General features: G+C 40.2%; 21 protein-coding genes and 1 pseudogene across 21 annotated transcripts; 15 read left to right on the forward strand and 7 right to left on the reverse strand.

The window, feature by feature from the left end:
• Window positions 1-4,467: 4,467 nt before the first annotated feature.
• LOC128714954 (myosin-13) lies at window positions 4,468-5,342 on the forward strand. Its single transcript, XM_053809836.1, has 4 exons — window positions 4,468-4,540; window positions 4,610-4,909; window positions 4,997-5,133; window positions 5,199-5,342. Exons 1-4 carry the CDS (start codon window positions 4,468-4,470, stop codon window positions 5,340-5,342), a joined length of 654 nt encoding a protein of 217 aa, XP_053665811.1.
• A 5,740-nt stretch (window positions 5,343-11,082) lies between these two features.
• Window positions 11,083-11,953, forward strand: LOC128711372 (pupal cuticle protein Edg-84A-like). Its single transcript, XM_053806242.1, has 2 exons — window positions 11,083-11,094; window positions 11,228-11,953. Exons 1-2 carry the CDS (start codon window positions 11,083-11,085, stop codon window positions 11,951-11,953), a joined length of 738 nt encoding a protein of 245 aa, XP_053662217.1.
• Window positions 11,954-13,901: 1,948 nt separating this feature from the next.
• Window positions 13,902-14,503, reverse strand: LOC128711374 (larval cuticle protein A3A-like). The gene is made up of 2 exons (XM_053806244.1): window positions 14,492-14,503; window positions 13,902-14,432 (listed from the first exon to the last, which is right to left on the reverse strand). Exons 1-2 carry the CDS (start codon window positions 14,501-14,503, stop codon window positions 13,902-13,904), a joined length of 543 nt encoding a protein of 180 aa, XP_053662219.1.
• A 3,606-nt stretch (window positions 14,504-18,109) lies between these two features.
• On the reverse strand, window positions 18,110-18,750 carry LOC128711373 (larval cuticle protein A2B-like; annotated as a pseudogene).
• Window positions 18,751-21,744: 2,994 nt separating this feature from the next.
• Window positions 21,745-22,215, reverse strand: LOC128711375 (larval cuticle protein A2B-like). Its single transcript, XM_053806245.1, has 2 exons — window positions 22,204-22,215; window positions 21,745-22,140 (listed from the first exon to the last, which is right to left on the reverse strand). The coding sequence occupies exons 1-2, from the start codon at window positions 22,213-22,215 to the stop codon at window positions 21,745-21,747; spliced, it is 408 nt and encodes a 135-aa protein (XP_053662220.1).
• A 938-nt stretch (window positions 22,216-23,153) lies between these two features.
• Window positions 23,154-23,624, forward strand: LOC128711376 (larval cuticle protein A2B-like). Its single transcript, XM_053806246.1, has 2 exons — window positions 23,154-23,165; window positions 23,229-23,624. Exons 1-2 carry the CDS (start codon window positions 23,154-23,156, stop codon window positions 23,622-23,624), a joined length of 408 nt encoding a protein of 135 aa, XP_053662221.1.
• A 4,229-nt stretch (window positions 23,625-27,853) lies between these two features.
• LOC128711382 (larval cuticle protein A2B-like) lies at window positions 27,854-28,323 on the forward strand. Its single transcript, XM_053806251.1, has 2 exons — window positions 27,854-27,865; window positions 27,934-28,323. Exons 1-2 carry the CDS (start codon window positions 27,854-27,856, stop codon window positions 28,321-28,323), a joined length of 402 nt encoding a protein of 133 aa, XP_053662226.1.
• Window positions 28,324-31,003: 2,680 nt separating this feature from the next.
• Window positions 31,004-31,467, forward strand: LOC128711377 (larval cuticle protein A2B-like). The gene is made up of 2 exons (XM_053806247.1): window positions 31,004-31,015; window positions 31,078-31,467. The coding sequence occupies exons 1-2, from the start codon at window positions 31,004-31,006 to the stop codon at window positions 31,465-31,467; spliced, it is 402 nt and encodes a 133-aa protein (XP_053662222.1).
• A 9,197-nt stretch (window positions 31,468-40,664) lies between these two features.
• LOC128711379 (larval cuticle protein A2B-like) lies at window positions 40,665-41,128 on the forward strand. The gene is made up of 2 exons (XM_053806249.1): window positions 40,665-40,676; window positions 40,739-41,128. The coding sequence occupies exons 1-2, from the start codon at window positions 40,665-40,667 to the stop codon at window positions 41,126-41,128; spliced, it is 402 nt and encodes a 133-aa protein (XP_053662224.1).
• A 1,936-nt stretch (window positions 41,129-43,064) lies between these two features.
• On the forward strand, window positions 43,065-43,522 carry LOC128712574 (larval cuticle protein A2B-like). Its single transcript, XM_053807466.1, has 2 exons — window positions 43,065-43,070; window positions 43,133-43,522. Exons 1-2 carry the CDS (start codon window positions 43,065-43,067, stop codon window positions 43,520-43,522), a joined length of 396 nt encoding a protein of 131 aa, XP_053663441.1.
• Window positions 43,523-45,089: 1,567 nt separating this feature from the next.
• LOC128711381 (larval cuticle protein A2B-like) lies at window positions 45,090-45,553 on the forward strand. Its single transcript, XM_053806250.1, has 2 exons — window positions 45,090-45,101; window positions 45,164-45,553. The coding sequence occupies exons 1-2, from the start codon at window positions 45,090-45,092 to the stop codon at window positions 45,551-45,553; spliced, it is 402 nt and encodes a 133-aa protein (XP_053662225.1).
• Window positions 45,554-49,076: 3,523 nt separating this feature from the next.
• Window positions 49,077-49,541, forward strand: LOC128711378 (larval cuticle protein A2B-like). Its single transcript, XM_053806248.1, has 2 exons — window positions 49,077-49,088; window positions 49,152-49,541. Exons 1-2 carry the CDS (start codon window positions 49,077-49,079, stop codon window positions 49,539-49,541), a joined length of 402 nt encoding a protein of 133 aa, XP_053662223.1.
• Window positions 49,542-51,531: 1,990 nt separating this feature from the next.
• Window positions 51,532-51,989, forward strand: LOC128711383 (larval cuticle protein A2B-like). The gene is made up of 2 exons (XM_053806252.1): window positions 51,532-51,543; window positions 51,606-51,989. The coding sequence occupies exons 1-2, from the start codon at window positions 51,532-51,534 to the stop codon at window positions 51,987-51,989; spliced, it is 396 nt and encodes a 131-aa protein (XP_053662227.1).
• A 2,018-nt stretch (window positions 51,990-54,007) lies between these two features.
• On the forward strand, window positions 54,008-54,471 carry LOC128712575 (larval cuticle protein A2B-like). The gene is made up of 2 exons (XM_053807467.1): window positions 54,008-54,019; window positions 54,082-54,471. The coding sequence occupies exons 1-2, from the start codon at window positions 54,008-54,010 to the stop codon at window positions 54,469-54,471; spliced, it is 402 nt and encodes a 133-aa protein (XP_053663442.1).
• A 3,527-nt stretch (window positions 54,472-57,998) lies between these two features.
• LOC128711371 (trichohyalin-like) lies at window positions 57,999-59,129 on the forward strand. Its single transcript, XM_053806241.1, has 2 exons — window positions 57,999-58,010; window positions 58,086-59,129. The coding sequence occupies exons 1-2, from the start codon at window positions 57,999-58,001 to the stop codon at window positions 59,127-59,129; spliced, it is 1,056 nt and encodes a 351-aa protein (XP_053662216.1).
• A 213-nt stretch (window positions 59,130-59,342) lies between these two features.
• On the forward strand, window positions 59,343-61,045 carry LOC128712576 (larval cuticle protein A2B-like). The gene is made up of 2 exons (XM_053807468.1): window positions 59,343-59,363; window positions 60,416-61,045. The coding sequence occupies exons 1-2, from the start codon at window positions 59,343-59,345 to the stop codon at window positions 61,043-61,045; spliced, it is 651 nt and encodes a 216-aa protein (XP_053663443.1).
• A 1,892-nt stretch (window positions 61,046-62,937) lies between these two features.
• Window positions 62,938-63,647, forward strand: LOC128712577 (cuticle protein 8-like). The gene is made up of 2 exons (XM_053807469.1): window positions 62,938-62,949; window positions 63,078-63,647. Exons 1-2 carry the CDS (start codon window positions 62,938-62,940, stop codon window positions 63,645-63,647), a joined length of 582 nt encoding a protein of 193 aa, XP_053663444.1.
• A 2,359-nt stretch (window positions 63,648-66,006) lies between these two features.
• On the reverse strand, window positions 66,007-70,174 carry LOC128712579 (histidine-rich protein PFHRP-II-like). The gene is made up of 4 exons (XM_053807470.1): window positions 70,163-70,174; window positions 69,426-70,091; window positions 66,783-66,872; window positions 66,007-66,711 (listed from the first exon to the last, which is right to left on the reverse strand). The coding sequence occupies exons 1-4, from the start codon at window positions 70,172-70,174 to the stop codon at window positions 66,007-66,009; spliced, it is 1,473 nt and encodes a 490-aa protein (XP_053663445.1).
• Window positions 67,602-68,739, forward strand: LOC128711384 (uncharacterized). The gene is made up of 4 exons (XM_053806254.1): window positions 67,602-67,853; window positions 67,926-68,161; window positions 68,277-68,474; window positions 68,541-68,739. Exons 1-4 carry the CDS (start codon window positions 67,614-67,616, stop codon window positions 68,737-68,739), a joined length of 873 nt encoding a protein of 290 aa, XP_053662229.1. The 5' UTR covers window positions 67,602-67,613.
• A 5,278-nt stretch (window positions 70,175-75,452) lies between the features above and the next one.
• LOC128712580 (histidine-rich protein PFHRP-II-like) lies at window positions 75,453-82,298 on the reverse strand. Its single transcript, XM_053807471.1, has 4 exons — window positions 82,287-82,298; window positions 81,569-82,215; window positions 76,229-76,292; window positions 75,453-76,157 (listed from the first exon to the last, which is right to left on the reverse strand). The coding sequence occupies exons 1-4, from the start codon at window positions 82,296-82,298 to the stop codon at window positions 75,453-75,455; spliced, it is 1,428 nt and encodes a 475-aa protein (XP_053663446.1).
• Window positions 82,299-87,249: 4,951 nt separating this feature from the next.
• LOC128712581 (histidine-rich protein PFHRP-II-like) lies at window positions 87,250-94,087 on the reverse strand. Its single transcript, XM_053807472.1, has 4 exons — window positions 94,076-94,087; window positions 93,359-94,005; window positions 88,026-88,089; window positions 87,250-87,954 (listed from the first exon to the last, which is right to left on the reverse strand). The coding sequence occupies exons 1-4, from the start codon at window positions 94,085-94,087 to the stop codon at window positions 87,250-87,252; spliced, it is 1,428 nt and encodes a 475-aa protein (XP_053663447.1).
• A 1,211-nt stretch (window positions 94,088-95,298) lies between these two features.
• On the reverse strand, window positions 95,299-99,652 carry LOC128711370 (probable serine/threonine-protein kinase fhkE). The gene is made up of 7 exons (XM_053806240.1): window positions 99,497-99,652; window positions 99,052-99,386; window positions 97,374-97,545; window positions 95,970-97,282; window positions 95,633-95,893; window positions 95,434-95,543; window positions 95,299-95,375 (listed from the first exon to the last, which is right to left on the reverse strand). The coding sequence occupies exons 1-7, from the start codon at window positions 99,650-99,652 to the stop codon at window positions 95,299-95,301; spliced, it is 2,424 nt and encodes an 807-aa protein (XP_053662215.1).
• Between the last annotated feature and the right edge of the window lie 3,753 nt (window positions 99,653-103,405).

Genomic DNA, 103,405 nt, shown 5'->3' on the forward strand with positions numbered 1-103,405 from the left:
GTCGCGTTAAGATTGCCTAACCAAATATGCTGGCTATTCTGGGTCCATCGATAAAGTCTCTAACATATTAGCGCCGTTAAGCATCGCTGCCTAGCCACAATAGGTTCGATAGTTTAGTGCTTTAGCAGCTGTCGAAAACGGCAGAAAGATTCGGGTTCTATCTTAGCTACGCTTTTAACAGTTTGTCATTAAGATGAGTATCGGGGGCTTTTCAAAGTGCAAAAATGTCCGAACAAAAAGGTTTGACAAGGGTATGTTTTTAACGAAACTCATGACCACGATAGATGTCAAAGATCATTCGTTTGCTCATTTCCATGTAACTCTTACCACAATACTCCGAGCAATTGTATATTCTCTAGGAGGAAATGTAGGTCACGGTTTAGGTTTTTGTTTTCACTATACCACCACTTCGAAATGACCGGCCGAAAGGCAAACTGTTGCCAAAAGAAAATTCTGTTTTAGAAATATGTTTTGGGTGGCGTAGCGGACAACGCTACATTGAGTACTATTTGCAAAAGCCCCAATAGTGCATTGTTGAACGATTGAACCAGGTAATATAATGGGTTTTGAGGAAATGTATGCAAATGTTTGTGACTCTGTGTTAAATAAGTTGCTTTTACCATAAAAAACTTAAAGCCGGCTCGGTTATAAAAACAATTTAAATTAGAATACCATTGGTACGGGATTGCAAACACTTACTGTAACCGTGGTAGTCTTGAATATTGGCTCACGTAATCAGCGGTGATGCTATCACCATCACTCGCTCCTGGTTTTGTTATTCAGTAGCTAAGCTAATATTCCACTTATTTCACTTCAATTCAATTTGTAGCACAAAACACATTTTCGCTATCCAATCCGAATACGGTGGCTGTTTTTGGGATCCATGTAAAACCTCACTATTGTACAAAATTTCACAATTTGTTTTGCTCTTTAAGATTCCTCCCAACTAGAAAAAATGTACTTCTGCAATTTCTTTCAGTTTTTTAGAGACCACACTTGAGCATTTCCGCACATAATCTATGAATATCCTTGCAGTAAAACGTACATTTCACTGATGTCGGAGTGGAACCAACCCTAGACGGCCATTTTTAGTGGCAAAATATCTAGCATTGTTTTGACGAGCAGCGTAGAGACAGAACACGGACACCGGACTGACGAAAACTAGCTCTGTTTTCCGTGCACTGTTACGCCAGTCTGAGTGCGTGTTGGTGTGTGACATAACGATACTACATACTTTCGTCACCCACACCAACGCGCAATCAGTCGTGTCCTGTGAGGGAAACCGTTTGGGGAAACGGATAGCGCAAGGTTGTCACCGTTATTTTTCACTTTTTTGCAGTTATACTACTTCTTGTGCTTGATACAAAACTTAATTTTTGTATGCATCACTAGTGCTGTGTATCCTTTTTCATAAGAATGCGAAGGATCATTTCAACACGTGCCACTTGTCATTGTGAGCAGGATGGCAGGTGGTATGTTTATGTTGGGCTGCGCATGTGCTGTAGCAGTTTTTATATGGAGATTACTTACACCCTTACACCTTGTTGACAACTTATTGGCTTTGAATAAAGGATACGGCATTTGTCAGGTTTGGATTTAATTTTTCATAATTGGTTGAAGCAACCGAAACAAAACAATTGTCATATAAAGTCAATTGTCCCTTGTTTTAATTTTAACGATACCTGTGTTTGCTCCATCATAACAACTCGGAAGCATTTTACAGTCGTACATAAAATTAACAAACTCTTAATAACTACTTTACTAACATAAAGTAGAGTAGAGAGCAGACAAACAATAGCTATTTAGTTAGTTATTGGGTCATTAAAAATAATGAAACAAATACGTATGTTTTGAAAAAGAAAAAAGAACACCAGTATACTACAATGACAAAGTTAAAGATATTTTTGTACATTACTTTTTATTATTATAATAAATACTTTTTATAAAATTTCATTGTAAATCTTGAAATAATCGTAGACATATCAATTATGGATGTGTTTCGTAATGTGGAAATAAGTTTTCGATCCCGTTATACGACATATAAATGATGTTTTAGAGAAACTTGAGGAACGCAGATTTCTGTGGAACGCATTATTCGCGAGTCTCGGGTATCCACTGTATGACTCAAGCTTAATGTAGCATGATTACAGAAAATCCATGCGAAACGTAATCAACCGTAAGGTGCACATGACCATCAAAGTGTGGAATTGTATCCACGTGTGCGACATTTGTGAAATATTTCAACCAGTACTTCTTCTACCTGACCCTAGGTGGCGTTGTAGTGAAAAACAACGAAATAGCTCTTAGGGCTCAATCAATTATTACGCAACGGGGGGTTTAACTTCTTGTTACGCAACATATAATAAGATTTAACATTCCCGCTTCATAGTGTATGTAAAATTATCTTATTTTAAGGACTTTTATACTAATTCCATGTTTACTATCTACTTGTTGATGTTTAAAGGTTTACCCATTGATACCTTCTGAAGTCCACTCAATTCGCGTTTTTGGATTCAAGAGGGTGGATACAGTTTACATCCTAAGACACATAACAAGCATCGTCGACTCATAAAAAAGCATTGAGCTTGAAAAGCGCTAAACAGTCTCAGAAACGTCTTCCGCTTAAGTAAATGCAGTATTAATTTTAAAATCTACTGGCATATAACCAAATTTATGATGATGCATACAACCCATCCGCTTTAAAAAAAACTTCAGTCTTTATCATACATCTGTTCATTACTCAATATCATTTAGTTCTCAAACGATCATTCTTGGAACAATCAATTTGCGATAACTAGAACATGCGGCATGATGATCGGTGCTTGCATGGCCGTGTTCGAAGCCAGCATACCAGCTAAAATAGATGATTTCAATGGTGCTGTAGCGTTCACGCTACTAGTGCTAGAGAAACAAGAAAATGAAAACGGATCATCTCCGGGTACTTGAGATATGCTCATTCGAGCTCCAAAAAATTGTATAAAAGAATAAAAAAAAATTAGTTTTAACATTAGAAGGTTTTGGCAAGTCTAAGTGATAAGATCTTCAACACGACACAATAAAAGAAATATCTCCACTTAAGTGCTGAGTTCCAGTGAGTGTTAAATGACATAAATGGAGTCACTAAAACTACTTTACCAAAAAATGTAATTATACAATTGTTTAGTTTTTTTAGAATCTTCAAATTTGTGTTTATCAAAAAACCGGTTTGTTACAAATGTGAATAATGAGAAATAATGAGAATAATGAGAATGAACAGAAGACAACCACTCAAAAGAATAGCTGCCAGTGCTGATAGTTCTGATAAATATTTTATGCATGAATTTTTGTTCCTAGTACGCTTTATCGATTTCGCTAGATACTAGGTAATATAAGCAAACGAGCTTCTTTAGCTTTTGTTAGGTGGACGATGGGAAATGTTTCTATGTTTAGGATCTGTGGTAATCGAGGACTTGGACTTGGACAAAGAGTCTTCCGAAAATTGTTATCTTCATCCAGAATTTGGCCTTGGTGTAGTTTACCTTATATTGATGAAATATACGGACTCTCTGAACACGAACATTGTTAATGAAGTATCGTATGCAGTATACTTGCTGTATAGATTGAAGAAGGTAGAGTAGACTAGAGTAGACTAGAGTAGAGTAGAGCGTGATAGTTGATTTGTCGTACTGGTGAAAACCAGTACACCGTTTTGCTTGACTTACGTTAGTCTTATAGGATTATGGAGCGATTTTTATTATCTAGTTATCGATTTATCAACATTGAAATAAATTATAAGCATTAGATTACCAAATAAATCGGTGACAATTTCGAGACGAGCACAGCTGTGAGCGTACAGCGTTGATACAGCTGTTTTTAATTAAACACAACTCATTATTTGGGGGGTTCTGGAGGTGTATTCGTAGTGGCGCTGCCCTACGACAGGACCGGTTCAAAATCCCATCTGAACCAATCCCCGAAAGCAAGGACTGACAGCTAGGCTACGTAGTAAAACAATTTTAATTTCTTGTTGCCGATATGGTAGGCATACCTAGTAGGCGTTACGAAGGAAGAAGAAGTCTTCATTATCGCTGACGTTTAGAATTTCGTGTTCAAGCAACCTTAGTATAAAGAAGAACGAAGAAATTTTGAAGAGAAAGGTGGACAAATATGACACATTTGATGACGATGATAATTCACAGACAAACATTGTTAGTGGCGTTGAGAAGAGCTCTTGTGCTGTTTGGAAAGTTATTTCAATTGCTCTTACCGAGCTGAATAAAATCTATTGGCGGACTGGATTTGTCTCGCAGGGCCTCGCTTGCCGACCCCTGATCTAACGTGTACATCCCCCAGTCGCTCTCCAGGCGATATAATCTTATCAGTAAATCTTATGCTTTGAGCCGATAATTTGATAACCGGTTTTAGCGTACCTTCAGGGCCGTGCGGTCTTTATTCATAGACGGTTGAAACAGTTGATAGTGACGAGTCATGGACAAATACGAGGAGAACATTTTACGGCTAAACAAAAAAATTCGTGATTTAATTACTCAACTAGACAGTTGTGGGTGCAACAAGCTTCTAGTCTCTTAAAGTACAGTGCAATACAATACCAATGCTGGTTTTATTTCAGCGGATACAAAAAATCGCAAACTACAACAAGAGAACAGTGTGCTAGTGGAGGATGTTGCCAACTTCCGTGTACAATATGCAATGGCCGAGGAGGGACGCCTGCGATGCAAGACGGTGCTAGAAAAGGAAATCATTAGAAACGCGGAGCAGTACGAGGCGCATGCTTTACTCAAGAAACGTTACAATGATCTTATACACGAGTACATTGTGCAAAACCAGAAACTGAAATCCTACGAGCAGAGCGCGAAAGAAGCGAAACAATCGAGAGCGAAGAGGAAACAGGTTCCAGTGGAAATTATCGGTAAGTATCAGGGCAGTGGTAACAGAAAATCGTACAACCACGTGGAAATTTAGTAAAGATCATGTGCCTCAATTGCTCCATTCATAGGTAATCTCTCTGACATAGGAAAACCCAAAGCCTTGGAGGACAAAGTCGCTACTCTCGAACATAGGTGCGGTGCTTTGGAAAAGGAACTCTACAAAGCCTATGACACAATTGATGATTTAGAGTTCGAGTTAGAATCGGTAAAGGCAAATGTGCTATTTTCAACATTTTTACTGAAAAGTCTAATGAAGGCACTTTCTTCTAGATTGACCATCTTGAAACAACTAACGCACGGTTGGAGCGCCAAGTGAAAAAATTGAATGCTCAGTTGGATTTATGCCGTTGCGAACCACTGACACCTGTCAGCGCTAACATTGTAACCTCATCCTTGAATCAAGCTACATTGTAAGCTACTTTATTTAAACATACAATCTGAGGGCGTACTAATCATTATCCAGCTTGAGTTTTATATCACTCATCAAATTTTTATTGTATTTCTGTTTCTACTAAAAGCTTTCCATTTGAGAGTGCACAAGCCACCCAACAAACCACAACAGACGAAGGATCTGAGGTAAGCAAAGCCTTCCTTTGACACCCATTGAATACTCCATTCGCCAATTCGACTCTACCGAGCTCCGGATTCTACGCCCATACGGGTCGAACCACGAACATTTTACAATGCCTACGGCAATCACAATCGCCCTGAAGAAGGACATCTAAAATATGGCCCCGATCAATTCATTAACTAGCTCCGAATGGTCAACCACCAGACTGACTTCGTCTCCTTAGGTTACGCTGGACTCATTCGCTTGCAATTCTTCCCGGCCAATTTTCTTAGACCATATTTCGGCGTACATTGCCATATTTCGGCAATCCGACATCCTTGCTGTTTCGCTCGCCCGCGATCCCTTGAAAGTAAATGCTAGTCTACCGGCGCTTTATCGGCACTTAAACGAATTGTTCCCATTTTTAACTGCGAACTATATGTATGTGTAAAAAAAAAAATCCTTACCCCCTGCCACACAGGTCGCCACGGGTGTCCGAACCGAACCTAAGTGAGCCCGTAAGTGAGAGCTTTTCAAGGTTGAACGCAACTGAAGAAATGTCCGACAGGGCAAAGAAAGGGGTCGCAAAAATTGAGGCTGATTTTAAAAGCGAACGAAACCGTCCACGTATGCCATGCTTCATTCGTTGGACTTTTCGACCTAATGAAAAAAAAAACTATTTAAAAAAAACTACACAGTCACAATCTTCTACTGACAGATAGGTGCTCCCGGAGAGTGAATAGTTCGCAAAATGACTTCGCCACCGAGGTCGCCAGAACGATCATACCCCTGGACCAGGTTACGGCAAAGGCAAACGGTAACACAATCACAGACATTCGTTCGAACCACGCACAACTATTTTCTTGATTGCAAAGTTTACTAACTGGTTAGCATGGGAACCAAATGAAAATTGCCATGAATCCTATTTTTCGGCCTTAAATTCTACAAATCATCAATTATCATAATTTTGCTACAGTAGAAGAATTATCATCGTACACACAAAATGCACACCGATTGCATAAAAATAACGCTAGTGGAGCTATACTCCATTCCAAACACTTTTCAAACCACCACCTTTTCATTCGGTGGTATATTCTGCGAGACAGGTAAATGAACCAATTACTAGAAGATCACCAATAATCATTCAACTTCGACGTGCTTTCGCTCGTACTCCGCTAGGACTACGTACTCTGCAGACTGCTACCATGCATGTGGGTGACTGGTGACCTCTTTCACAAACTGCGCCTTCCATTTGCCCGCGAGGGTACCTTAACAACAAAGCTGATCAAATCTCGTAGATTGCGGTTCCATTTTTCACGGTCGAGGACTCGATCGAATATCGTGCTGCTTTTGCTGTTACATCATTCGGCCACCGATGCTGGAGCAACTTGGCATTTAGCAATATGTTGCTGATCCTATATGTTTGGAGATTAGTTTTGTGTGTTTGCTCTTATTTTTATAACGAACAATAAATGTAATAACCGCAATTTAAGCTAAGCTGTCCGAAAGTAGTAAATAACTATTATAATATCGATTGTATATCACGCTATAAGGACATTTTTTGTTCGCAGAGTAGGCGTACAATGTGGCAATATTGAACCAACACAAATTATTTTTCACATAATTTGTTTAATTGTTTATTAAAAAATATTTCCCATCTGCCACGCATAATCAAAAAAGCTGCTGAGTTGAGAGTAGAATCGGACAAATAAAAAGAGCGAATTTAAAGTAGTTCGCCTACGTGGTTGTAGTTTTCCCTACCTAGCATCCAGGGATCGGCTAATTTATCGGTAACACTTGCCACTGATACCCTCGTTTCTTTATTCAACTCGTGCTTCATTTTAAATAGTAAAGCACAGTCGTTACAAAAGTTACAAAAATAATCGATTGAATTTATACCGATGATAATACCAAAAGTCTACATGGAATTAATGCATACAATAGAACAGAAAGTATCTTAAACATTCCGATTATAAGAAGTCTCCACAAGTGCTGCACGTAAAGCCGGCAAGTCGTTTCGGGTTGAAATAGCGAGCGCAAAGTCAAGTTCACGGTTTCCTGCCCATCAAATCTTCTTCACACGACGCTTTTTCAGTTTGCCTTTAATCTCCATTCATTCATGAAACGGTAGTAGTCGAACTGGTTTGCACGAAAATAACCATATAGCGAACGGTGCCGAAAAGAATGACATTTTATTAAACTTTATTTAATTTTATTGTGCACTTTAGTGTGTATTAATACCGAAAAAAACCTGTGGTAAAGTACACTTCAACGGTGTGAGTAGCAAATGTTTCCCATCCACATAATAGTATGTTTTCCGTATTTTAGTTGTTCGATGTTAAATGTAGTTGGTACGATATACAGTTCTTCCATGATTAAAATATTATGCCTTCAAGGTTTAACAAGTTTATCTTACATGTGAAGTATAATCTATTCTAAACCTTACCTGATCTATCCTAGCAGAGAGGGTGGAAAAAGGAGGGTGGATGAAAGAGATTGAACAGCAAACAATGGAAGATCTCAATGGCACACTGCCATGCGTCGTGTAGGAAACACTAGACGTACGAAGGGAGCAAGAGAGAATATTCAGCGGAATTAAGAGGAGCAAAACAGGACCAAGCAAACGTCATAAAAGGGGCAGAAATCAAAATAGGCGATTGGGTGAGACAGGGCAGTCAGTAGGGGCAGTAAAGTCTTGGGCAACACGCTAAAGTACACCGAGGATGATCCCTTCTGATTTTGGAGTCAATATGAAAGTCTCTAATCACGGAAATGTAATTGACTTGAAGTTACGCTAAGGTGCAGGAACGTATAATGGGCGAGTGGAAAGGATAACCAGGATAACATTAGATTTAATCGAGTGAGAATTTTACTATTACACTATTAGGAAAAAAGATCAATGATGATTTGCAGACAAAATATTCATTTGTCAACGAAACAGAATAAACTAAAATGGATACACGAAGCAGCAATTCCTGAGATAATATTCTGATAACTGCCTTTGTTTGTAAAAATAATCCGTGTACTTATATTTTCGGTTGACAACATGCTCAGTATATCATACTTTCCATATAGCCAACAACATCACTACCCAGCAGTAGCTACTAAAGAATGGCACAGTACTGCAAATTTGTTTGTCAGTTAAGGAAAATACAGTTTCAATCCCAAATAAATCCTAAAATGGCATCGCTACCTTACAATGACTGCATCCGAAAATCACTATTTGGAACAGGGCGTACGAAAAATAATTTTCGCATGTCAACGAAGAGAAAAAGAAACCACGGTACATGTTACATCAGTGTCAGGCTCTTCGTAAATTATGAATGAACGAAATAAGACATTAAATCAAGGTCGATCTGTTGATGAGATGTTGAATAAGATCTTCGACGGTGGTGTGCAAAAATCGGTCTCCAACCGTGAGTTTAACTCGGTTGAACGAACTTTCGTACATGATCATAGATCGCAGATTGATCATTGCGATCATTTGGGTCGGTTTGCATCGCTTACGATTGCATCGCACCGTTATAAACGCCGTGTCGCGAGATGTCAATCAACCATCGTTGCATGCGACACGGAGCACCACGGATGTAGGGGTAGGAATAGGTAAAGATTGAAAAATTTAAAGAACGTATTTCCCGCTCTCCTTTTCGATCGAACCATTCACAAATATCGCTGTGGCGGTTCCGTTGCATAATGCCAACAACGCGAGCTGCCATCGGTTGACCCTTTTCCAACGACCACCTATGATCGATGGATGAATCAATATAACGGTATGATCGTCTGTTTACTTAACATACATGTCATAACCAAGCTGCGTTTGGACCTGAAAGAAATCTGATGATTTGTAAGAGCAAGGTGATCGTAAGAAAAGTATTTACTGATTGATAGATATAAAATATTCAAGGTGTACCATTATCAGTATCCAGAATGCATACAACGCACACTACTTTACTTATTTTATTACTCATTACTTTTAAAATTTACGATCTTAACACATTCGAGTAAAATGTAGAAAAAGCTAAATGAGAAAAGCTATTGAATTTTTCAAGTCACGCGGTTATAGTATCAAACTCATAGACAGTAATGCATGTAAATTGCGTTGTCCGTGTTATTCAGTATGCTCATATTTCTTGCTTCAAAAACACACTACGTTAGATTGGATTATCTGCTTCATGAAGGCGCACCTCACAATCAAAAATAATTGAGACATTGTGCTTTCTGATGAATGAATACAACTAACATGATTTATTGAGTGATTCATGTTTTTTTACCCTTGGTTAACCAGCTGCACTTACAGATTATGAATATAAAACTTATTTTATTTGCTAAAAAATTCCCACCAATATTGTTGATATATGATGCCCCAGGCTATCTCTATATGACCTCTAAGAAATCCCAACTTACCTTCAAGATGTACCTATAAACTAAGGAATGCTCTGTTAAAGGATTTTGGGTGTAGGTTTGCTAGAAATGGGTTTCATTGGGCTTAGCTTCAAGCGATCGTACCTTAAGCAAGCACATATGTGTCCTTCTGGGCTTGACACGGAATTCCGCCCATCGATCCATCTTCCATCGATCGTTCACTAATTGATAAATGTTCCAATTCGAGCTTCATGTGTCGAAATACCTACCTGCCTGGACGGCATTACTAACCTGCCAGGGTGTGGGTCCTTGCGGGAAGATTAATTAGAACACGTGTAGATGTAAAACCACATTCAGCGCACGCTGGTCGTGTCAGCCCTAATCTCAAAGGGTGTCATAGGGTAGTAGAAAAGGTTCATACATCACGTGAACTTGAACTATGTATGCTTCGTCAACGGTTACATGACGGAGGTACTCATTAATTATCTTCTGCTAACCATCAGTTGACCCTCAGTTATGGGTTGAATGTTTGAAACCGCTTTGGTCTAATATAAACACCTTGCCGTAGGCAACGGGCAGTGTATTGCATTTCCATCGGGGTAATGTTCAAAAACTATACCCAATGCTCACAAAATTGAAACATTCGACGGAATTCTTCGTCCCTCTCTCCATGGCTTTGACCCCCAAAACGTTTCCCCAGCGATATGCGTGTCATATGGATCATTGTCCCTACCTCTCCGTACATGCCATTGGCAGCGGATGCTAATCCGGAGTAGAGAGGCGCTTTGAGCCCCGTAGCAGCAAAAAAGGTGTGGTTAACGCCCGGAATAATGATCTCATCGGCTGGCTTAAGTCCCCTTCCCCTTGTTAGTGGTGCGGGTTCACCTGCTAGCATGTATGGTCCCAACCATCCGAGCTTCTGACCCAAGGGGTTAGAGTGAACGAGACAGGCCATCTGGGTAGCCGCGGTATTGTGACACATTTTACCAAAAATTAGTGCAACCCCCGGCGAGATTCAGGCGGATCAGTTTGAAGTCTGCAGGGCTTTTTTGCCTTGCCTCGGATGACGGGTTGGTTCCGTAGGTCCCTTGAACTAATCTGTAGCAGTTTGCTGAAATCAGTATATAAAGTGAATGTTGACCTGGGAAATAGCACAGTTTACCAAAGCCATCCAGTCAGCAAAGATCGGTGTCTAGTGTTTCGACGTGTCCTGAAAGCATACTAGCTAGTTCGTCAGCCGTGATGGCTTTCAAAGTGCGTATATCATACAAAGTGATACCATTATATAGTGCATTGTGAATAATTGCAAGCGATGTTACTATTATAGCGCACCGCTGGATTTGACAGTTACTAACGAACTCGTTTCCTTGTTGTCCACTTTCTTTAGTACGTCGCTTTGTTCGCTCTTATCGCTGTGGCCAGCGCCCAGCATTACCAGCAGTACCAGCAGCCCCAATACCATCACCAGCCAGAATACCACCATTATCAGCCACAGCCACAGCACGTGGTTTACAAGCAGCCTGCTCTGCTTAAGACTGTTCAGCCTGCACTTGTCAAGACCGTCCAGCCCGCTTTGGTCAAGACGCTGAAACATGTCGAATATCCTGATGCTCCGGCCGAGTACCAGTTTGCGTACGATGTTCATGATGACCACACCGGAGATGTCAAGAGCCAGCAGGAGGAACGTCACGGTGATGTCGTCAAGGGACAGTACACCCTGATCGATGCTGATGGTTATCGTCGCATCGTGGACTACACTGCCGATGATCACAACGGATTCAATGCGGTCGTCCGCCGTGAACCTGTAGAGGGCCACAAGGTGGTGAAGACCTTTACTCCGGTTGCCAAGGTTGTTGCACCAGTCGCTAAGGTATACGCTGCTCCAGCAGTCACGAAAGTGTTCGCTCCCCAGCCAGTGCACTATCAGCACCAACCCGTCCAGCAATATTATCATGCTCCGGCTCCCGCTAAGGTGTACGCTCCGGTCGCTAAAGTAGCGCTGCCGGCCGTCGCTAAGGTTTCTGTCCCAGTTGCCAAGGTGGCATATGCTCCCCATCACGAAGCCGTTAACCACGTCCAGTTTCACGGACCGTCGAGCAACTATAACTACTAAGCGGTCTCCATGCTGTCACATACGACTGTGATGGATGTCCGCAAAAGATTTGGATTATGATGAAACAAACGATGGAATGGCAACTGTGTTAACTAATTGTAAATATGAGTGTAAATAAGGTGCCTACAAATGTGAGAACGATGGCGCTGTAATAAATAACGAAATACAACTGACGTGTGTTTGAAGTTGAAACTTACTTGCAGATGATTCCATTATTCTCCTTCGGTAAACGAACTCCCTGTCGTAATGTTGGTTTTATCTCTCAAAGAAGCGACAGGGTGGTGTAATGGTAGCAGAATCGGTCTTCACACGAAAGGACCGGCCCAAAATTCCACCCGGATCGATCCACAGTAGCAAGGACTTACAATCTTCGTGGCTACGTGGCAAATTAAGTCTAGTAAGAAATAGCAGGCAAACCTAGTAACTCGTTACGCCGAGAAGAAAAAGAATCTCTGCAATAAATATGTTTTTCGTGATTAAAATTCTTTCTAGAATCAAAAATAAGTAGCCTAATGCCATCTGGGAAAATGCGTAGCAAGACATTCAGAATTACAATTTCAAATTAAAACTTTGGCTGAAACTAGGTGCTTGTTTCAGCATAACGTTTCCTGTAAGTCCTAGATTAACAATGAAATTGAGATAGATTCAAAGAACATTACACAAATTCCTGCGACATGTATATCCACTTCTTGCCCTAACGATGTACTTGGTCATGCTTACCACAACTGGCATTCTAGGTTTAATTTATCACGTAGCAGGAAATTGAATTCTTGATATTGATAATTAAGATTCAATATTTTTTCGAATTGTAAATATATTTTAGTGCCCTAACGATCTTGAATAACTGGATTCACTTGGTCGTCTACAACGCCCCTGTGGCTCATTTATGATTACGTCTCACTTACTCATCATCCTTCAACCCTATGTAACTTTGTAATTGTGCCTTTCATACTGTCCTAGTTTACTCTTCACTTTCCTTAGTAAGTAAAAGTAAGTCCTTAGTTAGTAAATAAAGAATAGATAAACATTACTTGTTAGGCAGATAACTTAGTAAATAAATAAATAGTTAAGCTGTGATACGAATAATAACCAAATCTTTCCTTTAGATGTAGACAGTCAGCAACCACCTTAAGTTGCGTTTAGAGTTTAAACAAACGTAGAGTTTAAAACGTTTTAGAGAGTTTAAACAAACATCAACTTGTTTGACATGTTCTATTAGCGTGTTGTTTATATCAGCAAAATGTAAAATTCAATTACTTCCTTAGTAAACGAATAATCCTTAAGAAATTAAAATTCATCAAATTTTGTTTTCCTCCTTTTCCGGACTTAGCGGCTTAGTATATTACCCCTTTATCAATCAAAACCTAAGAATTTCGCCCTTTTGGTTTCAGGAATGAACGTTTAAACCACACCGACGCTTGCTTACAGTGTCTTGTAGCCGAAGTGTGTTTTCTTTTTTTTTTCTTTTCTGTTGCACACAATCATTGCATCGAAATACGAACATCAATTATCAATCTATACTCGCTCAACCGGACGGAGATCTTAAACAAATTAAAGATTAAGAAAAAAATTAAATTAAAAGTTTTTCAATCTTTCATTTAAGCTCCGGAAAACTTTCCACAATGAATTACGTTTAGAATTCCCAAATCGTGTTCATTTGGTTGTTATAATAGTTCTCTTTTAACGGTGCAGCTGCCTCGCCAGATGATCTACTTTTCAACAAGCATTACGAGCAACGTTAACCGAATGTACGCGTGAAGCATTCCGCTATTTTTTCAGAAAGTATTACAGTGTATACATTTGTTTCATTTTTATTTACATTGTATTCGTATTACAATTGAACTAGCATGAATGGAAGATGAAGCAGCATGACATGAAAGGTGAAAATAGACAGAGATTCGATTTAGATTACTCCGTTGAAGCGTTGTCTGATCGATCTCATAGCCGCTTAGTAGTGCTGGTCGTAGTGAGGCTGATGGCTGTAGTGAACCTGAGGAGCGATAACTTTAGTGATCGGAGCGCTGTACACCTTGGCGACGGGCAGAGGGGCAATCACTTTGGCAACTGGAGCGATGGTCTTGACGATCTTGTGTCCCTCAAGGGGTTCACGGCGGACGACGGCGTTGAATCCGTTGTGCTCATCGGCAGTGTAGTCAACGACACGACGATGTCCATCGGCATCGATCAGAGTGTACTGTCCCTTGACATCATCACCGTGGCGTTCCTCCTGCTGGCTCTTGATATCTCCGGTATGTTCATCATGCACGGAGTATTGGAACTGGTACTCAGCCGGGGCTTCTGGGTATTCAACATGCTTAACGGTCTTGACAAGAGCGGGCTGGACGGTCTTGATAAGAGTAGGCTGGATGGTCTTAACAACGGCCGGTTCATGATGGTACTGATGGTACTGTGGCTGATAATGGTGTGGGTCGTAGTGCTGAGCGCTGGCCACAGCCAGGAATGCTACGACTGCCAGAAACTGAAAAAAATAACTCAATAGTACATTTCAAAACATCCCATCCAACTGACTGTTCTTACTTTAAATGCCATTTTCTGTTATTGGTGATTGAGAAGTCTCGTTGCTACTCTGCACGACTGTGTCCTACTGAAGGCTTTGAATGAACTGATGCTGATTTGATGCAAAAATTCGCTATTTATATCCGATGCGATCGAGTCCCCCAAATTGTTGAACTATCAACCCCTAGTGATCGGTTGCAGGTCGTGCGTTTTCAGTAGTGTTCCACTGCGTATTCTTGCCAGTTTGCCACTTCCAATCCTCCACATCGCTGCAATATTCGCCGGTTGCTATTTTTTGCCATCATTGATTATCTTTCGAAGTTTTTTGGCTACCCTTCCTACAATCTGTTCGGTCAGATAGTTCGTTTTGGGCAGTACATGCAAAATATGAGTTTTGTTATTTTTCCCCGCCTGCCCTCTGTCATCTGTTCGCGAAATCGCTCACGCATAACGCTTGCGGGCATGATTCAGATATTGCAAAAATCTATCTCCCTACCATATTGAAAGCCACCAAGTTGTAGGGTCAGTGCTGTAAAGCGGGTAGACGAGTCGGTAAATTCTATTTAGTATGTCACTCTGTTCAGCCTCACAGTCCCCCAGTTGACCAGCATAATGTGTCAGACTTACAATCAGCGAATGGAGAAGCATTTAATTATGTACTTTATAAGTCCATATTTCGAACATACTCCATTACATCCTCCACGGTGACGACAATGTTTTAAGATTTCTGATGCAATTTTCATAACATACAATAAAAGAAATGCAAGTTTTTTCTTCAATTCAAAATTTTGGAATCGTCTATGGTGTGATGTTAAACGGCATCCTATATCAATTTGCTCTAAGGCTACCAACAAATGATGAAATATTTATCTATCGCATTACACTAGGGTTGCGTGCATAATGATTTCAAATCTATCTCCCATGGAGCATGAAAAATGCCTCCGGTACAAAACCAATGCCTGAAGAAGCTTTGGGTTAAGGTTTTATTCAATTTTGGCAGCAGTGTGCCTGAAGGTAACTTAGTCGTGCACACCATGACCTTAACATTCGAACCTTACCTCAATTTCCCACGGAATCAGTTTGTCAAAACTCGCCCGTTTACACGAAAGGGTTGTGTTATGATGATCCTCCGGTGGTTAGTTAATGGTGAAACAATTTGGCACCGACTAAAGCGATTGCAGCGACACATTCTGTCTTACAAAACCGGCAATAGATGTAGAGTCGAATCTAATTTGTTTAAACTTAATGCACCTGTCCTTATCTTGAAACATATTAGGGATGACTAAAATAAACCAGGCTTCTTAACAATTGTGAAAATCTAAACTTCTTTACATATAAGGATTTCAAAACGAATTTGGAAGCTTAGTGTAATTTGCTTTATGAAAAATAAAATATTATAATATTAAATATTTGTTTTGACCACAAGTCATTAAAAGACGATTTATCAACATTTCAATTTGATTCCAATAATTTGATAATTACATCAATTATAACAGAAAAAAAATTTAATGTGAATTATTCTTATAGTTTCTGTGATTGTACTGATTTTTGGTGATTTTTAATAGTGGTTCTGTTCTTTTTCTATTTACTTGTTTTAAATTACTTTCTTAATTATCTTGTTATGAGAGCTACCTGTTAACAGAGTTGCTCTTCCACGCGACAGGAACGATAAGATAACCTGTTCGGATATTACCTTCGTACATTAGACTGATTTTCTAGCTATATGGTAAAATTCAGTCTAATATACTAATTATGGGAGGCATGATCTATTTTTGGGGGCATGAGGATGTTTATTATGAGTATTTTCTTGCAACAAAAACTGTAAACATACGATAACAAATATGAAGAGTAATTCTACCCATTACAGCTTTCAATAATCATCTGACCGTATAGTATTTACTGGTAAAAAATAGGACTATTCCATTCCATTCCATGTTACGGGTTTATGCCAAAATTTAAAAAAATGTAGCGATTTTTTTAACATGATTTCAATTCAATATAGGAAGGTTTCGCAAAAGTGCATACTATTTATTGATCACGGCAATACGGCCTGACCGATCTACATGAATAAAAATCATCAAAAGAAACGACAGTATTGTAAGTTATAACTTACAAGAATTAAACGTGTTTCAGATCAGTGACCTTCGCGTAATGTGCGTTAAACGCGTAATTTCCAGGAACATACTGGTAAGGGCCACTCCCATCCATAATACGTGTAACGACTGATCGTACTCTCTCTGAGAAGGTAGACCCAGACATTGACGTGTTCCCTTTTATATCGTCCATGGTTATACTGCCGTTTTCACTTTCATTCCATTGACACACATATTTCTCACAAGCCAGCAGCTCAGTCAATGCTCAGACAACCGTTGTTCCTGTTACCCCAATCTGTACCCACTATCCTTAGCCATATGCTGAGTCGCTGCTCCGAAATAAAAACTTGTTCCCCAGCTGCCGGCATCTCATGATCTCGTTGGAACAATTTTGGATCAAGAGTATCGTGTTTCGATTATATAACACCATCATTCGACTACTTTCAAGGTTGCCTTTCAGCTTGTCCGAACTGTGCACAAGACCCAGAAGAGTTCGCTTGCCAACCACTACCTGGAGGCGATCGCGATCTTTTCCCCTTCCGAGGGTATGCACTTGAGAAAGAGAATGAACGAGAACGCGCTCCTCACGCATGCACTCCTTCAGTGGAATCTGCAGATGCGAAAAGAAAAGTCCCAATTCTTGACTAGCAAGGGAGACAAGGTGATCGCCACAAATCGGCCTCCCCAAATCTGGGGACTCGTATGTGACCTGGGGCCTGTTTTCGGTCATCCCTTCTCTTTTATGTTGAACCACCTCGTCGATAATAATTGGGGGCTAGTCCACGCACTACAAAGCGATGGCAAGCAACCGTCCAACAAAGTAGTTCGGGTGTGATCCGACACTGTACGAACCCTTTCGACGACAGCAAACCCGAACTCACGACTTGGGGTTCGAAGGCGTTATACTTTTACCGAAATTTCAATCGTCAGTGGCCTACGGGCAAGAAACCCCCATTTTGAGAGTGCCACATGTTTTCTTTCGTTTTTGTTTCATTTTTGGCAACAATCTGTGATCCGTGGAAACCTGTTCACTCGCGGTTTCGAGGTTATTTTTTTCTCTTCTTTATATCGTTTGAAATAGAGTATGCTCGACAAGTTCACCACTTGACACGGTCACTTTCTTTGGAGGTATGTGTTTTTGCCTGATCTTCCTATCCAAGCAACACAACAGACATGAATGGCTGCATCTTTCGTTACGGGAGTCATCAATGTTGATGTCAGCTGCAATTACTAGCTCTTTTACCATACTCAACATGCAAATGTACTTACGTGATGATGTGCAGTAAAATGCGTTTCTTGTTTACATGTGTCGAGCAGAACATGATCGTGATTTGTGCGATTTACATTCCCACTGATGTAAAATGTACGCATGGAAAAAATAGTACAGGCATTGTGTACTTATGTTGCTGTGTCATTGTACTGAAGCTTATTTTTACTGTGATAAGTATTCTAAATGCAAATAAGAGCAGTTTTTGAACATGGAAACTTGTTATGCTAAATTTATTGAAAAAGTACTGACACTATACGAACATGGTAATAATCATGCTTAGTAATGATAGGCAAGGCTTGGTGCAGAGAAGCTTACAGTAGCTACATGTGCCGGAGCGACAACCTTGGTAACAGGGACAGCATATTTGGCAACAGGTACGGCAACCTTGTAGGTAGGAGCCACATAGTGGGCAACCGGTACGGCTACTTTGGCAACCGGAACCACAGTCTTTACCAGCTTGTGTCCCGTCAGTGGCTCACGGCGAACGACAGCATTGAATCCGTTATGCTCATCAGCGGTGTAGTCAACAACTCGACGGTGTCCATCCGCATCGACCAGGGTATACTGCCCCTTGACATCATCACCATGGCGTTCCTCTTGCTGGCTCTTGATATCTCCGGTGTGTTCATCATGCACGGAATACGAGAACTGATATTCGGCAGGAGCTTCCAGCTCAACTTTCTTAACCAGGGTTGGGAGTAGAACGGCATTGGCAACGCCCAGGACGGCCAGAATAGCGAAGTGCTAAGTAAAGAACATGTTTACAATATTGATTTAATTCCTTTATTGAAATTATTAATCAATACTTACTTTGAAAGCCATGTCGGTGAGTGCTGCTGGGAATTGACTGTGCCTTGTAACGAAGCTGTTGCTAACTGATGTAGTTCCGCTAGTAGATACTGCTTTTTATAGTTCATTTTCTAACAAATATTACTAAACCATCCTACCACAAAGTTCCTACAAGTCAGGTTTACATCAAGTTCAACTACTTCTGTGGTAAAACCTGCATCTTACGCATGTCGACGTGACAGTGGCATACATTAAACACTAAAAATCAAGCACCAAAAACCGGTGGCAGAAGAAACGGTTCATGCTTAGTCGCAGGTATTTGCTGTAATCGCACCATAAAATCAACTCAATTTCATCCTAAATCTCTCGCCGTAACGTGAACCAGTTCTGGGTCTACGGCACCTCCATCCAGCTCCTGACAGCACCATCCAAATTACGCTGCATTTCAACTACCAAATAATACGCCTCCCAGTCGTGCATCGAGCGAGATGTAACTGAAATCTAGCTGACAACTAAACAACCTTGCATTAGCGGCCACACTTACCCGCAAAAGACAACTTGCACCTACGCAAAGGACGCAGCGGCAACGCACACCGAAAACTCGTTTTCCAAACGGTTCTTCTGTTACTGTCAATATACCGAAAAAAGTATGCTTGAAACGGGGCCAGAGGTGTAACCGACCGTGTATATATTTTTTCCCCTTTTTTTTCTTTAACTCTTCTACTTTATGTCTCCCGCGCACGAAATACTGTCACCTGTGCTATTACTTATTAATTTGTCACCTGGCGGCACATGCCTTATTTGAGCTGCGCAAATAATCCTATTACCGCGTGTCTCGTATGTACTATATTTCACATTCGCTATTGCAATGATTATGTAAGGCACAATCAAAGAGACATTGGTATCATCAGCACTCCGCATTTATTACATCGCCCATTCTGACGTCCAAAGACGTGCCAATTTTGTGCAGATAATGTTAGGTCTTGAGCGGATGTAAAGGACAGCGATTCTTGTCAGAATGGCCAAAGTAATTGTATGATATTAGAGAAAAAAAAACATCGACTTGCTAATGAAGCAATCAAAAGTGCGACAGTGAAATGCAACTGGCTTCATTAACACAATTTCTCAAGAAAATATGACATTGAAGTAAGGAAAAAATATTTTTGGCCATGGCTCTTGGTTTCTTTATGACAGTAATGCCACACAGCACAAGATCGAATGCACTGTTCATCAGTCGGTTAAGAGTCACAGGCCCGGAGACCATAGAAATGACCGGATTTAACGATTTCTTGTTATGTACTATATGATTGTTAAATTATGATAAATTTAATGTTTATAAATCATTCGCGCGAAGTTCTCATAAAAATATCACTGTCAGTTTTAATTTAGCCAATTCCTTATGAATAGTTCACCTTATTTAGCCGAGTGTTGTCGATTAGAGCTGATTACATTTTTTAATTCATTTATTAATATTCAAATTTCAACAAAATGTAATATAATCATTAATGTTGATACTGCCCGTCAAAATGGATAAATACAAATTAATAAATATTAAAGTCAATTCAATTTGTGTATTATATATTATATTTATTTATTTTATTTATTTATTCCATGATGACGGCGTTTGCAGAATTATCAACAAAGTGTTGAGTTTTTACAAATATTTCAAATTTTAAAAGGCATTTCCTCCTTGCGAATTGCCTTATCCCATACTCGGTTGGATTGGTTGTTGGTGTATGGTGGATGTTGGTTTTGTGTCGTTTTGGGTTTTGTGCTATTGTTGTTGTTTGTTTTGTTTGTCCTATTGTTTTGTGTGATGGTCTAGGGCCGGTGATGTTATTGTAGTTATTGTTGTGGTTGTGGAGCTATTGCTTGTGGTGTGGCTGATGTGCTATTGCGTCAACAAACCAACCAACAAACCAACATGATCAACAAACCAACCATGTCTAACACCTTTAACACTCGGTTTTATTAGCCAAACATTTAGCACTCGGTTTTATTAGCCAAACATAACGAATAAAAAATACTGCACGAAGAAAATTTACTGTATAAATCACAACGCTTTTTTTCAACTCCGCCAACAACTTTCAACAACGCCAATATTTCGTCCAACGTCAAGAACGAGAACGAACGGTTCAAATCGTAGTTAAAAACATAATTTTAAATGAATGTAATTGAACAGAAAACTAGTTTTCTTCGTTCATTATCAAAAGACGATCAGCAAAACGTAAGTGATTCTCAAAGATTTGTAAAAATTAATTGAAGAAAAATGTATTGTTGGTGTGGTGCTTTAAAGATTGGTAATATTTATTGTAATCAAGCATGAAAACTGTAGATGATTTTGTAATAAACTTAAGTGCTGACCTCATGAAGATACACTACAGTTCGAATAAATCTCCGCTGCAACGTCAGTATATTAGATTTGTTCTTTACTGTTTTAATAACGATTTATTTTTAATAACTGTAAGTATTATTGTAAATATGTGTTTGTGTTTTTCTTGTGCTTATGCAATGTTGCAGTTCGAATGCTCTCTCTTCTTGGCGTAACTACCGGGGTAACTTGGCGTAAAAAAAAAGATCATGGCAGGCCTCGACCACTTTAGGTTGTTGTGCCGATAAAGAATAATGAAGAACACTTTATTTCACCACGTAGGCGGATTGGCAGTCCGTATTACGGGGGATTGGTCCGGATGGCATTGTGTACCGATCCTGTCATGGGAAAACCAGCGCCGCTACCAATAATCCACCCTAATGTTCGAATACCACATTGTTTGAATTACAGCTACAGTTTGATAATTTTGTTCATACATTAGTAAATTGTGCATCACGACATTTTTGAAAATACAATTAAATCTATGAACTCTGCTTAGAAATTGCGAGTATGTTTATGACTATTAAAATCGTTACTCTGGCAAGTCCTTACTTGATCCTTATCATAAATAAAATCCAAATTTCTACTGCTGGTTGGAACTTTATTCCATTTTACTTCATCGGTATACTTTCGGAGCACTAAAAGCTGAACTTCGTTTGTAAAGCACATAACACCAATTATTAAACTTAATTTTCACAGTATATTTCTGTAAGTGTTCAACTAATTAAGCAATAATAACAAATGCGATATCTTAGTAATGGTAGGACGGATACGCAACCTTCGCGACCGGGAGAGCGACCTTGGCGATCGGGGCGGCGTATACCTTGGCAACTGGAGCAATGACCTTGGCGATCGGGATGGCGGTCTTCACAGGTTCACGACGAACGACAGCATTGAATCCGTTGTGCTCATCGGCGGTGTATTCGACCACTCGGCGGTATCCATCAGCGTCGATCAGCGTGTACTGTCCGACAACGTTATCACCGTGACGTTCTTCGTGCTGGCTTTTGATATCTCCGGTATGGTCATCGTGCACGGAGTACTCGAAATGGTATTCGGCAAGAGTGTCCGGGTATTCGATGTGTTTAACGGCTACAGGAAGCACAGCAGCGCTGGCAGCGGCCACCAAAGCAAACAGCATGCAGTACTAGTGAACATGGAGCGAATGGTTAAATACTTTGTTACGCTATACTTTGCGTGGGACACTTACTTTGAAAGCCATTTTTGATGAAAATTGTCTTCTATGATGGTTTACTGATTGCAAGGAGTATCAGTCTGCGAATGATGGTGACCATTTCGAATGTAAGATCTTTTATACAACATTTTGAATAAACCAAAAACATCTATTTACTTCACGTACAAACTGCCTATGAGCTTTCACCGATATCAAACATAAACAGCCAATTCCTATCTGGTCAAGCCAAGTCAGTATCCTTGATCAGATACTCTAAATAAACCGCATACATAATCTAGTCATAAAATAAAATGTATGCGCATACTCGCCAGTTTACCAAGTACATACTACTTCCGAAGTAGATGTTTTAGTTTTGATTTGAAGAAACTACAGGTACCACCGACGTTTTGCCCCCGTTTCGTATGTTCTGAAGTGAAAAAATAACAAAAAATGAAAGAAAAAAAAACGATTCGAGCACTAATTTCGATCTGCTACCACATAGGGGCAAGCACCAGGGACACAACGGATATATGAATGAAAAGGAATAGTCAAAATGGTGACCTGTCTGGTTTGTCTGGTGTCATGTACACACCTTTCCACATCACGTGCCTTTGCTACAGAAATCGTGCTCGCAAGAGGTAGTAGCACATTTCCACCCGAATCAATTGAGATAGGCGTGGTAAAATCTGCAAAGAGGAAGAGAACATAACCACGATTCTGGTGTGTCTTTGAATGTATGGAAGGTTGAATATAAGTTACAGATAAAACTGTAGCACCTTCGATGTAGGCTTCGGTGGGGAAGGTTTATATTAAATTTGCGATCAAATTTTACATATCTTGTGGGAGGTCTTTCTGCAATCTAAATTGTAAGGAATAACTTTAAATTACATAGAACATGTCGGGGGATCGAGTATAAATACATCGGCATGGGTCAGTTCCAAGTATCAGTTATCTTTCAGCATTGCGATAGTTCAGATTCAGCAAAAATGGCTTTCAAAGTAAGTGTCCCACGCAAAGTATAGCGTAACAAAGTACTTAACCATTCGCTCCATGTTCACTAGTACTGCATGCTGTTTGCTTTGGTGGCCGCTGCCAGCGCTGCTGTGCTTCCTGTAGCCGTTAAACACATCGAATACCCGGACACTCCTGCCGAATACCATTTCGAGTACTCCGTGCACGATGACCATACCGGAGATATCAAAAGCCAGCACGAAGAACGTCACGGTGATAACGTTGTCGGACAGTACACGCTGATCGACGCTGATGGATACCGCCGAGTGGTCGAATACACCGCCGATGAGCACAACGGATTCAATGCTGTCGTTCGTCGCGAACCTGTGAAGACCGCCATCCCGATCGCCAAGGTCATTGCTCCAGTTGCCAAGGTATACGCCGCCCCGATCGCCAAGGTCGCTCTCCCGGTTGCGAAGGTTGCGTACCCGACTTACCACTATTAAGTTATTGGTTTGAAACTTTCCTAGCTAGCTAAATAAATTGTATCTTTCTGTACATATATTCTCTAACCATGCAGAAATATGTTTAAAAATAAACAAACACTACAAAACAAAACTTTCTTACTCGCTTTGATCAGTTCATTTCGAATTTAGCGAATTTATGCAACAGATTTAGTTTGAAAGGTTTGAAGGTTTTAAAATATCCAAAGATTGGTTCGACGAAAAGCGAATTATGTTACTTAAATTTTAAGCCATGTGCTTACACAAGTGCTTCTGCGGCGCGTAATTAAAATTCTTTAAACAGGTGCCCAATTTGAAGATAAGGAGGCATTCGAAAGAAATTATTTAAATGTCGGAACAGTCATTTAATATTATACTTAGTAATACATAAATCAGCATATAAAGAATGTGTCAACGTTTCTTTTACAACTTTTGTCAGTATGAAAAAAAACCATTGATAAATACTGTAGGTTATAATAACAGTTAACAACTAACAACTTAATTATTGTAAGTTTTTTTTTATTGTGAAGGAATAAGATCACAGATTTTGTTTCATTATGACGTTCAAAGACCGTCATTTTCTTACGTTTTTATTACCAACTACCCCAATTATCATAAATTCTCAACATTATTGATGGATGTTCTATACTTGTTTTCTATAAGTGTTATATACTTTCCTCGAAGAAGTATTGTTAGTTATACATCCTCGATTTGCTTTTGTACGTGGTCTTTAATTAAATAATTCAATACACGGATCATTTTTGTATTTTTTCAACCTATTGTATAGCTTGTACTGTGTCCAGGTGTAAGTCCAGGTCTCTTAGTGTTTAAGATATTTTATAAATGTATTTTTATGTTGCCAGATGACATTAAATAAACAAAACAAATCACAAATCAATTTCGATAAATGTTCCGTATAGTTACCAATCAATGTAGTTATAATAAAACAAATTTGACTTATATTGTATATATTATATATTATTATATTATATATACACATAGTATTGTAGCCAGTACTTTCTACAGTAGCATGATCTACAAGAAATTTTATCCAAGATTTTCGATTACATAGTTTGACATTCGAGCCCATTGTAAAGCTCGTTTCTTTAAAAAAAAGTTATGTGTGCACGGGTGCATTTTAATTGCTTAAAAAAATTAATTTTAAAAACAAAGGATACAACGCTACAACAATAATTACAACGTGTTTTTGGTTGAACGTATGGTTTAGTGGTATCGTATTAAGAATTCAACTATCGTTCTCCTATATTATTATGAAATGTCGATTCTTTATATACACGAAACTGTGATATGCAAATAGTGATAGTTTGTTTGACAACTATGTGCAATAGTCTTGTTATCGATGTTTTTGATAGATTGGAAATGCTAAATGTTTTGTCCACAATTGTTAACATTTTCGAATATCTGTTTTATAACATCTACGATAAAATGCGTATCCTAAATATTTAAAATAATTGACCAACAGTTGACAGGCTACAATCATGCTGATCCGATCGAAGTCAGATTTAAACCCAGCTTTAAAATTTGAACTAGTTTGCAATATTGCCAAATGGAAAGACATGCCTTGCCAGCATCAATAGTATTTTTTTGCAACCATTGGCAACCTTATTTGACATTACCCAACTTGAAATTATTATCCATATGCTATTATGTCTTTCAATACGTCCTCTCAGTGGCACGATAAATGTTACTTCTTGCGCTATGTTGTCGATTTAATAACCCTTTGCAGTGGTATCTTTCACAATGTCTCTGTTGCACAGAGTATAAATATAAAACTGCATCGCATATGTTTTGTCATTTCTTTGAGAATGATCGATAAGAGCACTTGTTACTTGTCACTGTTTTTAATTATATGTCGTTTTTTGACAAACTCAAAAATATATTCAAAAAGTATGAAATTGTTGATATTATGTGTCTTCCAAAATTCGGTTATAATATTCGGCTTTTTTGGGATACAACTCCAAACTATTCAAGCTAGCACACTAACCGGTACGTCAATATGCTCCCAATCGTCCGATACTCCCGATTACGCATTTGATTACTCCGTCAATAGCCGTGAAACTAATGACATAAAATCACATGAGGAAAAGAGAGTTGGAAATGCAGTCTTTGGAAAATACTCTGTCCTGGATCCAGATGGCTACATACGAACCGTGATGTATACAGCAGATGAAAACAAAGGATTCGAAGCCAAAGTGTCCCGAAAATTGGAACAAAAAACGATATTAAATCACCACCCGAATGATAGATCACAACCAAATAAGAAAACGGGTTGGTTAGGCGGACGTCGAAGAATATTTCGACATTTTAATTCTAAAAAGCAGTACGGATTTTTAAGATGCATTTTCGGTCGTTATAATGCATAAGTGTTGTTAAAATTACATGATAGTGCAATTGTTAATCATAATTGTGTGCTAATTTCCCTAATAAACTATTACAACTTTTTTCAAGATTCGACGAATGCTATCATTGGTTAATTTACTGCAGTTTGTTCCTGCTCTACTGTAAGACTCCCTTTTTCTTCTTTTACAAATGCAACATCTCAATGAAACATAAGGTATGTGTTGCATAATGTAAATTACTCACCACCATATTAAATTTATTGAATTCATTCAAATCAACGTTTCAGTCCCGTTACCACTATTTGTGCAAACCACTCATGAACAAGAAACTACAATGTTGTAATTACTTCCGATACATAATCTCTATTGTGCGATGAATGTGGCAAAACTGTTGTAGTACTGTTTTCCGTTTCACAGTTGCGATGGGAACACTGCAAACATAGCTGATCATGTACATCCCTTCCAATAAAAAACTGCCTCCCGATTGCCATTTACGTGTTGCCACTGCTCGTTACTTATCACTTTCAACCGGTTGTGGCTGATGATCTTCACATTGAAACCAGTTTAAATGTGAATTTGCTACCGCTGCAAAAACGAGCATCTCTACCATCATCGCGTTATATTTCCTGATCTGCTACCAGTTCCAGCGAAACCGGCCTCCAAACTCCTTTTCGATCGAACGAATGTAATATTGGTACAGTTTTATGACCGATGGTTGCCTAATTGAAGTTGAAGAAGCATGCATAGATAAAGTTTTGCCATCAGATAGAAAAAGATAGACACTCCGTTTATGGTCAATGAGAGGTGTTTTGCTTCTTAGGCAACGAGCTTTCTTAAATGAAAGTGAAAAGCTTGACCGAGGAGGATTCAATCACTAGTATAAATAGCATCACAGGAAATCGAGCCACACTCAGTGAATGGTAGATATCCGGAAAACTCGTGTTCGTACAACCGCGGTAGCTCTAATATTCATCATGTTCCCGAAGGTAAAAAAAAGTAATACGAGTGTATCATGATTGTGTAAAACAATAGATTCGCTTTATGTACAGATTTTAGGAATTTTTGGTCTATTGGCTTTCGTTTGCGGTCAAAACCACTACGGGGCACACAGCGATGTACAACACGATGTAGCGCATTACCATCATGACGAAGAGCATCACGGACCGGCGCACTACGAATATCATTACGACGTCCATGATGATCACACTGGTGATGTGCATGGCCAGCATGAAGCGCGGAAGGATGACTCCACCCATGGGGAATACTACCTAATCGATGCCGATGGTCATAAGCGCACTGTTAAGTATCACGTTGAAGGGAAGAGTGGATTTATTGCAGAAGTTCATCGGGAACCGATCAAGGGTTTCCACGACGCTCCAGCGCATCATAATTTCCATCATAAGTTTGAAGAAAAATATTAAAAATCGTGTTTGAGGTAATTGTAACATAGTAAACAATAAAAACAACAAAGCGTAACAATCGGAGTCTTGTATTATTCAGTACTACACACGTACTTGAATATAGTCAATACCATGGATATTGAGCAAATCGCCAAACACATAATATTGCAAAATTATCAATGAAACATCTATGAAGATATAACAAAAAAAATGCTAAAACGCCCACATGCCTTTCACTTCAACTAGAGCAGTCTGGTTCAACCGGTTCGAAACGTTGAGCAAACCAAACTCGACATGACTGACAACACACTGTCGATTTTAGGTGGTTTTCTTTCCTAGCTCTTTTCGTAGAACATACCCTAACCAACCAGTGCATTTCACTTTGCTATATAAAGTCAGATCAGCCGTTGTTTTTAATATCAGAAAGCATTCGTTCGCAATCCTCACAACATTACATAAAATATCCTGAAAAATGTATTCCAAGGTATAATCCTGAAGAGAACTTCTGCTTTTAGGATATGTTTACATTAATCTCATATCTTTTGCTCATAGATCATCGTTGTTCTCGCTCTGCTTGCTGCCGTCAGTGCTCAATCTCACTATGGCCATCAGGAACACCATCAGCCTCAGCACTATCACCATGAAGAAGAGCATCACGGACCAGTACACTATGAGTACCACTACGATATCCATGATGACCACCATGGCGATGTCCACGGACAGAAGGAGGCCCGCAAGGACGACTCCACCCAGGGCGAGTACTATCTGATCGATGCCGATGGTCACAAGCGTACCGTTACGTACCATGTTGAGGGTAAGAGCGGATTCATTGCTGAGGTTCACCGGGAACCGATCAAGGGATACCAAGCACCTCAGCCTCAGCATCACCACCAGCCACAATACTATCATCAGGCTCCTGCTCACCAAAACTATCATCACTAGATCATTTCATAGCTTTAAGATTTTAAATTGTAGTTCTGTAATAAAAATGTAATGAATCCCGAAATGTATATGGTCTTTAATTTTAACAATGTTTTAATTTGAACGATATTTTCCTTTTTCGTCGATATAAAATTATTAGGCAATCCATGTGTTTCCGCTAAAATTTAGTGCTAAATTTTAAACGATTGGTTTTACATTTGATGCATAAACACGGTTATTACATACCATCATTTATAGCATTAATTCTTATGTCATCAAATCGCTTCAATTTCCATAGATTTTTCAATTTTCTCAATGCTAACACCACACGACTGCAACACCCTCCGCGTGTTCTTCATTTTTTTACAAACCGATGTAGAATTCTCATGTCGTGAATCTTTGTTGGAAATAAAAACATAAACGACTGTACAATTCACCTGTATTTTTTATAATTATTCATACCGTAAAGATTTTGACGGCCTCATATAAAACGATATGTCATAGCATAATTTTAACTAACATTATAGTTACTCGAACAGTTACACTAACCCACATATAGCAAACCCCTGAAAGAAATACAGGGTTTTACACTTTAGTTTTGACTGGCAGCACACATTTTTGATTGCAAGCACCAGATTTTTGAACGGGAGCATTTAATTTCATCAGCCCGATTCTTGACAGCTTTTCGGCCGCATGTTTATAACCCCCCATGTGAAAGATAGGTTTGAGTTTGAAGCAGTTATGCAGAAGTTATGCAGAGATGAATTTGGGCATAATACTTCAAATACGTAACCCAATTCATGTCCCATGTCCCATGTCCCAATACAAATCTTCTCATAATTTATTAAATATATTTTACACAGCTAAAAAAAACAAACAATATTGCATATAAACAAGTGCTTTAAACTCAAACCAATCTTTCACAATGATAGTTGAAATACAAACTATCAAACTGCTTTTACTATGAATAACTTCTGTTACTTTCTTTATTTGTTATTAGTAACAACTAAGTTGCGTAAGTAGTAAGTAGTGTACCATTCCCATATAGCAGTAAGTATGCAGTCTAAGTTAGTATACGGTATATAAGAACATACATACACATGTGTACACTTGTACTGGACTACATGCAATTGAGTTTTCAAACTGTACTAGGTGTGTACTATTTTAGTATACGTGTACAATTCTAGTAACTGTATACTATTTTAGTATTGGTATACTATTTTAGTATTCCCCCATTTGCTAGGCTTGTACTATTTTAAGCAAAGTAAACATTCTTGCATATCCGCGTGAATTCAACACCACCAGTACTGAACGAAAAGATCAACAACTTCCGTTATTATTGACCTGAAAATAATAGGCAATTTTAATGAGGTCATTTCATTTAACATTGTTTAACAAATAGAATAAAAACCGCAATATAAAACTGACTATATATAAGAATGCCTCAGCTCATAACCGGCAGAACCGTTTGGACCGTCTGATATTACTCAACCAAACCTTACGTCTTCTCATTACAAGAGCTTTGAGCGTCTCCCTACCCAAGGTAAGGCCTCAATGTCTCCAACGGAAGTAACGGAAACCTCTTCCAGATTCCTAACGATCTCTTGGATGATTGATGCAATATAGAAGTTTTGTGCCACAGAGTCTAACAACCACACTCGGAAAGTATAATCTCGTGTGTACTCGATACGTTAACATTAATGGTACTCAAATGTACAATGAAGTAGTAAGGGATCTTGGTGATCGTTGATATATTACACATTTGATGTTGATACCATCCCCAAGCGGTAGTTTGAATGCATTGATTTTATAGAACTGATAATAGAAAACTGTCATTGTTGATCTTATTTGCAACATATATGCAATGCTATAGCATATTTAATCTACAGTTTTTCTTCTTTTGATTAATTGGGAGCAATAGAACTAATTCACCTCGGCCCTGTCTTGCCTGGTTTGCTATCTTCAACATGTCCTTATAACATGTACAACAAAAACCTTATATATATGCATATGAGAACGCCAGTCTTATTTCTATGGTTGTTAGTTACATATTTGTTTTTTTGCTAGTTGCAATTAGTTAGCCTATTCATCTATAAAATACATTTTTCTATTAAAATGTTAAGACAATTTATTTTTTTAGACAAACTAATTAAATTTGCTATATTATTTGTGAACTGTAGGCTTTACAAGACATTCTTGAAAAACGGAAGTTTAATTCACATCCAACACGATACTAAGCATGACTTTTACTTAATTTTACTAAGCAATACTGATTATCCCGCGCCGATCAAATCACTGGATCAATTAATATTCACTACATAAATAGTTTAATATTTCAAAGCAGATTTTTTTTCAATTATTGAGTAGCCTTGATCATGAATAATTTCCGTTACGTAATTTAACCTACCACAAAATATGTCCCGTCATTTTAAAACCTTTTTTTTCTTTCACCCTCATGTCCTTTCACTTCAACTAGAGCAGTCTGGTTCAACCGGTTGGAACATTTGGCAAACCGTGATCGCTATGGCTGACAACATACTGTCGATTTTCGGCGGTTTTGCTTACTTTTTTCCTTTCCCCAACAATTCCCTGATGTGGTTAGTGCATTTCACTTTGCTATATAAAGTAAAACTGTCCGCATTTTTGGCATCAGAAACCATTCGTTCGCAATCCTCACAACAGCTCACAAATATCCTACAAAATGTATTCCAAGGTACAAAAACAAAGGAGCTTTGTCTGTTGGATATGTTTCCACTAATCTCGTATCTTTTGCAGATCATCGTTGTTCTCGCTCTGGTTGCTGCCGTCAGTGCTCAATCCCACTATGGCCACCAGGAACACTATCAGCCTCAGCACTATCACCATGAAGAAGAGCATCACGGACCAGTACACTATGAGTACCACTACGATATCCATGATGACCACACTGGCGATGTCCACGGACAGAAGGAGGCCCGTAAGGACGACTCCACCCAGGGCGAGTACTATCTGATCGATGCCGATGGCCACAAGCGTACCGTTACGTACCACGTTGAGGGTAAGAGCGGATTCATTGCTGAGGTTCACCGAGAACCGATCAAGGGATACCAGGCACCTCAGCCTCAGCATCATCACCAGCCACAATACCATCATCAGGCTCCTGCTCACCAAAACTATCACCACTAAACATTCCATAGAAGCATAATAAAATTCTACTTAGTTCAAATTTTAACTCGACAGTATCACTTCGTCATATGTAACAGTTTGAATTAAGCCCAGGTACTGGTGGTTTCGATCGATGTGGATTCTTGCCGACGGGGACTTGGTCACCGAACAATGCTCCAGCATAGATCTGAACTAAACAGAAAATAGACTAAACTAAACTAAATAGACTAAATAAACTAATATACTAAATAGACTTAACAGAAAAAGGCTTTATACAACAGGCATCGGCGAAGTCACAGGCCAGACGTTTCAGTACGCCAAGAGTCCTCGCCAGTATGCCAGTCCTCCTAGACTCCTAGGCTCGACTAGAACCTGGACAAGGGAATAAAGTTGCACAAAAGGGGTACGGGGACGAGTCAAAAATAGATTGAAAAACACAGTCGGAAGGAGAGCATATTAGATAGAAGATTTTTAAGCCGTCAGGAAAACAGAGAAAATAATCAGGAGATAGAACAGTACAAACATAATTGACGAACAGAACAAATAACAGGGGATATAAGATACTTCCTTGAGGTATGCCTGGACCAGAAGGAAAGGAAGAAGAAACGGAATCTTTGAACGAGATTCTATAACAACGATTACACAGGAAAGAACGGAACCAGGGAAGTACGGAGGTATAGATGCCAAAAGCAGGATAACTTGCAAATGAGAAGTGAGTGGAGGATACGATTAAAGGCAGATTTGTAATTGGTATGATATACAGCAATTTGGTGACAGTTGGGAGTTGGGATGAATGATAGGAGATAAAACACATAAGGTTAGTGGCGTGGATCTTTTGGGCATGAATCCATGTTGTTGCGGAATAATGGAAGTACGAATAACATTAAGAAGATAGTAATGTAGAGTTGATTCCAAAATGTTGGCTAATGCACATAGAATGGAAATGCCTCGAAAATTATCGACTGATGACTTATTCCCTTTTTATGAATAAGTTTTGTTAAGAAGAGGAACAAACGTTACACAACATTTTTTCAGTACATATGCGGTAATTCCATCTTGACCAGGTTTAGAACAGTTGTAGGACAGCGAGCTTAGGGCACTAAATACGGATTAAGCAGTAATTGAGCTTAATCGAGCAGTAGCTCGGAAGACCAACCGGAGTATGAACATACTCCGATGATGAGGTTGAAGACAGGTCGCCCAGTGGCTGAGAAAAATTGTTGTTGAAATGCTCTGCGAAGAAGGAACAGAGGCATTATCTGCAGTTGAAAACCAAAGGTCCTAACGGTAATATTTTTATTTTATTTATTTATTTATTTCAAGTATTACGGTCTGTTGCCGTATTGTCGAGCGGGGTCTCGACTGGGGTTTACAAACATTTAACTTATTGGTAGGCATTTCCTTCTACCAAACTGCCTTATCCCGGGCACACTCGGTTTTTAGAGTTTTTCTTTATGTTGGTCGGGGTCCAGTCCAGTCGATTGTTGATGTATCTTTGGGGTCTTGTCTGAAGTCGTCTCTCCTTTCGTGCTTGTTATACCTCTATGCGCTACGTGCAGCACTACTTACATAATACAAACAAACGATACAACATTTACTACATGGAAGACCAAGGAGAAGGAAAGGTAGACATTTACACATTTAAGCCGTATTCTCTAGCGAATCTATAAATAATTTTCATGTACGGCAGGTCTCTTGACGCCAGAATGTCCCTTATTGGAACATTTGGTTTTCTGTTATTTGCCGCAACAACCGTCAGTAGCGAGCTTCTGGCATCGGCGAAGTCTTTACAAGACCATAGTAGATGGTCTATATCGTGATGGCCTTTCTCGCAAACGCAAACCTTCGTTGGTGCCAGGTTTATACGCTGAACGTGAGCGTTCAAAGCAAAATGATTAGACATGAGTCTTGACATCATGCGGATGAAAGCTCTACCTTCAGAGAGCCCGTCAAACCAGGGTCGTAAGGAAATTTTTGGTGAAACCGAGTAATAAAACCTCCCGAGATCATCTGTATCCCATAGATTCTGCCAACGGGCTAGACAGAATTCCTGAGGCGAATGGGTATATTCATGAACGAGGATTGGTCTATCATAGAGGTCACCTTCAGTAGCACCTCTTTTTGCCAATTTATCCGCTTTCTCATTGCCAGTGATGCCTGAATGAGAAGGAATCCATACAAGCGAAATACGATACGCTTTATCAAACAAGGAGCTTAGGACTTCTAGAATTTTTTGTACAAAATAGTCTGGGCTCTTAACAGACTTCACTGTTTTGAGTGCTTCAACAGCGCTGAGGCTGTCTGTGAAGATAAAATACTCATCTGGCGGTCTGGCACTAATAAGCAGTAGTGCAAAAAATATTGCTGCTAGCTCAGCAATATAAATTGAGCACGGTTGCCTCAATTTGTGAAAAACCTCCGTGGTTGTGTTAAAAACACCGAAACCAGTACCATTCTCTGAGGATGAACCATCAGTAAAATACTGTTTATGATTGTCTATATAACCATACTTGTCCACAAAGATGCTGGGAATTTTCATCCAGCGAAGACTATCCGGGACAGCCCTAGTTTCCTCTGTCATTGAGGAATCGATGTTTAAAAGGGAACTGTAGGTCTCTGGAAGCGCGACACGATTAGATGTTGTTAAAGCGCTAGGATGTGCCTGTAATGAAACAAAATCATGGTATAAATCCATGATTTTGCTTTTGGATTGTGTCTCTAGTAACGATTTGAAATTCTGTATCACCAAAGGATTTGATACGGAAAAACGGATAAGAAGTCGGAGCGAAAGGTACAAAAACCGTAGTTTTAGGGGCATCACGCCGGACATCACTTCCAAGGACATGTTATGAGTTGATTTCATACTGCCCATGGTGATTCTCAAGCTTCGGTACTGGATTCTTTCTAATGTTATTAGATGCGTTTTAGACGCCCAGTGGAAACATATACTTCCATATTCCAAAACGGATCGTATTGTGGTTTTATATAAACGTAACACATCAGTTGGATGTGCTCCCCACCAGAAACCAGTAATTGTTCTTAAGAAATTGATTCTTCTCGTGCACTTTTGTACTAAATATCGTATGTGCTTATTCCAATTAAGCCGGGAATTGAACCAAACCCCTAGGTATCTAAAATCTTCGGCAATGTCTATCTTTTTATCATAGAGAAAAATAGTGATATCCGGTTTATATAATTTTTTCTCTCTGTTTTTCGCAGTATCGCTAAAGAAGGAAAAGGTAACCATTTTAGTTTTATCTGCAGAAAATTCGATACCTAGGTTATGAGACCATACTGACAAATTGTTAAGCGTGGTTTGTAAGCAATCTTGGATTTCATCGGCGTCCCTGCTTGCGATTGATAAAACGCCGTCATCCGCTAGTTGCCTTAGACTACAATTGGGTGTAAGACACGAGTCTATGTCACTTACGTAGAAATTGTATAACAGGGGGCTCAAACAGGACCCTTGTGCTAGTCCGTGAAAACTGGTCCGCCTCAGTTGAACGTGACCGTTATCAAAATTCATTGCCTTTTCCGATATTAAGTTGAATAACACGTTATTTAATTTTGGGCTTATTCCAGCATTTTCTAATTTATGACACAGTATGTGAGGAGAGACTGAGTCAAAAGCCCCCTGTATATCTAAGAATACGGAACTCATATTCTGTTTTCGTGCATGTGCCAGTTCAATTTCCGTAACTAGCAACGCTAAGCAGTCGTTCGTACCTTTGCCTTTACGAAAACCATATTGGGTACTTGAGAGGAGGTTGTTTGTTTCTAACCACTTCTCTAAACGCAGAAGAATAATCTTTTCGAAGGGCTTTCGAAGACATGAGAGCAAAGCTATTGGTCGATATGACCGATGATCTGATGCCGGTTTGCCCGGTTTCAAGATGGTTACCACTTTTACTTCCCTCCACTCTGGCGGAATGATATTGTGTTCAAGCAACCTATTGTAGAGACTCAATAGATACTTCTTTGCCATGTCCGGTAGATTCAGGATCAATTTATTATTGATTCGATCTACACCTGGTGCAGAGTTTCTGCAAGATAGGAGGGCCAGCGATAGTTCAACCATGGTGAATGATGTGTCCAATTCAGGAACAGTTCCAAGCGAATTTTGTTCGAACTTATCCGCAGGGACGAAGTCAGGGCAGAATTTGTGAGCAAATTTCTCAAGCCAATCACCAGAAAAATGTTCGTCCTCATCTTCTACGTTACAGTTTCGCATCCTTTTAGCCGTTTTCCATAGCAAACTAAGCGAACAGGAAGGATTAAGGTTATTAACAAATTTACGCCAATATCCACGTTTTTTCGCTTTTAACAAGTTTTTGCATGTTTTCTCAAGACCTCTATATTTTTCATAAAGATGTCTAGAGCCCATGCTTCTATATTCTAAAAATGCCTTCCTTTTTGCTTTAAAGGCTGCTTGACAATCCTTGTCCCACCAAGGAGTGGGAGGTTTTTTATAAGTCCTTGCTTGGTGGGTGCTCCTTGTTTGGGCCTCAAGGGCGCACTCGTTTATACACGAAGCGAGATTTTGGTACTCCTCTAAGGGAGATAAATTGTGGTCTACAAGTGATAGCGAAGCAGCCACTAGTTCGCTGTATCTCTTCCAGTCGATGTTTCGTGCCAAGTCACATTTAGCAGAAAACGTGTTCATTCGGTGAATGCCTTTGGTGATCGTGATCAAAATTGGTAGATGATCACTGCCAATAGAATCTTGTATAACCTTCCATTTTAAATTGTTGTTAAAGGCTAATGACGATGTACATAGAGACAAATCCAGAGCACTTGGTCGTGTCATAGGCGTTGATATCCTAGTTGGCTCTCCAGAGTTTAATATTTTTAGGTCCAAATCGTCGCAAAACTGTTGAATAATTGGTGCTCGGACATCATCTTTGTCTCCACCCCAAACAATACCATGAGAGTTGAAGTCCCCTAGTATTAGAAAAGGTTCAGGCAAAACCGAAGCAAGATTTTCAAGATCCTTTTTTTGATCTTTTCCATCATTCTTTGTTCATCCCTGGCTATCGGCGGGATATATATTGATGCAATGGAAATTTCAAGACCGCCTATGTTTGCCTTAATTGCGACGTTTTCCACGATGTCCTGTTCAGGGGTTGTTATTCGGGAGAAGGTGTGACTCCTTTTTATCCCAATTAACACTCCTCCACCCCTTGAAAGGCGATCTTGACGGATTAGATTATATCCCGGGAAGGTTATATTTATATCGGATGATAGCCAGGTTTCACAGAGGGTAAAAATATCACAATTGTTTTCACCGACTAGGATTTTGAAAAGGTCTAATTTACCAAGAAAACTTCTACAGTTTCATTGGAGTAAGTTGGCCATTTTTGACTATTCATCCAATCGTACCATCATACTCAAGTTTGGCCATTGAGACAACCATTGTTTCAGTAAATCTTTCAAAAACGGCAGCGCACAAGTCACTAAACCATTCAACGGTGCCGGAAGCTTAAGCGTTTCCAACAAAGCTACAAGTATCTCTGTAAGAGATGGCATGTGGTGCTGGGTGTAATCTCGGGGTTCATCAGAAAAAGCCAAATTTGATCTAGTATCATTAGATCTACGATGTTTTGGCTTTTGGGGATTGGTTTGAATTCTGGGCTCTGGGGATTGGTTTTGCAAAGGGAGGGTCTTACATTGGGTAGCAAGTGTGGATGATGCTAGTTTCTGTGATTTATTTTTTTGCGTAGTTTTTCCCAGTAGCTTTCGAGAAAGGCCTCTCCTTGTACGGTAAATTTTCCTGTTCACTCGCAAAGGAGCCCTTATTGAAGAGGGCCCTGCTATGGAGGAATTTACTGCTTCCATGTCCGTAAGGGCCTGAAATTGGTTGATGTCTGTCCCTTTAAGGGCATCAGCATAAGAGCCCCTTGTTCTTTCATTAATTGTCTTTTTTTGTTCTTTGCTTATCAGTTTGTATACTGGGCACAAGGATACTTCATGCCAAGACTCCTTGCAGTGAGGACATCTCTGCTCTGGAGCTTGACAATCAACCGCCTAACGGTAATATATTAGGGAGTTTTTGTAGAGTTTTTAACATAGCACCAGAACGATTTAGGATCGGAATGGATTTGGGATAGAAGTTGACCCATGTAAAGAGAATATCTTACCCGATTTTAAATGTGGTATACTGAGGCAGCATACTTAAAAATCGAGCGATAAAACCTGAGCGAGTCGAAGATTGCAAAGATCCCGAGTTCTGTCAGAACGCAAGGATCTGAGAGTTGTATCAGCCGAAGGAGGAAGGTTATGGGATCGGGAAATGGAACAGCACAGAAGGAAGGTAATTAATATAACATTCGTGAACTTGTCTACCGTTTCATCCCCGGAGTTGGAATTATCTACGAATGTCCAGTCGGTGTTGGAGATAATTTTATTAAGTTTCCCATAGTCTAGCTTTCGGAAGTTAAATCCGCGTTTCTGAACCTTTTTGGTATGCGAACGTGCTGGAACTCGAATACAAAGCTCAACGGAAGGGTTGTAGCTATTCTGAACATATGTTACCTCAATGATTTCTTTACATCTCAATCTCCATTTCAGTATTTGTTTTCAATGATGATCAATTAAACACCATTTGTATTTATGTTTGTCTTTTCTCTACTATACTTCTGTAAATTCCTTTTTTGTGGAAAAGTTCTCACGTTTAACTTTCATTTTTTTTTCAAACATTGGACAAGGTAAAACTAAGAAAAACATGAATTAAACCAGCTCATGCCAGCATAAAACTGAGTAAAAATAATATTACATACTATATTTAATCATCCTATATCTACACCTAAATATGCATGTATCATATAGTTAAGGAACGAAAAGCTCAACAGGTAGCAGCCATATCGTGGCAAGGACTAACATTAAAAACATTAAATTTGTACTTCCACTCATCACAAAAGCATTTAAATTTTACAGACGACTCTACCCACTTGTCTGAAAGTCTGTACTCTTTGACTAGTACTTGAAGATGATAGGCAGATATCCTCCAGTCTCATAAAAATCGCCTAAATGTTACATAACTCTAATTCTATCGAAATGCAAGGAAACTATATGCAACGGTAGTTTAATTTTTCTGTGTACGGCAATATTATTTCTAGACAGGTTAAACCTGAGAATTGCATTTTATATTTTAATTGCTAAGTGCAAATAAAGAAAGACGCGTTTAAGTTAGTATATCGCCCAATACTTTTATTTCAAAGATAACTCATTTTCTTCATTTTGACGTAACGACCTTCTACTGCATACATGCCATTTCTCATTTACTAAACATAATTTTACCACGTAGTCGGATAGTCAGATCGTGCTGCGTCGAAACGGTTCAAATGGTACTTTGTAGCGGCCCTATAATGTAGACCAAGCTCCGCTACTAAATAGAACACCAGGTTTTTTTTTTTTTTTTTTTTTTGTTAGAACGGCCTGGCCGTATCGACTTATTTTACCACGTAGCCGGATAGTCAGTCCTTGCTACGGCGGATTGGTCCACATGGGATTTTGGTCCGGTCCGTTCGTGTGAAGACCGGCGCCGCTACCATCATGCCACCGGTCCGCCCCTGGAACACCAGGTTGTCAGCTTTAAAATTCTACGTAAATGCGTATCTACGATCTTCAGGGATGCAGTGGATGCAAGCGACAATATATTTTGGATTATAGATTAACGAGGCAACCAGGTTAATGGTGGCACTAAATATATTTAACTTACGCTGGGGTGACGTTCAGATAAGTCAAAGTTTGACCAATATTGGGTCACAAAGTCAGCACCGACAACAGCATTGATGTTGAAATACGAGCCAGGGTGCTGACTTCCAACAATCTTGTGATGTTCTACAATCTGTGAAACTTATCTACTACGAACAACTGTCGCGACGTACGAAGCTGAAAAGATATAGAACTTATACAGTTCCAACATTTATTTATTTTATTAGAGTTTCAACGGCTCTTTACTATATTATCAGACACCTATTCACCTAGTCTAGTCTGGCTCCCATTTGAGGCTTTAGTACTGTCCTTAAAGGCTTTTTCCTCAACAGCCTAAATATGGCACAAAAAAACATTCTTTTTAATGGACAACACAACGAACCACTAAGGAAGGGAACGAAAGAGAACACGTTAGAATAAGGATGGGATTCAAAGGAGTAGACCGTTGTCTCTGGCGAAAAGAAGGATAAGCCTCATGTATTTCAAGTCCTTACAAGCCAAAACATCTCGAATCAGGTGTACCCGTGATCCATTACATGGAATTCGAACCCACAGCCACATACTTTTGTCTCTGGCAGTTTAATATGCTAAAGATGTGCATCCAATGCAAAATGATTCGAAATGAGTAGGTGGATTATCATCAACCGAATGAACGCACGATCTACAGGGAGCCCACTGAACCAAAGCGGCAGAGACACATGCAAAGAGACCGAGAAAAGGAACCGCCCGAGTTCACCACCTTCCACATGCTCTGCCATCAATCATGAGTGGTTTAGAAGATTCCTGTAGCAGATGAAAACCACGAAACGGTTGTAGTGCCTGATAAGTAAATAAGTAATAAATGATTCATGTGTATACAGTCGTTTACGAGGGAATGGCGTAAAGGCCATTCGAGATCTTAATACAAACCGTGTATTATTGAACATTGTTTAATTTCTTTTTTATTTCATTGACATATTAAACTTTTACATAACATAACAACTTTTTGATTAGATCTTTAGTGTGATTCGTCTTCACGCTCAAAAAATAAAGACTTTAAATACCAAAGTGCTCTAAACTAGCAAATTTATTATTGTTGTGTCTACGTTTTCTACATTAATGGATATTTTATCTTTAAAAATGGTTTACATAAATCATATGGCAAAAAAAAAATCATAATAACGCCACTTGAAACCTTGACCATGAAAAATTTACGTTCAGTATTTCAACTTTCTATCGATTCAGTATAATTGTTATCACAACAATTTTCATGTGGAACGAAAACCTTTCACTTCACGTAGAGCAGTCTGGTTCAACCGGTTGGAACATTTGGCAAACCGTGATCGCTATGGCCGCCAACATACTGTCGATTTTCGGCTGTTTTGCTTACTTTTTTCCTTTCCCCAACACTTCCCTGATGTGGTTAGTGCATTTCAATGTGCTATATAAAGTAAAACTCTCCGCATTTTTGGCATCAGAAACCATTCGTTCGCAATCCTCACAACAGCTCACAAATATCCTACAAGATGTATTCCAAGGTACAAAAACAAAGGAGCTTTGTCTGTTGGATATGTTTCCACTAATCTCGTATCTTTTGCAGATCATCGTTGTTCTCGCTCTGGTTGCTGCCGTTAGTGCCCAATCTCACTATGGCCACCAGGAATACCATCAGCCTCAGCACTATCACCATGAAGAAGAGCACCACGGACCAGTACACTATGAGTACCACTACGATATCCATGATGACCACCATGGCGATGTCCACGGACAGAAGGAGGCCCGCAAGGACGACTCCACTCACGGCGAGTACTATCTGATCGATGCCGATGGCCACAAGCGCACTGTCACGTACCATGTTGAGGGTAAGAGCGGATTCATTGCTGAGGTTCACCGGGAACCGATCAAGGGATACCAGGCACCTCAGCCTCAGCATCACCACCAGCCACAATACCATCATGAGGCTCCCGTGCACCAAAACTATCATCATTAGAGCGAAATTCTTCATATAGGGCTGATATTCAAAATAGTTCAAGGAAGGGTCATAATTATTATTGATTATGTTAATAAAACAATTATGGGATATTGAAACTGTTTGGTAATCTATCTGTTAAATTTTAAGTAGTTTGTAGTAAGAAAGGATTTACATTCGGGCTATCAAATAATAATCAACCAGATTCTAATTATTAATAGCAAGTGGTTCATTGTGACTGAATGATATGCGATACATAATTCTAGGAATATATTGTTTGCATGTCACTCTCAAACTCAATGCTTGTTCCATCCATCCTTCCCAATCACCTCAATACTCCTTGCTTGCTCTCCTTTTTGGAGACCTACACTTTTTACATCTGTTTCGAACCTGACGCCCATACAATTCTGTCTTTTTTTGGACTGTTGCAAAGTTATTGCATTACGGACAATAATCACAATTACGGAAAACTGGTGTTCTATTACATCAATAAATAATTCAGTAATCAATTAACATCAAACATTTTGTTATTCCTGTAGTCGCATTCTTTGCCTAATATAGTTTGTTGTTGTTGTGATCTATATGTATAAGAATGTAATTTATATTGCGGTGAGTTACAATCATTCCGCGTTAGTCCATGAAGTACGTAATACTTGTATTTTCTTTGTGTTGATTCGATCCAATTTGATTGAGTTTTCTAATATGACGTTCTGACTAAAGCGCGGTACTAAGGTTTATTACACTACGCATGATTGAATTTTCTGGTAATTTCGTGAATAAGTACAGGAGCTGCATCGTTGAATGACCTCGTTATAATACTGCGTACTTGATTTGATTTGCATATTTATCTTACTTTAATGTCTTGTATCGTCTAGACATTTCGTACTTGTAGGATCATATCGTCAAGAGTGTAATTAGTGAACAAGACAAAAAAAAATTACCCCTATTACGATTACAACAAATGTTGAACGAAAATTGAAATTTGAACAAATTTGAACTAACATGTAGATCCCTTGTGATATTTACAGATGCATCCATTTATATTTCGTCTAGCTACATTCAAAAACAATAGACACATCGTTCATAGGATTTGTAATGATTCAAAATTACTCCCTTGGGACACGGTTATTGCATGCATAGAAAAAAAACTCGTCCAAGTTTTGCTCCGTATACTTAAATAACAATTTACAATGACATACACTGACCTGATACTTGCTGGGAATCCCCTATGTGATCTGTACAAACACAATACAAGCGTAGGTTGCTGTCCAAGAAAATTGATGATCTATTATAAATTCGCTATAATTTGTGGATAACGGCTGATTAGATAAATCCCGTTAAAAGACGCTTTTAGTATTCTATCAAACAGCAATATTTCCAGTACTTTGAAATCGGAGAAGAGGGTTCAAATTTATTCATCCTGTAATATGTGAGAATGAGTTTAGCTTAAAAACCTATTCATAGGTTACACATATAGTGTAAAAAACCTTGATAAGTTTGATAAGTTTCAAATGATAATCGATCTAGTAAGTTCGAAGTAGTGTAATGATCATCATAGGACAAAACCTTCCTTTATGAAGTTGAACAAACTATAGTTCAAAGAACACATGCTGATGAGATAACAAGAACATTGCTGTATAGATATTACAGATTGTTGACCGAGGGCTATGAACTTATGTAATCATTAAGGCCGCCGATACTGTTCCTTTCACCTCAATTAGAGCAGTCTAGTCAAACTGGTAGGCATCAGTTTGGCAGTATTGAATTATACGAATCGTGACTTTCAAGCCCATTTTTTATAGTAATTTCATGTGATACTTTTTGTGCCATTTTCTCCTTTCACAATGAAACGCTTTGGTATATAAAGGAATACGCGACGTTTGCTGGTGGCAGAGAACAAAGATTTTTCGAAACAAAAGTAGCATACCTCTAATAATCGGAAACATTTTCCATAATGATGAAGGTTTGAAAACAATACGAAAAAAACATATTCGAAGTAAACATTAATAATGTACATTTTTCTAGATTTGTGCTTTTCTCGCTCTGGTTGCTGCCGTCAGTGCACAATCTCACTATGGCCACCAGGAATACCATCAGCCTCAGCACTATCACCACGAAGAAGAGCATCACGGACCAGTACACTATGAGTACCACTACGATATCCATGATGACCACACTGGCGATGTCCACGGACAGAAGGAGGCCCGTAAGGACGACTCCACTCATGGCGAGTACTATCTGATCGATGCCGATGGCCACAAGCGCACCGTCATGTACCACGTTGAGGGTAAGAGCGGATTCATTGCTGAGGTTCACCGGGAACCGATCAAGGGATACCAGGCACCCCAGCCTCAGCATCATCACCAGCCACAATACCATCATCAGGCACCAGCCCACCAAAACTATCATCACTAGATCATTTCATAGCTTTAAGATTTTAAATTGTAGTTCTGTAATAAAAATGTAATGAATCCAGAAATGTATATGGTCTTCAATTTTAACAATGTTTTAATTTGAACGATATTTTCCTTTTTCGTCGATATAAAATTATTAGGCAATCCATGTGTTTCCGCTAAAATTTAGTGCTAAATTTTAAACGATTGGTTTTACATTTGATGCATAAACACGGTTATTACATACCATCATTTATAGCATTAATTCTTATGTCATCAAATCGCTTCGATTTCCATAGATTTTTCAATTTTCTCAGTGCTAACACCACACGACTGCAACACCCTCCGCGTGTTCTTCATTTTTTTACAAACCGATGTAGAATTCTCATGTCGTGAATCTTTGTTGGAAATAAAAACATAAACGACTGTACAATTCACCTATATCTTGTTCTTGTACATTTGACATCGTGTACATTTGACTACAAAATTTTGAAATTTAGTCTAATGTATTATATGTATATATTCTAATATGAAGCCTATGTAGTGGTGCGTATCGAGAATTGCATTAAATTAAAATTAAAAACTGTAAACACTTGTATTTAATCACTGATTCAGAAACTTATAGTCGCGAATTACCATCTATTATATCTAATCTATATTAATAACATTTGATGTTGATACTATCCTCAAGTGATAGTTTGAATGCATTGATTTTATTGAACTGTTAATATAAAACTGTCATTATTGAATAGCAATATAGCTATACCAATTGGTATAGCATATTGAATCTACAGTTTTTCTTCTTTTAATTAATTGAAAGCAATAGAACTAATTCACCTCGGCCTGTTTTATCTGGCTGGCCATCTTCAACATGTAAGTACCCTATAAGTATGCATATGAGAACGCCAGTCTTATTTATATGGTTGTTAGTTACAGATTTGTTTTTTTGCTAGTTGCAGTTAGTTAGCCTATACATCTATAAAATACATTTTTCTATTAAAATGTTTAGACAATTTGTTTTTTTAGACAAACTAATTAAATTTGCTATATTATTTGTGAGCTGTAGGCTTTACAAGACATTCTTGAAAAACGGAAGTTTAATTCACATCCAACACAATACTAAGCATGACTTTTACTTAATTTTACTAAGCAATACTGAATATCCTGCGCCGATCAAACCACTGGATCAATTAATATTCACTACATGAATAGTTTAATATTTCAAAGCAGATTTTTTTTTTCAATTATTGAGTAACCTTGATCATGAATAATTTCCGTTACGTAATTTAACCTACCACAAAATATGTCCCATCATGTTAAAACCTTTTTTTTCTTTCACCCTCATGTCCTTTCACTTCAACTAGAGCAGTCTGGTTCAACCGGTTGGAACATTTGGCAAACCGTGATCGCTATGGCTGACAACATACTGTCGATTTTCGGCGGTTTTGCTTACTTCTTTCTTTTCCCCAACACTTCCCTGATGTGGTTAGTGCATTTCACTTTGCTATATAAAGTAAAACTGTCCGCATTTTTGGCATCAGAAACCATTCGTTCGCAATCCTCACAACAGTTCACAAATATCCCATAAAATGTATTCCAAGGTACAATAACAAAGGAGCTTTGTCTGTTGGATATGTTTCCACTAATCTCGTATCTTTTGCAGATCATCGTTGTTCTCTCTCTGGTTGCTGCGGTTAGTGCCCAATCCCACTATGGCCACCAGGAACACCATCAGCCTCAGCACTATCACCACGAAGAAGAGCATCACGGACCAGTACACTATGAGTACCACTACGATATCCATGATGACCACACTGGCGATGTCCACGGACAGAAGGAGGCCCGTAAGGACGACTCCACCCAGGGCGAGTACTATCTGATCGATGCCGATGGCCACAAGCGTACCGTCACCTACCATGTTGAAGGTAAGAGCGGATTCATTGCTGAGGTTCACCGAGAACCGATCAAGGGATACCAGGCACCTCAGCCTCAGCATCACCACCAGCCACAATACCATCATCAGGCCCCAGCCCACCAAAACTATCATCACTAGATAATTTTGTTAAACCTGTACAAACAATTTAGTCAATATCATCAAATCAAAACACTCTTGTTATAATTTGTTTGCCCTTAAGAATAAATTGAGATATTTTAAAAGCTAAAATAAAATTTGTGTTAATGCATTTTTTATATAAATGAATCTGGTAATAATAATACGTTAAGAATCTCATATATAATTATTTAAATTGAAGTCTATAAAATAGCAGCACAAAAACTTACAAGAACACATGAATACAAGAACAATTTATATTTTAATAGAATGTTTTAAATGAAAAGTTATTAATTTTAACATGAAATATTTGAGGAAAGTGAAATCTTACTTTAATTTTCACATCTTTCGCCAAATGTGCATAACCGTATAGCCTGCTACATTTATTGTAGTGATCACTCTATCGACTTGCATCAGTTACGCTACTCATGTAATGCACGTTAAGTTATGCTATTTTTTAATCTATTTGAAACCGAACAGCATTAAGGCGCGGCTAAGCGAGCAAAAAACAAATGGAGTTTTATGAGTAGCCAGCGTATTCTTAAAACGTTAATTTATTTTTTATTTTGATGTTAAGAAATAATGTCAAAGTCACTAAGGCATTAGAGGCTTGTGCTATATATGTGGAAGCTATACTATTGTCCTCAATGCCATTCTTTTAATAATTGATATTATACGATTTTACCGTATCCGATATCACAAAATTTGTGTTCATGATTAAGGGAGCCAAAGGCGCGTCTTTTAGCTCTCCTTCTTCTTTATGCGCACAATAAGCTCAGAAGGTCTAAGCCAGCCATTTCTGGCTTTCTTTAACTTTACGGTTAGCTCCAGCTACGGTTAGCTGGAGCGTGGAGTCCTGCGTACGGAAAATTGGTTCGAAGGGGACTTTGGACTGATCCTGTCATGTGCAGACCAGCGCCGCTACCAATACACCGCCGGGTCGCTCTACTGGCTCTACTTATCCTTTTTCCTGTAACATGGGCATCCCAACGGTAGCTATAATGATGTTAGACCCTGCCTCATCCCTAAAACAACCGTAAACCGTTGTAGTGCTCTATACTAACGCAACGTGGATAAAATCGTTTTGATCCCGTTTACCACATTGCGTATCTGTTCAGTTCACTTACTATTATCATAGTAAGTTTTCCCAAACACACAAAGACAAGAAAAGATTGCTTCAATCCTGAATAAGTGTGTAATTGTACAAAAAGCGACATTCTACAAAGTATTGACTATAATGTAAGTTACCACAAATATTATATGATCGCACCGTTAACGCAAAAATCAAAACCCTCGACACTGATCCCGCAAAATTCCTTTTCAATCGCTCGGAAGAATGCACTGCCCACCACAAACATTGGGGTGGATACAAAACAACATTGAATCATCGAATAGACGCGGCACCAATTGAAAATAATACTACCACCGATCCATCAAACGATACGTTTTTTTATTATGATCAATGGACCCGCTGTGGTCAGTGTTGTTCTGAATAGAATTGAAATCATGTCTCGTATAGGAAAGAGTCACAGCTTTTCCAGAATACCAACCCCAAAACAACAATTGATTGAAACTGTCGCAATACAGGCTAAACTTGGCGATCTTCACGTGGCAATTGCTTCTGTGTAAGACCCTCCGATAGCTAGTAATGAAAATGGTAAAAAATCTTAAAAGTGCAAAGAGGATCTTGGGAATTTTACAACGGACTTGCCTGGGTCACTTTTAATCCTAGGAGATTTTAACTCCCATGGAATCGAATGGGGGAGCGATAAGGATGACATCCGCACTCCCATCATCCGAGGTTTCTGTGGCAGGTTTTCGGTTTCTATTCTCAACTCAGGAGGAGCAACTATGTCTATTTTCCTAAATATACAGAGGGCGTTTGACTCAGTTTCTCCTCACAAACTAAGCCAAAAACGGCAAACTGCTGGGCTGGGACCAAAATTGAATAACTTCTTATTTAATCTTTTGTCGGAAAAAGCCATGAACTTTAACAATGGTCACGTTCAATTGAAACTAACCAGCTACCATGGACTTGCACAAGGATCCTGTCTGAGCCCCCTGCTATATAATTTTTATGTGAGTTTAATAGATTCTTGTCTGGCACCCAACTGCAACATTAGACGATTGGTATGTCGAGTGGTCCGATAACCTTGGTATCAAGTTTTCTCCAACGAAAATGGAAATGGTAGTCTTTTCTCCTTTTAGCGACACCGAAAAAAAACAGGGAAGACGGACTATGTGAACTTAACATTGATGTCTTTATGTATGGGAAAAAGATATCAATCACCAACAATTTTCGATACCTGTGCTGTCCGATAGGTTGTCCAGTTTGTATCTATTTTGTTGCAGCCCAGAGACGATCAACGAGCTAAGCCCGATCCACGTGCAACATGAATGCAATCGGAACCATACCATACTACCCTAAAACAATAGGACGACTGTCAAAATCAATTATAGCTCATCTATAACCCCTATAATTCCAATAATCGTGATTACAGTGAAGAATACGGTGCATAATCTTCATGTAATCTGCAACCGTTTGCAGTATGTTTTGTATGTGTTTTTAGAATAAAAATTTTGTACTTTTGTATAAAAATGTATTTGTTTAATGGGTTCTGCAATGAAAAACGAGAACACAACTCGAAATTACTCGAAATTGAGCAAATTTGTGTTTCCAGTGCTGCCGAATTGGAAGGCAACCTAGAGAACTGTGTCAATGTCAGCACGTGTATGTATGTGCATTGTGCATTCGATATTGCTTTTGGGGCAAGAAAATTGGCATCGATTTGGATTTTGGAACAAGAAAATTGGCCACGGCCACGAGAAAATATGACCACTGATTTTTATTAATAATAAAATTCCTGCTGCGGAGGCTTATTAACACAAATAAAAGCATACGATACAAATTGCATGTAAACACCCATTTTTGCATCGCAAGTAGAGCAAAAACTTTCGGTTAAAAGATTAAACGTTAAAAATTATGTGTATTTATAATTTACGCATAATCGGTAAGATTATACAGTGTCTAAACACACGATTAGACATGATGAAGAGTAGCATGAATTATTGTTTTTCAAATAAAGAAGTAATGATGGATTTTATCTCAATGCTCACTGAATAATTAAAAGCTAAATTTTTTTTAAACCTATTGGACCTAAATCCTAAATCTTATGATTGTTTTCTAGAAATTTTACTTTCAAAATAATAAGTTCATAATAACGATTTGCTTTAAATTGCATTATTTGCATGAAATATCTAAATGATAGTAAGTAATATTTTCCCTATCCGTTCATTCTGTACAAATAAATGTCCTTTCACTTCAACTAGAGCAGTCTGGTTCAACCGGTTGGAACATTTGGCAAACCGTGTCGATTTTTTGCCATATTTCTTACGCCCATGTCCAATGCTTTCCTGGTACAATCAGTGCATTTCACTTTGCTATATAAATTAAGTCCAGCACAATTTAATGCATCAGAAACCATTCGTTCGCAATCCTCACAACACCTCACAAATATCCCATAAAATGTGTTCCAAGGTACTATCCCGATCAAAAATCCCGCCTTTGAATTTGTTTCCATTAATCTCATATCAATTTCAGATCATCGTTGTTCTCGCTCTGGTTGCTGCCGTTAGTGCCCAATCCCACTATGGCCACCAGGAACACCATCAGCCTCAGCACTATCACCACGAAGAAGAGCATCACGGACCAGTACACTATGAGTACCACTACGATATCCATGATGACCACACTGGCGATGTCCACGGACAGAAGGAGGCCCGCAAGGACGACTCCACCCAGGGCGAGTACTATCTGATCGATGCCGATGGCCACAAGCGTACCGTCACGTACCATGTTGAGGGTAAGAGCGGATTCATTGCTGAGGTTCACCGGGAACCGATCAAGGGATACCAGGCCCCTCAGCCTCAGCATCATCATCAGCCACAGTACCATCATGAAGCTCCCGTGCACCAAAACTATCATCATTAATAAATATCTTAGTATTTGACGCAATATATGATAAATCCTTAAAATATGATAAATTCTACTCTTCTCTATGTTCTACTTTTTTGATCACATTTACGATAATTAAGGTCCATTCTGACATTCTTAATGATAATCGTGATAGCTTTTCAAAACGATGTTTATGTGCTAAAATTTGCTATGTTTTAGTCATAATCATTTATGATTCTTTGTTTGTGAATTTGAGTAAACAAACGTGTTATTTTATATTAAATTAACAATTTTGAGACCATCAGCACTATAGTCTAGACTTTGTTTAGCAAAAGATACTCCAGCTCTGTACCTGTTTGGAATTATTCCGTTCTTGAATGAAAATGTTTACATAAAATAAATAAGTTTCAAATCCCAATTTTGAAAAGGACTTTGCACAACACAATTTATGCTGTTAATAATTTATCACGTCTTATTAGTGCTTCTTGCCTTTATGGCGCTTGCACATTATAAACATTTTTTCTTGCAAATCTTTATTACATTTAAGGATTTTACAGTTTGGAATTTCTTGTTTTCGAGCTCATGTTCCCAACTTTGTAACCAACAACGACGCAAACAATAAATGTTAATTGTGTAGAATTTTGCTCAATAATACTATAGATTTTAAGAGTTTTAGCACGTGACATTTTCGGCGGCTCCTCCATTGTCCTTCCACACATACGGGGCCAAAGATCCTGCTGAGCATCTTCCTCTCGAACGCGACTAAAAGGGTTTGGTCAGTTTTGGACAAAGTCAATCTCTCAGAGGCGTATGTGAGTACTGGAACTATATAGGTTCTATATAGATCCAGCTTCGTTCATCGCGACAGGTGTTTTGAGTGGAAAAGTTTCCTCAGACTGTAGTATGACCGGTTGGCAGCCAACACCCTAGCGCGTATTTCAACATCAATGTTATTGTCGGTGCTGACCCGAGATAGGTGAAATTTTCGATTTCCTTCTTCGATTTCGAAGGAGCATTCTACGTCACCCCTGCGTAAGTTATTATATATTAGCAGAACCGCTGGTGGTGCATTTGTGCTTTTAAGTCGTCCTAAGTTTTGATTAGATCGGTAGGTATATTTATTGCTGCGCCGACAATTACACGACAGGACTACTCCGAAATCCTATCTGGACCAATCCCCTGTACGTAGGACTGACCATCCAGCTAATAATTAAAAAAAGTCTAGGTTTATCGACTAATCTTTGGGGGCACAATGGGTCGAATTTTTTTTTCCTGTGATCCGTAGATATAAAGTAAAGCTTGTTGAAGAAAGCACGTCTACGTCCTGCACGAACACTTCGGAAGTCCTTTTAGGAAGTGTCCTTAGTCTTTTCCTTTTAATATTGTTTCAGTTTTGAATCAATCCACTCATATGACGTTCGATGCCAAATGCTTGGTTCAGATTCTTTGGAGTGTATACGGGATCGAGCGCAATTAATTGGCGGGATGCTTCTGGGCGTCAATGATGTGCCTTAACTCCGTTCCCGGTTTCCAATTTATGTTCTTTGAATCATTCGCATCATTTGTAACCAGCTCAAATTGAAGCTGACTCAGCTTTGTGAGAAAAGAGTCATCTTCTTTTTGAGCTGGTTCCAAGTAGATAAGTTAGAGAATCATGTGTAATCATAGTTTTGACCCACAATGTAGCCTTGGCCATGAAATATTTAAGTTACGTATCCACGCATATGATTACCCAACAAGAGCGGATTTTTTCTTCCTAAACATACCTTCTCGTCACAATTATCCCTTTCACTTCAACCCAGGTAGTCTGGTTCAACCGGTTGGAACATTTGGCAAACCCTGATCGCCTTTACTGACAACAAGCTGTCGATTTTCGACGGTTTTGCTTACTTTTTTCCTTTCCCCAACACTTCCCTGATTCAGTTAGTGCATTTCACTTTGCTATATAAAGTAAAACTCTCCGCATTTTTGGCATCAGAAACCATTCGTTCGCAATCCTCACAACACCTCACAAATATTCCACAAAATGTATTCCAAGGTACAAAAACAAAGGAGCTTTGTCTGTTGGATATGTTTCAACTAATCTCATATCAATTTCAGATCATCGTTGTTCTCGCTCTGGTTGCTGCCGTCAGTGCTCAATCCCACTATGGCCACCAGGAACACCATCAGCCTCAGCACTATCACCATGAAGAAGAGCATCACGGACCAGTACACTATGAGTACCACTACGATATCCATGATGACCACACTGGCGATGTCCACGGACAGAAGGAGGCCCGCAAGGACGACTCCACCCAGGGCGAGTACTATCTGATCGATGCCGATGGCCACAAGCGCACCGTCACGTACCATGTTGAGGGTAAGAGCGGATTCATTGCTGAGGTTCACCGAGAACCGATCAAGGGATACCAGGCACCTCAGCATCATCACCAGCCACAATACCATCATGAGGCTCCTGCTCACCAAAACTATCACCACTGAACATTTTACATTCTTTGGAATTACCGTAGCAGTATAATAAAACTTAAATAATTAATAACATAGATGTTGTTCAACTTGTAGTGCAAAGTTTTTTTTTATCGTTTCTGCTATACTCTATATAGCAGATTTAGTAAATAAAGTCCCCTTCATACCGAAGACCTTAACGCATTCGATAAGTAAAGCTTTTTTCGCTTTTCGCATGGTTAAACAATGTTCTTCTAGACAATGTTGAGTGAGTGACTTCTAGACAACCATTCCGATACCGTTCCGATGCAAGTAATACCGGTAGCTTTACTGTTATGCAAGATCGATGGAATCACTCATGAAGTCATAGTTATAGTCATAGTACCAATAGGATTTTTGAAATTCCCACACTTTCTTTATTTTTAAAAGGTGCTCATGTTTTTGTGACAAAATTTCAAATAAAATCTAATGATTTCTCTGAGCTGTTGTCTAAGCTGCAAGTGTAATCAATTAAAGTTTTGAAATACGGAAATAATAAATTAACTCGAAAATTGACTTTCAAACAGCTCGCGGGAGTGTAAAGTTAATTGTTAAAGTGATATACAATACAATTTCTTCTTGTGATTATTTGTTTTGTTTGTTGATTATAGTTGCGAATCTGTCGTTTATAAATATTTATGCCATTTTGTGAATAACATGTCTATTGCAACATATCTTGTAACACAGCAAAATAGCATACTGCTTATTGAATGCTATCCAGAGCTCCCACCTTTTTTTCAATTAACTATTTGTGAATAGAAATCATTATTATTATTATTATTATTGTTGTTATTATTATTATTATTATTATTATGTCGTTTATTTCATCGGTCATGCGCGTGCCCTCGTGAATACTTAAGTGTAAATGTCTTATTATCTTAATTGTTTGAAATAATGATATTTTTCATGCAATGAAAAAACTTCTTTCAATGTTACTAGTTCTTGAAAATAAACTTTTTAAATCGTGTAGCCATCTATAATTTTGTGAAGCTTAAATCTCAGGTGGCTAATGACTTACTTTGACGTTATTTACGCATAGTTTCATAAGCAATCCTGTGTACGGAGGTACATTACTGAAATAAATTTAGTGCGAGGCCTATCACGTAAAATCCAGCAAGTCAACCATTAAAATTCCAAGCTAGACCTTGTAGAACGTCAATCTAGAAAAATATCCATCCACGTTTTGCAACCAGGAATTAACATATGTCAGGAAACCCAACTGGTCATCAGTGAAGATGGATGTAGAGTTTTTCTACTTAAAGATCTCTGCTGCAATGTTTTCAATACAAATATTTACCAACGATCGACTGAAAGATCAACATCGAGAAAAAGTTTCGCTTTTCACCCATTTATCATTAATCCAACACAAAATGGATGTTTACAGTACGGTTTATAACCAACGTTTACTTCTACCATTACCATAAAAATGACGAACATTTCAATTAATTTGTGTTATTATACCTCTATACAGCTTATCCGTCCTTTATTTCTAAACAATTGCCAATGTAGAATGAGTATTGTTTTTCTTGTTTATTTCAGAAAAATCGTGTTATTGGTTTTTAAATTTCAACAGAATATCTTCGTACAATAAATTCTTTTTAAGTAAAGGCCATTATACCAAGCAAATTAAACTTTTAAAATAATGCCCAAATTCATCCACATGTTACCTTAACCTTGAATTGTTTCCATTATGTAACTTGACTCCCTACTCATTCAGTCCATTCCTTATCAAAACATTTTTTTTCCTAAACATACCTCCGTAGGGCATGCAATCCTTTCACTTCAACTAGAGCAGTCTGGTTCAACCGGTTGGAACATTTGGCAAACCGTGATCACCATGACTGACAACAAGCTGTCGATTTTCGGCGGTTTTGCTTACTTTTTTCCTTTCCCCAACACTTTTCTGTTGCGGTTAGTGCATTTCACTTTGCTATATAAAGTAAAACTCTCCGCATTTTTGACATCAGAAACCATTCGTTCGCAATCCTCACAACAGCTCACAAATATCCTACAAAATGTATTGCAAGGTACAACAACAAAGAACCACTATCTTTTGGATATGTTCCCACTAATCTCATATCAATTTCAGATCATCGTTGTTCTCGCTCTGGTTGCTGCCGTTAGTGCCCAATCCCACTATGGCCACCAGGAACACCATCAGCCACAGCACTATCACCATGAAGAAGAGCATCACGGACCAGTACACTATGAGTACCACTACGATATCCATGATGACCACACTGGCGATGTCCACGGACAGAAGGAGGCCCGCAAGGACGACTCCACTCAGGGCGAGTACTATCTGATCGATGCCGATGGCCACAAGCGCACTGTCACGTACCATGTTGAGGGTAAGAGCGGATTCATTGCTGAGGTTCACCGGGAACCAATCAAGGGATACCAGGCACCCCAGCCTCAGCATCATCACCAGCCACAATACCATCATCAGGCACCAGCCCACCAAAACTACCATCATTAAAATAGATTTTAGTTTAGATAAATATTGGAATAGTCAAATGATATTGATTAAAGGAATGCTTAAGGCAAGTGTGTATGATCCAGCGTCATAAAATGGAATTTTAAATACAAATTAATATAACAAAATTCATCCTAACACAGTTACATAAGATTCATTGATGTAAGAATATAGCATGTGGTTTGCAAAAGCTGTTGCAGTAATGCAGTTACCACGCCATGATTACACGATGTTTCAATATTATTGTAATTCTGCTCCGACTTAGTAGCTCGTTGGTGTAAGTGATAGCAACTTCCAGTGCCGAATCGAGATCCTTCGAGACTTGAATGACAGTTGGGACCAATATTGGGCAGTAAAATCTTTCACTCAGAGGCAAAGTGGTGCTGCTCGGGATAAAGTTCCATATATAGTCATCATTATTCTTTTTATTTTAATCTTAATGTCGTGATCGTGTCATTGATTAAGTATTGATATAACATATTAGTACGCTCTAATTTATCATGAAAACTTCCGAATCGCTCCGATCGAATACTATACAGATTTTGGCAACAGAGACACTATGATCTATTGTTTGATATGAGGTGGTTTGAATTGTTGTGTATAAAAATTAAATTGCCTAGCAGGTATGATAATTTACAATTTCAGATTTCACCCTACTCATGTAAACTTTTTTGTTTGAATCTTTAACGTATTTTAAATTAGGCTCGTTTGTAGTCTTTCGAACCTTTTAATTTTTTGAGAAATATGTCTGATTATTTTTTCATCTATAGAAGCTTCTAATTTTTTGTTATTTTTTTTCAAACATAGGCCAACATTCCACCCTGCTGTTTTTATTTTATTTTTATCTTGAAAAATTTATTTCAGCTTTCCATAAAATCACATATATCTCATTTGTCATTAAACGTTCATGAACATCTTGTGAACATTTTATATTTGACCATCATTTTTACAATGTTTCGCCTTCGGCACCAAGTAGCAAATAATAAGGTACTGCGTTATGTGACTCGTCTAAATGCTCGTTATGCGAGAAACTCAAAGAGTAGAGTATAATGAAGAAGTTGACTGTAAATGGTTCTCAAATAAAATTTTCCAACTCTATATATTGAAAGAGCTGTATATTTTCTATCCAATAATCCAATGCAATTATCTGCTTACACAAACATTCTTAGAAGAATACTTTCTTTAGGGCCCTTGGCAGTTGGCTGCTCCAGCTGCTGTTTATCTGCAACTGGCCGCGAGAAATCCCATCCTAACCATTCTACCAACAACCAACATTAACAAATCCAACGTGATGAAATTAAGTCTAGTAAGCCAGTTATCAATCAATCTACAAGCAATCAAGGTGGATGCTAGACTAAGAAAAAATAAGTATATGTTCCAACTTTATTCTTTACAAACGATTTATAAGTACAGGAGTGAAAATAAAGAATCTGATACAAGAGGTGAGTTACTTTAAAACAATTTAGAAAATACTTGAAATAATTATTTAATTTGTTATCAATCCATCCACAATTATATTATTCATCCGTGTGAAAAGAAAAAAACCTCTCCGCATTTTTGGCATCAGAAACCATTCGTTCGCAATCCTCACAACAGCTCACAAATATCCTGAAAAATGTATTCCAAGGTACAATAACAAAGAATCACCATCTTTTGGATATGTTCCCACTAATCTCATCTCTCACTCATAATCTCTCTCTCTCACTAATATGTTATAAATCCATCCATAATTACATTCTTCATCCGTGTGAAATGAAAAGTAATTCATAACGATTGTTCACTGAATCATGATTATACATGGTTACAAAGTCAACACTTTATCGCTATTAAAATAGAAAAAATAAGCAAAAATTCTGTACTCAATATTCCTTCCACTGGGAATAAATTACATAGTTGCACAAGTACCAAACTGCCTATGTTTGCATTTGTCGACTTCACTTCACTTCATTTTTTCTCAAATTTACGCCGTAATTCGGTGGAATCTAAATACTAATGTAAGTTTTCAATCATAAAAATTATGATAAACAAGATACTTACTTTAAAGAAATCCTCGTTAAATGGCACAAGTTAACACAGCTTAACTCCTAATGAGAGAATCTGATTGTTTACGATCTAAATTATCGCTTTACATTTTTTTACTAACGAAAGGATTTTAACTTTTATTTTACACAGTACTGCTGAATTCCTCAACTGTACATATTTGTTACGTTCATCACTATTTAGAAATTAACTTCACTATTTCAAATCAGTTAACTCATCGCGTAATATCCATCAACATCGATTCGCACCACGCATGGTAAATTATAGAGAAATTGTTCACATAGCACAGTTTCCTCGTTCCATAATCAACACATTTTCGATCTTTTCCCGACGATGTGCGAATGCATACTGCGCATCGTGTAGCTAGACAAGCAACAATAAACTTTATTTCCCATCAAAAAACTTTAATCCAGTCCAGCAACTTATTTTTGGATGATGCAATATGTGCCCGTCCAAAATCACCCGAACTACGCGATGATCGCAAGAACTGCACGAGATCATACTGACTAGTCTTGATGTTGTCAACATAGTGTACTACATTTCACTTTTTCTCTGAATTGAGCTGCAATTCGGTATGATCTAAATGTCAACCAGGTTCATGACCAGTCATGCATTATACTTTCAATGTTGTTTCACTTTTACTAGGCTCCAGCTCGAGCGTATTTCTCAACAAATATACTTGTGAAAAGCCATAAACACTTTATGTTGGATTTGTACTGATTTCTTCTCCTTCTTCTGATCGTAATGACCTGCTAGTCGTATTGAACATTATAGTATGATTAGGCTTTAGTCTATCACGTATGGTAAATACTTGCTACGGTCTCCTAAAACGGATAGGAGTTTTTCTTGGAATACTTTGAATAAAATAAAAATAATAAATTAATAAAAAAAGATTAATATGCTAAATATGACAAGTCAGAATTATACTGGTCTGCGAATTCGTTTATGTATGGTGCATCTACTTGATATTAATATTTCTGTTAATAATTAAATTGTTAACTTTAAACTTTTATTTTAAAGCTTGTAAAACTAAAGTTACATAGTAGACATTAAACTGAACCATTTTCTAGTATACTAATTAACCACGATACATACTTTTGCTTCGCGCTGCATTCAACGTTGTACAGGTTGTATTTCAACCTTAACAGGTGACTGACAATCATCTCCTGAATATCAGTAAACCACAGCCTACCGTTAGATGTACTTAGTTTTCTCCAAGGCTATGAAAAGGTTGTTCTAGCTCGGGATATCTGATATCAGCCATGATACTTATAACTTGCTGACGCCCATGGACAGTACAGAACTCCAAATACCACAACAATTACGCCCAGTATCATCTTACCAATGCTTAGTCGTCTACAGGCAAAAGAAGACATGGAGCGCAAAATGATAAGCACTATAAAAGGGCTAAGCTGCTGTGCAATTGGTATCAGTTTGATCGCAGAGCAGTTCTAATACAATACTAGATTTTAAACACCATCAACGGTGCGATGGCGTTAAAGGTAGTTACTAAAGAGAACTCCTCGACCTACAGTTGTCGTGCTACAAAATATTCTAACATGGTTTACTGTTCACAGTTTACGATATTCTTAATAGCGGCTGTGAGTGCTGCCAGTCTTCAAGACTATCACCAGCAAACACACCAACAGCAGCAGCAGCAACAGCAGCAGCTACAACAACAACAAAACCAGGCCGATCCGTGGGATTTAAAACGATACGCATCTGATGCACAGCATTTAAACGATGAACAAGTAGGATATGATTTTTCATATTCAGTTCACGACCCTGTCACCGGAGACCAAAAGAGCCAAGAAGAATCTCGCCGCAATGGTCACGTTCGTGGTCAGTATTCTTGGGTAGATGCCGATGGTATTCGCCAGATTGTCAACTATCGTGCTGACGATCGTACTGGATTCAATGCGGAACAGCGTCGCGAACCTGCAAATCGCCCACGACTCAACAGAGTGTTGCAGTTAATCCCTGCTCAAACAGTAGCTCCTCTTTACACTATTGACGCCATTCTAGCTCCTGCCTACACTTCCGTGTCCCGCATTGATCAAATACGACGACGTGAACAGGTGTCGCATGATAACCGAGAAGAAAGCACTGACGAAGATCGTGATAATCGAAGCCATGTTCGAGATGCGCTAGCGGATAATCGTGAAGATCGTCGTGATAGTATTCGAAATGATCGCCTAGAGGAACCACGCGATGATCGTCGAGAAGAGCGTCGTGATGATGGACGTGACGAACGCCACGAGGAACGCCGTGAAGAACGCCGTGATGAACGCCGTGACGACCGCCGTGAAGATCGCCGTGATGACCGCCGTGAAGATCGCCGCGAGGAACGCCGTGAAGACCGTCGTGAGAATCTCCGTGACGATCGGCACGATAATCGCGAGGATACCCGCCAGAACAGTTTGCGAGACGATCGAGTCGATGAGCGCAACGAAGATCGACGAGGAGAACGCCATGATGATCGCCGTGAAGAGCGACGTGAGGAACGCCGAGATGATCGACGTGACAATCGTGATGATCGACGTCAAGCAGGTCAAGAAATTGCATCACAATCGGAAGTTCGATTCCAAGCGCCATCGGTTTCTTATCAGTACAGTAACTGATGTACTTTGCCAGATCACTGCCACACAATGAAACGTATTCACCGCCATATCTGTCATGCAAAAGGGTGTGATTACATCACAAAAATGATTGATGTATAATGCATCCTTTCGAGCGTGATGTTGTAAGTGACAATCATATATCGACTTAATAAAGCAAACGACGATCGATTAAAAGCCAAACCCAATATCTTGCTGTATAACGCCAATATAAGTATGACTGATAAGGTACACAAAGTACGACAAAGAATATCCATGCAAGCAGAAGCATAGATTGCTTTAATAATCATATACTCAAATAGTTCTGCTTGACCATCTTCACAAGAACACAATTGAAAACGAAACCCTTCGTTTCCGTTAAGGTCCGCTACGTACGTTAACAATCGACCTTGAGTGTAGCCAAGTGTAGAGTCTCTGCTCGCTGATCCGGAAAAAATGCATATTCTGTGTTCGCATAACCTTTTTCACCAATAGTGAGATGACACAAATGCTATCGTAGAGAAAAGTGTGCTCCATCACGCACTGCATAAATGGGGTGTTTCCGTCCACTTGTCAGATCCATGGTCAGGGATGTTCACATCCCAATGGGATGTTTCTGTTGCTTGAGCTAGCCGCAAAATTATGGCGTTTTAATGGTAGTTCCATTTTCACCTTTTCTGTCCCACCCTTTAACACCGGCAGAAGAAAACAAACAAACGTGAATAAAACAAGCCGACCGGAATGAAGCCCCTGCACACGCAACCATAAAATCTACCCTCAGGCTGTTCATTCGCATGGTTATGCAACATCTGAACTTGTATCTTGAAAAACGAAACTGAAAGTACCGTCCCGCATCGATGACTGATTCGGAACACTGACATCAACTGAAACGAAGAGCAAAAGAGATAAAGATAAAACAGGCTTCTCGGTTCGCATAATACAAACTGGTGAGAAAGAGAAGTATTCCCTCTTTTTGGAATCGAGAACTGCAACGGTGCAAATAAAATGTGCAAAACAAGCGAAGACAAAAAAAATACAAACCAGACACTAGACATGCAAAAAGAACGGCTAATGGCAGAGCAGTGAAATTTCTAGACAGTTCCAGGGTCTGCCAGGACGTGCTCGTTGAGGACCCTTCGACTGTGACAACCAGTGTTCATCGATCATTCGGCAAGCAGCCAAGAAACCATATAAAAGCGTTGAGTCAGCCAACTTAAGCCATCAGTTTAGGTTGGATCTTCAGATCTAGTGCACTTGGAAGGCAAACGTGATGGCATTCAAAGTGAGTGTCTATTATATTATCACAAGAGTGTCACAGTGCGTTTTCTAAACCCCTTCGGTTTGTTTCTTTACTTTTTCAGTTCGTTGCTTTGTTCGCTATACTGGCCGTTGCCAGCGCGGGAGTTATACCGATTGAGGAAGTCCATACGTCCTACCAGCCAGCTTCCTACTCCACACATCTGACACAGCCCGCCTTGATTAAAACCGTAGCCCAACCGGCAACCATTGTCAAAACCATTGCCCAGCCCACGATAGTTAAGACGATTGCTCAGCCAACTCTTGTCAAGCACATCGATGAGGATCACGACGCCCAGTACGATTTCTCTTACGGTGTTCACGATGATCATACCGGCGACATCAAGGAGCAGCGCGAATCCCGCCATGGCGATCAAGTGCACGGCCAATACAGTCTGATTGACTCTGATGGTCACAAGCGTACCGTTGAGTACACCGCGGATGACCACAATGGATTCAACGCTGTCGTACATCGCGAACCCACCGATATCAAGATTCCACAGCCGATTGTTCAAAAAGTCATTGCTCAACCAACCATTGCCAAAGTTATTGCTCAGCCAGCCAAAATTATTGCTGCACAGCCAGCATACTACCACCAGCCAGCTCCGACTGTTGTCAAAACCGTAGGACTCTCTCATTACTAATTTGGATGTTTCATTCGATGATCGTATGGGACACTGATTTAAACTACCATTTTCAAAGTGCACTTCTACTCTTTCTGTATCTCATGCTCTTTATTTTAAACATCCTTAGGTTAAACAGTACAAATATATTTGACAATTTTTAAGACGAAATCGTATTAAAAATGATAACAATCTTTAAAACATTGTGTTCATGATGGCATCAGTAAAAGTCTTTCCTTCAAAAACATATTATCTGTCCATAAACGGTCTTTGAATGTCTTCTCACAAAACACTTCTTCCGGTTTTATTGATATATGTGTTACTTTTAATTACGTTTTTTGAAGTTTTGTTTTATAAATTACGTTGTTAAACATACTAAATGAGTGGATCCCGCAGTATAGGCCCGCAGAGATTTTTTTTTATATAATCGATTCCTTATACCATCCGGGCAGCTTCCCCGTATGTCAAGCTTTCCAGATATGAAATGCCACGGCTTCGAGTTTATAGTGCCACAAAGAAAACCATAATTATTACAGACCCAAAAGTGCTATTATATCGTAAGCTTTATTATCGTAAGAACTATTGGTATTGATTTATTTACTATTGATAATGCCGGAAAATATAATAATTCCGGTTTGCTTTCCAATACTTCGCTTGAGATCTGGCTTGAGAAATTACCACACGATGCACATGGTTAACAGCTCTAAAAAAAAAAGATGATGCAGTGAATAAACAAATTCTCAAACTCCATAGGCTTTAACTTAATAGCGAGGACATTTTAAAATTGCTTATGTAAACAAGTGATATAAATTTTACTGATTTTTTATCTTTCACGTGAATGTTCGGCTTCGGTGAAAGCTTTATATTATGATAATAAACGAGTGAATAATCAATAGAGAACAATAATATTTTTACTAAATATAATTCCACTCATTTAAAGTCGGTCATTAATGTAGGCAAAACAAGATATACCCCTTTGGTAGAACCAATGAGATACAAGAAAAGGTTTGTAGTTGTTGTTTATTACTGATGTGTTACTAACTTAAACGGTTTTGTTCTTTCTGTAAAAGTCCAAACAGAAAATAGTTAATATTGCACAACAACATTTAGGCTATATTTGTTTTTCCATTATCATTTAAAGGCGCGCTACAATTTGCTTTATATTAAAGTCTACGTTTCAATTTGTACACATAGCTGATGTTATTGACCTAACATATTTTGTCCAAATCCAACAATATGCAAATATCTTTGGCCTCATTATGGTATCACAGCTTCAACCATATAATTGCACAAATTATTACGACCCCAGTGTAATGCGGGTCGATCAACACATTTTCTTGTGCATTGACCTACGATCATACATTCATGCATGGCAAGCAAATCACTTGCATCTTGCCTACATTTATCGTACATCGGGTCAAAAATCATCGCCAACTGGCGTGCCTTCAAGTACCGGTTGAGCAGTGCGGTCCAATTTCATTCGCGCCTACATCGTAAATTGAATCAATTCCCAAAACAGCAAGACGCAATCAAGCAACGCTTCGTCTTGCTTTTCGCGTCACCCGAGGCACAATACCACATGCCAGTTTGCCCTTGAAGACAAACTGCCCTGCTTCATGTTACTGCTTTCAACTTCCGAAAATACTACACACATGTTCTGGCGCACACCGTTTCGCCTGGGGACGCAGGTAACCGAAACTCTGCTCGTTTGTTTCCATTCCTCTTTCGTCCGGAGAGTGGTTGCAAAGTAAGCCGCTTGGTACAAGGACCTTCCCAGAGTTTGAATCTTCCAAGGAAATGCTTCAAGGAACTTTGCCCTGCGAGGTGCGACGCATATATAAAGACTGTGCTCTGATCAAGAACACTGTCATTCGCTTGATTTCTTTTGGTCCGAACATACGTGGCTAGACAGAATGGCTTTTAAAGTGAGTATGTGAGCAACTTTTTGGAGAAAATTAACAGTTTGCGATCTCTGAGCTTTGCCCCATAAATATATAGCCATAATTATGTTTCGCTACATATTGGTACTAATTATTTCCAACTTCCTTTTCAGTTCCTCGCAGTTTGTGCTATTTTCGCCGTAGCCAACGCGGGTTTTCAACAACCAATAAGCCCCGTTTATCATGCAGCGCCAATCAACTTTGCACAGCCTGCGCTCTTTAAGCCTGCACAACAGCACACAGTATATACACAGCCGGCTTTAATAAAAACAGCGCAGCAACCGACTGTTTTAAAATCTTATGCCCAGCCTACACTCGTGAAAAACTATGTGCAACCCACAGTAGTGAAGAGTTACGCACAGCCAACAATTGTGAAGAGTTACGCCCAACCAGCCTATGTCAAACAGGACGAAGAGTACGCACCGGCTAACTACGAGTTCTCGTACTCCGTGCACGATGAGCATACTGGAGATGTAAAGAGCCAGCACGAAACTCGCCATGGCGACCAGGTACAGGGTCAGTACAGTCTGCTGGATGCCGATGGTCACCAGCGCATCGTAGACTACACCGCTGATGATCATAATGGCTTTAACGCCGTTGTTCGACGCGAACCAACTCACGTTAAAGTTGTTCAACCTGTTCAGAAGGTTCTAGCTCAACCAACCTACACTGGACACTATTGAATTGAATAAGACTAACATCCAATAAGTAAAACGCACGAGCTTTTAGTTAAATTGAGTTGTTATTGAAATAAAGTAATAGGTTATATTGTTCAGTTGTTTATTCTATCTGTTATTATTACTCTATTTGTTTCAGCATCTGTAGGATTTCAATGAGCAAGCGGTTAAATTTTGATGAAACGATACTATTAGATATTATATCAAACCAATTTATGTGCCAATTACTGTGATTTGTGGCTCTTTCATAAAACTACATTACAGCGCCTTAAATGTACAATATGCAACATTAAGTTGAATCATCACCTTCATCCTTTCAAATTATATTAGTTTTTCAACAACATCTGGTAAGGTTTCTGTTACAAATATTTTACAAGCATGTAACATTGACAGATATGCCGTCATAGCTGAAAACAAATCAATAGTTTCCATTGAAATATCTTTCCTCGCACAAACTCAATTTGCGTTAATATTACAAAACATTTTACGCAAAAAATACAACAGTTCGTGGTAGTGAGGTAGAGGTAGCGTGGTAGAGGTAGCTTCGCACAAGCCGCGGAAAACCATTTAGGTTCCAAACAAGCAGAGTTAAAACCGGGTAGCAACATTTGTAGCCATTAGCTACGAAGCTGTAAGTAATGTTTTTGAAGAATATTACTGAATATATTTTTTTTCAGGATTTGTACATAATGACCTCTTCATAGATTTCTCCATATTTGCTTCCAGTTTTTGGACGGGTATTGTGTAAATATTTTCGGTTTTTGTAATTGTCTTAAAAATGTTTGTAATGTTTGTAGGGGCGGCCCGGTGGCATGATGGTAGCGGCGCCGGTCTCCACACGAACGGACCGGACCAAAATCTCATCCGGGCCAATCCCCCGTAGCAAGGACTGACTATCCGGCTACGTGGTAAAATAAGTCGATACGGCCAGGCCGTTCTAACGAAAAAAAAAATGTTTGTAAATGCTCGTGCTTGATGGATTTTCTAATATTTTCTTCGGAAGATATGGTGTTTCTTAGATTACGGATTTTATACAAGGAAGGCTGTAGTATTTGGTGGATTTTGGTTTGTAGTGCAAGCTTGGATATAGTGGTGAATTCTTTATTTTTGTGTACTTATTTAACAACAGAGCTTTACTCTTCAGATCTGGTTTCTGAAAACCGTGGCCACCTTCTTTAGTTGGTAGAGCTAAATTGTAAGCCGGAAATCTTAGCTTTCCTCTGTCCCATACAAATCTTGTTATTTCTATCTTGATTTTGCTGATCTGTGAGTTCAGTGGAGAAAAAAGTGCAATAATATACCATATCTTGGACAGAATATATATGTTGCTAATTTTAACCTTTTGAAATGAATTCGGAATACTATGGTTATGGATCCATACATGATACGTTATTTGTTTCACTACTTCATCCCAGTTCTTTTTCCCATGTGCCGTATATCGTTTATGAACGTTACTCCTAATAAAATCTGGTGTGTCCTACATCTACATCATAAATTTATTGTATGTCCTACATCTAATCCTTTACATTTAGTTAAGTTCAACTTGGCCCCAGCTTTCTTTCCGAATTGTGTGATCAACTCTTTGATCCTATGGGGTTTGTTTGGAGAGGATATTACAAAAATATCAGCATCAACATAGGATCCCCTTGTCTTACGGATCTTTGAATATGGAATGTATTGATTAGTGTGTCATATACTATTTTTACTTATGTTCCTTTGTCTCCTATTGTTTTTAGTACATGGAATATGTTTTTGTTTATTCCTATTTCGTTCATTGTTTTGTATAGAAAATTTCGATTAACCCTATCAAAGGCTTGGTTCAAATCGAAGGAAAATGATAACATTTATATTCTTATTCAGACACTTGTACACAGTTCCTGATCGTTATAATAGAGGCTACGTAACTACACTGAATTACGGAAGGCAATGACAAGGATTATAACGGTGAATCAACAGGTACAAGTACCAACGGTCATAACTACAAACAACGAAAAGTAACTCAACTTATTTGAAAACCTTGGTTTGGAGTTGCAAACCTTGGCTAATACTGCAGTTATAGGCGTGCATTCCGGCGTACACTTTGCAAAAGCAAACAATTGTGCAGTAGTTCAAAAACCAAAGTGTGATATAAGAAAATAGTAGTAAATTCGTATTTAATTCAGTTAACTTCAGCGTACAAACTAGTACAATATGGTAGTGCTACGACAAACACTGGAAAGGAGGGATGCTCTAAGGAGAAAGGATGTTGTAATGGACGGAGGAAGAACTAAGTTAAGTACTAAAAATTCATAAGACAATTACTGTTTTAAAAAATTTGCATTTTAATTAAATCGACAACTACCCTAAACTCAAACAGAACTGGCAATTAGTAATGGTGATGGCTCAGATGGCTCTGTCCATGAACGATGCTGGAGGTGGAGTGCGCGATCGGAGCAGCGTGGTGAGCGATCGGGGCGGAGTAGTGCGCGATCGGAGCAACATGATGCGCGATCGGGGCTGCATGGTGCGCGATCGGGGCGGAGTAGTGCGCGATCGGAGCAGCATGGTGGTGCTGGACGGTAGCGTGTGCTACTGGAGCATGGGCATAGCTGGACACGTGCACGGGCTGAGCGATCACCTTGTGGACTGGCTGGGCGATCTTCACTGCCGACGGTTCACGACGCACAACGGCGTTGAATCCGGAGTGATGATCGGCATGGTAGTCGACGACGCGGTGGTGGCCATCGGAGTCCAACAACGAGTACTGTCCGTGCACTTCATCTCCGTGGCGGGTCTCATGCTGGCTCTTGATGTCTCCGGTATGCTCATCGTGCACGGAGTACGAGAACTCGTAGTTAGCCGGGGCATGGTGCTCTACGGACTTGATGATCGTGGGTTGAGCGATGGTCTTGACGATGGTCGGAGCGGAGTGCTGGTAGATAGCCGGGGCGGCATGGATGGATCCGACATGGTGGACAGCTGGGGCAGCATGATGCTGGATGGTGGAGTGCGATGTAGCGATCGATCCGTGGTGAGCCACGGGGAGCAGACCAGCGCTAGCGGCAGCTACCAGAGTAGCCAACAAAACAAACTATAGAACGGAAAAAGAAACAAATGTTGTAAAACACGGTATCAAGACGATATCGAAGAAGACAGCCTTACTTTGAACGCCATTATTGGGGAGCTGGATTGTTTACTGACTGAAGTTCTGTGTGATTGTGTCTTGCTGTATGGTAAGCAACGCCTTTTATACTTCCAATAATATCCCAATGGATCTTGTTAGTTATCCCTAGCGTCCTTGAGACGATGCTGTCATGGAACTGCATATTTTTTATTCACCGAAACTGATCTACATCAAGAGCACCGAAAAGAGAAAAGCAAGCACTATCCAGTTTACTGGAACTGATTGGTCACCAAAAATACGATGAAAGTAAAACAACAAGGTTAAAACCGTCACACCTCCAATGCACGTTTTCTTCCAGTTTATCAAAAGTTACCATAATGCATGAAGTAGTAACTATTGCCGAAGGTTATAGAATTTTCACAACTATTCACAAACTTTATAACAATTACATATAACAAAATAGCGTCAGACATAAAACAACAATCGAAATAAATATTGTGCAAATCACGGAAAAGAATAAATAGAATTTAAATAGGTACATTAAAACATCTTCAAGTTTTTCAACTTTATTATAAACATAAAAAATGTAGTATTTATGCTGCAAATAACTTCGTACTAGCCACGTTAGATTCGCTTGTAAAACAGCGGTGCATTTCTTATCATTGATCGTTCGTATTAGTGTCTTTCTATCTTATCGTTGCTTCACTCTGTTGGATAGAAACAACTGGAAACAGAGATTAATTATGCTATCTTCCTCTCGAGTACAGAAATGTTATTCAACTCAGCTCGCGAAGGGCTTCAATCGACCACTCAGAAACACGGAATCTCAGTACGTTACTGTAATCGACACGATAAAGACCAACAGTGCGATGGAGCCGCTACGTCCAGCGAGTCAAGAAGAAATAAGAAAACTAATTCAAATCTACGAGCGAAACCTTCCAGAGTCTGTACAATTCATTTCGTTATTGCAAAATATTATACGCGTAAATACGACACTTTGTGGATTTGAAGCAGAAGAAATTTCGCACAGGGTGCAAAAAACCATTTACATTCCGAACAATGAGACCATTGATCAGTTTGCAACGTTTGTAGCGATCAGTCGCGAAAATGTATAGTTTTATTTTATTTTGTTAAATAATGTATCAGAGTTAATTTCTTATGCAGTCATTTTACCGTTTCAGGATCCATTCGTTCTGATGCATACTTTAGAATATCCTCCTACTGTACTTACTAATGTGCTTAAAAAATCAAACTACATTAAATGGAACCACAAACCAACAATTGTCATTGGCGGAAACAGTCCAACATGTGCAAATCTTTCTCAAATATTAGAAGAGCGCATATTGCGTTTAGATGTACTGTCAGATTGCATCAATTACTGGATACCGTGTGAAGAAGCTACAAAACTCAGCTTTGTGTAAGTAATTTTAATTTTAATTCGGTGTGTCTAAGCGTTGTTTCCTATTTTTAATACATACCACAATATATTTTGCCAATAAAATGTTTATTCGCGATCTCTTTCTGTGTTCCAGCGTTCCCAGCGATGTAGAGTTAAAACCATTACAAATAGAACATGGAAAAGTATTAAACGAATGGTGGCCCTATCGTTACAAAGCGTCACAATGTTACATAGAATCCGCCATCAAACTTAACGGAGGACTCGGGCTGTTTGACAAAACCTCAGGAGAGCTCGTAGCATGCGTTTTTCAAAATGACCATGACGCTGTGGGGTAATCACTGGAATATTGGTAGCTGTAACATAGTTCTATTACTAAATCACTATCTCTTTCTTGTAGACATTTGTATACTGTTCCCGATCGCAACAATAGAGGTTATGGAAGTACGCTTGCTAAAGCATTGACTAGACAAATCGCAATTCAATATAAGCAACATGTGCATACGTTTATCAATGAAAATAATGATCGATCAGTAAGATTGTTTAAAAAACTTGGATTTAAGGCTGTTAACCGAACAATTTGGTATACTACATCATGAAATTCATCAAGAAATTCAAGTGAAAATCACTCCTTGAATAAGATTCTCACGCTGCGTCAAAAAGTAAGGTTAACTATGCATCTTCTAGATAAATTCTGTTTTTCTCGACATAAGTCAAAGATTATGGAAATATAGCCAAAGTAATGTAAATAAATCACAAGTTATGATCAATAATGATTTTCGTAATATTTTAAAAATAGAGGTTTTATTTGTTTCACATCATAGTTACCCTTTTCGATAACTATAATCAAAAAATATAACTAATATAATATAACTTATAAGTTAGTTATAATAGTTATTAGTTATTAGTTAAAATAAGTTATAAAAAATATAACTAAATATAACTAACTTCAAATATATAAAAATATATTTGAATGATGTTCAAACCACAATACTGTCTTTGTAAAAAAAAGTTGAACAAATTTGATTCCGACATCTTTGTATTAATGTAAGCACCTTTGAAAGCAACATTGATTTCCCATCTTTAATACTAATCCTACATAACAACAAAACATTTGTACGTTGAAAAAAATTGAATTTGATATTGAAATAAAAGCTTACTCAGTATATAGTTTTATAAGCGGATTTTACATTTTTTTAATCGTTTGCAAATAATCACCTTCTAACAAAAAAAACGCTATTCGTTATTAGTAATGATGATGGCTCAGATGGTTCTGTCCATGAACGATGCTGGAGGTGGAGTGCGCGATCGGAGCAGCGTGGTGAGCGATCGGGGCGGAGTAGTGCGCGATCGGTGCAACATGATGCGCGATCGGGGCTGCATGGTGCGCGATCGGGGCGGAATAATGCGCGATCGGAGCAGCATGGTGGTGCTGGACGGTAGCGTGGGCTACTGGAGCATGGGCATAGCTGGACACGTGCACGGGCTGAGCGATCACCTTGTGGACTGGCTGGGCGATCTTCACTGCCGACGGTTCACGACGCACAACGGCGTTGAATCCGGAGTGATGATCGGCATGGTAGTCGACTACGCGGTGGTGGCCATCGGAGTCCAACAACGAGTACTGTCCGTGCACTTCATCTCCGTGGCGGGTCTCATGCTGGCTCTTGATGTCTCCGGTATGCTCATCGTGCACGGAGTACGAGAACTCGTAGTTAGCCGGGGCATGGTGCTCTACGGACTTGATGATCGTGGGTTGAGCGATGGTCTTGACGATGGTCGGAGCGGAGTGCTGGTAGATAGCCGGGGCGGCATGGATGGATCCGACATGGTGGACAGCTGGGGCAGCATGATGCTGGATGGTGGAGTGCGATGTAGCGATCGATCCGTGGTGAGCCACGGGGAGCAGACCAGCGCTAGCGGCAGCTACCAGAGTAGCCAACAAAACAAACTATAGAACGGAAAAAGAAACAAATGTTGTAAAACATGCTATCAAGACGATATCGAAGAAGACAGTCTTACTTTGAACGCCATTATTGAGGTGCTGGATTGTTCACTGACTGAAGTTCTGTGTGATTGTGTCTTGCTGTATGGTAAGCAACGCCTTTTATATCCCGATGGATTCCATTAGCTATCCCTAGTGTCCTTGAGGCGATGCTATCATGAAACTGTACTACTTTTACTCACCGAAACTGATCTACATCAAGTGCACTGAAACAAATACGAACCAGTCTACTGGAACTGATTGGTCACCAAAAATACGATGAAAATAAAACAACAAGGGTGTAACGGTCACACCTCCAGTGTTCCATACTTATCGTGAATTTAAAGTAATAAAAATACGTGGTATTTTACCCTCCACGGAAGATAAAATACTGTTGCTGCAAACGTTATTGCAACTGAAAATTGTCTCATAGAACACTGGATAGTTTTTTTTATCCTTTAATTTAATTCAACGCAGAGCAGGACTAAAAAATTTACTATATTCGCGAGTTCTTTCAAATGAATGCCTTTTCCCTTTACCAGTCTCCTTTTATACTTTTCCTGGTCTTAGCTGACCAGAGATCCCTGGTCGAACCCCAATTTGTTAAGCATCTGCCGTGAAAATGTTGCCAGATACGATCGGACCGTATGTTTATTAACAAGTGTAGCAATCAACTATTAAATGTTCACGTCAGGGTTGAGAAATCTGAAAAAATAATAAATTATGGTATCTCAATCATTTGACGTTTAAGTTATAACTTACAATCCCCAGAATGAAAGTCTGTTCTATTATTGTAGTTTCATTTACAACTCTTGAACAAATTCGTCGTAAGAAGCCGGGTGTGATATACCAATGACGTCAAAAAGTCTCCTTTTTTGCACAGTTTAGGTATATCAAAACTACCAAAAGATTGTTCATTCTTGGAATATTAGTAATAGGTGTTTGACTTTCCTATGTAATAACATCTTTAAAGGATTCAACATCTTCAAAAAGAATGCATTGTTTTAAAGGTAAGGAAAGTGTAATAAACCTCGGTCTGCAGTTATTGTGTCTTAAGACGGAATAATGCGGAACAACATCTTACGAATAATCCCTTGTCGCTTCTGATATCTAAATTATATAAGGATGTTGTGCAAACAGGTGATGGTGCTTTTGAAGTCCTTTATACGAATGCAGATCCATCCTTTCCTTATCGTAGATGTCTATATATCTATTTGTGATAAAGACCTATCTAATCAATTGGTTCCATTCTCATGTTATCCTCGATTTCACTGCATGTAAATTATGCTCTGTTTTGATGTTCCCTCTTCTCTACGAGCTGTATTTGTTGATCGAGCCAAAAACAAGCCGCACGCATGACTGGCATAGGAACTTGATCCAAGATTTCCGAATTATCGTCTTGAACCGGTCGAAATCGATCTACTTGTATTCTTTGAGAAGCGACATCATCGATTAAACATAAAATCGACTAGATTCAAATTCGGGGAGCTGGGAGTCCACAAAGTTGTGTTCAAAAAGTCGGTGAAGTCGTTCGGAAACCAGATTTGCACAAATTTCCATTTGTGCTGCTGCATCGTTCTGCAGGAACATGTAAAGCTTTAGTTCGCAGAGATTTTTTAAAGAACTTGAAGTGAAGTTGAAAAAATAATGACGCCTACTAGGCGATGCAAATGTGTATTCAAAGTTATTGAATATCCTGCATTTGCACAGGTAATCAGCCATGCAAATTAACTAGTAACTAAGTAAATTTGTTCACTTAATTACTAGTTAATTTTCCTAGTTAATTATGTTTAAACATATTCAAAGCCTAGAAAATTCATGCTCTGTAGAAACATACAAAGTAAAGTAAAACACATGTGTGTTTTGCCTTGGAATACGAGTATAATAGAATAGAATAAGTGTATTTCGTAAAAGTTATAATAATAATTGCTATAATGCCTAGTAAAGCTACAACAAATCCAAGATACTACTAGAAAAGACTGCAGACCCTTCTAAAGGATTTCAAAGGATCTCAAAGGAATGAAGATAATTCAATCCAAGGACCTTATTTTAGTTTTATTTAATAAAAATCAATATTGTTTGCCTCGAGGACTGTACAATAGCGTCAGAAAGAAGAAAAAAACCAGACAAAAAAAACACAATAACAAAGACGAGACACACTACGAAGAGGTAGACATGACGCGGGAACGGAAAGAAGCAAGGGATAGATTGTGGTCAAACAGATCACCTACAGAATTAAAAAAAGGCTAGGGCGCGCACCCAAGGATCGTTCATGGAAAACCGCGTGCGTCGCAAGGGAATGAAAAGCGGAAAGTGGGGATGGGGGGGGGGGGGGGGGGGGGGGTTGGGGGGATTGCGTAGGATGAGATATATAGGGGGATGGCCGCCAGAAGGGAAGGGGAATCGATATAGGATAGCAGGATGTTGGCAATGAACAGTGTGGGCGCATGATCGTAGCGCTCTTTTAGCCCGACCAGAGTAAGCATGTGACACCGCACTGTATAGGGAGGAGAAGCAGCGTTGGGATCGTTTAAGAAGCGTTTGATGGCGATTCTAGTAAACTTCCGTAGCACCCTCTCCAACCTATCCATAGAGGTGACTCCTGCTGGAGACCAAACGACGCTGGCATAGTCCAGAATAGGATGTATCCAGCAGCAATACAGCGCCCTCAAACACAGCGGATCACGAACCTCAGACGCCATGCGGGAGATGAGGCCCAATAGCTTGTTTGCCCGCTCGAGGAGAGAATTGAAGTGTGGTTCAAAGGACAGTTTGTCATCGAGCCATAACCCAAGGTCCTTGACTAGGCTGACCCGAATGAGGGGTTGTTGTTTATTGTTTTTATAGAGACTTTGAGCTGGGCAGCAGCATTCGCCTCTACCGAATGAGGGGTGAGCCACAGAGATGATAATTAAATAGGTGCTTGACGGGAGAGCGACCAAACGAGATGACGCAGCATTTGACTATGGATGAGCCCGTTGGATAAACACCATTCTGCAAATGCATCAGCATAGCTTTGGAGGGAGAGGAAGTCAAGAGACGAGGACACCGGAAGATAGAAGTTTACATCGTCAGCGTAGAGCAGACATCCATTAGGTGGGAGACATCTGACGCAGTCCGAGATGAAAAGAGAGAACAGTAACGGACTCAAGACGCTACCCTGAGGAACTCCAGACTTTCCGACGAAAGGATCGGAGAGAACACCATCAACCCTTGCCCTGTAAGTGCGGTCCTTTAGGAAGGAACAGAACCAGAAGAGAAGTGGACCACCGAATCCCATACGTTCGAGCTTAGCTAAGAGCAGCCAATGAGGCAAGCAATCGAACGCAGCTTTGAAGTCAGTATATATGACGTCGACCTGTTTACCAGCAATCATCTGCGGGTACAGGTCGAGCATCATTGACATGAGGTTCGACAGGGTAGAACGTCTAGGCATGAAACCATGCTGGGAGGAAGGGATCAGCGGGTGAACAATAGGAAGGATTGAAGAGTGGATGACAGACTCGAGGACTTTAGATAAAGTACAAAGGATTGAGATGCCTCGGTAGTTGGAAGGAGAAGTACGGCATCCTCTCTTGAAGATCGAAATCAAGAAGGCCGATTTCCTCAGCGGGGGAAAAACTCCCATATAAAGCGACCTATTGAATAGGCGCGTTAATATGGGAGAAACGCCACCTTAGGATCGATCAATACTGAAGACGGAATGCCGTCCGGACCGGGAGAGAAGGAGCGCTTCAGCTGGGCGAGTGTGGTGTGTACCATGGGTTCCTTGATCGTAACAAAGTTCATGTTGATGGCGTCAGAAGGAACGCCCATGAGCCCTGACTCGAAGGACGCGGATGTCCTGGTTGGGTCTACGAAAAGGCCTTCAAAATGATGTGCAAACAGGTTGCTGATTGCCAACGGAGAGGATATGGAATGGTCGCCCACTGACATCGTGGATGGAATATCAGAGTTGTCACGACGGCTGTGGACGAAACGCCAGAAGGATTTTGGATTGGAAAGGAGCTGGGACTGGATGCGCGCAATATGAGTGCCAAATCGGATCCTGTTGTATCTGCGGTGAACAGATGCTGCATATTTGAACACGCGTAGGTGGTAAACGGAGCGGTGCAAACGGTAAGCGCGACGCGCTCGATTAAGATCTTGGGATCGCTTGAGCGCACTTAGATGAGCGTCTGACCACGGAGGTTTAGATTGTGGAGTACGAAATGGACAACAGACGGAGAGGAATGACGAAACAATCGACGTAAATTTGGTAACAGCCTCGTCGAACGTAGGGCTAGACTCCAAGAAGCTCCAGTCATTGGCATTGAGCAGTTGTTCGAATTTTTTACGGTCAAGCTTCTTGAAGTTCAGCTTACGTGGTGTGCCAGTTTGGGAGTGGACCACTCAGAATGAGCTGGGGCAACTGGGACAGTCATCTCGATGGCAGGATGGTGGGCATCTTCGTCAAATAGCGGCAATGGAGCACGGCAAACAGGACCACAGTCCAATGCGGCAACAGAATTACAGAAAATAACGTCTAATTGACGACTATTTGTGTTCGATATTCCCGACAACTGTTTTAAATTGTTGAAGTATAGACCGTCGATGAATACTCCATCTTGCTGCCTGAAACAAGAAGGTACGAAAATATTAGAATCAGGCCCATTCTGCCACGAGATGAATGGCATAATGAAGTCGCCAAAAACAAGTATTTTGTCGGAGGTAGTCATACGCTCCAGTATAACGCCAATGCTATCGTGTATCGCTTCGACGACCGATGCGGATGTGCTGTGATAGTTGGCATGTGATGTGATAATTGCTATAATGGCTAGTAAAGCTACAACAAATCAAAGATACTACTGGAAAAGACTGCAGACACTCCTAAAGGATTTCAAAGGATCTCAAAGTAATGAAGATAATTTAATCCAAGCATCTTCGTTATTTCTTACAGGATTTCGAAGCTCACGAGTTCAATCGGATTGGATGTATCGCCTGAAAAATTAATATCATACCCATATTAAGACACTTATTTGTTCGCTGTTAGAATAATGTATCTTCTCATGGCGATAATGAACGTATCATTACTCCTAACAAAACGATTGATCCATATTCATACATGATAAGTAAATGAGAAAGGTGCATTTTTATCAAATTAATCGTTAGACGAACCTTCTAACCCCCTCTGAGTTTTGCTGATGGAATTATGTCATATAGTTGCTAATAATCAATTGAATTGCTTATGGAAAAAAAGGAAAGCAGTATGTTTGTTTTATGAATTGCTTTTTATTATAATCCTACACACTTCCTAAGTCACTGATTTTACTATAATTCTATTTGAACTTAGTAATGATGATGGCTCAGATGGCTCTGTCCATGAACGATGCTGGAGGTGGAGTGCGCGATCGGAGCAGCGTGGTGAGCGATCGGGGCGGAGTAGTGCGCGATCGGTGCAACATGATGCGCGATCGGGGCTGCATGGTGCGCGATCGGGGCGGAATAATGCGCGATCGGAGCAGCATGGTGGTGCTGGACGGTAGCGTGGGCTACTGGAGCATGGGCATAGCTGGACACGTGCACGGGCTGAGCGATCACCTTGTGGACTGGCTGGGCGATCTTCACTGCCGACGGTTCACGACGCACAACGGCGTTGAATCCGGAGTGATGATCGGCATGGTAGTCGACTACGCGGTGGTGGCCATCGGAGTCCAACAACGAGTACTGTCCGTGCACTTCATCTCCGTGGCGGGTCTCATGCTGGCTCTTGATGTCTCCGGTATGCTCATCGTGCACGGAGTACGAGAACTCGTAGTTAGCCGGGGCATGGTGCTCTACGGACTTGATGATCGTGGGTTGAGCGATGGTCTTGACGATGGTCGGAGCGGAGTGCTGGTAGATAGCCGGGGCGGCATGGATGGATCCGACATGGTGGACAGCTGGGGCAGCATGATGCTGGATGGTGGAGTGCGATGTAGCGATCGATCCGTGGTGAGCCACGGGGAGCAGACCAGCGCTAGCGGCAGCTACCAGAGTAGCCAACAAAACAAACTATAGAACGGAAAAAGAAACAAATGTTGTAAAACATGCTATCAAGACGATATCGAAGAAGACAGTCTTACTTTGAACGCCATTATTGAGGTGCTGGATTGTTCACTGACTGAAGTTCTGTGTGATTGTGTCTTGCTGTATGGTAAGCAACGCCTTTTATATCCCGATAGATTTTATTAGCTATCCCTAGTGTCCTTGAGGCGATGCTATCATGAAACTGTACTACTTTTACTCACCGAAACTGATCTACATCAAGTGCACTGAAACAAATACGAACCAGTCTACTGGAACTGATTGGTCACCAAAAATACGATGAAAATAAAACAACAAGGGTGTAACGGTCACACCTCCAGTGTTCCAAACTTATCGTGAATTTAAAGTAATAAAAATACGTGGTATTTTACCCTCCACGGAAGATAAAATACTGTTGCTGCAAACGTTATTGCAACTGAAAATTGTCTCATAGAACACTGGATAGTTTTTTTTTATCCTTTAATTTAATTCAACGCAGAGCAGGACTAAAAAATTTACTATATTCGCGAGTTCTTTCAAATGAATGCCTTTTCCCTTTACCAGTCCCCTTTTATACTTTTCCTGGTCTTAGCTGACCAGAGATCCCTGGTCGAACCCCAATTTGTTAAGCATCTGCCGTGAAAATGTTGCCAGATACGATCGGACCGTATGTTTATTAACAAGTGTAGCAATCAACTATTAAATGTTCACGTCAGGGTTGAGAAATCTGAAAAAATAATAAATTATGGTATCTCAATCATTTGACGTTTAAGTTATAACTTACAATCCCCAGAATGAAAGTCTGTTCTATTATTGTAGTTTCATTTACAACTCTTGAACAAATTCGTCGTAAGAAGCCGGGTGTGATATACCAATGACGTCAAAAAGTCTCCTTTTTTGCACAGTTTAGGTATATCAAAACTACCAAAAGATTGTTCATTCTTGGAATATTAGTAATAGGTGTTTGACTTTCCTATGTAATAACATCTTTAAAGGATTCAACATCTTCAAAAAGAATGCATTGTTTTAAAGGTAAGGAAAGTGTAATAAACCTCGGTCTGCAGTTATTGTGTCTTAAGACGGAATAATGCGGAACAACATCTTACGAATAATCCCTTGTCGCTTCTGATATCTAAATTATATAAGGATGTTGTGCAAACAGGTGATGGTGCCTTTGAAGTCCTTTATACGAATGCAGATCCATCCTTTCCTTATCGTAGATGTCTATATATCTATTTGTGATAAAGACCTATCTAATCAATTGGCTCCATTCTCATGTTATCCTCGATTTCACTGCATGTAAATTATGCTCTGTTTTGATGTTCCCTCTTCTCTACGAGCTGTATTTGTTGATCGAGGCACGAGCCGCACGCATGACTGGCATAGGAACTTGATCCAAGATTTCCGAATTATCGTCTTGAACCGGTCGAAATCGATCTACTTGTATTCTTTGAGAAGCGACATCATCGATTAAACATAAAATCGACTAGATTCAAATTCGGGGAGCTGGGAGTCCACAAAGTTGTGTTCAAAAAGTCGGTGAAGTCGTTCGGAAACCAGATTTGCACAAATTTCCATTTGTGCTGCTGCATCGTTCTGCAGGAACATGTAAAGCTTTAGTTCGCAGAGATTTTTTAAAGAACTTGAAGTGAAGTTGAAAAAATAATGACGCCTACTAGGCGATGCAAATGTGTATTCAAAGTTATTGAATACCCTGCATTTGCACAGGTAATCAGCCATGCAAATTAACTAGTAACTAAGTAAATTTGTTCACTTAATTACTAGTTAATTTACCTAGTTAATTATGTTTAAACATATTCAAAGCCTAGAAAATTCATGCTCTGTAGAAACATACAAAGTAAAGTAAAACACATGTGTGTTTTGCCTTGGAATACGAGTATAATAGAATAGAATAAGTGTATTTCGTAAAAGTTATAATAATAATTGCTATAATGCCTAGTAAAGCTACAACAAATCCAAGATACTACTAGAAAAGACTGCAGACCCTTCTAAAGGATTTCAAAGGATCTCAAAGGAATGAAGATAATTCAATCCAAGGACCTTATTTTAGTTTTATTTAATAAAAATCAATATTGTTTGCCTCGAGGACTGTACAATAGCGTCAGAAAGAAGAAAAAAAACAGACAAAAAAAACACAATAACAAAGACGAGACACACTACGAAGAGGTAGACATGACGCGGGAACGGAAAGAAGCAAGGGATAGATTGTGGTCAAACAGATCACCTACAGAATTAAAAAAAGGCTAGGGCGCGCACCCAAGGATCGTTCATGGAAAACCGCGTGCGTCGCAAGGGAATGAAAAGCGGAAAGTGGGGATGGGGGGGGGGGGGGGGGGGGGATTTCGTAGGATGAGATATATAGGGGGATGGCCGCCAGAAGGGAAGGGGAATCGATATAGGATAGCAGGATGTTGGCAATGAACAGTGTGGGCGCATGATCGTAGCGCTCTTTTAGCCCGACCAGAGTAAGCATGTGACACCGCACTGTATAGGGAGGAGAAGCAGCGTTGGGATCGTTTAAGAAGCGTTTGATGGCGATTCTAGTAAACTTCCGTAGCACCCTCTCCAACCTATCCATAGAGGTGACTCCTGCTGGAGACCAAACGACGCTGGCATAGTCCAGAATAGGATGTATCCAGCAGCAATACAGCGCCCTCAAACACAGCGGATCACGAACCTCAGACGCCATGCGGGAGATGAGGCCCAATAGCTTGTTTGCCCGCTCGAGGAGAGAATTGAAGTGTGGTTCAAAGGACAGTTTGTCATCGAGCCATAACCCAAGGTCCTTGACTAGGCTGACCCGAATGAGGGGTTGTCATTTATTGTTTTTATAGAGACTTTGAGCTGGGCAGCAGCATTCGCCTCTACCGAATGAGGGGTGAGCCACAGAGATGATAATTAAATAGGTGCTTGACGGGAGAGCGACCAAACGAGATGACGCAGCATTTGACTATGGATGAGCCCGTTGGATAAACACCATTCTGCAAATGCATCAGCATAGCTTTGGAGGGAGAGGAAGTCAAGAGACGAGGACACCGGAAGATAGAAGTTTACATCGTCAGCGTAGAGCAGACATCCATTAGGTGGGAGACATCTGACGCAGTCCGAGATGAAAAGAGAGAACAGAACAGTAACGGACTCAAGACGCTACCCTGAGGAACTCCAGACTTTCCGACGAAAGGATCGGAGAGAACACCATCAACCCTTGCCCTGTAAGTGCGGTCCTTTAGGAAGGAACAGAACCAGAAGAAAAGTGGACCACCGAATCCCATACGTTCGAGCTTAGCTAAGAGCAGCCAATGAGGCAAGCAATCGAACACAGCTTTGAAGTCAGTATATATGACGTCGACCTGTTTACCAGCAATCATCTACGGGTACAGGTCGAGCATCATTGACATGAGGTTCGACAGGGTAGAACGTCTAGGCATGAAACCATGCTGGGAGGAAGGGATCAGCGGGTGAACAATAGGAAGGATTGAAGAGTGGATGACAGACTCGAGGACTTTAGATAAAGTACAAAGGATTGAGATGCCTCGGTAGTTGGAAGGAGAAGTACGGCATCCTCTCTTGAAGATCGAAATCAAGAAGGCCGATTTCCTCAGCGGGGGAAAAACTCCCATATAAAGCGACCTATTGAATAGGCGCGTTAATATGGGAGAAACGCCACCTTAGGATCGATCAATACTGAAGACGGAATGCCGTCCGGACCGGGAGAGAAGGAGCGCTTCAGCTGGGCGAGTGTGGTGTGTACCATGGGTTCCTTGATCGGAACAAAGCTCATGTTGATGGCGTCAGAAGGAACGCCCATGAGCCCTGACTCGAAGGACGCGGATGTCCTGGTTGGGTCTACGAAAAGGCCTTCAAAATGATGTGCAAACAGGTTGCTGATTGCCAACGGAGAGGATATGGAATGGTCGCCCACTGACATCGTGGATGGAATATCAGAGTTGTCACGACGGCTGTGGACGAAACGCCAGAAGGATTTTGGATTGGAAAGGAGCTGGGACTGGATGCGCGCAATATGAGTGCCAAATCGGATCCTGTTGTATCTGCGGTGAACAGATGCTGCATATTTGAACACGCGTAGGTGGTAAACGGAGCGGTGCAAACGGTAAGCGCGACGCGCTCGATTAAGATCTTGGGATCGCTTGAGCGCACTTAGATGAGCGTCTGACCACGGAGGTTTAGATTGTGGAGTACGAAATGGACAACAGACGGAGAGGAATGACGAAACAATCGACGTAAATTTGGTAACAGCCTCGTCGAACGTAGGGCTAGACTCCAAGAAGCTCCAGTCATTGGCATTGAGCAGTTGTTCGAATTTTTTACGGTCAAGCTTCTTGAAGTTCAGCTTACGTGGTGTGCCAGTTTGGGAGTGGACCACTCAGAATGAGCTGGGGCAACTGGGACAGTCATCTCGATGGCAGGATGGTGGGCATCTTCGTCAAATAGCGGCAATGGAGCACGGCAAACAGGACCACAGTCCAATGCGGCAACAGAATTACAGAAAATAACGTCTAATTGACGACTATTTGTGTTCGATATTCCCGACAACTGTTTTAAATTGTTGAAGTATAGACCGTCGATGAATACTCCATCTTGCTGCCTGAAACAAGAAGGTACGAAAATATTAGAATCAGGCCCATTCTGCCACGAGATGAATGGCATAATGAAGTCGCCAAAAACAAGTATTTTGTCGGAGGTAGTCATACGCTCCAGTATAACGCCAATGCTATCGTGTATCGCTTCGACGACCGATGCGGATGTGCTGTGATAGTTGGCATGTGATGTGATAATTGCTATAATGGCTAGTAAAGCTACTACAAATCAAAGATACTACTGGAAAAGACTGCAGACACTCCTAAAGGATTTCAAAGGATCTCAAAGTAATGAAGATAATTTAATCCAAGGATCTTCGTTATTTCTTACAGGATTTCGAAGCTCACGAGTTCAATCGGATTGGATGTATCGCCTGAAAAATTAATATCATACCCATATTAAGACACTTATTTGTTCGCTGTTAGAATAATGTATCTTCTCATGGTGATAATGAACGTATCATTACTCCTAACAAAACGATTGATCCATATTCATACATGATAAGTAAATGAGAAAGGTGCATTTTTATCAAATTAATCGTTAGACGAACCTTCTAACCCCCTCTGAGTTTTGCTGATGGAATTATGTCATATAGTTGCTAATAATCAATTGAATTGCTTATGGAAAAAAAGGAAAGCAGTATGTTTGTTTTATGAATTGCTTTTTATTATAATCCTACACACTTCCTAAGTCACTGATTTTACTATAATTCTATTTGAACTTAGTAATGATGATGGCTCAGATGGCTCTGTCCATGAACGATGCTGGAGGTGGAGTGCGCGATCGGAGCAGCGTGGTGAGCGATCGGGGCGGAGTAGTGCGCGATCGGTGCAACATGATGCGCGATCGGGGCTGCATGGTGCGCGATCGGGGCGGAATAATGCGCGATCGGAGCAGCATGGTGGTGCTGGACGGTAGCGTGGGCTACTGGAGCATGGGCATAGCTGGACACGTGCACGGGCTGAGCGATCACCTTGTGGACTGGCTGGGCGATCTTCACTGCCGACGGTTCACGACGCACAACGGCGTTGAATCCGGAGTGATGATCGGCATGGTAGTCGACTACGCGGTGGTGGCCATCGGAGTCCAACAACGAGTACTGTCCGTGCACTTCATCTCCGTGGCGGGTCTCATGCTGGCTCTTGATGTCTCCGGTATGCTCATCGTGCACGGAGTACGAGAACTCGTAGTTAGCCGGGGCATGGTGCTCTACGGACTTGATGATCGTGGGTTGAGCGATGGTCTTGACGATGGTCGGAGCGGAGTGCTGGTAGATAGCCGGGGCGGCATGGATGGATCCGACATGGTGGACAGCTGGGGCAGCATGATGCTGGATGGTGGAGTGCGATGTAGCGATCGATCCGTGGTGAGCCACGGGGAGCAGACCAGCGCTAGCGGCAGCTACCAGAGTAGCCAACAAAACAAACTATAGAACGGAAAAAGAAACAAATGTTGTAAAACATGCTATCAAGACGATATCGAAGAAGACAGTCTTACTTTGAACGCCATTATTGAGGTGCTGGATTGTTCACTGACTGAAGTTCTGTGTGATTGTGTCTTGCTGTATGGTAAGCAACGCCTTTTATATCCCGATGGATTTTATTAGCTATCCCTAGTGTCCTTGAGGCGATGCTATCATGAAACTGTACTACTTTTACTCACCGAAACTGATCTACATCAAGTGCACTGAAACAAATACGAACCAGTCTACTGGAACTGATTGGTCACCAAAAATACGATGAAAATAAAACAACAAGGGTGTAACGGTCACACCTCCAGTGTTCCATACTTATCGTGAATTTAAAGTAATAAAAATACGTGGTATTTTACCCTCCACGGAAGATAAAATACTGTTGCTGCAAACGTTATTGCAACTGAAAATTGTCTCATAGAACACTGGATAGTTTTTTTTTATCCTTTAATTTAATTCAACGCAGAGCAGGACTAAAAAATTTACTATATTCGCGAGTTCTTTCAAATGAATGCCTTTTCCTTTTACCAGTCCCCTTTTATACTTTTCCTGGTCTTAGCTGACCAGAGATCCCTGGTCGAACCCCAATTTGTTAAGCATCTGCCGTGAAAATGTTGCCAGATACGATCGGACCGTATGTTTATTAACAAGTGTAGCAATCAACTATTAAATGTTCACGTCAGGGTTGAGAAATCTGAAAAAATAATAAATTATGGTATCTCAATCATTTGACGGTTAAGTTATAACTTACAATTTCCAGAATGAAAGTCTGTTCTATTATTGTAGTTTCATTTACAACTCTTGAACAAATTCGTCGTAAGAAGCCGGGTGTGATATACCAATGACGTCAAAAAGTCTCCTTTTTTGCACAGTTTAGGTATATCAAAACTACCAAAAGATTGTTCATTCTTGGAATATTAGTAATAGGTGTTTGACTTTCCTATGTAATAACATCTTTAAAGGATTCAACATCTTCAAAAAGAATGCATTGTTTTAAAGGTAAGGAAAGTGTAATAAACCTCGGTCTGCAGTTATTGTGTCTTAAGACGGAATAATGCGGAACAACATCTTACGAATAATCCCTTGTCGCTTCTGATATCTAAATTATATAAGGATGTTGTGCAAACAGGTGATGGTGCCTTTGAAGTCCTTTATACGAATGCAGATCCATCCTTTCCTTATCGTAGATGTCTATATATCTATTTGTGATAAAGACCTATCTAATCAATTGGCTCCATTCTCATGTTATCCTCGATTTCACTGCATGTAAATTATGCTCTGTTTTGATGTTCCCTCTTCTCTACGAGCTGTATTTTTTGATCGAGCCAAAAACAAGCCGCACGCATGACTGGCATAGGAACTTGATCCAAGATTTCCGAATTATCGTCTTGAACCGGTCGAAATCGATCTACTTGTATTCTTTGAGAAGCGCCATCATCGATTAAACATAAAATCGACTAGATTCAAATTCGGGGAGCTGGGAGTCCACAAAGTTGTGTTCAAAAAGTCGGTGAAGTCGTTCGGAAACCAGATTTGCACAAATTTCCATTTGTGCTGCTGCATCGTTCTGCAGGAACATGTAAAGCTTTAGTTCGCAGAGATTTTTTAAAGAACTTGAAGTGAAGTTGAAAAAATAATGACGCCTACTAGGCGATGCAAATGTGTATTCAAAGTTATTGAATACCCTGCATTTGCACAGGTAATCAGCCATGCAAATTAACTAGTAACTAAGTAAATTTGTTCACTTAATTACTAGTTAATTTACCTAGTTAATTATGTTTAAACATATTCAAAGCCTAGAAAATTCATGCTCTGTAGAAACATACAAAGTAAAGTAAAACACATGTGTGTTTTGCCTTGGAATACGAGTATAATAGAATAGAATAAGTGTATTTCGTAAAAGTTATAATAATAATTGCTATAATGCCTAGTAAAGCTACAACAAATCCAAGATACTACTAGAAAAGACTGCAGACCCTTCTAAAGGATTTCAAAGGATCTCAAAGGAATGAAGATAATTCAATCCAAGGACCTTATTTTAGTTTTATTTAATAAAAATCAATATTGTTTGCCTCGAGGACTGTACAATAGCGTCAGAAAGAAGAAAAAAAACAGACAAAAAAAACACAATAACAAAGACGAGACACACTACGAAGAGGTAGACATGACGCGGGAACGGAAAGAAGCAAGGGATAGATTGTGGTCAAACAGATCACCTACAGAATTAAAAAAAGGCTAGGGCGCGCACCCAAGGATCGTTCATGGAAAACCGCGTGCGTCGCAAGGGAATGAAAAGCGGAAAGTGGGGATGGGGGGGGGGGGGGGGGGGGGGGATTTCGTAGGATGAGATATATAGGGGGATGGCCGCCAGAAGGGAAGGGGAATCGATATAGGATAGCAGGATGTTGGCAATGAACAGTGTGGGCGCATGATCGTAGCGCTCTTTTAGCCCGACCAGAGTAAGCATGTGACACCGCACTGTATAGGGAGGAGAAGCAGCGTTGGGATCGTTTAAGAAGCGTTTGATGGCGATTCTAGTAAACTTCCGTAGCACCCTCTCCAACCTATCCATAGAGGTGACTCCTGCTGGAGACCAAACGACGCTGGCATAGTCCAGAATAGGATGTATCCAGCAGCAATACAGCGCCCTCAAACACAGCGGATCACGAACCTCAGACGCCATGCGGGAGATGAGGCCCAATAGCTTGTTTGCCCGCTCGAGGAGAGAATTGAAGTGTGGTTCAAAGGACAGTTTGTCATCGAGCCATAACCCAAGGTCCTTGACTAGGCTGACCCGAATGAGGGGTTGTCATTTATTGTTTTTATAGAGACTTTGAGCTGGGCAGCAGCATTCGCCTCTACCGAATGAGGGGTGAGCCACAGAGATGATAATTAAATAGGTGCTTGACGGGAGAGCGACCAAACGAGATGACGCAGCATTTGACTATGGATGAGCCCGTTGGATAAACACCATTCTGCAAATGCATCAGCATAGCTTTGGAGGGAGAGGAAGTCAAGAGACGAGGACACCGGAAGATAGAAGTTTACATCGTCAGCGTAGAGCAGACATCCATTAGGTGGGAGACATCTGACGCAGTCCGAGATGAAAAGAGAGAACAGAACAGTAACGGACTCAAGACGCTACCCTGAGGAACTCCAGACTTTCCGACGAAAGGATCGGAGAGAACACCATCAACCCTTGCCCTGTAAGTGCGGTCCTTTAGGAAGGAACAGAACCAGAAGAAAAGTGGACCACCGAATCCCATACGTTCGAGCTTAGCTAAGAGCAGCCAATGAGGCAAGCAATCGAACACAGCTTTGAAGTCAGTATATATGACGTCGACCTGTTTACCAGCAATCATCTACGGGTACAGGTCGAGCATCATTGACATGAGGTTCGACAGGGTAGAACGTCTAGGCATGAAACCATGCTGGGAGGAAGGGATCAGCGGGTGAACAATAGGAAGGATTGAAGAGTGGATGACAGACTCGAGGACTTTAGATAAAGTACAAAGGATTGAGATGCCTCGGTAGTTGGAAGGAGAAGTACGGCATCCTCTCTTGAAGATCGAAATCAAGAAGGCCGATTTCCTCAGCGGGGGAAAAACTCCCATATAAAGCGACCTATTGAATAGGCGCGTTAATATGGGAGAAACGCCACCTTAGGATCGATCAATACTGAAGACGGAATGCCGTCCGGACCGGGAGAGAAGGAGCGCTTCAGCTGGGCGAGTGTGGTGTGTACCATGGGTTCCTTGATCGGAACAAAGCTCATGTTGATGGCGTCAGAAGGAACGCCCATGAGCCCTGACTCGAAGGACGCGGATGTCCTGGTTGGGTCTACGAAAAGGCCTTCAAAATGATGTGCAAACAGGTTGCTGATTGCCAACGGAGAGGATATGGAATGGTCGCCCACTGACATCGTGGATGGAATATCAGAGTTGTCACGACGGCTGTGGACGAAACGCCAGAAGGATTTTGGATTGGAAAGGAGCTGGGACTGGATGCGCGCAATATGAGTGCCAAATCGGATCCTGTTGTATCTGCGGTGAACAGATGCTGCATATTTGAACACGCGTAGGTGGTAAACGGAGCGGTGCAAACGGTAAGCGCGACGCGCTCGATTAAGATCTTGGGATCGCTTGAGCGCACTTAGATGAGCGTCTGACCACGGAGGTTTAGATTGTGGAGTACGAAATGGACAACAGACGGAGAGGAATGACGAAACAATCGACGTAAAGGTATAGACCGTCGATGAATACTCCATCTTGCTGCCTGAAACAAGAAGGTACGAAAATATTAGAATCAGGCCCATTCTGCCACGAGATGAATGGCATAATGAAGTCGCCAAAAACAAGTATTTTGTCGGAGGTAGTCATACGCTCCAGTATAACGCCAATGCTATCGTGTATCGCTTCGACGACCGATGCGGATGTGCTGTGATAGTTGGCATGTGATGTGATAATTGCTATAATGGCTAGTAAAGCTACTACAAATCAAAGATACTACTGGAAAAGACTGCAGACACTCCTAAAGGATTTCAAAGGATCTCAAAGTAATGAAGATAATTTAATCCAAGGATCTTCGTTATTTCTTACAGGATTTCGAAGCTCACGAGTTCAATCGGATTGGATGTATCGCCTGAAAAATTAATATCATACCCATATTAAGACACTTATTTGTTCGCTGTTAGAATAATGTATCTTCTCATGGTGATAATGAACGTATCATTACTCCTAACAAAATGATTGATCCATATTCATACATGATAAGTAAATGAGAAAGGTGCATTTTTATCAAATTAATCGTTAGACGAACCTTCTAACCCCCTCTGAGTTTTGCTGATGGAATTATGTCATATAGTTGCTAATAATCAATTGAATTGCTTATGGAAAAAAAGGAAAGCAGTATGTTTGTTTTATGAATTGCTTTTTATTATAATCCTACACACTTCCTAAGTCACTGATTTTACTATAATTCTATTTGAACTTAGTAATGATGATGGCTCAGATGGCTCTGTCCATGAACGATGCTGGAGGTGGAGTGCGCGATCGGAGCAGCGTGGTGAGCGATCGGGGCGGAGTAGTGCGCGATCGGTGCAACATGATGCGCGATCGGGGCTGCATGGTGCGCGATCGGGGCGGAATAATGCGCGATCGGAGCAGCATGGTGGTGCTGGACGGTAGCGTGGGCTACTGGAGCATGGGCATAGCTGGACACGTGCACGGGCTGAGCGATCACCTTGTGGACTGGCTGGGCGATCTTCACTGCCGACGGTTCACGACGCACAACGGCGTTGAATCCGGAGTGATGATCGGCATGGTAGTCGACTACGCGGTGGTGGCCATCGGAGTCCAACAACGAGTACTGTCCGTGCACTTCATCTCCGTGGCGGGTCTCATGCTGGCTCTTGATGTCTCCGGTATGCTCATCGTGCACGGAGTACGAGAACTCGTAGTTAGCCGGGGCATGGTGCTCTACGGACTTGATGATCGTGGGTTGAGCGATGGTCTTGACGATGGTCGGAGCGGAGTGCTGGTAGATAGCCGGGGCGGCATGGATGGATCCGACATGGTGGACAGCTGGGGCAGCATGATGCTGGATGGTGGAGTGCGATGTAGCGATCGATCCGTGGTGAGCCACGGGGAGCAGACCAGCGCTAGCGGCAGCTACCAGAGTAGCCAACAAAACAAACTATAGAACGGAAAAAGAAACAAATGTTGTAAAACATGCTATCAAGACGATATCGAAGAAGACAGTCTTACTTTGAACGCCATTATTGAGGTGCTGGATTGTTCACTGACTGAAGTTCTGTGTGATTGTGTCTTGCTGTATGGTAAGCAACGCCTTTTATATCCCGATGGATTTTATTAGCTATCCCTAGTGTCCTTGAGGCGATGCTATCATGAAACTGTACTACTTTTACTCACCGAAACTGATCTACATCAAGTGCACTGAAACAAATACGAACCAGTCTACTGGAACTGATTGGTCACCAAAAATACGATGAAAATAAAACAACAAGGGTGTAACGGTCACACCTCCAGTGTTCCATACTTATCGTGAATTTAAAGTAATAAAAATACGTGGTATTTTACCCTCCACGGAAGATAAAATACTGTTGCTGCAAACGTTATTGCAACTGAAAATTGTCTCATAGAACACTGGATAGTTTTTTTTTATCCTTTAATTTAATTCAACGCAGAGCAGGACTAAAAAATTTACTATATTCGCGAGTTCTTTCAAATGAATGCCTTTTCCTTTTACCAGTCCCCTTTTATACTTTTCCTGGTCTTAGCTGACCAGAGATCCCTGGTCGAACCCCAATTTGTTAAGCATCTGCCGTGAAAATGTTGCCAGATACGATCGGACCGTATGTTTATTAACAAGTGTAGCAATCAACTATTAAATGTTCACGTCAGGGTTGAGAAATCTGAAAAAATAATAAATTATGGTATCTCAATCATTTGACGGTTAAGTTATAACTTACAATTTCCAGAATGAAAGTCTGTTCTATTATTGTAGTTTCATTTACAACTCTTGAACAAATTCGTCGTAAGAAGCCGGGTGTGATATACCAATGACGTCAAAAAGTCTCCTTTTTTGCACAGTTTAGGTATATCAAAACTACCAAAAGATTGTTCATTCTTGGAATATTAGTAATAGGTGTTTGACTTTCCTATGTAATAACATCTTTAAAGGATTCAACATCTTCAAAAAGAATGCATTGTTTTAAAGGTAAGGAAAGTGTAATAAACCTCGGTCTGCAGTTATTGTGTCTTAAGACGGAATAATGCGGAACAACATCTTACGAATAATCCCTTGTCGCTTCTGATATCTAAATTATATAAGGATGTTGTGCAAACAGGTGATGGTGCCTTTGAAGTCCTTTATACGAATGCAGATCCATCCTTTCCTTATCGTAGATGTCTATATATCTATTTGTGATAAAGACCTATCTAATCAATTGGCTCCATTCTCATGTTATCCTCGATTTCACTGCATGTAAATTATGCTCTGTTTTGATGTTCCCTCTTCTCTACGAGCTGTATTTTTTGATCGAGCCAAAAACAAGCCGCACGCATGACTGGCATAGGAACTTGATCCAAGATTTCCGAATTATCGTCTTGAACCGGTCGAAATCGATCTACTTGTATTCTTTGAGAAGCGCCATCATCGATTAAACATAAAATCGACTAGATTCAAATTCGGGGAGCTGGGAGTCCACAAAGTTGTGTTCAAAAAGTCGGTGAAGTCGTTCGGAAACCAGATTTGCACAAATTTCCATTTGTGCTGCTGCATCGTTCTGCAGGAACATGTAAAGCTTTAGTTCGCAGAGATTTTTTAAAGAACTTGAAGTGAAGTTGAAAAAATAATGACGCCTACTAGGCGATGCAAATGTGTATTCAAAGTTATTGAATACCCTGCATTTGCACAGGTAATCAGCCATGCAAATTAACTAGTAACTAAGTAAATTTGTTCACTTAATTACTAGTTAATTTACCTAGTTAATTATGTTTAAACATATTCAAAGCCTAGAAAATTCATGCTCTGTAGAAACATACAAAGTAAAGTAAAACACATGTGTGTTTTGCCTTGGAATACGAGTATAATAGAATAGAATAAGTGTATTTCGTAAAAGTTATAATAATAATTGCTATAATGCCTAGTAAAGCTACAACAAATCCAAGATACTACTAGAAAAGACTGCAGACCCTTCTAAAGGATTTCAAAGGATCTCAAAGGAATGAAGATAATTCAATCCAAGGACCTTATTTTAGTTTTATTTAATAAAAATCAATATTGTTTGCCTCGAGGACTGTACAATAGCGTCAGAAAGAAGAAAAAAAACAGACAAAAAAAACACAATAACAAAGACGAGACACACTACGAAGAGGTAGACATGACGCGGGAACGGAAAGAAGCAAGGGATAGATTGTGGTCAAACAGATCACCTACAGAATTAAAAAAAGGCTAGGGCGCGCACCCAAGGATCGTTCATGGAAAACCGCGTGCGTCGCAAGGGAATGAAAAGCGGAAAGTGGGGATGGGGGGGGGGGGGGGGATTTCGTAGGATGAGATATATAGGGGGATGGCCGCCAGAAGGGAAGGGGAATCGATATAGGATAGCAGGATGTTGGCAATGAACAGTGTGGGCGCATGATCGTAGCGCTCTTTTAGCCCGACCAGAGTAAGCATGTGACACCGCACTGTATAGGGAGGAGAAGCAGCGTTGGGATCGTTTAAGAAGCGTTTGATGGCGATTCTAGTAAACTTCCGTAGCACCCTCTCCAACCTATCCATAGAGGTGACTCCTGCTGGAGACCAAACGACGCTGGCATAGTCCAGAATAGGATGTATCCAGCAGCAATACAGCGCCCTCAAACACAGCGGATCACGAACCTCAGACGCCATGCGGGAGATGAGGCCCAATAGCTTGTTTGCCCGCTCGAGGAGAGAATTGAAGTGTGGTTCAAAGGACAGTTTGTCATCGAGCCATAACCCAAGGTCCTTGACTAGGCTGACCCGAATGAGGGGTTGTCATTTAATGTTTTTATAGAGACTTTGAGCTGGGCAGCAGCATTCGCCTCTACCGAATGAGGGGTGAGCCACAGAGATGATAATTAAATAGGTGCTTGACGGGAGAGCGACCAAACGAGATGACGCAGCATTTGACTATGGATGAGCCCGTTGGATAAACACCATTCTGCAAATGCATCAGCATAGCTTTGGAGGGAGAGGAAGTCAAGAGACGAGGACACCGGAAGATAGAAGTTTACATCGTCAGCGTAGAGCAGACATCCATTAGGTGGGAGACATCTGATGCAGTCCGAGATGAAAAGAGAGAACAGTAACGGACTCAAGACGCTACCCTGAGGAACTCCAGACTTTCCGACGAAAGGATCGGAGAGAACACCATCAACCCTTGCCCTGTAAGTGCGGTCCTTTAGGAAGGAACAGAACCAGAAGAAAAGTGGACCACCGAATCCCATACGTTCGAGCTTAGCTAAGAGCAGCCAATGAGGCAAGCAATCGAACGCAGCTTTGAAGTCAGTATATATGACGTCGACCTGTTTACCAGCAATCATCTACGGGTACAGGTCGAGCATCATTGACATGAGGTTCGACAGGGTAGAACGTCTAGGCATGAAACCATGCTGGGAGGAAGGGATCAGCGGGTGAACAATAGGAAGGATTGAAGAGTGGATGACAGACTCGAGGACTTTAGATAAAGTACAAAGGATTGAGATGCCTCGGTAGTTGGAAGGAGAAGTACGGCATCCTCTCTTGAAGATCGAAATCAAGAAGGCCGATTTCCTCAGCGGGGGAAAAACTCCCATATAAAGCGACCTATTGAATAGGCGCGTTAATATGGGAGAAACGCCACCTTAGGATCGATCAAAACTGAAGACGGAATGCCGTCCGGACCGGGAGAGAAGGAGCGCTTCAGCTGGGCGAGTGTGGTGTGTACCATGGGTTCCTTGATCGGAACAAAGCTCATGTTGATGGCGTCAGAAGGAACGCCCATGAGCCCTGACTCGAAGGACGCGGATGTCCTGGTTGGGTCTACGAAAAGGCCTTCAAAATGATGTGCAAACAGGTTGCTGATTGCCAACGGAGAGGATATGGAATGGTCGCCCACTGACATCGTGGATGGAATATCAGAGTTGTCACGACGGCTGTGGACGAAACGCCAGAAGGATTTTGGATTGGAAAGGAGCTGGGACTGGATGCGCGCAATATGAGTGCCAAATCGGATCCTGTTGTATCTGCGGTGAACAGATGCTGCATATTCGAACACGCGTAGGTGGTAAACGGAGCGGTGCAAACGGTAAGCGCGACGCGCTCGATTAAGATCTTGGGATCGCTTGGGCGCACTTAGATGAGCGTCTGACCACGGAGGTTTAGATTGTGGAGTACGAAATGGACAACAGACGGAGAGGAATGACGAAACAATCGACGTAAATTTGGTAACAGCCTCGTCGAACGTAGGGCTAGACTCCAAGAAGCTCCAGTCATTGGCATTGAGCAGTTGTTCGAATTTTTTACGGTCAAGCTTCTTGAAGTTCAGCTTACGTGGTGTGCCAGTTTGGGAGTGGACCACTCAGAATGAGCTGGGGCAACTGGGACAGTCATCTCGATGGCAGGATGGTGGGCATCTTCGTCAAATAGCGGCAATGGAGCACGGCAAACAGGACCACAGTCCAATGCGGCAACAGAATTACAGAAAATAACGTCTAATTGACGACTATTTGTGTTCGATATTCCCGACAACTGTTTTAAATTGTTGAAGTATAGACCGTCGATGAATACTCCATCTTGCTGCCTGAAACAAGAAGGTACGAAAATATTAGAATCAGGCCCATTCTGCCACGAGATGAATGGCATAATGAAGTCGCCAAAAACAAGTATTTTGTCGGAGGTAGTCATACGCTCCAGTATAACGCCAATGCTATCGTGTATCGCTTCGACGACCGATGCGGATGTGCTGTGATAGTTGGCATGTGATGTGATAATTGCTATAATGGCTAGTAAAGCTACTACAAATCAAAGATACTACTGGAAAAGACTGCAGACACTCCTAAAGGATTTCAAAGGATCTCAAAGTAATGAAGATAATTTAATCCAAGGATCTTCGTTATTTCTTACAGGATTTCGAAGCTCACGATTTCAATCGGATTGGATGTATCGCCTGAAAAATTAATATCATACCCATATTAAGACACTTATTTGTTCGCTGTTAGAATAATGTATCTTCTCATGGTGATAATGAACGTATCATTACTCCTAACAAAACGATTGATCCATATTCATACATGATAAGTAAATGAGAAAGGTGCATTTTTATCAAATAAATCGTTAGAAGAACCTTCTAACCCCCTCTGAGTTTCGCTGATGGAATTATGTCATATAGTTGCTAATAATCAATTGAATTGCTTATGGAAAAAAGGAAAGCAATATGTTTGTTTTATGAATTGCTTTTTATTATAATCCTACACACTTCCTAAGTCACTGATTTTACTATAATTCTATTTGAACTTAGTAATGATGATGGCTCAGATGGCTCTGTCCATGAACGATGCTGGAGGTGGAGTGCGCGATCGGAGCAGCGTGGTGAGCGATCGGGGCGGAGTAGTGCGCGATCGGAGCAACATGATGCGCGATCGGGGCTGCATGGTGCGCAATCGGGGCGGAGTAGTGCGCGATCGGAGCAGCATGGTGGTGCTGGACGGTAGCGTGGGCTACTGGAGCATGGGCATAGCTGGACACGTGCACGGGCTGAGCGATCACCTTGTGGACTGGCTGGGCGATCTTCACTGCCGACGGTTCACGACGCACAACGGCGTTGAATCCGGAGTGATGATCGGCATGGTAGTCGACGACGCGGTGGTGGCCATCGGAGTCCAACAACGAGTACTGTCCGTGCACTTCATCTCCGTGGCGGGTCTCATGCTGGCTCTTGATGTCTCCGGTATGCTCATCGTGCACGGAGTACGAGAACTCGTAGTTAGCCGGGGCATGGTGCTCTACGGACTTGATGATCGTGGGTTGAGCGATGGTCTTGACGATGGTCGGAGCGGAGTGCTGGTAGATAGCCGGGGCGGCATGGATGGATCCGACATGGTGGACAGCTGGGGCAGCATGATGCTGGATGGTGGAGTGCGATGTAGCGATCGATCCGTGGTGAGCCACGGGGAGCAGACCAGCGCTAGCGGCAGCTACCAGGGTAGCCAACAAAACAAACTATAGAACGGAAAAGAAACAAATGTTGTAAAACATGCTATCAAGACGATATCGAAGAAGACAGTCTTACTTTGAACGCCATTATTGGGGTGCTGGATTGTTTACTGGTTGAAGTTCTGTGTGATTGTGCCATTTTCAATGATAGCCAACGCATTTTATACTCAGGATATCTCGATGGAATTAAGTTTTTCTTATGTCCTTGAAGCAAGACTATCATGGAACTGCACTACTTTTACCTGGGGAAACCTGATATGAGTTTTATTCACACTCTCTTACCATATGTCTGGCTGGTCGAATGAACCACACAATTTGTTGAATCGTATAAGGTTTGCCTTAAAAAAGTAATATAAATTAAATAACTAGAAAAAAAAAACTTTGAAAGACAAATGGATGCTTTAAAGTTCGTTTGATTGTTTTGTTTAATAAGCATTCAGGATAAATGCTGCGAAGCCCCATTGGCCAATCATACATCAACATGTCTTAACTTTAGCTAACGCCATTCAAAACAAAAATGTTGTCAGATTTTTTGCTTTTTCATGGTCTTAACTATAAATTGTCATTGTAGTCCTCGAACAAATTGAATTTGATTGTCTGGTTGAGGTTCTGCCTCCGATTGTCACTAGGAAAGTTTGTGATCTCAATTAAAATGTTATAATTAACCATTTTAAGAGTAATTTCTCAACAGTTGCACCGGATCTTGGAGATTTCCTGCTGGTCAGATGCGACTGGCATCATTCTCTATCACAATCTCTCGCAAAACCTCTTTCACAAAACAAAATTTAACTAGTCCAGGTACTTCTTCATTGTTTGGCCGATTACTGCAACTTCCTGGGAAACGCAAACATTACCTTGTCTTCAATCTTCATCTTTAGATTCTTTGCTAAAGCGGCGATCTGTGCTATGGTGCTCAGAGCCAGACTACTTATTGGCGCTTTAACCTTGTTTAAGACAGCAGAACATAAACAAAACCAGATCGATCCGAAACCGATGAGTTAGGATATATTCCGGCCATTGACATCATTAAAACTGACGTATAATAAAAATTATAAAGCGGTTTATGAAAAGTTACTTTTTATTTGATCTACCGACTAGTCCAATCAGCGAACTGAATATATTCAATAATCGTTTTGTTACAGAGCGTACACCTATAACCTTAAACGAAAAGTAAACAAACTAACATCATAACAACTGCCACAAATTGTCTAAAGTTACGCTGATCTATCACAGATAGGTTGCTACACAGAACAAGAACGAATTCTATAATGCTATGCGACGTGCTGCTGGCAACATTCCTTATTTGCTCAGGTACTTAGCGGCCCAATCCGTTCGTCCTGTGTGCTCATTACCGGCGCCAACGTACGCTAAAACCTCTGATAGATAAACAAATACATTAATTCATTATTTTCTCCATCATGAATCAGAAATTACCGTTATCAGGGATCCACTGCTTCTTTTCGACTCCATTTTTCGGTATGTCATCCCATGGGAACAATTTAAACGATGGATTAATACCGCTGAACTTGTCGGTGCTTAAATTGCTGAAAGTAATCAACAGAACAGCAGATTACCAGCTTAGCAGGTTTTTCCTTAATCGAGTTTATACACTCTCTACAAAACACGCACATACCTAGTGTCTGAAACAAATACTTGCTGCTGATTTTTTCGCCGTGGCACCACATTAGCGCTGGAATGGGAAGGTTTAGCATCTGAATTATCGAAAATGTCCGCTATCGCTCCGCTAGCTCCGATGTTTTTAGTGGAGCTCTTGGCAAACGGAACCGTGTTCGGGTACTTTGCTGTGGTAGAATCCTTGCTGAATGATAACGCCCCGAAAAGGTCCTCCAACTTAAAGTCGTTCGATTGTTTCTTCGTTGGTTTTATTCGACTTCTGATGGAGGAAGTAATGATTTTTGTATATTAATTTTGCAAACGTAAACGGTATAAAATAATCGTAGCACACATACCCTAAAATTTCTTCCAGCGTATTATCTTCATGCCTTTCTCCAAGATGGTGGGTTGGTTCCCAGCTCTTGCTGAAATGTCCATGAATCGTTCGATCCATCGGCCCGTTTCGATTTCGGTACACCTTCAGATCTTCATCCGTTTTTCGAGTCAAAAGCATAGGTTGTTTAGAAAATGCGTTGTACACCTTGCTATCGTTCAGAAAACCACCGTTAAACGCACCCTCTTCGCCAGTTCTTCGACTAGTTCCTATACCTCCACCATCACTACCTCCGCCAATACTCAAAGCAGTGGTTCCGTTTTTTAACATGTGGCCAGAATTCTTCTTATGTAGATAGAACCCGCTACCGAAGTAGCTCGAATCGTCACTATCAATGACCGAAAGCGTTCGATGTCCGCCTGCTTTCGTGACTCCATATCCGCTTTGATGGTGTTTATAATCAGTATTTCGTGTGACGAATATATCGTTCACCTTCTCTTTTTTGCCTCCAATTCCGTCTGTTAGTGGTATCGGTACATCCGTCACACGGCTCTCCTCGATACGCACTACCGCGGGTTTAATAATAGCGTAACTAACAACGGACCCCGTGCTCTTGTCATTCTTATTCGCATCGCCTGCTGCATCGTTGGTTTCGTAGGCCATGTTTGACTTGGAGTAGGTGTTCGTTGGAGCATTACGCAGTATTCTCGTCATACCTTGGCCATTTGTTTGAACGGAAGGCCCAATTCCCACAGTGTATCCATTGAGCATTTCGTTTAACAGGCTGTAGTTTATACCACTCTGGAGCTTGCCAGTTTCCTTCTCATCTTCGGTGAACACCTGCTGACTGGCTTGGGTTGGCTGTGTTTGCTCAGTCGTCCGGTCGACAGTACTCTCCGACACGCGTGATAGGCTTAACATGGAGTTCAAATCGTTCAGTTCGCTGTGACTAATCGGATTGAAATTGCCATTAGTTCCATTTACATCGCGCGCATTCCTCGAGTTGGTATCTAGTTCCATGATTGATAAACGAGCATTCGGTGCACCAGCCGCTGGACCACCGTTCGCGTTACCATTAAGTGGCTGATTGTGTTTTATTAAACTGTTTGTTGTGATATTCGCTGAGTTTCGTGCCTTCACTGTGCTAAAGTAGGGATATTTCATCGATTGTTGTGCGGTTGGTCGTTTCTCCGGCTCCCATTGGAGCAAATCTTCCAGCAGCTGTATACCAGCGGTACTGGCACGTGTCACTAAGGTGGCCAATGGTATTTTTGGACACTCCGGAAACCGGAACTGAATCGTTGCAGCAAGTTTATGCCCGTCAGGCCAATCGGACTTAAAATCAAACAAAACATACAAAATGGACAATTAGCTTACAACAAAACCGGCAAAGGATTATCTGATATTTTATACTTCCAATGCTTACCTTGTCCGGTGTGCCTAGCACAGAACATATCTTGAACAACTGATCCACCTCGCTAGAGCCAGGAAATAATGGCCGAAAGGTGTATAATTCCGCCATAATACATCCTACTGCCCATAGGTCTATGGAACTCCCATAGCGTGTTGAATGTAGAAGCACTTCTGGCGCACGGTACCTTAACATAAAAATCGCAGCTGATATTACTAAACTTTTCTTATTTACTAACATTATCTAAACAGGACTCGAAAATAAATATGAAAACAGTTTTTGAAGGTTCGCAATCTCAGATACAAAGCATGATCTGAACAATAAAAAAAATAAAATAAACCTGTTGTGAAAATGTAATCTGTTGTGAAAATATATAATAAATGATTGCACCCGAATGCGATGAATAAGAATATGGTAGGTTTAAATTAGCAAAAGTAATATTGGAAAAATAAAGTAGGAAGCAATATTCCATGATTTTTGTTGCATAGTTACAAGACATATTTTTCATTCAGGGTAGCCTTCCAAAAATTTAAACTTAAATTTGGAAAAATTGTAATTGCCTTGTAATGCCTTGTAACTTAATTAAACTAATTCCATGAAAACACATTTTTTGGAGACAATAAACATTGATATCAGAATTTAAAGTATAAATTTAACAAAACATTACCTAAGATGATGATGATAATGATCATCTCATCCGGTGATGTATAAGTACCGGCGCCGGACTTCACACGACAGGACCGGTCCAAAATCCCATCCGTATCAATCCTTCGTACGCAGGATTGACTATCCGGTTATGGGTAAACAAAATCAAAGAAAACCAGAAATGGCGGGCCTGCACCTCTTGAGGTTGATGTTTCGTTTAAGCAGAAGAATAATATAGTTATGCCGCACGGAGGAACTCATAACCTGATTTGTATCAGTATCCTTAACATAAGCATAAAAAAATATACTGCCACTCACATCCACATATTCGTAACAAAAAAAAGTTATGTTTCGCACTTTACATCGGATAGAATTGAAGGAAAAGTTTTATTGCATTTACTGAAGAATATGAACCATACGATCCTACCCTTTTCAAGTAGGTTTAACGCATAATATTAACAAGAAGAAAAAGGCTCTGCTTTTATTCAAAAATTACTATTTTTGTTCCTCCTGCACGCTTATGTTTGAAGCTTTTCTATTTTGATTGAAAATTTATCAGCGTTAATAACCCGACGTTTTATTTCCAGGATGTTAACTAGTCATAAAACAAGAGGGTTAACAACAATACCTTGGCCTTTATCAAATTTTCGATGAAATTTTACAAAATTTAAAGAATAGTATCATATTCTTGGAAAAAACACTATCAAAATTACGCTTAAGGCACGGCACTTTTGTAATTTTTTTTTAACTCGTGAATGTGTAAATCGCCCTGCATTATCTATTTCATGCGTCATCATATGTCGTAGGACGAAAACAATTTACGAAACATGAAGTCTAAAACTCATCCAAAAACCTCAAAACGCAATGTGACCAGGCTGCCCGAAAAGGGTTACAATAATTCATGACACTCGCAACATGTTTTGACTTTGATCACGCAACACGCAATATGTTTGCTCCCACCATGAAAAACGCACCCGGTTTGTACTAGTTCTAAGCACTGGAGAGATCATACAACGAGACGGCGACATATTTACAAACACACTCTTACCATCTGGTGGAAACGTAGTCCGTGTATGGTGGCCGGGAGCGTATCTCCCGGGCAAGTCCAAAGTCAGCTATTTTTACCGTTTCCGGTCCGCTGCACAGCACATTCTCTGGTTTCAAGTCGCGGTGGAAGAAACCGTGTCGGTGCATAAACGCCAACCCGGTCAGAATTTGCTGCAGTATCAGTCTTACGGTGGCCTCCGGGAAATGGGTATCACGATCCTTAATCAGCTGGTACAGGTTCTCCTGCATGTACTCGAACACAAAGTACAGCACATCGTTTTCCCGTATCACTTCCTTCAGCTTTACCACGTTGGCATGGGAAAGTTTTTTCAACGACTGAAAAAAAAAAACAAAAGCAAAGAAACGTGTGGACACATAAACGATGTATGAATGGTTGGCCATCGGTTGGTTTCCGATGTGATTGCCCATAAAGCAAACTGCATTACCTTCACCTCCCTGAGGCTCATGGCTTCCTCCCAAGAGTAATATTTCCGTTTCATGCGCTTGATGGCGACCTTTTCGCCGGTGTCCTTCCGCTGGCCAAGGACAACGGTACCGTATGTACCGTCTCCCAGTTGACTTAGCGTCAGATATCGATTCATGGCTGGACCGCGTCTTCCTGTAAAACCGTTGTTCTACTTGCACCGTCACATTCCACATACAAGATGTTCCACAGTGATCAACCGCGTTACCGTCAAACATTAAACGAGTACCAAACAACACCCAACCACTAGGAACACAAGCTTTATGTTCTGTTTTTCTCTTATTTCTGCTTGCCAGGAACTCACTAACACTCTCGGTAGAGAAATCCTACAGTTCACCATTGATATCCACTACAGCACCACCAGTTCCGTTCGTTGTCGCAGTGGCAAAGGATCACTGGCAGCTAACATCATGCTACGTGAAGTAGTTAAAGTTTTTCAACCATTTCCGTACGCTTGAAACTAACCTTTTTAACTGTAACACTAACAAAACACCAATTTATTCACTCAATGAATCATAAATATTGGGTGCAACTGTGTTTGCATCCCACGAAATCGTCTGGTTAACGGGAAACCTTCAAAGTTTAGGGTTGAATTATTGATTGAGGTAGAAAAGTGAGGCATAATCAATAAATACGATGTAGTAAAAATACAACAACTACTGTTCCTTCCACCTTTTTTAAAGTTTTGAGAACAAAATTATCGTTATTATTAGAAGCTAAAAAATAATTCAGTTTTAAGCCAAACTGTCGTGGGATTTTAATATACAGAGTGGCCATTCATAGATTTCATAGTAAAAATTACTCATTTTTATGTTCCTTTTCATACACTCCGTAATAATACTACGCTACCTCTTGTTTTTGAAGAAAAAAGGAAAAATGGAGGATGATTTTTCATTGTTCTACGAGAACAAAATACGAAGCCAAGTTGACCGTCAGAACAATTGAATAGGAGATCGATTAACCATCAACGTCGGCAATAAACTATAGATAACGTTCCGATGATACTCTGGTCAACAACCAAAGCTAATTTGAACCTTCAGGAAGGTCAGGAACACGCATTTCTCGCGTCACGAAACGGCGATAGCTATCATGTGAAAGATGTTCACAAAGATAAGCACTAATTTTGTATATGAATGGTTGCATGAAACCGATGTATGAAAGAGATTCTACAATTTATATGCCGCATGTATGAGCTGTATTGAGCAGCATTTGCAACTCCCTATTTGGCAATTTGATTATGTGCAACAGTATCAAAAAGTTTTTTTGTTAGTGTTGCACCGCAGGTAATAATAGCTTTTAAAAACGACCAAAAAATGTAAAATAATTCCAAACCGAAACGTTCTGTGGGCTCTGTATGTGGGCTAGCAAATAACACCATTAACCTTTTAACCCACAAAATATCACGCAACTTGATAGGGAAACATTCGCACGCCAAACATTACACTCGACAATGCGTACACTGGCAAACTCCAATTCTCCGTGCCGTCGAACTTTTCCGCCAATTAGTGGTTTCGAACGAAAACACAGTTCTTTTTTTTGTTTCAGAAACAACACCCAACACTTACAAGTCTACTGCCGAACACTCACATTCGATATTGACAGGAATAATAAGAACTTCCAAGACCATGGCTACGCTTTCCTAGCAAATCCTTCACACTGTACACAGAGCGCTAAACGACGTTCGTTGTGTTTGACCTCGTTTTTCGGTTCTCTTTCAATGCGAGCAAAACCCATTTTGCCGCGGCAGTTTTTTTTTTGCACATTGCAATTTTAATCATTCTACCTTGGTAAACTAATACTCAGGAACATTTTTCTTCGTTTGAAGAGCACGGTCTTTTTTGTGTATCAAAATAGTTGGTCAGAATGAAGTAGTTGTAGGGTGAAAAACGATCTGTACGAGCGAAACATGATACATCACAAGCGTAGTGTAAAGTTAGGAATTGAATATACAGCACGAGGCCAGCAAGCCCAACAGAGTCATTTCGTGACAAAAAAGTCGTATTTAATTTCACTTTTATGTTACAAATACGCAGGTACCTCTGTCGCTCACAGACTCTTTATACTTCTTTCTTATAAAAACCACTGTTAATACATTTTTCGCACTGCATACAACTGTGCCTCACTGTATAAACACTATGTTGCGGTGCTTCAACCTCCCAACACATTTGCCCCAAAGGTTTGCCACAATGAGGAACGCCATAGAGTTGTTTGTTGTAATATTTTTATTGTTATACGGTCGATTACGCGCTTCACGTTCAACGCAAACATACAGCACGAAAATGACCAAGTCAACCTTTACGGAAAAACGAACCCTTACAACTAGTCTCCAGAAAACGGGACCGGATGGGTGCGTACCAGCCAATTCGTGTATGTTTATCCGTTTCCTAGGCAACCACTATGACCAGTGCACGCCCAAGTAATTTTCTTGTTTGGTATCTTTTCCCCCAACACACAACAAACACGAGGTCTTTCACTAGCATTATTGAGAAACATTAGCACTTTCAAAGGAAAATTGTAAGACATTGCATAAATGTTCTAATTACGATCACAAAAAATCCGCAAAACTGCACTTGAATTCACCCACGATGCGATCAGTTGATAAATAACCAAATTCTAGTCGACGCATGCGCTTACAACCGTACATACACAATTGCAGAGTACTTGCAAACACATAAAGACGATGTTTTTCCTGTATCAACCGTTGTGAACTTGAGCTACCTGTCCAGGGTTGTTTCCGGCATCAGCATCTAACTGTGTAATTTGTAAGCTGAGAAGGAATTATTTAGGAAAGTGCTTTAGAATTTATTTCTAAAAATATCAGTAAAGTATTTAAACTCTTTAGAAAAAATAAATATTTTGCTTTTAATAAAGTGATTGGAAAAAATTGAATGTTGAAATCATTCGTCATATAACTACTCATAACGACATTTTGAATTCCAAAAAAACTAATTTTATCGGAAATCTTGTGAATATAAAGATGATACCATCTAATGAAAACGAAAATAACATTTGTTTCGCTTCAAAACTTTTTGTTATTAATGTATAGTAATGACTTTTCACAGTATTATATTTTTTTAGTTATTTGCTTAATTTTTTGTACTCCAGGGCTTTTACAACACACCCACTTAAATTTGGAATATCTCATGAACATTCTATATTCTACCGGCGATAGAAAAGTATTAACACAGCAATAACGATAACACTGACTACTGTTATCAAAATAAGAACTACTTTTACTTACAAATCCCATGTAAGGTCTACAAGGACAGACAAGTCTAGAATCGTAACAGAAAAAATACCAAAAAGACACACCTCTTTCGAAATTTTGAGCTTATTCTGGTTTATCGGTCACTTCATTCAATCCTTTCGTTTTACTGTATATTGCGAATATGGTCAACATTCGGGTAGCTACGTCAAATTCCAGTTTATGGTTCATTTTTTTTTTTTAATTTTTCGTTTATTTCGCGGTTGACCATGTCCTGCTGTTGGGAGTCATCGATCGTTTCGCGCAATCTTGTATTTGCTTCAACTACGCTATTTACCGTAAAGAGCCAGCAATTAAAAAACTACATTTGTAGCAGGTTATATCTGTAAACCGAGCCCTCATTTTCATGAACCTTGCCGACGTTTAATCTCGTGGATAGTTAACAAACTTTGTAACATCTGTTATTTTCGCTGTCGATTATGAGCATCATCTCAAGTTACATATCAACGCTATGACATGATCTCATTCCGTTTGACTAGGATGGACAATTGAACGGTTTCTTAGCTTAGATTGTAAAACGCAAAGGATTTTTCACAAAATATGAGAAAAGCCATACAAAGCATAAACCGCGGTCGTAAGGTATACATTTTTGGTATCTTGTTTTTT

This window comes from Anopheles marshallii, chromosome 3 (assembly GCF_943734725.1).
Source record: "Anopheles marshallii chromosome 3, idAnoMarsDA_429_01, whole genome shotgun sequence".
In the NCBI taxonomy this organism is placed as follows: Eukaryota; Metazoa; Arthropoda; class Insecta; order Diptera; family Culicidae; genus Anopheles; species Anopheles marshallii.

Excerpts from the sequence above, each read along its gene's own strand:
- LOC128712581 (XM_053807472.1), bottom strand. Across the intron at positions 88,090-93,358 it reads CACCACGCTGCTCCGATCGC|CAAGACACAATCACACAGAA; the intron begins GCACTCCACCTC and ends CTTACCATACAG. Across the intron at positions 87,955-88,025 it reads CCTCAATAATGGCGTTCAAA|TTTGTTTTGTTGGCTACTCT; the intron begins GTAAGACTGTCT and ends TCCGTTCTATAG.
- LOC128712576 (XM_053807468.1), top strand. The coding sequence starts at position 59,343 with ATGACTGATAAGGTACACAAA. Across the intron at positions 59,364-60,415 it reads TGACTGATAAGGTACACAAA|TGTCACAGTGCGTTTTCTAA; the intron begins GTACGACAAAGA and ends TTATCACAAGAG.
- LOC128714954 (XM_053809836.1), top strand. The coding sequence starts at position 4,468 with ATGGACAAATACGAGGAGAACATTTTACGGCTAAACAAAAAAATTCGT. Across the intron at positions 4,541-4,609 it reads AATTACTCAACTAGACAGTT|CGGATACAAAAAATCGCAAA; the intron begins GTGGGTGCAACA and ends GTTTTATTTCAG. Across the intron at positions 4,910-4,996 it reads GGTTCCAGTGGAAATTATCG|GTAATCTCTCTGACATAGGA; the intron begins GTAAGTATCAGG and ends CTCCATTCATAG.
- LOC128712580 (XM_053807471.1), bottom strand. Across the intron at positions 76,293-81,568 it reads CACCACGCTGCTCCGATCGC|CAAGACACAATCACACAGAA; the intron begins GCACTCCACCTC and ends CTTACCATACAG. Across the intron at positions 76,158-76,228 it reads CCTCAATAATGGCGTTCAAA|TTTGTTTTGTTGGCTACTCT; the intron begins GTAAGACTGTCT and ends TCCGTTCTATAG.
- LOC128711384 (XM_053806254.1), top strand. The coding sequence starts at position 67,614 with ATGGAGCCGCTACGTCCAGCGAGTCAAGAAGAAATAAGAAAACTAATT. Across the intron at positions 67,854-67,925 it reads TAGCGATCAGTCGCGAAAAT|GATCCATTCGTTCTGATGCA; the intron begins GTATAGTTTTAT and ends TTACCGTTTCAG. Across the intron at positions 68,475-68,540 it reads AATGACCATGACGCTGTGGG|ACATTTGTATACTGTTCCCG; the intron begins GTAATCACTGGA and ends TCTTTCTTGTAG.
- LOC128712579 (XM_053807470.1), bottom strand. Across the intron at positions 66,873-69,425 it reads CGCACTCCACCTCCAGCATC|TATAAAAGGCGTTGCTTACC; the intron begins GTTCATGGACAG and ends TATTATTGGAAG. Across the intron at positions 66,712-66,782 it reads CCCCAATAATGGCGTTCAAA|TTTGTTTTGTTGGCTACTCT; the intron begins GTAAGGCTGTCT and ends TCCGTTCTATAG.
- LOC128711370 (XM_053806240.1), bottom strand. The coding sequence starts at position 99,652 with ATGAATCGATATCTGACGCTAAGTCAACTGGGAGACGGTACATACGGT. Across the intron at positions 95,894-95,969 it reads ACGCTGGAAGAAATTTTAGG|AAGTCGAATAAAACCAACGA; the intron begins GTATGTGTGCTA and ends TTCCTCCATCAG. Across the intron at positions 95,376-95,433 it reads GCAGTGGATCCCTGATAACG|AGGTTTTAGCGTACGTTGGC; the intron begins GTAATTTCTGAT and ends TTTATCTATCAG.